The sequence below is a fragment of the Rhinopithecus roxellana genome, chromosome 9 (assembly GCF_007565055.1).
Source record: "Rhinopithecus roxellana isolate Shanxi Qingling chromosome 9, ASM756505v1, whole genome shotgun sequence".
Lineage (NCBI taxonomy): Eukaryota > Metazoa > Chordata > Mammalia > Primates > Cercopithecidae > Rhinopithecus > Rhinopithecus roxellana.
The window spans coordinates 140,117,605-140,261,783 of NC_044557.1; the positions used below are offsets into that span (position 1 = coordinate 140,117,605).

Below are 144,179 nucleotides of genomic sequence, written 5' to 3' on the forward strand. Positions count from 1 at the left end.
TTGCAGTGAGCTGAGATCCGGCCACTGCACTCCAGCCTGGGCAACAGAGCGTGACTCCGTCTCAAAAAAAAAAAAAAAAAAAAGAAAAAAGAAAAAGTGCAAAGAAAATGCATAGTTGAAAAAAAATCAGACTATATTATTGTCAGATGTGTGATTGAAAGCCAAAGCCACACCTAGTGCCAAACAGATGTTCCTAAAATTCCTGTATACCATCTCAAAGAATTAAAAAAACTCAACATAATTGTCTCCTAATTTTGCTTTTCTGAGGGAACATTATTAATTGTCTACCTGATAAACATTGACTTTTTCCTCCTCTCTGCCAGAATTTGCTTTTATTTAGTTAACATGGGATCTTGAACTTCACCAGCCTTGAGCCTCTCCAACTCTGGAGAGTAAATAATGCTTATCACTGTAACCCAAGGATGGTAAATTTATATGTCTTGACTGTGATTGCTTTGGGCATCCTGATCAAACAAATTACTGAGGGTGGAAATATTTCATTTTACCCTTAATAGCAAATATTATTACAGTTGACCCTTAAACAATTTGAGTTTGAACTGTGCACTGTTCCACTTATATATGGGTCCTCCACCTCTACGACCCCTGAGAAAGCAAATCCAAATCCTGTCTTTCTCCTTCTCGGCCTATTCAATATGAAAACAACAATAAAAGATGAAGACATTTATGATGGTTCACTTCCACTTGATTAATAGTAAATACATTTCTCTTCCTCATGATTTTCTTAATATTTTCTTTTCTCTATTTTATTGTAATAACACAGTACATCATGCATATAAAATGCATTGACTACATTATTAGTAATACAAAATGTGTTAATTGACTATTTATGTTATTGGTAAGGATTCTGGTCACCAGTGGGCTCTTAGTGGCTAACTTTTGGGGGAGTCAAAAGTTATATGTGGATTTTTCACTGTGCAGGGGGTCAGTGCTTCCAACCTCTGCGTGGTTCAAGGGTCAACTGTATATGATTTGTAATAGGCACATGCTTTAATGTAATACGTTACTTGAGTACAAATTACGATAGTCTATACACTTTGAAAAAATGGAAAGTTTTGATTCGAAGCTATTTAGATAATTTAGGTGGAATATGTTTAGCCCTTAGATATCAATGGTTATTCTTCATTTTCTACATCCCTTTGCTCTTTCTTTTTTCTTCTTCTTCTATTTAAATATACATTTTGCATTTATTTTATTTTATTTTATTTTATTTTTATTTTATTTTATTTTATTTTATTTTATTTTATTTTTGAGACAGAGTCTCGCTCTGTCACCCAGGTTGGAGTGCAGTGGCCGGATCTCAGCTCACTGCAAGCTCCGCCTCCCGGGTTTATACCATTCTCCTGCCTCAGCCTCCCGAGTAGCTGGGACTACAGGCGCCCACCACCGCACCCGGCTAGTTTTTTGTATTTTTGTATTTTTTTTGTTTGTTTGTTTTTTGAGACGGAGTCTCGCTCTGTCGCCCAGGCTGGAGTGCAGTGGCCGGATCTCAGCTCACTGCAAGCTCCGCCTCCCGGGTTTACACCATTCTCCTGCCTCAGCCTCCCAAGTAGCTGGGCGAGGTGATAGTTTTTTGTGTTTTTTAGTAGAGACGGGGTTTCACCGGGTTAGCCAGGATGGTCTTGATCTCCTGAGTTCACGATCCGCCCGCCTCGGCCTCCCAAAGTGCTGGGATTACAGGCTTGAGCCACCGCGCCCGGCCACATTTTGCATTTAATGTGACGCTAGATGGCTCAACAAGTAGAATACATTCATTCTGGTCAGCTGAGCTATTTTTTCAAAAAAACCAAATTGCAAATTTCTGTTTTTTTAATGGAGTGAATGTAATTCAACATTCCAAAGTAAATTAAGTCCTCAATTTGTATTGGTGCTATTAGGTTCTTTTCTAGACTGGACTGAACTTCGTAGATTCTCTCAAATACAAAAGGGATTTTTAGATTACTTATTAAAGATATAACTATGCATAAGTGGTAAATCAGTACACATATACCAGACAGCAATAAAGTATTAACCCATAGGCACTGATCTCAGTCATCCCAAGCAGACTAATAATGCAAATCATTCTTTCGAAAACTATTGTATTTACCTTTTGAAGAAAATACCTAGATAGTGGAATTGAACACAAAGAATTAATAACTAGCTGAAAGTACAGCCAGGGTTTGAGACAGAAAGTGTGCATTCAGAATTCATTCTCTTAACCACAAAATTATGCTGCCAGAGAAAATCAGCAATGTTAAACAAGTAGAAGAATGTTACATGATAAAGGTGCATTTTCAGTAGGCTGTTTACAATAATTCCAGTTCCACGGTAAGGTTTTTGCCTTTTTAAGTTGGAGGGTTGTGAATCTACCACGTGGTTACTATGTGTGGTGAGACTTCAGAATATGAAAGAGTGTTTAAGCTTATGCTTTCATTTGCCACTATTAAAGAAAGAACAGTAGAGTAATTCCATAATAATACTAGTTTACAATTACATTTTTTTGTGAATTGGTCACAGGAAACTTGAAGAATTCTGTTATTTTCAGGGCTGAGGTTGAATTCATTTGGGCTTTAATATCAACTATTGGTCTTTCTGCAGACAGTCACTTTCAGAGTAGAATTACTGTTTTCAGGGTAGCTTTTCACACTCTACACTGTGGCCCTGGGGATGGGTTGACTACCAACAAAAAGTTGCTAAGCTACTTTTTGGGGCATGCTCCGAGTTATTGTCCCTTTAGGACTAAAGAGGCCCTCTCCAGCCCCGGTTGTAAATGTTGACTGACTTCATAAAAGACTCCAAAAAACTGAAATTTCTCTTTCTTCTGCACTCAAGATGTTTGCATTCTGTTTGTTAAAATGGAGTAATGAGCTTTACATTTTAAACACCATGTCCTAGAATTGTAACAAGCTAATTATTCAATTTAAAACACATAACAAACTAAGCTTCCTGTTAACAAGTGACATTTTTGATCCACCAATTATCTGGACAAATATTATGATGGTCAGTTTTCTCATATGTTCTGCTTTCAATTTATTTCATGATTCAATTAAACGGTTGTCAATACATGACAAGAAAAATAAGCTCCCTAGTCCATCGTGGCCAAGAAATATCATTAACATTGATATCTAATACACAAGTTATTGCACACTGAGATATCTTAATAGTTGGATAACATCCTTCTTTTAAAATAATATGTGTGGATTGGAGATTTTGCAGTCTAGGCACAAAAGATATCTTCTGAATCCTTCTATTATTCAGAAAGTTATTAAAATCAACTACATAGATTACAAAGACAAGAAGAGCAAAAAATTGTAATCTCCTGATGAACGTATTATGAATTGGAGTCAATTATTGTTATGCATTTCTATTACACTTGGCCTTTGTAATCTGAAAGCTATAAACTTCAATATGTTCAATTCAACATATAAGTCATTATATTAGAAAATTCCATTTAAAAACCTATTGAAGTTAAAATGGTTTAAATATAGATATAAATGGTAAGTATGAAGGTTTTCAATATGTTAATCCTGTAATTTAAAAACATTATTTGGACAATATTCTTAATCTCTTAAATATTCATTAAATGGATTTTACAGGAAGAAGGTAATCATTTTTGAGCAGCGATTTCATAGTTCTGAATGAAAATATGATGTATTATAAAGTGCAAGTGACTCCAGCATCTTCAGAATGTGAACAGGCTCTTGTCCCCCATTGTCGAATTTTACATTCTTCAATAGATGATTCTCTCCCAAAACAATACACTTCATTCAGCCATATTGGACCAGTACCTGCAATAATGAGGTGCAACTGCATTAGTAAATTTAGAGTTCAGTGTTTCTGTTCGTGTGGGGCAAAGCCATTAATTCCTTCACTAATTAAACAAAAAAAGCGTTTATTATTTTCTATATGCAAGTTCTGTGCTCTCTAGTAGGAATCAAACATGAATCTCCTGCTTCAGAACACTTTATACTGTTAACATGTAAACTACTAAAATGCAAAGTAACAAGAGCTATAACAAAGGTACCTACACAGTTCTATGAAAGTAGAGATTAAGAATTTTTTAACGGATTTGACAAATTAGTTTTATTATTAATCTAAAAATAAAGAAGAAAGTTTCAGCCTTAATAATCATGGGTGTATGTAATAACCTGATGATCCAAGTGTATATGTATGTCAAAGGGTCTTGGGGGTATATTTGCATGTAAGATAAACTGGAAAAAGGAAAACTTAATCACAGCATTTTCCTCCTTTTCTTATCTTCCCATGTGTTTCAATTTATGTCTGCCTAGTTTATCAAATACCTTATCTATTTTTAATTAAAGTAGAACTAATCTAATCAGCCAAGGGCCTACAAACCATCCTGTAAGGAAACCATGGATTAAGAATGTTACTAATTGCAAGCACAAAGAAACAGCAAGAAAATGATAGAGCAAAGGTTTTCATGAGCTGATCAATTATGAGAGTGGTAATAGTAAGTTGGAGAGCCCAAGTATTTTGTGAGGTGTTTATAACAGTATTGAACCTTTTTGACTTGAAATTTTAAGGCAGAAGAAGGAAAAGAGTAAAGGAATATGATCTCAAAATCAGAAACCTTGCCAGGGATACTTTTTAGTTCCCAAATTAATCTTACTAGGCATGACATGTTCCCTTTTGTGTTTGTGATTGTATGTGTGAGCATGTTTGTATATGTATATGTGTTTGTATATCTGTGTTTCCTTTTAAGTATATAAAGTCTATAAAAACTTTTTGAAAGCCTCAAACGGCTACTTAAAAATACATACAAATACAAACAATTGCGCAAATAGTAAGACTATTCCCATGTTAATACAGGAGGAAGCCAAAGTACTGAGACATTTGTAAATTGTATCTATTATACTTATTGTCATTTATAAATTGTATAAACAAACACAAATTAAACTTTTGGTGAAAGCCATGGCTCTGTCATAATTTGGAGAGTGTGAGAATGGCTCCATGAATTCTGAACCTGGGCTACTGTGATGCTTTTGCATTATATTTTGTAGGTCTAGTCAGTGAATTTAGATTTCAGCAGTGCAGAATTTGTACAATCCAGGAAAAGGAAATTGAGAGTGGGAATTCTCCAAATGTCTACAACACCAGCAAGGTCATCCCAACATGAACAGCAAAGGAAAGACATTATTTAGTTGATTAATGTGCTGACATGTAAGCACATGTTTTTAGAAACTACGGTAAGGGAATTCATGAATGTTAGAATACCAAGGTTGTGCTCATAATAATGAAAATTTAAGTCCACTCTTTTAAGAATTTTATGTGACAGGAAACACACATTTGATGTATTATTCCATGGAATCCTCAAATAAATTTCAAAAACTGAATGCCATTATTGTGTCATTTTACTGTTTAGGAAACTGAACATCAGCGAGGATAAGGAACTGTGTGTGCTCAAAGTCACATCGCATTCCAACCCCGTGTCTACCCTGAGCCACTGCCTTTAATCAATGACTTACTGCAACCTCCTTCATTGTTAGACTTACTTATTTAGCAAATCTGCTTTGAGTGCCTACATGAGTGAACAAGACCAAACTCCACACTCTTGTGGACTGACTTCCTGGGAGGGCTTATCTTCTACATAGATGAAGCAACTGAGATCACATATGTACTCATGCCAGAGCAAATACCGTATCTAGAGCCTCTGATTCTTATTCCGGTTATTTTTCCTCTGAGGACACATGGATGTGACAAATGTATTGTGGAATTTGGTATCTCTGTCTTTTGCTATGTGGAAAAGTTTCAAACAGAGTGAAATTTTTTTAAGCGCTTGTGTATAAGGTAATATGGTAGGTCTTTTCACATACATTTCTAAATTTACTTTTTATAATAACCTTGTTAAATAATGGTAATTATCTCCATTTCATAAATTTCATAGATACATAAACTGAGATTCAGAAAGGGTGTATGACTTTCTCAAAATTACAAAGAATAGATCCAGGCAACAGAATATCATGATACTTAAAGCATAGTGATATTTATTGGTTACACAGATGTCTAGAGAGAATTATAGAAGTAATTTCCAAAGATTTGTTGTTTTATTTTTACATTAATATATCCAAGACTATTGAGCCCAGGGGAAAAATTTATTTAATACATATTTTCCATCTCATTCCAAATTGTTTTCTGCATTAAAAAATTAATGCAGAGATAGTATAAAATTCATAAAATTTTATCCTTGTGTAAACCAATGAGATAAAAAACAAATTTGTTTTTATTTCTTCAGATAATAACTGTTACTCAAGGATTTTCGTTGTTGGGGCTGCCATTGTTATTATTTTCTTTGTGCCTCTGAACTATTATTTCTAGTCAGTGGAAAGCTGTACAAAAAGTATGTGTGTTTCTTAGATATGTTTTTAGTCTCTAATCTTCTTCCTCTCTTTCTCTCTCTCTCATCTTTCCACCTGTATACCTAGCCATATATACATCTATTGATTTCCTTTATAATTTGAGGGTTGTAGGGATTGATATTGATTTTATATATATATGATATATGATATTGATTTTATATATACGTAAAAGATCTCTCTCCCTCTCTCTCTCTTTTTTTTTTTTTTTTTTTTTTTTTTTTGAGACAGAGCCTCCCTCTGTCGCTCAGGCTGTACAGCAATGGCGTGATCTTGACTCACTGCAACCTCCGCCTCCTGGGTTCAAATGATTCTCCTGCCTCAGCCTCCTGAGTAGCTGGGATTACAGGTGTGCACCACCATGCCCAGCTAATTCTTGTATTTTTAGTAGAGATGGGGTTTCACCATGTTGGCCAGGATGGTCTTGATCTCTTGACATTGTGATCCACCCACCTCAGCCTCCCAACGTGCTGGGATTACAGGGGTGAGCCACTGCGCCTGGCCTCCTCTTAACCTCTTTCTAAAAAATGAAAGATACTGATATTTCTTTGGGGTATTTGGGTATCTTTAATCTTACCAGCATTTCTATGAAAAATAAAAGATAATCAGTTTCATACATCACCCAGATATATTATAAAATGATGAGATTTGAGATCAGCTGCTGAATAGATAAATAGGGGAGCAAATATCATTAATAGTTAAAAGTGTCTGAATGTGTATTTTCATTATATCTAGTCATGGCTGAGTGACATAAATTTCTATCACTTTTAAGCCTAGTTGGGAAGTGTTTTGTGAACAGCATCTGCTTTGAGAAAAACATTGTGAATTAAAGTAGAAAACACTGTGGGAATCAAAGTAGAGAAGATGGGTAAATAGTGCATATAGTTTGGATTCTAGTTTTGTGCTTATAGAGAAACCGCTTATTTTTCCTCCATTTTATGATATGCAGAATAAAGGGGCAAGGGTAACATAGCTTTAAGACTTTGTCTACCTTTAATATTTCATGATTCTAAGATTCTGAAGAAGCAAGCTCTTTAGAAATGAAGTTCTAAAGTATAAAGGACTTGGAAGGATGTTCCATCTGGCAGAGAAAGCATGGTATGAGAGCCAGGTTAAGGCATGAATCTTGACCCTTCTTGCCACCCCCATGCACCCACAACCAACATAATGACTACGTACATGTGTACAAGTTTGGTGACCTCTGCTAGCCCTACTTATTTTCTCTATGGAAATAAAAAGCTATTTTTCTATGATTACCCAGTTCTATGGACCGGCCCTACATTACTTTCCATAATATTTGACATTCAAACATTTACATTTTAAAACATTCAACGTGCGAAGAACAGCATGTAAAAATTTGACTTCTGACCCTTTGATATATTTATTTATCTTTGAGATTAGTTTTACTCCCACTCATTAAAGGATAGTTCAGAGGTATAGAGTTGCATTTTTTGATTGCCTTCTGTTTACGCTTATGGTTTTTGTTTTTTTTTTTTGAAAATTTCACATAGAAAATTGATTATGGTATATGAAAGTGGTAATAAAAAAGCAAAGAAAAGTTAGCTAAGAATAACTTCTAAATGGCATTTATGTTTAGATGTTACTTTTGTTTCTGTTTTCAGGTTTGGAATTTCAGCACTCTAAACTCAGAAGATGCAATAGTTACTCCAGATCTTACTTCCTTCACCAGCATCCACACAGGCTCAGATATACCTGGAGCAAATTCTTGGAGGTACCACTGTTGTCTGATAAAGCTCATCCAAGTTTGCTGCAGGGAGCCCACAGGCACAAGAGCTTGGAAAGCCTGGATACAGGGCCAAAAGTACTCACTCTCCTTTCGCTGCCCTGTGCATTGATGAACAGTAGATGCCCCTCAGTGCTTATTTAATTAAACTTGTTTTGGCTAGTCAGAAAAAAGGTGCATCCAAATGAAAGAACCTATTTAAAGGAGCATGCTTGAAACTTTATTACTGTAAGTCATTTTACTGGCAACTGCAAAACTAATTGTTCTTAAAACTAACAAGAATTCTATCTGCTAAGCCAGGTTTGCTATTTAAAACTAGAAAAAAAATATGTGGAGACTGTCCAAAAATTATATTCTTTCTGCAATGAGGGATTATTTAAAGAGGATTCATTTAAGTTGTTTCCTGGCTGGGCACGGTGGCTCATGCCTGTAATCCCAGCACTCTGGGAGGCCGAAGTGGGCAGATTTCTTAAGGTCAGGAGTTCGAGACCAGCCTGACCACCATGGAGAAACCCCGTCTCTACTAAATACACAAAAAATTAGCTGGGTGTGGTGGAGCATGCCTGTAATCCCAGCTCCTCGGGAGGCTGAGGTAGGAGAATAGCTTGAACCTGGGAGGCAGAGGTTGCGGTGAGCAGAGATTGCGCCATTGCACTCCGGCCTGGGCAAAAAAGAGTGAAACTCCATCTCAAAAAAAAAATAAATAAAATAAAACTTGTTTTCCTTTTCGTTTCAATTTGGTAATTATGTACAATATGATATGAACCTGATTCTTCTCACTTTCCTGAGAGAATGATAAATAATTAAAACATTAATGCATGTTTCTCTTTCACTTCTTTACTCATCCACTCATTTTTCTAAGTTTCTTTTCTTGTCTCTGCTCTGCATTCAGAATTGCTTTTTTCTTTTTCTCTTACAGTGAAACTGTAAATTTAAGGTGGAGGAGTGAAAATATGAGGAATGTTTTAAACAGCTTTCCATAAAAACCTCGTTAGCCATGTCAAATCCCCAATCAGTTAATGTAAGCCTGTCTCTTGAAATACAATGTCCAGTGAAGTAGATCGTAAAACTTATTTTTCAAATCATTTCCTTCAGAACAAATAATGTTGGTTCTATTTTTTTCTCTCAGCTCATTTTGCTTTATTATTTTAAAATTTACATAATTATTCTTTAGTTGTTTGGTACTGAACTCTAGGCAGGGAGTGGAAACAAGAGCTAAGTCAAACCGGGTGCAGTGGCTCGCACCTGTCATTCCAGTACTTTGGGAGGCTGAGGCAGGAGGACTGCTTGAGGCTAGGAGTTTTAAATGAGCCTGAGCCACATAGCAAGGCACTGTCTCGATAAGACATTAAGATTTAAAAAAAATTAGCCAGGTATGTGGTGCACGCCTGTGGTCCCGAGAAACTCTGGAGGCGAAGGTGGGAGGATCACGTGAGTGTGCAGGAGTTTGAGGCTGCATTAAGCTGTGATTGTACCGTTGTACTCCAGCCTAGGTGACAGAGTAAGACTCTGTCTATAAAACAAACAAACAAGCAAAATCTAAGTCGTATTAGTGGGATATCTACTTTGAATTATCCTTGGAATATCACTGATGTCAATATACAATGTAACAGTGATCTGACTCTTCCAAAGATAATAGCAAATAAATGTGTGATTATACAGTTTGTATTGCTGCTAGGCGTGATCTCCTTCAGTATTGCGCAACACAACATTATGAGTCAGATTTTGTAGTGGGTGCTTTCCATATGCTAGTTAACTTAGACTTCAGGACACATTCGCCAGATTGGTGTTATTCTCACTTTATTGGAAAGGAAATTGGAATTCTGAAACACAATAACCACAGCTAAAGTTTAAACCTGCAATTTTTTAAGTTAGAAAACTCCTAGTCTTTCCAGTTTGCTTCACTAGATGCTGAAAAATGTAAAAGGATTGTTTGATGATAATAAAACTCTGGGACAATGTATAGAATCACCAACTACCATAAACAAACAGCCTCCTGAAATTTAGACAAATTATGTTAAGAAAACTTGAGAGACTTATCTTCACAAGCCAAGTAAATAATTTCACATGAGACTAAACTGTCTCTTTATTCTTATTTAAACTTAAAAAAACAAAAACAACCACAACAACAACAAAAAATTCTCTTCTTAGTATCTCAGTATACCTATTGTCTTCCTTTCTTACCAGTTCTTTAGACCAGAAATCCCTATCTTATGGAGATATAAGTAGGAATGAATAAAAGCTTTGAGGAAAATACTATTTTACTCGTGACACTAAGCCTTAAAGTTAATGCAATTTTAGGGCAATAGTCTTTCACTATGTGTTTCTCACCTATGTTTGTAACTCTGGTGGAAAAATATCTTTGAAGTCCACGGCAAAGCTTCATGCTCAGAGAAAAAATAAAGCTACAGATGATGTCTTGTTCACTTTCATACCACAGGTTGTATTTTGCTAGCACTTACTCATTTTCCTTGAATTAAAGTATGTATACTACTACTGTTGCTCTCCATTTGATTTTCTCTTTGTAATAGATGAAAAAGGCTCACCTCAACCACTGTACTACCAGGCTAGTTTCTTAAAGCAAGAGTCCCCAGCCCACAGACCATGGACCATTAGTGGTCCATGGCAGGCGAGCGAACAAAGCTTCAGCTGTATTTACAGCCGCCCCCTATCACTCACATTACTGCCTGAGTGCTGCCTCCTGTCAGATGAATGGCAGTGGCAGCATTAGCTTCTCATAGGAACGCAAATCGTATTGTCAGTTACACATGTGAGGGATGTAGGTTGCATTCTCCTTAGGAGAGTCTAATGTCTGATGATCTGAGGTGGGGCTGCAGCCGTGATGCTAGAGCTGGGGAGTGGCTGCAAATAAAGATTAACATTAGCAGAGAGGTGTGACGGCACAGAGGCAATAATAAATCAATTGCTTGCACACTCATATGAAAACCCTGTCAGTGAGTGGCAAGTGACAAGCTGCATCTGAGGGCAGGCTTTAGAGTGGAAAGTGAGTCGATATACTTCAGTTGTACAGCTGCATTTGGTGCCTTTAAAAGTATGTTTGACTGGAAAAATTCCCTTTGAAAACTGGCACAAGACAGGGATGCCCTCTCTCACCACTCCTATTCAACATAGTCTTGGAAGTTCTGGCTAGGGCAATCAGGCAAGAGAAAGAAATCAAGGGTATCCAGTTAGGAAAAGAAGAAGTCAAATTGTCCCTGTTTGCAGATGACATGATTGTATATTTAGAAAACCCCATCAGTCTCAGCCCAAAATCTCCTTAAGCTGATAAGCAACTTCAGCAAAGTCTCAGGATACAAAATTAATGTGCAAAAATCACAAGCATTCTTATACACCAGTAACAGACAAGCAGAGAGCCAAATCAGGAATGAACTTCCATTCACAATTGCTTCAAAGAGAATAAAATACCTAGGAATCCAACTTACAAGGGATGTAAAGGACCTCTTCAAGGAGAACTACAAACCACTGCTCAGTGAAATCAAAGAGGACACAAACAAATGGAAGAACATACCATGCTCATGGATAGGAAGAATCCATATCGTGAAAATGGCCATACTCCCCAAGGTTATTTATAGATTCAGTGCCATCCCCATCAAGCTACCAATGAGTTTCTTCACAGAATTGGAAAAAACTGCTTTAAAGTTCATATGGAACCAAAAAAGAGCCCGCATTGCCAAGACAATCCTAAGTCAAAAGGACAAAGCTGGAGGCGTCACGCTACCTGACTTCAAACTCTACTACAAGGCTACAGTAACCAAAACAGCATGGTACTGGTACCAAAACAGAGATATAGACCAATGGAACAGAACAGAGTCCTCAGAAATAATACCGCACATCTATAGCCATCTGATCTTTGACAAACCTGAGAGAAACAAGAAATGGGGAAAGGATTCCCTATTTAATAAATGGTGCTGGGAAAATTGGCTAGCCATAAGTAGAAAGCTGAAACTGGATCCTTTCCTTACCCCTTATACGAAGATTAATTCAAGATGGATTAGAGACTTAAATGTTAGACCTAATACCATAAAAACCCTAGAAGAAAATCTAGGTAGTACCATTCAGGACATAGGCATGGGCAAGGACTTCATGTCTAAAACACCAAAAGCAACGGCAGCAAAAGCCAAAATTGACAAATGGGATCTAATTAAACTAAAGAGCTTTTGCACAGCAAAAGAAACTACCATCAGAGTGAACAGGCAACCTACAGAATGGGAGAATATTTTTGCAACCTACTCATCTGACAAAGGGCTAATATCCAGAATCTACAAAGAACTCAAACAAATATACGAGAAAAAAACAAACAACCCCATCAAAAAGTGGGGAAAGGATATGAACAGACATTTCTCAAAAGAAGATATTCATACAGCCAACAGACACATGAAAAAATGCTCATCATCACTCGCCATCAGAGAAATGCAAATCAAAACCACAATGAGATACCATCTCACACCAGTTAGAATGGCAATCATTAAGAAGTCAGGAAACAACAGGTGTTGGAGAGGATGTGGAGAAATAGGAACACTTTTACACTGTTGGTGGGATTGTAAAGTAGTTCAACCATTATGGAAAACAGTATGGCAATTCCTCAAGGATCTAGAACTAGATGTACCATATGACCCAGCCATCCCACTACTGGGTATATACCCAAAGGATTATAAATTATTCTACTACAAAGACACATGTACACGTATGTTTATTGCGGCACTATTCACAATAGCAAAGACTTGGAATCAACCCAAATGTCCATCTGTGACAGACTGGATTAAGAAAATGTGGCACATATACACCATGGAATACTATGCAGCCATAAAAAAGGATGAGTTTGCGTCCTTTGTAGGGACATGGATGCAGCTGGAAACCATCATTCTTAGCAAACTATCACAAGAACAGAAAACCAAACACCGCATGTTCTCACTCATAGGTGGGAACTGAACAATGAGATCACTTGGACTCGGGAAGGGGAACATCACGCACTGGGGCCTATCATGGGGAGGGGGGAGGGGGGAGGAGGGAGGGATTGCATTGGGGAGTTATACATGATATAAATGATGAATTGATGGGTGCTGACGAGTTGATGGGTGCAGCACACCAACATGGCATAAGTATACATATGTAACAAACCTGCACGTTATGCACATGTACCCTAGAACTTAAAGTATAAAAAAAAAAAAAAAAAAAAAAAAGTATGTTTGAGACAACTTCAAATCTTCATACCTTCTGGATTAAAGTTTCACAGCAGAATATCCTGAAACTACCACAAAAGCACTGAAAAGGTTGCTTCCATTTCCAACATCCTATCTTAGTGAAGCAGGGTTTTCTGCAGTGACAGCAACCAAAATGAGATTATGGAGCAGACTGGACATAAGCAACACACTGTGGGTGTCACTGTCTCCCATAAGCCTCAGATGGGACCGTCTAGTTGCAGGAAAGCAAGCTCAGAGCTCCCACTGATTCCACATAGTGAGTGGTATAATCTACATCATAATGACTTGTATAATCATTTCATTATATATTACAGTATAATAATCACAGAAATAATGTGCACAATAAATGTCATGTGCTTGAATCATCCCCAAACCTTCTCCCATCCTTGGTCCAGAGAAAAATTGTCTTCCATAAATCTGGTCCCTGGTGCCAAGGAGGTTGGGAACCACTATCTTAAAGAAACAATGCTAAAGGCAGAGTTGTCAAATCCTGCATAATGTAAGCATCAAAATAATTCATCCAGACTAGTGGTATTTTAGGGTACTTTTTTTTTTATACTGAGCTTGTCTGCATTTATTATATTATCTAAATAACTCGCAATTTTTATACTTCATTTGTCAACAAAAGCACATCTTGAGAATCCAAAACATCCACATGCTTTTATTTCTAAAGCTGAAGAATCTTCAGTCATTTACCAGGTGACTAAGAACATGGATAATAATCGTTATGTCCTCTATTAGAACTCTGGGTGTCCCCTTCATAGATGGTAATAGTCACTGGAAATGTTTTATGTGATTATGTATTTAAAATAAATGGCCTTTCATTCTGTGGATGTTAGTTATCATAGAAATGGATTCTGTTCCCACAAAACAATTTGGAAACGTGGGCTGGGTGTGGTGGCTCACACCTATCATCCCAGCACTTTGGGAAGCCAAGGTGGGTAGATAGCTTGAGCCAAGGAGTTTGAGACCAGCCTGGGCAACATGATGAAACCCCGTAGCTACCAAAAATATAAAACTAGCCAGGCATGGTGGTGCATGTCGGCAGTCACAGCTTCTCAGGGGCCTGAGGAGGGAGAATCACTTGAACCCAGGAGGCAGAGGTTGCAGTGAGCCGAGACTGCGCCCTGCACTCCAGCCTGGGTGATAGAGGGAGACCTGTCTCCAAAACCAAAAAAACAAAAACAAAAACAAAACAAAAACCAACGTGGAAACTCAGACTGGGAGCTCAGTCTTGTTAAATAACTGAGGACATCATTCAATTCTCTAGGGATGAAGAGTTGAGGATTTTTTTTTCTTTTTCTTTTTCCTCTTCTCTAAAACAACAAAAAAGAAAAACAAAACAAAAGCAAATATCTAGCTGTCGACCTTGAAAATATCTTACTGTTTTACTTTTGGAGATAAATTTTATAGGTGCAAGAATGATTTCAAACCCACACTTTTCAACCTGGGAAAAACGTTCTAAATATGGGACAGGGATGGAAAATTTAGAAACTCCAGAGATCTGTTTGAAGCTATTTATTTCCTTTATTTTTTCTATGTAAACCTTTAGGGTGCAAGTTAAAAACTGGGGCCAGGGGCTGAACCTGGCTACAGAAGCTCTGCACATTACCACTCTGTTTTCTGACATCTCTTCTCTTTATAAAATTAAATTATCCTTCTGGGATCTGAAGACTCTAGAACCTGAGACTTCTGCTTAAATCCATCTCTTAAACCTAACATGGTAATAATAATAATAATATTTTTTTGAGATGGAATATCACTCTGTCACCCATGGTGGAGTACAGCTTGGCTAACTGCAACCTCCACCTCCTGGGTTCAAGCAATTCTCCTGCCTCAGCCTCCAAAGTAGCTGGGATTACAGGCATGCACCACCATGCCTGGCTAATTTTTGTATTTTTAGTAGAGATGGGGTTTCATCATGTTGGTCAGGCTGGTCTCAAACTCCTGACCTCAAGTGATCCACCCACCTCGACATCCCAAAGTGCTGGGATTACAGGTGTGAGCCACCATGCCCAGCCTAATATGAAAATCATTTTAGGTAAAATAGTAAAGGATGTAATTGTGACCTATTATTAATACTATGCAGGTATTTAACACAATGCCTGGCACATAGTCATTACTCAATAAATCATAGCATATTAGCACTTGGTAATATCTTCTAGGCATTTGAGAAGTTCATCTTACCTTTTTCTAGTTTTCTGTAAAAATTTGCTTTTCAGAGACAGGCCTTGCTCTGTCACCCAGGCTGGAGTGCAGCAGCATGACCATAGCTCATGTAACCTGGAACTCCTGAGCCCAAGCGACTCTCCCACCTCAGCCTCTGTAGTAGCTAGGACTGCAGGTGCATGCTATCATGCCCGACTTTTTTTTGTTTTTTTTTTTTTTTTTTTTTTTAATTGGTAGCGATAGGATCTTACTATGCTGTCCACGCTGGTCTTGAACTCATTTATTCTAGTGATCTTCCCGCTTCAGCCTCCCAAAGTGCTGGGACTATAAGTGTGAGTCACTGTACCCAGCCTAGACTACGTTCCTGTCACTACTTTGTCATTAGAGAATGCCTGCATTTCATGTTTTTTTTTAAACAAAACTTTCTGACCAAGTATCGGTGGCTCACCGCTGTAATCCCACACTGTAGGTGGCCGAGGTACGCAGATTACGAGGTCAGGAGATCAAGACCATCCTGGCTAATGTGGTGAAACCCCGTCTCTACTAAGAATACAAAAAATAAGCCGGGCGTGGGGGCGCACGGCTGTAGTCCCAGCTTCTAGGGACGCTGAGGGAGGAGAATCGCTTGAACCCGGGAGGCAGAGGTTGCAGTGAGCCGAGATCGCGCCACTGCACTCCAGCCTGGGCGACAGAATGAGACCGCGTCTCAAACAGCAGCAACAACGACGACAACAAACCCCCCAAGATTTTCTTTCAATTACCTTGTCCAAAATGAGCTGCCTTGTGCACGGCTTGAACACCCGGGTATCCCAAACTCCTACAGACGACCTGTCCAACACGCACTTCCCAGCGATCGTCACAAATTGTACCCCACTGGCCGCTGTGGAGTATCTCCACTCTCCCCTCGTGAGGGCCGCTCCCACCGACCAGTCTAACTTTCTTAAATGGAGCTGTTTAAAAAAAAAAAAAAAAACAGACAAGCAAGGACTAATTATGTACACATTACTTTATAGCACCTTTTTAACACACACAGAAAAACATTTTAGCACATTTTTCCAATAAGCTAAACAATTGGAATAAATATTAAACTTTCTAGCACCACCTATTGGTAAAGAGTTTAACTGCAAATATTGGAGTTTTAAGCAGTTGAAGAGCAAAATCCAATCTGTCTTACATGTAAGTTATATACATATGAGGACACTTCAAAGATTATATTCCAATGACTTTCAATTTTAACAGATACAAGTTTACTGTCATATAGATCTTTGAAAAATTATAACTAAATGGTTCATTATTTTCTTGACATGAAAACATACAAACTTATGAACATATAATGCAGAGATTTTCAATGGTATACGAGGTCGGGGAGCAGATATTTTAGAATATCACAAACACAAAAATAGGTGACCAAACTTCATATCTTTTACCAAGGGAAACAAGGGAACTATAGTGACAACATTCATTTAGAAACAGCAAAGACTTTCCTTGTAGTGAGGTTCCTGGATTCTGTACCAAAGTTTTTTGTGTTTTTCTTTTACAGAAAAAAATATTAACTAGATGTAAAATCAGACAATTTTGTGTATTTTGAGAAATGATTCAAATAGTAAAAACAAAGAAATAAACTTTGTTTACAATTATGAAAGTAATTTTGTTCTATAGTGTCTAATCAAAATGACCATGTGTACAATAAACTTTTGTAAACTCTTGATCCTGCTACAGAAAGATTTATATAAATATGAAATGGCTCTTTTCTATTTTTAAAAACCAATATATATATACTTTGACCTAGGGACAGATTGAATAAAATAGTACAACAAATATTATAAGAGCAATTCACTTGGTGTATGAAAATTCTTTTAAACAGCCTGTATTATTCTGCTACATATTTGTTTAGAAAATTATTTGGCTAAAGAACAGAATGAAAGGCAGAGATGAAAAATGTTTTTTAAAATTTAGTTAATACCAGATAAAAATAACAATATTTTCTAATAATCATAAAACAAATTAATGTAAGTCTATTTAAACAAAACATATCTTTTCAAATATAAGTTTGAGGAATGTTATATTATAAAAAAGCAAGATGTAATTTTTACAACAACAGTATCTCTCTAATATGAAAACAGAGTTTTAGGGTATGGCTTTTTGGAGCTTAATAAATTGAAGAACTATTCAGTAACTTTTTTTTCTCCAATTTGAATTCATTCTGTTAGAACGGTAATCTAATAACATTGAAAGTTATTAGATTATCATTCCAACAAATGTTTTTAACTTATGCTTATTACTGTTTTAACAGTAATTTAATAACATTTAAAATTATTAGATTACTGACAATTTCCTGTAATGAAACTGAGTGACCTGAGCCATGCAGAAACATAAAAGGTGGCATGTTACTATATATATAATTATATTTATTCTCTTGATTCTTCCAAAATATAATTCAGTGCTAAATACTGAATTAGTGTAAGCATGCCTGAGTGGATAAGCCCTTCTTCACTTAATAAGCATAAGTTAAAAATGTTTTTAAAAATGAAAGTAATTTGTTATTATGGTATCTCAGCTTTCATTTACTAGTAAAATTCCTGAGTGGCCCGATCATTTCCTGTAATTGCCTAAAGAAAATTAGAAAGAAAAATCCAACAATGGATTGTGAGAAGTCTTTACATATTAGAGTCATGTTTTATTAACTAGTATGATATCCAAATGTTTATTTTTATACAAGTCAAATACATCTAAACATATTTATCATGCATGCATACTATGAAATTTCAGGCATATTCAAACATTTGATTATATAAGCATCATTGTCCTGTTGTCCAAACAAGTGTATGTAAGCATTCTCACTGCCCACTGTTTACCTCTTACTCCATCCAAAATGTCATGAATGAGCCATGCTTGTCCTGGAGCAGTGGTTCTCTAACAATAATATGTAGCAGAACAAGCTCCCAATAGCTGATGCTGTTGGTCCAGGGACCACACTTTGAGAACCACTAACCTAGATGATTGCAGTATATATTTAGAAGAGGAGACATATTATATCAGAAACAGATGGTGCTGCTGATACAATCCTTTGATCTCATTTATTGCAAAGAGAATGGCTGACTGTAAATTTCTACCAAATTCCCTATGCTCAAAGGATCCTGAGGGGGAGTAGGTATGTGTATTCAAATTCTTCAGGGCCATATATGTTTGGGTATGCTGATCCATATCTGTTACCTGAAATATTGTTCAATTATAAATCAACTATTAATAGGTGACCACACATTGCTGATCCTTGACCATCTCTGAAGTAATACAGAGGAAAGGTGTCTGAATAGGTCAGTATACTCATTTGAGAGTTGACTTCACCTGCCATTCAACTGCTCTGTTTTGGTAATATAGAAAAGTTCGTTTTGTCGTGAACCTTGATCATAGCATTCGCTCTGTAAGACTGAAGGATCGAAACTTCTCTGAAACTAGCTAACTCATTGTCATAGATATGTAAAACACGTCTATGGTTTCTTTGGCATCAAGCTAATATATTTAGTCAGATAGGGCTTTTTTTTTTTTTCCATTTGGGTATTTTTATCTTGTATATAAAGATTTCAGAAGACACACATGTGTGTGTGTATGTGTGTGTGTCTGTATGTGTTTCTGGATAGCTGTTTCCTCTTAACTTTATTTGTGTAGACATTTTCTAGATCCAAATCAAATAAACACAGATAAGCATTGACTATGTGCCTAAACAACGAATCCCTGTATTATTACTCTTTAATTGGTGAAAAAACAGAAACAGAAACTAAAGTAACTTACACCAAAACCAAAATAATACTGTATTTTAAGGATCATTGGATGTTTCATAGAACCCAAGGATAAGATTATAGTTAGGAATCTGGAATAGCCGACCCAAGACCCGAATCCGCTTAGGAGGCTCCAACTTGTACCCAAGCTTCTTTCTGTAGGTTGCTTTCTTCTTCTTTTTGTTGTTGCAAGCTAGATATCTTTGCTCTCCTGTTCACTTGATAGAACATGTCTGTTAACAGCTCCTAAGTTTATGTTTTACAGTTTCTTTCTCGATGAAAGTTACTGTCTCTTTCTCAGTGACAGACTGACAGTTCTAACACTCACCTAACTTGATATTTTACAGCCTATTTCTTAGTGATAGATTCTAAAATATCCAGGGAAGTTCTTCAGTGGCCTAGTTTGGGCCAAATGCCCATCTGTGGACTGGACAAACAGGCGGTGTCACTTGCATGAACGTGGCATTCCCAGAATGAGAATGGGGAGGCATTTCCTTATTGAAAGAGTTTTGAGCAGACAAAATATATTAAGTCCATTCCATAAAAGATATTTTAATAATCTTGCTGCTTTTATGCAAATATTTGCTGTTTCCTTACAGAACAAGTTTGGGAATCCCTGACAGAATTACAAACGTAGTAGACTAGAATGATAGAGGACTTCATGAGAATACTCTTGCCAAGTGACTTGTGGAATAAATAAGGTCATGATTAATCTCTGTTCACGTTTCCAATCTAACCCTTGAGAAATTCTGCTTACCTGCATTGCTTTGTCTTTTTACTTTAGTTATGTAACTACTCACATTTTTCAAATAAGTCTCATTCTTCTTTATTCCTGGGGCTTTGGTTCCTGTCTGGAATGTTCCTTCTTCCCTTCCCACTTCCCCTCTCATTTCTACACTCTCAATCTCCAAATTTGGATTGGTTACTCTATAGCACTATTACAGATGCTATACCAAACCACAGCAAACTTGTTTGTTTCCCCCCTTAGACTGAAAGAACCCCTTATGGACATCTTTTCAGCATCCGACAAAACGCAAGTTGTCACTTAGTAGTCACGTGACGAAGAGTTATGGCATGAATGAGTAAATGAATGAATGGTGAGCTTCTCTTGATACGTGAACTGCATTACCCAGTGAGATTAAATTGGCAAATGCTTAAAATATCAAATCATAGAAGAAACAGAATTTAACATTTCATAAGTCTTTAGAGGGAATAGAATATAGTTACTATGTGTAGAAACAGAAAAATCATGAAGGAAAGACTGATTTAACTGGCATAAACATGAGTGTTTTTATGGAAAAAACGCATATGGCTGGCTACCGAGAGCCTCTCCATATACGAGGGTTTGGTGGGAGGCTCTGATCAGAGAAGCCTGAGACATTAGAAAATCTGATTTTGTCAGCTCAGTGAGCAGATCTATCTCTTACAGGCAGACTAATGTTAAACAGAATCTCGGGACTAAATGTCAATTCAATTTACAATGAGAAATGTAATTGCCTCAAAAACTGGAATATTTGAATTTGCTTGACAAGGCCATTTTCTCCCCTTGGGCAATCTGCATGGGAAGCCAAATCACAGGCAGTGAACTCTTAGTTTAATTAATTTATTAATTTACAATGAGACCTAGCAGTGAGATTTTGCTTCTGGGACTGGCCAGTGATCTTTGGTTACCACATTTTTCTTTATATATGTTAATACATTCAGTCAGGTTAAATGATGTGACATATCTCTGGGCATTCATTGAATGTTCATTCTATAGTTTAACTTTTTAAAGGCAGTCTCACTATTCTTATGTCCTAGTTCTTTACATCTCTATGACAGTGAGTTATCTAGTTTCAGAGAAGTTTCATCCTTTCTTTAGGAAAGAACTGGGACATAAGAATAGTATATACATATATAGCAAATGCACAAAAACATGAATGGAAGAAAACAAACTCCAGGATGAAGGTTTACCCTGGAAAGGAAGACAGGTAGACATACTGGGACTTCAACTCTGTTCATAACATTATATTTCTTTTAAACATTTTAAAAAATTTTTCTTTAGAGACAAGGTGTCCTGTGCCTCCCAGATTGAAGTCTGTGGTGCAATGATAGCTCACTGAAGCCTCAAACTCCTGGGCTCAAGTGATCCTCCTGCTTCAGCCACCCAAGAAGCTGGGATTACAGGCGTATGCCACCACACCCAACTAATTTAAACATTTTTTGTAGAGAAGGGGTCTTACTATGTTGCACAGACTAGTCTCAAACTCCTAAGCTCAAGTGATCTTCCTGCCTTGGCCCCCCAAAGTGATGCCATTACAGGTAGGAGCCCCTGCACCCAGCCAAAATTGTATGTCTTAAAAAACAAATACTTGTAGTCAAGACGGTAAATGTGAACATTTCAAAGGTCCAAGTGGTGTACACATGACTATGTATTAGCTATTTATGATAAGTGTTATTTCTTTTCTTTATTTTTGAAATATATTTTATTTAAAGAAGGAAACAAGCCATTCACAGCAATGTTGACAGAGCCATACTGGAACCCTGAACAAATTATTTAAAGTGTTCCATATACAAGTCAACCCTTAAAAGTTAGAGAAAAGATACTACGAATCTATTAATCACTGTTAGAAAGACAACATTTAAACTTGAAAAGTCAGGGAACATGTAAGGTCTTCTTTGCATGTGTCAATTACCACTACTCATTGGGAAGAAATAACTGAAGTTAGAAATGACTTTTGAGGAGCATAACAGTTATTATCCTATTGTTTACTCATAGTCATGATTTCTTTTTTGTATCATTTATTGGAATTAGGATTTAGGTTAAATCCTAACCTATGGATTAGGTTATGAATCACAAAATAGAGTCTATTATGGATTAGGTTAATTTCCATAACAATGGAAGTTATGATATTTGAAATGCAAATGTAACACAGAAATTTAAAAAAAATCTGGTTGCAGTTTGACCTGGAAGTTCTCACAACATGGCAAAATTCCTTTAAGAAAATAACTAATCCTTTATTTAAGATAATTGCCTGACTGAGACACTTAGCAATGAAATGTACAACCCAAATATCAGATACCTGCAGAAACTGAATTAAATTTCTTTAGAAAATTTCTCTAGAAAAATAACATAACAGATTGTGTTACTCCAAAAGTCAAGTATTTTTGGAGATCCTGGGACAGAGTCAAGAGGAGATATTTTTGTATTTTTTGAAGAGATGGGAATTCACCATGTAGCCTAGGCTGATCTCCAACTCCTGAGCTCAAGCGATTTGCTTACTTTGGCCTCCCAAAGTACTGGGATTACAGACATAAACCACTGCACCTGGCCATAGGTGTAATTTTGCACAGTTTACTTAATGGTTCTAAATCCTCAAGGGGAAGACATCAGAGTGACAGATTCCTTGTGGGGATTAAGTAAAGGAGGTATAGAAAGTGCTTTTCATAGTGTCTGGTTCGTTCTACATATTATAGGTATTAGTGATACTATTATTTCTTAGAAATTCAGATTTCTGGCCTAAAGATGGGAAATAGGTGATGGGAGGACAAACGTAACATATATTAAATAACAGTTTCTCAACGACTTTGTGCTTCAGAATCCCAAGGAGAACTTTTGGGAATCACATGTATCGAGGCCACAGCACAAACTCCCTGAAATCAGAGTATCTGTATGTCATATCCAGGCATCTTTATATGATAAAAGCCTCACGGTCATTCTGATGTTCACCATATCCTGAGCCCAACTTGTAGAACAATACTAGAATACATAGGATCACTTAGAGAGCTACAAATCATTCACATTATGGAATAATTAAACTAATACATCACTGCTGATAAGCAATCAACAAGACTATTTCTAAATATGATTGAACAAGTTAGTGAGTTTGATCCCCTTTCTACTGCCCTGGACCCTGCATTCTGAGATTCTTAAAGGAAATCTTGCCTTATCCAGCATTTGATATTTATCTCTTCGGGTTAGGCAATGAGTATATCTTATCTCTACACAAAACAGCTTGTCAAGGGGAAAGCTCAGGATCAAAAGTAGAGATGGAAAAAGTTATTTTGAAGGAAAAAATGTGGCATTCTTTCTCAGCCATGGCTAGATGTTAAGATAATGCCACACAGCAAGAGCTGACTTTACAACAAATATAACATATCTAACCAGAAAGAGAGAAAGAGCAAGACTGAGTCCAAATGATTTACTTTGAACACCTGGATCCTGCTATTCCTGAAGCCATCTGTTGGAAATGTAATTCTTAAATATATAAACCAATAGACTCTATTTTGTGATTCAGGATGTTTCTCTTACTTTCTACTTAACAGTTCTTACAAATACTTCGATGGTGGTTATTTGTCAAAGAATGTTAGAAGTGATTGCCCAGGTCATCCTATTTGTCACTGATCCCATCACCATTGGTTATTGTCTATTTAAACTGCATTATTCTGGTAATTTTTATTATTTTATGAGACATAATGTAAAAGAACATCACTAGAATGTAAATACACAAAACTAGCCATAAAGAAAAGTGAAATTATTCTCATAACTATAAAAACATCAGAATGCATCAAATTTATTTATGGTGCGATCTAGGCCCTCTTTAAGAACAAATTTACAGAAAGATAGACAAAGAAAACTGAATTCATTCTGAAACAATTCCAGCCGTGTGCTGCAGAGATCCTGCCCACAGACACAGGATCAGTTCTTGATGCCTTCCTATCGTGTCACTCCAATATTTGTATGTTGTATTTGTTGTATTTGTATGTTGAAGTCCTAAACCCCAACGTGACTGTAGTTAAAGAGAGAGGCTGTATGGAGGTAATTCAGGTTAAATTAGGTCACAAGGGCAGAATCCTAACTTGGTAGGACTGGTGCCTTATAGGAAGAGATAAAGACACTAGGAGCTCAGGGCTCACACAGAAACTGCCTCATGAAGTCACAATGAGGAGGTGGCCATCTGCAAGCCAAAGAGAAGCCTCAGGGAAACCAATCCTGCCCCAGGCTTGATCATGGGCTTTTAATGTCCAGAACTGTGAGGAAATAAATGTCTATAATTTAAGCTATGTTATCTGCGGTATTCTGTTCTGACAGCCCAAGCAGACTAATACGTTTTCTTTTTTCACTTACATTATGTATTTTTATTTGCAAAGGAGAAATAGCATACTTCAGAGCATATAAACTTAAAAATACACACTTCTTTAATTTATAGGTGGAGTTAAGCTGCCATACTTGCTATTTTGTGATTTGAACACATTGAAAATCCCTTTTCTGAAAATCACTTTGTCCCTAAAACACCTACTTTAAAAGCTTAGATTTTTATTTAAAAATGACACAAGTATTTACAAAGGGCCTATTAGATGTTTTAATACATTAACAATAATAATAATAGTTCGTTAGCTTACGCTCTGTGATTGATAAAATACATATCCTTTTGATGCAGAAATAGTATTTCTAGGGGCAGGTAATGTACTGGATAACAAAATTAAGTGAGAATGTAACAGGAAAGAGTTTGAGGTGGAAGATGTTTTATAATAGAACAGATAATCATTTTATGGGGACAAATAAATTTTGTTGTAAATCATGAAGTTTTTGGGAAAATATTGTACACAGAAACTGAATATTTGTATGCAAAGAGGTTTACTTGTCTTTTGGGCTTTCTAGGAAATAAAAATACAGAATTATACAAAACATCATTAGGAAATTGGTCATTTTGCTAAATAATTCAGATTAGAATTCCTTTATGTAGGTCCCTAAAATACCTGAGGGTCAAATATTTTACTTTGGCATGGATTAAGCAGGATGTGAGTAAGAAGTAGAACATGAAAATAACTACAGCATCCAGGAAAGGATTACGAGTCTGTAGGCTAAGCCGTAATGGCGGGATTTCTTGGAGACTCCATGTGAAGCAAGCCCACCGAGTCGTTCTAGGAAATTTGGTCTTAAGATTCACCTCAGGTTGGGCGCCGTGGTTCACGTCTCTAACCCCAGCACTTTGGGAGGTCAAGACAGGCAGATCATTTGAGTTTAGCAGTTAGAGACCAGCCTGGGAAAGACAGCAAAACCCTGTCCCCTACAAAAATTTAAAGAAAATACCCGAGTGTGGTGGCGCGTGCCTGTAGTTCCAGCTACTTGGGAGACTGAGGCGGGAGGATCACTTGAGCCCAGGAGGCGGAGATTGCAGTGAGCCAAGATCATGCCACTGCACTCCAGTCTGGGAAACAGAAAGAGACTATCCCCCAACACCCCCTAAAATAGATTTACATTTTAAGGGCAGCACATTTCCAGAGACACTAGGCTGAGGGGGGCAAATAATAGGCTGTGAGCCTGTGCAAGGAAAGTGCTTTAATTTGAGCAAAATAAATAATCTTGTGTGAGTATCAGGCTAAATTTCTAGTACACAATAGGAATCCTGGAGTTATTTCTTCAAAGGGCAGGAAAGCGACCTGGTACCCAGGTTATAGAGGAAAGGGAAGTGGTGTGTAGGGTCTCTGCTTCATCTGCATTCCTGCACATAATTGTATGAATTTCCACTTTTGCTGCTGTGAAAAACGGGGCTGATGTTTTTCCTTCTAATTGGTCTGGTGAGAGTGAGGCTGTGAGAGTTAGTGGGGATAGGGACTAAGCAGGACAAGTGCTAACTGCTGGATCCATAATTGATTTAAATCTCTATTTCAAACAACAAAACATACAGGCATATCCGGTTTTATCGGTCTTCACTTTATTGCTCTTCGCAGATACTGCATGTTTTACAAATTGAAAGTTTGTCGCAATTCTGTGTCCTGCAAATCTATCAGTCTCATTTTTCCAACAGCCTGTGCTCACTTTGTGTCTCTCTGTCACATTTTGCAAATTCTCACAGTATTTCAAACTTTTCCCTTTGTTTCAAATGCCTTTTTTTTCTTCACCTAGATGATCACTGTTTTTTATCCTTAAGTATATTAACATGGTGACAAATTATTTTTTTTTTAAACTTTTATATTAGGTTCAGACATACCTGTGCAGGTTGGTTATACAGGTCAATTGTGTGTCATGGCAATTTGGTGTACATAGATTATTTTGTCATCGAGGTAAAAAGCACAGCAGCTGATAGCTTTTCAGTCCTCACCCTCCTCCCACCCTCCACCCTCAAGTAGACCCCATTGTCTGTCGTTCCCTTCTTTGTGTCCGTATCCACTTAAAGTTTAGTTCCCACTTGTAGGTGAGAACATGAAGTATTTGGTTTTCTGCTTCTCTGTGCATTTGCAAAGGATAATGGCCTCCAGCTCCATCCATAGTCCTTCAAAGAACGTGACTCATTCTTTTGAATGGCTGCATGGTATTCCACGGTGTATATGTACCACATTTTCTTTATCCAGTCTACGAATGATGGGTGTTTAGGTTGATTCCATGTCTTTGCTCTTGTGAATAGTGCTGTGATGAACATATGCGAGTTATGTGTTTTTATGGTAGAACGATTTATATTCTTCGGGTATATACTCAGTAATGGGATTGCTGGGTCAAACGGTAATTCTGTTTAAAGTTATTTGAAACATCACCAAAGTGCTTTTCCATAATGACTGAACTGATTTATATTTCCATGAGCAGACAATAAGCATTCTCTTTTCTCCACAAACTTGTCAGCACAGCATCTGTAATTTTTTGACTTTTTAATAAACAGCCATTCTGACCGGTATGAGATGGTATCTCATTGTGCTTTTGGTTTGCATTTCTCTAATGATTAGTAATGTTGAACATTTTTGCATATGCTTGCTGGCCATGTGTACGTCTTCTTTTGAAAATTGTCTGTTCTTGTCCTTTGTCCATTTTTTATCGTGTTTATTTTTCACTTGTTAAGTTCCTTATAGATTCTGGATATTTGACATTTTTTTGATACATAGTTTACAAATATTTCCTCCCATTCTATGTATCTGTTTACTCTGTTGATAGTTTTTTTTTTTTTTTTTTTTTTTTTTTTTTTTTTTTTTTTTTTTTTTTTTGTGGCGCAGAAGCTGTCTAATTAGGACCCATTTGTCAATTTTTATTTTTGATGCAATTGCTTTTGGCATCTTCATCATGAAATCTTTACCAGGTCCTATGCTCAGAACGGTATTTCATAGGTTATCTTCCAGAGTTTGTATAGTTTTAGGCTTTAAAGTCTTTAATCTATCTTGAGTTGAATTTTGTATATTGTGTAAGGAACGAGTTCAGTTTCAATCTTCTGCATATGGCTAATCAGGGATCCCAGCACCATTTATTAAAAAGGGAGTCCTTTTCCTATTGCTTGTTTTTATTGGCTTTGTGAAAGAGCAGATGGTTGTAGGTGGTTGGCAACACTTCTGGGTTCTCTATTCTGTTCCATTAGTGTGTGTGTCTGTTTTTGTACTAGTACCATGCTATTTTTGTTCTGTACCCTTGTAGTATAGTTCGAAGTCAGGTACCATGACATCTCCAGCTTTGTTCTTTTTCCTAAAATTGGCTTGGCTATTTGGCTCTTGTTTGGTTCCATATACAGTTTAAAATAGTTTTTTTTTTTCTAATTATGTGAAGAATGTCATTGATCGTTTAAGAGGAACAGCACTGAAGGTATACATTGCTTTGGGCGGTGCGGCCATTTTGATGATACTGATTCTTCCTATCCATGAACATGGAATGTTTTTCTATTTGTTTGTGTCATCTAGGATTTCTTTGAGCAGTGGTTTGTAGTTCTCCTTGAAAAGTCCTTCACTTCCCTTTTTAGCTGTATTCCTAGGAATTTTATTCTTTTTGTGGCAATTGTGAATGGGATTGCATTCCTGATTTGGCTCTCAGGTTGACTGTTGTTGGTACACAGAAATTCTAGTGATTTTTGTACGCTGATTTTGTATCCTGAAACTTTGTTGAAGTTGTTTATCAGCTGAAAGAGCTTTTGGGTCAAGACTATTGGGATATAGAATCATGTTGTCTGCAAGCAGAGTCTGACTTTTTCTCTTCCTATTTGGATGCCGTGTATTTCTTTTATTTTCATTGTGTTTTGTTGTTGTTTTGTCTTGTTGTGGTTTTATTGTTTGTTTGTGTTTTTGATAGAGTCTCACTCTGTCACCCAGGCTGGAGTGCAGTGCCATGATCTTGACTCACTGGAACCCCTGCCTCCCAGGTTCAAGTGATTCTCCTGCCTCAGCCTCTCAGGTAGCTAGGACTACAGGCACCCACCACTACACCGGCTAATTTTCGTATTTTTAGTAAAGACGGGGTTTGGCATTTGGCCAGGCTGGTCTGGAACTCCTCACCCTAGATAATCTTCCCACCGCAGCCTCCCAAAGTAGATGCACTATATTTCTTTATCTTGCCTGACTGCTCTGGCCAGGACTTCCAATACCATGCTAAACAGCAGTAGTGGAGAGGGCATCATTATCTTGTGTTGGTTTTCAAGGGGAATGTTTCCAGCTTTTGCCCATTTAATATGATGTCGCCTGTGGGTTTTTCATAGATGGCTCTTATTATTTTGAGATATGTTCCTTCAATACCTAGTGTATTGAGAGTTTCTAACATGAAGAAGTGTTGAATTTTATCAGAAGCATTTGCTGTATCTATTGAGATCATCATGTAGTTTTTGTTTTTAGTTCTATGTGGTGAATCACATTTATTGATTTGCAAACTTTTTCATTATTAGTAAAATATGGGGAGATTAAAACAAAGTTTGTAGAAAAATGCAATTAAAAAGTAAAAAACACAAAAGATAAACTTTATTTCTCAACATAAGCTCCATCAAGTTCAAGACACTTTTATAGGTGATGATACTAGCCATTTAGTCCATCCCTAAAGACCTGAGGATCTTAGGAATTTAACTATATCAATGCTGTCATCTTCTCATTATTAAAAGAAGAAAAATCAGTGTCCTTTAAAAATATTTTGAGAGTGGGAAGCAAAAAGATGTCAGAAGCAGCCAAATGAAGATTGTAAGATAGATATCCAATGATTTTCCATTGAAACTCTCCCAAAAATTGTCCTAGTTTGATGAGAGCAATGAGCCAAGAACACTGCCATGATGGAGACTCTCTGGAGCAGCTTTCCTGTGAGTTTGCTGTTAAAACTTCGGACAACTTTCTCAAAATACTCTCATAGTAAGCCTAGGTTATCATTCTTTGGCCCTCCAGGAAGTCAACAAGAAAAATCACTTGAGCATCCTCAAAAACTGTTGTGAGAACCTTTGTTCTTGACTGGTCCGCTTTTGCTTTGACTGTAACACTTCCACTTCTTGGTAGCCATTGCTTTGATTATGCATTGTCTTCAGGATTATACTGGTAAATCCATGTTTTACCTTCTCCTGTAATTCTTCAAATAAATGCCTCAGGATCGTGACCCCACTTATTTAAAATTTCCATTGAAAGCTCTGCTCTTGTCTACAGCTGATCTGGACACAACAGTTTTGGCACCCATCTAGAAAAAACTTTACTCAACCTACATTTCTAAGTCACAGTTGTGCAAGCCAAACGAGTTAGGATGTCTGAGGTGTTGACTGTTGTTCTGCTGTCTCAGTTCTTTTCAATTAAGGCACAAACAAGATGAATTTTTTTTTCCTTATAAATTGATGTGGCTAGTCAGCTACTGCAGGCTTCATCTTCAACATGTTCTTATCCCTTTGTAAAACTGAGTTCTGTTTTTTGCTAAACTGCTGATTCCTTTGGGACACTGTGCCTATAAACTTTTCATAAAGTATCAATGATTTCACCATTCTTCCAAACAAGTTTCATCACAAATTTTATGTGTGTTCTTGGTTCCATTTTAGCAATATTTATGTATCTCTGATAGGGGCTCTTTTTAAACAGATACCTCATTGTTCTTTGTGCATCAAATTAGATTCTATTCAGACATGTTATAATAAGCTAGCTTGTTTTAGTGCAAAAGTTTTGAAATCCACGTATAGTGTTCTCATAGTACATATTTTCCATGATTCTTTTGAAGACCCCTTGAATTTGTTATGGCAATCAGTGATCTTGGAGATTACTATTGTGATTAGTTTGGGGAACCACAAACCATGTCCATAAAAGATGGCAAACTTAGTCGATACATGTTGTGGGTATTCTGACTGCTCCACCAACTGGCTGTTCCCCCTTCTGTCTCTCTTTCTCTCCTCAGGCATCCCTATTCCCTGAGACACAACAATATTGAAAGTAGAAAAACAGTAACCTAACAATGGTCTCTAAATGTTCCAGTGAAAGGAAGAGTTGCATATCGCTCATTTAAACCAAAAGCTATATATGATTAAGCTTAGCAAGAAAGGCATGTTGAAAGTCAAGATAGGCTGAAAGGATGAAAGATATCTAAGTTGTAAATGTGAGAAAAAGTTCTTGAAAGCAAATAAAAGTGCCACTCCAGTGAACACAAAAATAATAAGAAAACAAACCACCTTATTGCCGATATAAAGTTTTAGTTAGTTAGTGGCCTTCATATATGATCAAAACAACCATGATATTCACTTAAGACAAATCTAAGTCCAGAGCAAGGCTCTACCTCTCTTCAACTCTGTGGAGGCTGAGAAAGGTAATGAAACTTCAGGAGAAACGTTAGAAGCTAGCAAAGGTTGATTCATAAGGTTTAAGGAAAGAAGTCATCTCCGTAACATAAAAGTACAAAGTGAATTAGCAAATGTGGATATAGAAGCTTCAGAAAATTGTCCAGAAGATCTAGTTAGGAAAATTGGTGAAGGTGACTACACTAAACAACAGATTTTCAATGTAGATGAAACAGCTTGTGTTGAAAAAGATGCCATCAATAACTTTCATACTTAGAGAGGAGAAGTTCATGCTTGACTTCAAAGCTTTAAAGTATAGGCTAATTCCCTTGTTAGGAGCTAAGGCAGCTGGTGACTTTAAGTTGAAGGAAATGCTCATTTACTACTCTGAAAAGTTTAGGGCCCTTAAGAGGTAAGCTAAATATCCTCTCCCTGTGCTCTAGAAATAGGACAATGAGGCCTGGGTGACAGCATGTCTGTTGACAGCATGAATATTTTAACCTCACTGTTGAGACTTATTGCTCAGAAAAAAAAAAAAAAATCCTTTTAAAATATTGCTGCTTATTGACAGTGCACCTGCTCATCCAAGAGCTCTGATGGAGATGGACTAAAAGACTGGTGTTGTTTTCATGCCTGCTAACACAGTATCCATTGTACAGACCATGGATCAAGGATTAATTTTTACTTTCAAGTCTTATTATTTAAGAAATACATCTTGTAAGGCTATAACTGCCATACAGAGTGATTCCTCTGATGTGTCTGAGCAAAGTGAATTGAAAACTTTTTGGAAAGGTTTCACAATCCTACATGGCATTAAAAGAATTTATAATTCATGGGAGAAGGTCAAAGTATTGAGGTTAACTGGAATTTGGAAGAAGTTGATTCCAACCCTCATGAATGACTGTGAGGGGTTCAAGACTTTAATGGAGAAAGTCCCTACAAATGTGGTATAAATAATAAGAGAAGCAGAGAACTAGAATTAGAAGTGGAGCCTGAGGATGTGGCTGAATTGCTGCAATCGATAAAACTTGAACCGATTAGGGGTTGCTTCTTATGGATGAGCAAAGAAAGTGGTTTCTTGAGATAAAACCTACTCCTGAGGGGAAGATGCTGTGAACACTGTTGAGATGAAAACAAAGGATTTAGAATATGATATAAATTTAGTTGCTAAAGCAGCAGCAGAGTATGAGAGGACTGATTTTAATTTTGAAAGAAGTTCTAAAGTGGGTAAATGCTATCAAATAGCATCCATTGCATGCAGCAGAGACATCTCTCATGAACAGAAGGCTCAATCAATGTGGCATATTTCATTGTTATCTTAAGAAATTGCCACAGTCACCCCAATCTTCAGCCACTGTCACGCTGATCAGTCAGCAGCCATCAACATTGAGGCAAGAGCCTGTACCAGGAAAAGATTACGACTTCTGGAAGGTTCAAATGATTGTTAGCATTTTTTAGCAACAAAGTATTTTAAAATTAAAGAATGTACATTATTTTAAAGACATAATGCTATGCCACTCTTAATAGACTCCAGTGTACTGTAAATATAACTACTGTATGCACTGGGAAACCAAAAAAATTGTCTGGCATGTTTCATTGTGATAACTGCTTTTTTTTTCTTTTTTTTTTTTTGCCATGGTCTGGAACTAAACCTACAATATGTCCACAGTATACCTGTATTAGCTATACACTCTATTAAGGAACACATCTATTGTTAATGGAATGCTGCATTTTTTTTTTTCTTTTGAGAAGGAGTCTTGCTCTGTCTCCAGGCTGGAGTACAGTGGCATGATCTCGGGTCCCCACAACCTCTGCCTCCCAGGTTCAAACGATTCTCCTGCCTCAGCCTCCCAAGTATTTGGGACTACAGGCATGCACCACCACACCCAGCTAATTTTTGTATTTTTAGCAGAGACAGGGTTTCACCATGTTGGCCAGGATGGTCTCAATCTCTTGACCTTGTGATCTGCCCACCTTGGCCTCCCAAAGCACTGGGATTACAGGTGTGAGCCAATGCTCATTTGTGAATCCACAGAAACACCATGTAACTGTAAAGGATGAGCAGCATTTACCTAAGAAACCTGGAACCATCCCTACTCAGGTACACTCAGTTCTGCTAACTCATAACTAGTGCTACTAAGAAAGTACATTTTGGAGTTAAAAAAAAACACACAATAGAAAAGAGAGACATTGTAGAGGCCAAATAATAGTGAAAAATGTTAAGGCTGAGCCTGTTACCAAAATAAAGATAGAATATTAACAGGTAGCTCTTCCCCAGGTGCACATAAGTAGCTCTCATTAGTGATAATGGAAGCTTTGTGAGCTTTCCGGGAAGACTATGTTTCTGAGTAATATCCTTAGGAGGGAGACTAGAGGCAATAGCTGGAGTAGTTATAAAGGTGGAAACATAAACAAAGAATAATTGAGAATACTTATTTGGAATTTGATCTGCTGTAAGAATTTTTATCTCTTTAGCTCTTCAAATGACTAGGCCCTTTCTAGAAAACCAAACCGCTCATTACAAATTTCTTCCTTTTCTGCCTTTCTCTCTCTCTACCTATCTCTTTCTCTCTTTCTCTTTGCACACTCTCCACATGACATATCTGTGACATTTATATATAAAAATACATAACACTAGTGTGGGAATACTGAATGGAGTCATAAGGACTTTGGAGATGTAAAGACCTGGCTTTGAGTTTCTGTTCTTCCACTAATTAGCAGTAAGACTCAGCTTATAATTCTAGAAATTGGGATAATAGTCCTTCACCCAAACACTCTTCTGAGGATTAATGTATAATGCACCAAAAACCCTGTTGGGTTGGGTGTGGTGGCTCACACCTATAATCCCAAGATTTTGGGAGGTTGAGGCAGGAGGATCGCTTGAGGCCAATAGTTTGAGATCAGCCTTGGCAATACAGTGAGATCCCATCTCTTTTTTTTTCTTTTTTAAATAGCCAAGCATAGTGGTGTGTGCCTGAAGTCCTAGTTACTCAGGAGGCAGAGGTGGGAGGATCATTTAAGCCCAGGAGCTCAAAGCTGCAGTGAGCTATGGAGGTGCCACTGTAGTCCAGCCTGTGCAACAGAGCAAGACTCTATCTCTTAAAAAAAGATAAAGGAAAAAAAAAAAAAAAAAAAAGCCCTTGCCTCACAGGCTTTACTTTGATCAAAAATGCTTTGTAAAAAGACTAGTGTTCATTTAAGATTGAGCTGAGTCCTCAGTAAAAATCAAATGAAAAACCAATGGATTTTGTCCTATCATTGCTTGAGTTTTAGATAGGATACTCAAAATTCACATCCTAGTTGTAGTCTCATTGCACATGAGCAAAGAATGATGAGAAATACTACCAAACCACATACTGGTAATTGAGATACTTAGGACAGAGCCTCACACAAGTGTTATGTTTTATGGTAGGAATCATTCTGCTTGACTAAAACATCACTCTTCCAAGTTAAGGTGAGAACACAGCAGACAATTCACTATGACTAGCATTAGAGCTTATTGCAGGCTTCTTTTCTCTTCATTATACATTTTTAAAGTTGATAAAATTTGTGCCATTTGTGCCAATAATTTGAACAGGGCATTCAGGATCCATTTTTTTTTTTTTTTTTTTTTTTTTTTTGTCTAAAGAGAGAAGAGAAGCATTTCTTCCCTAATTTGAAAAGTTTGGATTACTTTTTCACACTGAAAAATCTATCTTTAGTCTAGGATGCCAGATGACTTTTTAACTGAATCCCTGGAATTGTCTCCCAGCATCTCTGGGACTGAGGCCATCCTGTGCCTGATGTGGACCAAGGTCTGCTGAAGAAAGCTGCTCACACTCTACCTGACTTCTAGTGCAGAATGGGACAGGAGGTCTCACCAAATTAAACCAAGGAAAAAGAGATACAACTTATCTCTAGATGTTTGTGTAAACTGGTTATTCAATGCTGCTAGCCTGCTAATATTCGGGAGTATCTGAACAAGCGGCTAATTCTTCTCTCCCTTTTACTTCTGGAGATTTTAATGTCATGTAGGCATAAAACCAGAGTACCATTGACAACTAACTTGTTTCAACCTTTCTCGGAATTTTCTCATCAGCAGTGTCTTGGGCCCATGCTTTGTCCTTCAGAGCATGGACTCTTGTTTTATTAGCCTGACATTTTGTTCTGACCTCTGGTGACAGCTTCTGGCCTCTGGCGTGTACTCTGTTTAGTCGCTTATTTATAACTAATGCTCTTCTGCTCGACTCAGACAAACTCATTGATTTGCGATCTGGTCACACTTGCGTTGCTCTATCTAATATAAAATCTTCTCTTTTTCTACAGCATCTCTCTTTTTGCCAGTGACATTTATTCAGCTTCTTGCATTTTCATTTTGGTTTCACTCCTATTCTGATTACAAATTAAAAATGTCTGCATTATACCAATGAGGAAAAGCTATTCCAGTTCAGAGAGATCACTGCGAAGCATACCTTACATCTTTAAAGCACTTTATGATTTCATAGAGCATCTTCACACACACAGTATCTTACTTGATCCTCACAACAACCCTGTGAGGTAGGTGTTAACATGTTCATTACACAAAGGTGGAAATCAAAATGCTGAGATACACATAGGCATACTATCTAGAGTTCTACTAGCATCTTAATTGTATGAATCTTGGGCCTTAAAGGAAAGAAGAGCTGTGAAAATGTGGTCTGTTGATCAGTAGAGAGAAACCAAAAATATAACATGGAATCCCATAAGAGCTTTTTACAACAAAAGAATATTGGTATTCTTTTTCATGATCAAAATGTTTTTGTTTGAAATGACCAAGTAATATAAGAAAAGTTTTATTTATATGTATATATACACACACACACTGTAATTTGGAAAATAAGAAGATGAGAAGGTAAACTCAGAATCAATTTTTAAAAAATATTCTAAGGAATTAAAAACTTTTTATCTCCTCTGCATACCTATCCAGCCCTATTCTTCCCCCAGTATAGCTTGGATGTATTATAATTGCTTGTTCATTTGTCTACATCTCTCAGGGACAGTTAGCTCTGTAAAACTGGAGACAGTATCTCTCTTATTAGCTGTTATGTCCAGCTCATGGAGGTACACAATGGACATTTGAATTAATGAATCAATGAGTGAATGAATGGATTTTCTTCTGACATCCCTATCTCTGGTTGAGAATAATGTTTGAATAGAAAGAACTTGCATATTATCAGTACCCCTGACAGTTCTCCTAGAACCCAATAAATTAAATTGGGTTCTAGACTCTAGGTGAATGGGTGTACTCCAGACTGTGCAACAGTGAGACTCTATCTCTTAAAAAAAGAAAAAAAAAAAAAAAAAAAAAAAAAAAAGCCCTTGACTCACAGGCTTTACTTGGATCAAAAATGCGTTGGAAAAAGACCAGTATTCATTTAAGATTGAGCTGAGTCCTCAGTAAAAATCAAATGAAAAACCAATGGAGTCTTCCTATCATTGTATGAGTTTTAGATAGGATTCACTTAAAATTCACACCCTAGTTGTAGTCTCATTGCACATGAGCAAAGCATGATGAGAAATACTACCAAACTACATATTGGTAATTGAGATATTTAGGACAGAGCCTCACATAAGTGTTACATGGTATGGTAGGAATCATTTTGCTTGACTGAAACATCACTCTTCCAAGTTAGGGTGAGAACACAGCAGTTCTCCTACAACTCAATAAACTAAATTGGGTTCAAGACTCAAGGTGAACGGGTGACAGAGAACTGAGGACTGGTTAGAGCAGCCCTCCAGTCCATGCATGAGAGGTGTCTAGGCTGGGGGTGATAGGGGAGAGGAGTGATGGTGGCATAACTGGAGTAAGTAGAGGTATGAGCGTGGGAGCAGAGACCCAAACAGCACCAGGGAGCAGGAGAGGAGGCCATGTGGAAGTCAGGTACAACACGGGAACCAAGGTCATTTGGAGGAGTCACAAAAGGATCTTGGAAGTCAGTTGTGCAGATGACTTGTCCAGAGGTGAAGGGCCTTTTAATGAGATGGTAGCAGAGGATGTCCCGCCCAACCCACCTGATCTTAAAAGGGCCCCGCCCTCAATGTGATCAGTGAGTTGTACTGGTCCTGACACATGTATAAAAGAGGAAATTAATTATTATTTTTAATCATATTTAAAGAAAGCCTGAAAAAATTTAAAAAATGCATATTAAAAAACTCAATATACATTTTCACCTACCAGAATTAACTAAAGATGTGGGGAATCAGATACTTTCATACAGAATAAGTTGGTACAAGCTTTTAGCAGCCATTTACAAGAATTCATCAAATGGCAAAATGTACATAACCTTTGAACAATTGATTCTACTTCTAGCAAATTCCCTATTAAAAAGTATTCCCACAATATTATATATTGGAGTGTTGAATATAGCATTGTTTATTAAAGACTGACCAAAGCAAACAAAAATCATTTAGTGTTCAGGACGAGAGCGGTGAATGGCTATATTATGGTCATTATGATATAGCTGAGTAATAGAATAATGTGTAGCCATTGAGAGAAAAGACGTAGAGCCATATATAATGATATGGACAGATGACTGACATATTAACATCAGCAAAAAGCAGAATATACCACATTAGATGTTTATGTGTATCATTCTTTTTTGAGCATTATGCAGTTGTTATATACTCTATATGAGGAGGGAGGGCCTGGTGGAGAATTCAGAGGCTGTCTACAAACATCACTCTTACTGCTTCCTCAAAGAAAGTATGTACATAAACTCCAAAATAGCCATTAAAATATCTGTAACTGAAAACATTTCTGAACATATCTGAAGAGAATGTTCAAAGCATTTGATAACCTTAGGTGATAGAAGAGAGTGGGGTGCTGTTTGCAGACTAAAAATTAAAAAAATGGCTTCTTATTTGCAAATCTTGACTAAAGTCAATGTTAAGAAGCTCAGAGAAAGCCTCAGGAAAAGGAGATAAAGAAAAACAAAAGATAAAATAAAGGCAGAGATAAAGATAAACATAAGGATAAGAAGGAGAACTTTTTAAGAGGAGCTTAGCTGAAAACAAATGGAGTAAAGAGGAGAAAGAAAGAAGTAAGTCGAGTAAAACATATACAGCAGGTGGGCTGGGCACAGTAGCTCATGCCTGTAATCCCAGCACTGCGGGAGGCCGAGGTGGGCAGATCACAGGGTCAGGAGATCGAGACTAGCCTGGCCAACATGGTGAAACCCCATCTCTACTAAAAATACAAGAATTAGCTGCGCGTAGTGGTGCACACCTGTAGTCCCAGCTACTCAGGAGGCTGAGGCAGGAGAAGAATCATTTGAACCCAGGAGGTGGAGGTTGCAGTGAGCCAAGATAGCACCACTGCACTCCAGCCTGGTGACAGAGTGAGACTCCATCTCCAAACAAACAAACAAACAAAAAACACCAAACAAAAAAGTATATAGCAGGCAAAAGTGACCACTTTAAAGAACAAATGGATACAATGGAGAAAAGACAGACTAATGTTTCTTTGTTTTAATATAATAATAACAATAATGCTCATTAAGTAACACTAAAGTACTCAGAAGAAATCTCTGTTATACTTTGAAAGCATCATAATTACACTAATGACTACTCTAATGGCTGGTAATCACGAGCATGCCCTACTTTGCCTAAATATGGCATACCTACACAGTACTAGGTTAAAATAATCAGGTTTTGTAAGACAGAGAAATGGGTACTGTATATTTCTAGATAATGATTACAACCAAAAACTGCTAGATTTTGGTACATAAAAGGATTTGCCATTATCTGTCTAAAACAGACCCCTGATGATTAAATATGATCACTCTGTTTCTATCAGCTATCCATGAACACATAGACACACACCCATCATATGTAGTTCCTACTGGGAATACAGAACAGGAAGCCTTTTGATTCTGAGAAGTTAAGTGGGCGTTCCACATTCCCCTTCATAATCCTTTCATCATATCAGTATACATTGAGCCAAGACACAACAATTGACTTACAGCATGGCAGATAGAAGACATCTCATCTAATACTCAGTTTTTAAGGTCCAATTAGCAGATTGTTTATATTGTAACATGAGGTCAGCATTAGATTGACAAATATTCTTGTGAAATCTATTCTGTTGCAGGTTTAAAGGCTTAGAACATGGAATACCACATTTCAAGTTTTTAGTAAAATAAACAAAACAAAAAGCCCCAGCCTCAGAGTGGTAATTTTTCAGGGTTCTTAAAACTGTCCAAAATCTTATATTTAAGGGTTCATTTAGTAACGAAGGAGGTTGTAATTGTTTCTACTCATAAGCTTGATTTTCCCTCAGTGGATAGAAATTGACTTGAAAATTGAACAATTTTCTATGTGGAATATTTAGAAAATAGTGTTCATCAGAAAAACAAGACAAACGGATAATGAGATTGAAAGAGTTGTATAATAGAATATATTTGTTTTACCCCAATTAGCATGCTTATTTGTAGAAAATTATGTTTGGCTTCCATACAGTCTCAATGGATCTGTGCTGAAGTTCTCAACATTTGCCTCAAGCCCAGATCTCTAGTATCACAGACTTACTTATTACAAGAATTCACACAGAAAACAAAATACTATGTACTTACTTAGTGTGTTTCCACTCCCCTTTTCCCCTTTCTGGCCTTTTGGTCCAGAATTTCCTTGAGAAAACAAAAAAAAAATTTGTTTTTAATCAGGGCAATTCACAATGTTTGCTTTAACTGCAGACAGATCATCACAAGGTAATTAAAACATAAATGTATAAGAACTGACAGATATTGAAATGTATAATAGCATTGACATTAATAATAATAATAGTTATTACTTAGGAAGCTCCATTCTGAACTCAGTATTGTGATATTTCAAATTATTGACAAGGCCCTAAATGCCCCATTTTCCTAAATCAAGCAAATCTGAAGAATAAGGAGTTTGTTTTGTACTTATTCATCGTCCTTTTCTCCTCTTCCTTTGACTGGTCTTACTCACACTCCCAGGAAGTCCAGTGCCTTCCATCAGCTCCCACATCCCATTCTTCTATTCACATTACAATTTATGGCTTTCATTTCTTTAGAGTGTACCATCCCCCAAAACTGGGCTGCCAAGGAATTTCTGGGAGTGTTGAGATTCTTAGTCATGGAGAAGGTAGGAAGATCCTTGGAGCATTCTCATCTCTAGGATGATCACCTTTGGTTTGGAGAAATCTCATCCATTTATACAGGGGTGTGGTACAAATATTTTGTATGAGGGTCAGGGCTTCAAATGGATGCGGAAACATTGCTAGATCTTGGTCTTTGCCAAGGGGTTGCTACTTTACCCACTGTTGATTTTTAAATGGGTCTGCAGACCTTTCTTTAGTACCAAGAAGATATTTCATCTCATAAGATTGGCACTGTTCCTGCTTAGTGATTTTTCTTCCAACAACCATAAGATACAATCAGATCTTGCTAATTATTGTCTTGACACAAATGTAGAACTGATCCGAGTGCTCTGTCTCTAAGTCAAAATCTTTTACATGTTTTTGATTCCCTCCAGCAAAATCGAGAACCTTCAAACTTTTCATCCTAGAGCTCAGAGGATGTAGTTTAACAATCATAGACTTCGAGACAATAATAGTAATAATTTAGAAACCCTTCTGTTGAATTATTTTGCTCTGCCACTTACTGGGTATGTGACTTGGGACAAGTCTTTAAATCTTTCTGAGCTAAAGTTTATTCTTCTAGGAAATAAAAAAATAATGCTTTCCATTGTAGAGTTGCCTGTTCATTATGCACTTTGCCCATAAAAGATACACATAAAAGATCTAGTTCTTCTTATTTCTATTCTTTACCTCCTAAAGCTTAGGTGGAATCTTCTCTCTGTGATTTTATTCTCAGGGAATAAGAGAAAAACTTTGTCATCTCAGTTCATTTTTTATGGTACAATTATATATAATTTTAGTGTTTATATGTTTTTTTTTGATTTATCTAGTTTACATTGTCTTCATCTGTGCTTTATTTTGAACATGTGTCATCATGTATTTCTTAGAGAAGATTTTTGGATCCTAATTTACCAACTTAAAAAAATACATATATATAATGTAATGTATATAATTAGTAGCACGAGACTTGAGGCACTTAAAGAGTAAAAATTATTCCCAATTGAAATTGTATTTTGAAGATCTAATGAAATGCCAGCCATTTTATATCAGGGTCATAATACCAAATTTCTAATTCCCTAATTGCTTTGCATAATGTGATTATACTTCATATCATTACATTCATTTCTTAATTGTAATTGAGTTGTTTCAGGTACTGTTAAATTGGCAAAAATCGTTGTTACCACAAAGCAGCCAAAACCTTTCCTATTTTTTGAGAGCATGCTTTAATAAAATATAGTACCAAATTTTCAGATTGTCTAAGAGGAAGAAGGTCTAAGAAACTGTTAAAAATTTGGGAAGGGAGGAGTTAAAGTGTAACTGATCAGTTCTAATTCTTTTCCTAAAAGAGAACATAATAAGCAAGCTTAATTTCATTATTTCAACATTATCTTCACAATGAGAAAAGAGAAAGAAACTACGTATTGTTCTTAGAAGTATTTTCATACAGCAACTTGTCTTAGATATTTCAGAACAGACATGCTTAAGCCAGAGCACTGACCCACAAAAGGCCCTTGTAGCTCTCAGATGCTGTGATAAATAAAAAATTACTTTCATGTTTTTATTTTGCTTTTGTTCTTACACCACTGTGACTTTTCCTCTTAAAGATGGTAAAATGAGGCCGGGCGCGGTGGCTCAAGCCTGTAATCCCAGCACTTTGGGAGGCCGAGACGGGCGGATCACGAGGTCAGGAGTTCGAGACCATCCTGGCTAACACGGTGAAACCCCGTCTCTACTAAAAAGTACAAAAAGCTAGCCGGGCGAGGTGGCTGGCGCCTGTAGTCCCAGCTATTCAGGAGGCTGAGGCAGGAGAATGGCGTAAACCCGGGAGGCGGAGCTTGCAGTGAGCTGAGATCCGGCCACTGCACTCCAGCCCAGGCGACAGAGCAAGACTCCGTCTCAAAAAAAAAAAAAAAAAAAAAAGATTCCCTAAAAAAAAAAAGATGGTAAAATGAAATGCCTTATCTCCTTATAAATAAACAAATGTTTTGTATCATTTTAACATGATTCAGAGATTTCCTTACCGATGATACTTGGAAATTTTTTTTCACACTTGAAAATATCAAAAATATCCTTTCTAAAGGAGAGGAATGAATTGGCCCCTCAGAATGATACCTTTGGTAAAAAATGAATGCAAGGGCTTGGTCCAAACCTAGAGTTAACTATCTCCTGACCTATGTATTACTCTTTTAAAAAAGGTAACTTATATTTCTAAAAGCCATTTAAAAATAAGAACCAGGTCATATGTAAGAGGACAGTCTAACTTGAAAGAATCTAAGAGGAGGTGTCTTCAATAACATCATCATGATGTCAAGCATTTTTAAGTGTCTCTTCTATGAGCCAGATACTAGGTTAGATGTTTTTGCATATATGCCTTAATTATAGTAACCAAATTTTCTGCAGCTGTAGCCTGCCTCTCCACCTCCCGTTTTTTTAAGCTATTTTTAAATGTGATCATCCTGTCTCCTAAGCCTAGTGCATCTTCCTGGTCCCTGAATTCCCCACCTTATACCCTCTCATTAACCCTACACTATCTTTTTGCTTTGCTTTCCTCTGTCTTCAGCCACTCCTCCTCTATTTTATCTTTCCATAAGCATTTAAATGGTACTCAGATCCCTCCTTCAAAGAAAAAAACAATGAAACAAACAAAACGAACTAAAAGTGCATCTCTTCCTCCTCCTCTGCATAGCAAGGCAGCTCAAGAGTTGGCTGTACCCCATCTCCAACTCTTATCCACCATTCCCTCCTCCACATACCCTAATCTGGTTATCACCCCACCCCACGGAATCTGCTCTGAACAATGGCAACATCCCCGAAGCAGCAAAGAGCTTTTTGTAGACTTCACCCTACTTGACCACCTTTGAAACTCTGTCTTTGTCTTTTTTCATGCTCTTTTCTCTGGGTTTTCTTCTTCAGTTGGGCTACTTCTCTTCCATTTGCTACTGTGTTCATCTCAGCCTGTACTTCTGGAACTACTTAAAGCTTTATGCTAAGCCTCTTCTCTTTGTACCTTCCCACTCTCTACCCATAAAATGTTATTAAAATCAGGGGTTCTGAAGAATATTTATATGATCATAGCTAAACTTGTCTTTTAATCTCTGGCCTCTCCTCAAAATTTCAGACTCATGTGTTCAACCATCTGTAGATTGCTCCATGAATCACACAGAGAAACTGTTTAGTAAATGTGTTGAGTTAATAAATGAACTGTGTATGGTCTAATATTTTAGATAATCCTGAAAATGACCATAACTTACCCTGAGGGACACAATCAGGCTTTGAATGAACTTCAAGAGGCAAAATGGACAGAAACACATTATTTGCATGCTGAAAGTTCTACTTTGTTGAACAAGGCAGAACAGAGCCTTCTACGGATTTTGAAGATATGCAAGGTTTCACTTCAATTAAATCCTCCAAACTTTCTGAAGTAAATATGTCAGGTCTTATAAATGCACTACTCTATAGATCTGCTATGCATGGAGAAAGTATGAAGTCTTCTCTTTTTCTTCTCAGGTTTGTGTATCTTTTCAGTTGTAGACTGTTTTATTTACTTTCCATTTCCCTGTTTCTAGCACTGTATCCTTATGAGCAGTGTGTACTTAGTCCATGTAGAAGGAAAGGGCAAGGTGGGAAGAAAAGGAGTGTGGGAGGGAGAATAGAAGAAAATAGATGGAAGATGTTCTTTGTGAACTTTTTGCTTCAGAATCTCATGACGTTTTTGATGTCATTCACATAGTCCAGGCTGTTGAAAAACTACCGCTCAAGCAATGCGAAGTATCAAAGACTGTTTATAACATAAATGGGTGTCTTAGCTCTGAAATATATTACTTTATCTACCATGGACCTGTTTTTACATATTTCATTTTTGACAATTATTGGACTTATTTCTAATGTTACCACCTTCTTCAGACTCTTGTAGAGGAGAGACTGTACTGTTCCTTCTTTTAGTCTGCAGCACAACTAGAGCAGCACCCAGCACTGCTGCTCACATCTCTACCAGATTGGTGTCTTTTAATAAGAAGTGATGTCCTAAGGATATGTTTTGTCAAGGGACTTATTACCTCTGCCCTTGTCTTCCTTTGTGCTTGATTACTTTTTCTCCGCTGTTTTTTTCCACCTAAACATAATAGTTTTCAAAACATAGTCCCTGGACCAATAGCATCACCTTCACCTGGAAATTGGTGAGGATGCAAGCCCAATCCCAGACCTACCACATCAGAAACTCTGGGGTGGAGTCCTGTAAGCTGTTTTAACATATCCTCGTGGTGATTCCAATGCCTCCTATAGTTTGAGAAAGACAAACCTAAAGAAATTCTAGGCCTCTTTGAGTCTGGCACTAACAAACACTATTTTCTATGTAACACATTTTCTTACGGTATGGAATTATTCACTCCATACTCTCTACTTCCATACAGCATTTGGCCAACCTCACCAAGGTTGTTTACTCACCGCATGGCATTATAGCTAATTGCTTATGCATTTTTTTCTGTCTCCAGCTCCTTAAGAACAGCGGCTGTGCTGTATTTATCTCCAGCACACAGTGACCCCTCATCAAGTTGTTTGGACTGGGTGAATGAATGAAATAATCCTCTCCAAAGCTAAACATATGTTTACCATTTGATCCAGCAATCACACTCCTAGGTAAACTTGTGTCCACACAAAACCCAGCACATTAATGTTTATAGCTGCTTTATGCATAACATCTAAAACTTTTTTTTTTTTTTTTTTTTTTTTTGAGTCAGGGTCTCACTCTGTCACTCAGACTGGAATACAGTGGCATGATCTTGGCTCACTGAAACCTCTGCCTCCCAGGTTTAAGTGATCCTCACACCTCAGCCTCCTGAATAGCTAGGATTACAGGCATGTACCACCTTGCCTGGCTAATTTTTGTATTTTTTGGTAGAGACAGGGTTTCACCATGTTGGCCAGGCTGGTCTCAAACTGCTGATCTCAAGCAATCCACCCACCTCAGTAATCTGCCTGCCTTGGCCTCCAAAAGTTCTAGGATTACAGGTGTGAGTCACCACGCCCAGCCTAAAACTTCGAAGCAACCAAAATGTCCTTTAATAGATGAATGGATAAACAAATTGTGGTAAATCCATCAAATGGAATAGTATTGAGTAATACAAAGAAATGAGCGACCAGGCACAGTGGCTCATGCCTGTAATCCCAGCACTTTGGGAGGCCGAGGCGGGAGGATCACGAGGTCAGGAGATTGAGACCGTCCTGGCTAATAGGGTGAAACCCCGTCTCTACTAAATATACAAAAAATTAGCCGGGCATGGTAGCGGGCGCCTGTAGTCCCAGCTACTTGGGAGGCTGAGGCAGGAGAATGGCGGGAACCCAGGAGGCGGAGCTTGCAGTGAGCTGAGATGATGCCACTGCACTTCAGCCTGGGCGACAGAGCAAGACTCCGTCTTAAAAAAAAAAGAAATGAGCAATCAGACCATGAAAAGATATAGAGAAACCTTACATTCATATTGCTAAGTGAAAGAAGTCCATCTGACAAGGCTACATACTGTATGATTCCAACTACATGACATTCTGGAAAAGGCAAAACTGCGGAGTCAGTCAAAAGATGAGTGGCTGCCAAGAGATGGTGGTGGGGAGGAACAGAGTTGGTGGAGCACAGAGGACCTTTCGGGCAGCGAAACTCTTCTGTCTAATACTGTAATGATGGATACATGACATTATACCTCTGCTGAAACATGTTAAATGTACAACACAAAGAGTGGCCACTAATGTACATTATAGATTTTGGTTAATAATGATACATCAATGTTGCTTTATTAATGGTTACATATGTACCACACTAATGCAAGATGTTCATAATAGAGGAAACCATGGGTGGTTTATGGGAACTCACTATGCTTTCTGTGTAGTTTTTCTATAAATGTAAAACTGTTCTAAAAATAAAATGTATTTTTAAAATACCTCAATGATAGGGACCCTATTTCTTTTATTTCTTTTTCTTATTTTTTAGACACAGGGCCTCACTATGTGGCTCAGGCTCGTCTCAAACTCCTGAGCTAAGCAATCCTCCCGCCTCAGCGTCTCAAATAGCTGGGGCTACAGGTGCTCACCTCTGCACTTGGTCCGACTCTATTCTCTTGATGATTCTTCACTTTGAAATTAGGAGACAGTAAGCCTAGCTCTTTCTAAAATTGCTGTTCAAAGTTTGCAATTCAAGCTTAGGCTACTGGCAGAGCTGATGGAAATAATATCATCATGTGTGTACATTTCAAAATGCTGAACAACCCTGATGATTAAGCACTAGTAGATAATAGCAGACAATTTATTTTGCAGAGGATAGGATTTCAGACTTCTCTGTATTTTGCTAACTGTAACTTCACAAAGTCTAGCAAGTTGTAGTTAAATGGGTATTGATACTTTGCTTCTTTTTTTTTTTCTTTGCCAGTCTTTCAACTGTCTTTGTTCAAAGATGGATATCATTGTTCGTGATGATTTATTATTGTGAAGAGTTTATAAATCTTGTGTGGTTTTTTAAATGATTTTCCTTTGGGATATAGAAACTTTCCTCAGGTGAACAAAAGTCAGTTTCAAAAATGTGATTTCAGAAATCATTTTTAGACCACAAAATAACTGCATGTGAATACTAGTATTCACACAATGACCACTTTCTATCATCCAAGAATTTAAAAATGTATATACTATATATATAACATTATGTATATATATAAATTATTTGGTGTTTCTTCTACGTATTCCATAAAGAAAATACACATTATCGTAATACCTGGCCTTCCAGCATATCCTGGGAGTCCTCGACTTCCAGGAAAGCCAATTGCTCCCCGATCACCTTTAAGACCTGGAGGACCTACATTATTAATGAAGAAAAAAAGGAGGTAATAATTCATTTTCATACAGACTTGAGAGCATAATGAAAACATCTAGTTTTATAAGTGAATATGAAATTAGAGAAACTCCAAATGAAGGAATAGTATCTTTCCTAAAATTTAATGTTTGACATTGAAAGATAATATAAGCAATAAATATAAACCTTAGTACATTCAGCACATTGCAGCTATTCAAAAAATAACATATTGTTAGTAGAAATAAAAGCACATTAGAAAAAACAGATCTTGGAGTTTTAACCAGAAGACTTATGTAGTCAGCCAGTAATCATCAAATGGCAGAATTTTGCTATAGCTGAAATGACAACTTTAAAATGTATAAGCTGAAAATTGAATTCTTAAGATTCGCCTTAGAAAAAAATATAACTCAAGCAATGTAAAGTATCAATGAGTGTTTATAAAATAAATTGGTGTCTTGGCTCTGAAATATATTACTTTATCTATCATGGACCTCTTCTTACATATTTCATTGTAATCCCAGTGTAAATAAACATAAACACACACACACACACACACGATACACAGATTTACTTACGAGTATATACTATATACTGAAACAAATCTAGGGTTTTATATGCTTAAATTAAAACTGAAAATGGCTATTTTTTTACCCAATATTACTATGGTGATCATAACAACTGCATACAAAAGAAAATGTTATATTCCTGTGAAATAAAATATTTTATCCTAGAGTTCAGTGGTTCTTGATATACTATTGTAACAGTTTCGGCATCTTATTTTGTGTCATTATCAATTCGGAGAGATCTCATTCACCCAGTTTCACTTGATTCCTTGGGGAGGCACATTGTAAGAAATTGATTACACATCTTTGCCCAATACCAGCATTTTGGAATATTACTTTTAGTTCATAAGTTCTAGAAGACAGCGCTTATATATATATTAAATACATTTTAAAAATCTTTTCTTGAGGTTTATTAATAAAGACACCTAAAACTGGGCTAACTTCCCTCTAAGAAGCGCTCAGTTTAAGAAGTATATTATTCTTTTTTTTTTTTTTTTTTTTTTTTTTTGAGACGGAGTCTTGCTCTGCCGCCCAGGCTGGAGTGCAGTGGCCGGCTTTCAGCTCACTGCAAGCTCCGCCTCCCGGGTTGAGGCCATTCTCCTGTCTCAGCCTCCCGAGTAGCTGGGACTACAGGCGCCCGCCTCGTCGCCCGGCTGGTTTTTTGTATTTTTTAGTAGAGACGGGGTTTCACCGTATTAGCCAGGATGGTCTCGATCTCCTGACCTCGTGATCCGCCCGTCTCGGCCTCCCAAAGTGCTGGGATTACAGGCTTGAGCCACCGCGCCTGGCAGAAGTATATTATTCTTAATAGTAAGAAATACTGATAAATCCAGTATAAACCTTTGATTCCAACAGAAATTAAGCAAACTTTCAAAGCAATAAAGTGATAAACTATGTTTAGAACGATTGCTCCCAAAGCAATAAAGTGATAAACTATGTATAGAAATATTAGTAAAGTCAGGACATTTCAACTCAATTTAATTACGAAGTAGTATATATTGGCTGGACTTCATAGTACACAGCCTAACAAAGACCTAACATCTGTTCTCAGTACACGCTGATTAATATTTATACCTTCCTTCACTATGTAAGCAAGGTAGTGAGACTTCTGCACTTGTGGTTACTGAGACCTGTCATTCAAATTTACAAATTAAAACACTGACAGTAAATTCTGCCAATTTAAAAAAAGTGAAAACATTTCCCTACTCTTTGTAGAGTGCCATTCACAAGTAACCTCCACTTTTACTATTTCCTTCATTAATTCAAGAAATATATATTGTACCAGTCTCAGTACATTCCTGGAGTTAAAAATAGATCTTCCAGAGTGGAGAAACAATGCGAGACAGATAGTGAGAAAGATAGCAAAGACAGACGGTAATTTGGGGGTTATAATTTTAGAAAAACTGGGTAATGGAACAGAGAATGCCATGGTGCCTGCTGTAGACAGGAGCATCAGAGAAGCCCCTCCAATGCTGACTTCTCAAGTACCTTACAGTGATGCTCAGAACATAGCTGTTCAACTAAAAATCAAGGTTGTCCAACTACAAATCAAGTACATTTTCAATGGGAGAGCAAATAAATATGTAAATGAAGCATATGAGATACTTGCATAGAAATCAGGCAGTCATAGAGCTCTGTTCTGGGAGATGGTTAAGCAGACTCTATATGGCCTATGGAGTTATGTGACTTGTTTGTTTAATGATGTTTGAAAATGTTGTCCCCAAAATATAAGCACCGTTGTTGAGCTTTATTGCATAAGATCAGATTCCCTGAGGCTTTCAGGAGGCAATTAACTAATTTTCTACAATAATCTGTGGCAATGGGAAGGGCCTGGCACCTACTTCTAACTCATGGACAATATAAGTACAATTACACGGAATCTCAGCCATGGGATGTTCCAAGAGACATTAGACATCATCCAATCAGAATCCATCATTTTACAGAGATAGTTCCATAAGATCCCAGTGATCAAATCACTTACATAAAGCTGGTCTGATAATTATTCACACATCCTAGGTGTCCTGCTCTGTTCTGGCTCCTTTCTGCAATGTAGCAGACTGGTTAAGGGCATGGACTCTGCACTCATGCCTATTGGGGTTCAAATACCAGCTTTGGCACTTACCAGTTGCTGACTGACCTCGAGCAAGTCATTTAACCTCCCTGTGCATTGCACCTGTAAAACGGGTGTATTATTTGTTTCCGCATCATCAGGCTGATGTGATAATTAAAAGAGCTCATACATGTAAAACACTTAGAAAATTGCCTGACAGGTAACGAATACTTTGTAAATGTTAGCTTTTCTTGTTCTCCTCTCCCCTCCTCCTCATCCTCATCATTTTCACCAGCCTGTTGTAAAGGCTTCTAAACTTAGTTTTATTTAATGATACGTACACAGTTAGCAGTGACACTGTTTGATTCATTGGCACCATTTGTTACCTCCAGAAGAAACCCGCTCTCAACACTCAGGTGTAGAGCGACAGCCTGGAGCCAGGCAACGTTCCTTACTCAGGTGTATATTTAGGGATCCTGTCCGTGTTGAAGCCTGAGGGAGAGGCCTTCTTGGGCCACAGCCTATGGGAAGGGGTGGGCCAGGGTAAAGATATATATGGATATAAACATTAATAAAATATGGTTCCTCTCTTCCAATATCCATGGTTAAGATGAGCTTTATTTTCTCTTCCGGAGACACGATTCCTATGGTGGAAAATTCAGACTATGTAAGGAAAGTAAATAGTATTGGCTGACGATGAAAAGTTTGCAGTCAGAGGAGCCTTCAGTTCTCTCCCAGGGCATCTCATGTAGGTAGCCCCTGCCATGCCTACAGGTCAAACTACCTTGTTATTGATCACATGGACATAAACAGCTCCTTAGATGGCCCACACAGAGATTCTTTTAGAAAAGAAAGTTGTTTCTCCTTCAAAACATTGTTGTCATGGGAAAACAACTCTAAAATTGGCCCCTTAAAAGGAATGCACATGAGATCAAAAATCCTTGATCATGACATTTGCCTCACTTGTATTATTACTTATCATCCTGGAAGCTCTGTGAATTCAGAGATTCTGTATCTGTTTACACATACGCTACAGGGTATTGTAGAACACTAGGCCTGGAGAAAGTGCTCAGCACATATTTTTTGAGTGAAAAGTGATAGGCCATTCTCCCTAGCATGCTTTCAAGGAAATAGTCCTCTAAAATAAATTTGTTCTTATTTGGGGAATAAAGCATATGTAAACATAATATCCACCATAGTATAGCAGTAATAATTCTACTATATTTAATGTATTAGTTATTTGAGGCTACTAGGACAGCCATTTAGGTTTTGCAGATATTTGCATCATGATGGTGAGTCTAGATGAGTTTGATTTGGTCAAGCTGAGTTTAGTAGGCTCAAATGGATGTACAGATGGGGACGTAATAAACCTGTTCAATTTAGAAAGTAGAATTACTATGATTGTCCATCATATACTCTTTGCTTCCTGATTTCAGTATCAGATATGAGGCACTTAGACAATCTGGTGGAGAAATGAACAGAATGTAGCAAGTAATCAGGGAATAATTCATTAGGAAAGATGCCTGATATTTTGAATACTTTTCTTGCAGTGCACCAAACTAAATGGTAACCTGATACCCTAAAAGAGTCATTTGATTACCCCCAGGAACTCGACCTGTCTTTTATGAGGAACTGGGTAATGCCTATGTGTGTAAATGAGCAGTACCAAAAGCAACAAATTATGACATCACTTTTTACCCTGTAAATTTAAACCATGACAAATTGTAAATTTACAATAAAAAAAAAAACAAAATCAAAGACACAAGCTGAAATTTACAAATCCTTCTATTTCATATATTCATAGTTCAGAAACAGCTGCAGAAGATTTTCCCAAGATGAACCATTGTATGGCAAGCTGTAGCCCAGACTGAACTTTTATGGTTGAGTTATAGAGCTCTGACAATTGCAGTTTGTATGGAGGAGCTAACAGACCCTTGACAACAGTAGTCTGGCAGCAGATTTAATACTGATTATTTACCCTGCTTATGACATTAATGCAATATTGTTAGTATCTGCTTAGCATTAGTCAAGTAGAAAGGCTTTCCTGAAAAAAGTTCTTTCCTGGCAAGGCATTCAAAAGCACACCAATGCCAATACCATCTGACCTGGCATATTATATATATGGGGAGGATTGCTATTTTATATACATAATATAAAACGTGTGTACCTGGATGTATCATCTATCTTCACATATAATATGCCACATACACACACACTATATATATACACACACATATACATATATCTGCTTAGGTAGGTATCAAGTTCATGCTTTTCATTGTCAAAAATTACTTTTCTGATTTGACCAGGGCTAGTCAATACATTGATCAGAAAGAAGAACTTTTTATATAATCAAAAGACAGAAAAATAAGATGAAGTACGTGGTATTTAGACATTTTTTGGTAACACAAACCATTCTAGTTATAATTAGACCTTGCAATATACTTCCTATCATCAAACAGCATGCAGGATATTTCATTTCTAGCCAAGGCTAATATGACAATCATGTTATTATCTTTTTTATTTTTTCAAGCAAAGAAAGTTCATGTTCTCTCTTCTGTGTCTTCTATTGTCGTTTTCTAAAATATTTCTTTCAAGATTACAACTTAGAGGAAAACAATTTGAAACACTTTTGCTCTTAGTAAAGCACAGAGTGACTGTCAGCAAAGGTAAATGTCATCCATATGTTAGCAATATGTACATTCAGATTTCATTAGTTTAAACAGATATATTCCAAATACTACATAAGAAATATAGTCCAATTTGCTTGTGATTCATAACTCACTACTAGTATGAGTTTTTATGTCTTAAAAATGAGATAGCTTGCAAATGTGAAGATGATTTATTCGATGCAAAGATAATTTTTGTACTCCCCTTCACATATGATCTAAGGTTAGGTCTGCCTTATACTGTTTGCTATCTATTATATACATGTCACTCTCTAGACTTATGAACAATTCCATTTGGTTACTCTGGTTGAAACATTTATTTTCTTCAAAAATCATGAGTAATGGTTATCATTTAGTACATTATATGATTAGGCTACTAGAACAGTTACTACCCCCCGCCAACATTTCAACATTTACACACACAGACACACGCACACACACACATACACACCCTCTGCAGGATATAAATAAAATAGCAATCCTCCCCATACATGTACCTGGATGTATATCATCTATCTTCACAGTATATGATTAGCTATAATTACCATACCTACTGGACCTGGAAATCCTCGTGGGCCACTTTCTCCAGTGGGACCTCGATCTCCTTTTTCACCTGGGGGTCCAGGAGGACCTTTAAAAAAATTACAGTTATTAATCATAGTTATAAAACATAGGAAACATGGGTTAGTCATCTGTCAATATACTTATATAAGGAAATCCGAAGTCTTTTATTTGTTGTGCAATAATACAGAAAATGTATAAGACCAAACTTCATGAATGGAGGAGTATTCTGCTATTCAGGAATATAATGCCTTATACTAACAAGGATGACAATGCCTCAAAACAAACAACCTAACAATATATTAAATGTGAGTGTGCCTCACACTTTTCTATGTTCTGAGAACCTGGGGGCAGAGAAAAGACAGCAGGCTGGCACAAAGTCGCATTAGCATTATACACATCCTAGGCAGTTAGACGTTGAGTTAGATATAATATGCAGTTAACTACTATATGGAAAATCTGTAAGTAAGAACTTAAAAGACATTTGTGATACCCTCAAGTGAAAGGAAAATTCACACACAGTAAACAACCAGAAGCATTTTGTTGGAACTGACCATAAACTCAGATATTTGTCAGTGAGCTGGAGATCGGAGTGCATGGTGATGGTTGAAGTCTTCACTGAGAAAGTAGGATAATGAGGGGTACTTTCAAGAATGAAGAGAAGGGGAAGGAAGATAATTCTTAGGGAGTGGAAAAGGTATGAGGAAAGGCAGGAAGATGAAAATGAGTAGAGGAATTCTTTTTTCAAGTAAAATCCTAAGTCAAATTCCTAGATTGGTATAGATACTATAAACAATATGGAGACACTGATAGGAAAACTTCTGTCTCATCATTTTTGTCAGGTGGTTCTCCTGAGAGCTGTGATTAAACAACACCGATTTAGTCATTTGTATTTTCTGTGTCCAGCAAAACAGATATCTGATCATCACGTCTTTAAAATGATTATACCTAGTACGTCTTTAGACCTCAGAGGTAATCCTACCTACATACCATGTTCCATATGGAGTACAGAAGGCAAATATTCTCTTCTTTATTTAAAGAAGAACACTTGGTTTCTTTTTCAACACCAAAAGAAAGAAACAGAAAGGAACATTATTCCATAGATTCACCACAGAATAAGGACATAGTGATATTTTAAAGGAAACATTTTCATTTGCTACTGTTTGGTCACATACATAGTCCAAGGAAAACATACAATTATATACAGCATCCCTGGTTAGAATGCACTTGTTTACAAATTTTAATCAGATGGAAGGTATAATACCTGAAGAAATCTAAGAGGGGGCCACATAAATAAATAAAGATTATCTCATGAATAAGTATATTTTGTCCATTTTTTTGTTGCTTATTTTGACATCACTGACTCTACTTCTGTCTATTCCTCTGGTATGTCCCATTTTCAAGGTACAATTTGGGTTTTAGAGGCTCAAGACATCATTACTCTTCTCAATAGAATGCCCCTTTCTCTTCATATGCAGCATTGGACACACATTTAATTGTATTTTTATAATAAAAGCAACTCTACTTACAGGAAATATAGAAGCCTAGAAAAGCCATGAGGAAAAATATAATTCATAGATGTATTATTTTAACTAAAGATCTTTAACACTTCTTTCCTAAATGTGTATGTGTATTTTTTTCCACATAATTGTCATGCAAACAACATACTACCGGGCTTTTAGAAATTAACCAGGGTATTATAATCTAAGGTATAGCTTAATTGTTGTGAGACATATATTTAAGTGCTGCACAAGAAATACCAGGTTTCCATATCAAGGGGAATTTGTATGTGCTCCCTATTCTCTGCAGAAGAATGTAGTACTTCCCAAGAAAAGGGGTTTAACCTGCATAACCATGAACACAGCTGCATCCATTCGTCACTACATAGTGATGAATCAAAGGGGAGGGGGACAAGCAGGACAGACATTCAATTTGCAACCTGAATTTTGTTGAACTAATTGAAGGGAAGCACAGTGATAGTATTCAAGGATGGTGTTTGGAAAAAAGTGCACAAGCAAAGATTTCAGTTTAGTAACTAAGGATCCAAAGCAAGACTCAGACATTCCAGGAAAAACCAGAACATGAAACAAGAAGAAACAAGGGACACAGAGAATAGATCGAGACTCTTAGCCTCTTCGATGGACTTCTCACCATTTCTTTGGTAAGTAAGAGATAGAAGGAACTCTCCTAATTACAAACTATCCTTTCAATTATACTACATGTAATTATGAGAACTGCATACAGCTTTAATTTTGGAGTATTAGCTCAATCACGGCAAATACATCTGTATTATTTTACAAAATTTGGAGTTAAAGATCCCTCTCTGTATTTTTATATACAAATACTGATACCTGGTATTCGAATCCTAGAATAAGAAAAACAGGTAAAGCTTTTTGTTAGAGTTCTAACTAGGCGTGTTGAATGTACATTTTTATTGTTATTCTATTCTTCATGTAACATTAATCTCACTTATTATGTTTCATTTTTGTACATTGTTATAGCCCTTTTACCGTTTCTAACCAAATGTTGGAAGGATCTCAATAAATGTTTTAGGTGTCTTTTAGATACATTGGGGAAATAAAATAACAAATTATATGCCACTTTACTCTTATTTTCTGATGCAGAACTTTTCAGAACAATATCCACTACCTTGCCACCTTCCAAAACTAACCTCCTCTCCATTCCCATTGTAGCTCACGTCTTCACCGTCACACAGCTGGACTATTGCTAGAGCTTTTTTATCTGGTCTGAATGCATTTTGTCTATTTCACCTCTATTTCCCTCAGTGCTGGCTTTCTTCTTCTTTTTGATAAGAATCTGTTTTGCAATGTCTCCATCAAATTAAGGAAATACAGTAATCTATTCTGCCATATTATGGAAAAAAGAATAAAGACTCAGAGTCTCTTGTAGTCACCTTCTTTGTTCATAGTTTCCATTCAGTCTTTTCAAAATTTTGTTCCGTATTGACATAATAACTGCCTCGTGGCATCAATAAATGGACAAAATGCTACCTGTCAGCTCCCTTGCTGATATATGTCAAAAAAACTGGGTTAATATTGGCCAAAATATATGATTTACTCTAGTTCAATAAGCCATAGAATTTACATTATTTTTCATCTTTAATATTTTCAATTATAGTTATAGGAATAATTCATAAATACTATCACAATAATCTGCCATAAAGAATTACCTTTATAAAACACATGCACAAAATCTACTATTTAGCTTCCTCCATGATCATCTCTTAAAAAGGAAAATTAAGATTTCTATATAACCACAAAAAAGTACTGATATATAATATGTGATAATCATCAATATCATAGATCAACATTACCCAATTTACTAGAAAAGCATACCCAGGCATATAATATCATTTAAAATCCTCAGATAACATAGCACTAATAATATCTGACTAAGTTTCCAGAGCTATGCTTCTCTAGTTTTTATTATGAGCATTAATTTTCTACTTTGTTTTCAATCTTGTCTCATATTCAGATCATCATAAAAACCTGCCACATCTTCTAGTCTATTGCTGCCTAAACCTACATCTTTTTTTTTTCTAGTTTTCATTCTCATTGATTTAGATATGTTTAATCTGGAAGACACTTTAAATATTGTTTAACTAAACATATTTATAGAGGGTCAGAGAGTGACTTGCTCAGGGTCTTAAAGCTAGTCGGGTAAAATCAGAACTAGAACATTTCATTTCTTTCCTGACATCCTATGCTACCATGTTCTAAATTTAATTGACTTCATTTTCCGTATCTTTTCTTCCATTATTACTGAGCTGAGTTTTTCCTTTACACAGTGGTTAGATAAACTCACAATTCAGGTTTTTTCCTTTTGTTAAGTGTTCGGTTTTTGTTGTTGTTGTTGTTTTCAGAGATAGGGTCTTGCTACTTTGCCTAGGCTGGTCTTGAACTCCTGGGCGCAAATGGCCCTCTTGTCTCAGTCTCCCAAAGTGCTGGGATTACAGGCATAATCCTACAGTCCAGCTGTTAAAATCTCAGTAATTAATTGTACAAAACTCCAAATTCAAATATCCTCAGTTGTTTTTTCATTTTCTCTACTATAAAAATCAATATTTCTTTCTTGGTGCTCTTATACCCTAGGAAGCCAATATATCTAAAATCTTTCCAAGTAAACAAAATGTTAGCTATTCTCACCACAGAGCCATATTATATTTTATTTCTCTTAAATACCTTTCTCTAGAGTTCATCTTTGCTTCTTTAAATCATGTTATCCCCAACTCTCCACCAAACTCTACTTCACCATTTCCACAATGAAATTGTATGTAGTTCTTTAAGAGTCTAATTATTATTATAACTACTTGAGAAATGTATTAAAAATCTTTGTCTCTTTTAACTGTATAATTATTTAGTGATTATTAATATAAGGGAAGAGAGAACACAAAGTAACTACAGTCATCCTACAATCAATACATGATAAAGGATAAAAAGCACTCATTAATTTCTAAAATATGCTTCTTAAGTTATAATTTAATTAATATATACATTATGGCTAGGTGCTATAAGAGATATAAAGAATAGTTTCTAATTGAAGTAACTTGTGCCCAGGAAGAGTTAACACTGTTCTGGAAGAGAATATGAGATACTTTTAAACATAACTGTCACATTAACAATTCTCTTGTGAGAGAATACTTAATGTTCTGCATTAAGACAGAAATAAACGTCAGCTGGGCCTTACTACTGGTAGAACCAGCAAAAGCTTCATGCGAGAGGTAGCCTCTTAGATGGACTTTGAATGATAAATAAGATACTTTCAAATACAAATCGAAGAGAAAATATTTCAAATAAAGGAAAAGACATGAGGCAGGATGCACAAGGTACTGGGTGCATTAGAATCACAGTCAAATTAGTTGAAATATTTGATATACAAAAAAGACAAGGGAGGGAATGAAGCATTCAAGATTAGTTAAGAGATACACTGAAGAAGACCTTGAGTACTACAGGCAAAACTGTATGTCTAATGAGGGAGCAACAGAGAGTCTTTATGCAATATAAGACTTGCTTTAGGAAGGCTGTTTTCTACAAGGGTGCAAAAAGTATTACAGTCTGGGCAGAAAAACAATTGCAATTCTGGCAAAGAAGTGATAAGAATAATTTATATGAGAATATAAAGAAATGACAAAGGAATAGAGAATACAGAACATTGAGAACTAATAGTGGTCTTGGGAGATATAAAATAATTAAAATTGATAGCTTGCAAACCAGGAAGAATGACACCGCTATAACAGAGTGTAACTTGCTAAGAAGAAAGTGTTAGTTTCACTTATTCACTCAACACATATATAATTGCTCTCCCACTATTTTCCAGGCACTCTGACAGGCATTGGGAATGCAGAGGTAGACAAGAAGGAGAAGACTTAACCTCACAGAGCTCACGTTCTACTGGAGAAGATACAAGCTAAACAAGTAAGCAAATGTAGAGATGACATAATTTCATATAGTGGTAAATACTATGGGGAGATTAAAGGAAATCATGGTAGAGAGAGATGGGGGAGGTTAGAATGAGAATGGTAGAAGGTGGAGGAGGTAACTTCAAGTGGAGCCAAGAAGGAGTAGGGATGTAGAGAAGAACATTTCAAGAGAAAGAGAAAATGTCTAATGTTCATTATGGACAGCATGAAATGAAACAAGCACTTTCTCTTCATTAACTTTTACTTGTTCATAGCACTTAATTCTTCCACATTTCCAAGCAAGGCTGAAGGATGACAGAGGGAAGATTTAGAAAATTAGGACAGAGAAGTAGACAGGTGACAGGCCAAGTAGAAGTTTAAATTTTATCCCAACTCTAATGAGAAGATATTGGAGGATTTAAGCCTGAGAGACAAAAGACACATCTAGTGCAAAGAGAGAAATCACACAACCACACACATCTAGTAGTGTGTGTGGGTTTTCTTAAATAGCATTGTTTTTTGTTTCTTTGGGTTTTTTTTTGTTTTGTTTTGTTTGTTTGTTTTTCCTCTATTTAGAATGGACTAAGAGCAGAGGCAGGGGAAAGCAACTGAGAAATGGATCCCAGAGTGGGATATGGTTGCTTGAATGAGAGTAGTAATAGAGAGTAAGAAGAAGTTTGATTTGAGATATTGTATGAAATAAGAATTAGTAGGATTTACAAATAGATTACATAGAGAATGAGAGCAGGGAAGTCAAAGACGGCTTCCAAGATCATGGAGGGAGCAGGTAGTGGGAAAATGACAAAACCATCAAAAAGACTGAAAATGCAACAGATCTGGGGAGGTGGATGGGGGTGGCCAGTTAAGAAGCGAGGATTTGGTTTTGAATTTGTAAAGCTTTGGACGTTTATTTGAAATCCAAAGTGGAGGTATCTAACTGTTAGAGAAAAATCTGACTAATTCAAATTTTTCTTTATCATCTGTTTCACTATGATAAATGCTATATGTGATATGTATTCTGTATAAGCAAGCTATAAAATACAACAATAATGAGAATATCCTTGCAATATCACAATCCAAGAAATCGGTATCTACCTAGATGTTCCCCCATCTCATTCATCTATTTCCTTTTCACAGATAAACATTACCCTGAATTTTGTGTTTATCATTTTCTTAAATTTTAAAACAACCATTCTATTACATATTTATGTGTCTGTAAATTTACATTATTTAATTTTACTAACTATAAGCATTAGAAGTAAAACTTATCTATGTATTGTTTTCTGGGACTTGTTTTTATTTTTATTTTTTCATTGTCATCACTTGATTATTAGGCTTCTTAATTTTCTCAAACTAATGTATTTGAAATGAAATCACATGAAGTTCTTAGTTCTACTTTTCTAGTTGCTAATGTTGTAAAATGAGACAAAATATTAAAATTGTGGAATAGAGCTTAACAGACATGGAAGCTGGAATGAGAACATCCAATATGAATGTTATGTGAGTTACAGAGGAAAGGAGAGAAAGAATTGTGAAGAAGCAACAAACTGAACGAAGCTGGTTAATTCACAAACTGATAGACATAAATCTACTAATATAAGAAGCACAACGAATGTTAAATGGATAAATTATCAGTACAAAAACACAGATAAGTAAAACTGCAGATATGAAAGACACAGAGAATGATAAACTGATTGGTGGCAGTCATTTTAAGAACCATAAGAAAAGCTTGAAGCCAGGGGACCAATATTTTCAGCACACTGATGGAAGTAATCAAAATAACTGTCAACCTAAGAAGTGTGTATGTAGTACAACAGTTTCAAAGATCAAAACAAAATAGAGAAAATGAAGTCAGAAGTTTCATTATCAATTTACTTTCGCTAAATGAACTTCTAAAAGATATACTTCAGGCAGAAGCAAAATAATCCCAGAAGAAATGACTGAGGTGCATTTAGAAGGGAGAACAACTGGTAAATTCATGGGCAAATTTAAATAAATATTTGCTGTAGGTGAGTGATGACTATCTGAGCCAGTGGTGCAGAGTTAAATAATTAACCAAGATGGCTGTAGATAAAGAAAGACAGATTTATTAGCAAAAGCAGGAAAATACGTTGTAAGGAGGCAATGAGCAGGCCAGAAGAAGAGAAACTGATTGCCAGGAAACAAAGGTTTGCTGAAGATTTTATAGAATAGTGTTTATACCATATGCTGAAGAGAGCTTGTGCAGTACTGATAAGCCGAGGTTACAGCGGGTTAACTTGCAGGTATCTGGTGATAAGTTTCATGCAGGAAGGACCTACATGTTCTGGATCATGAAGAAAGGCAGATTTATAGCTTATCTTCTTTCTCTTTTTGCCTTCCCTGGTTCTACCAGCCTGACTACTTTTCCCTAATTAGGGCTCCACAATATTGTCTGTATAAAAAAGAAAAATAATATTGACTAAGTTCTCAATTAAAAAAATAAAATAGAATGAGCTATACAAAAATATTAGCAGGAAACTAGGGAAGAGGATAATCAAAGCATTTTCAGTTCCTTGTGTATTTTACGATGAACGTTAAAATACTGATCAACTATAGACTTCAAGATAAATGTTAAGGTCAATAATCAATAAAAATTAGAAATATGCTACAAAGTTTCTAAAACCTTTTTGTTAACTTTGGTAGAGAGAAAAATTCACCAAGAGAAAAATCTTTATTGCCAAAAGTGGCAATAAAGGAAAGCAAAAGAAACATAAAATAAACTGGAGAAAACTAGAGCACAAAATAAGAGAGTGGAAATAAATACAGTCAAAAGAGATGGTCAGATTACATATTTTTAAAAAGAAAAGGTAAGTGTTCATTGCAAGAGACAAACCTAAAATAAAGGATATGAAAAGGCAAAAGGTTGCAGTGAAAATATAGAAAAATACCTGCAAATCGTTGAAATCAAAATATAGAAAAAAATCTATAATGTAAAGCAAAAACTAAAATATCTAAAATGTAAAGCCAAAACTGAAAGTGCATATATATATATCTCTTTGGTAATATTGGTAGAGAGAAAAATTCTTATATATTCTATATACATATATAGGCAAGATTTAGTTCACCTTTTTTCACTAAGAGGTGCTGCAGAAGAAATGAACAAATCCATCATTATTTTGGAGAGTTCAAAGGATTCTTTTAATTAAGAATACAGTCAAGTAAGAAGTAAAAAAGACTGAAAGTTTTGAAAAAACAATATTAACAAGGTTGGTTTGTGAACATGTGAAGAAACCTGTAATTACAGAAAACTTGTATTCGGTACTTATGAGGTAGTTTTTAACAATGAGAAAATCATTAGATCTTAAGATATATTTGGCTTATCCCTTTCTATTTAAATGACACTCGGCTACTGGTTATCGTACCCTGTCTTGATCTGATTTTAATATTCTTTCCTCTGGGTATCTGTAGTAAATATATGCTCAAAAACTATTTATTTCAAACCACAGGATTTCAAATATCAAATCTCTGCATGTATCAGTATATTTTAATATATGTCATTTTCTGGAGGAATGACAAGACATTTTACCTTGAATTAAAGTGATATTTCTCAAGGTCTGAGAATGTTCCCAGTCTTTCAGTCTGAGATCATTGGTGATGTTATTCAGTACTTTCACTTCTCCTTTTATTTCCTGTTCCAAATGTACTTGTTCTTCTTTCACAGCCATAATTTCTGCTGATATATTGTAAACACGCTCCTCTAATTTACTGATTTCCTGTAAGACACAAGTAGGCATTCACAACCTTTGTTACATACATAATTATCAAATATGAAAGTTCAAGAAACCCTCGGAGTTCAGGTTTTTAAAAACATATTACAGGAATTTTATGGAATAAAAATATGGAGATTAGAAAACTGTTTTGAAAGTAGTAATTCTTTAATTGTGAAACATTTCCTCTTTTGACTGAATGGCTGAATGTTTATAATCACAACCCCTTTCAAAAAATCAATTTAATATATCTATGAGATGTTTCTATTCCCATATATATAGACGTCAAAATGCTAACAAAATTAAATAAACATCATAAGGTTTTAATTTATCTGAAGTAAAATGTCTTCATACTGTACTTAGAGTGGCAACATATTCAAATTCCATAAATTTGATAGATTTATACAAGAAATTATTTTATAGTAATAAGCAAAGTTTAATGTCATAAGCCTCAGTGGTGATGAACATTGACAATAGATTTTCATACCCAATAAAACCTCAAACTCGCATATTAACAGTGCTTTCCTTTAAATTTGCATTACCTCTGTATTTGAGGCATTAGTATTTTGTGTTTTCAAATACATATATATTTTGTGTATATTTATACATATGCATTCATAGACTTAGAGTGTGAAACAGAGAGAGGATCTTCCTATATCCTGGAATATGCTTTTATATTTTACTCAATAATATATTAAGGATATTTATCTATTAAAATACTTTAGAGACTGACATTTTCAGTAATTTAGTGGAATTGAATCTATTTCTCAAAATGTATTTAGGAATCCTATTGATAGTGTTTTGAGCTGTGCTCTTTTCTACAACTTTAAACAATGCTGCCATGAACATCATTTTAAGTGTATTTATATGTTGATGTAAGTACTTCTATAGAACATCTTCCTGGAAGTGGATTTGACCAAAGGGACTAAACATTAAACAGTATTTTTGTTCAACTATTGCTGTACTGCTCTTCAAATATATGTGATCATTTTTCTTCCTCTTCCTGCGTGTCAGTGTCTACTTTTTGCAGCTAAATACTGGGTACCATTAATATATTTAAATTTGCATAATAAGAGTAGGTACATAGCAAATCATTATTATTTAACTTGTTTTTCAAATTTTAATGAGGTTAAAGCAACCAGTCATTAAATTTCTGACAATTAATATTTATTAATTTTTCTTTTAGATCCTTTGCTTGATTTTCTCTTTTGGTATTGGGCTTTCTCTTTGTGATGAACCAAATCTTCTCATCTATTCTGGTAATAATTTTTATCTCTCTGTTCTACTTGTATCCCATTTTCTGTCTTCACTGTATGCTTTATTATTGTATTAAGTACTCCTATGTTCTAAAGTTGATAAATACTCATTTCCCATTTGCACATGGAAATAAGCCCGTGGTATATTTTTCTTTAATCCAGTTGTAAAGAGAAAATTACACTCTCTTGAGCTGGACTGGACTAGACAAGCTGAGGTGAGAGGCTCAAGATGGTCAGGAAGTAAGACCTTTGAAAATAAATGAATGTGCATCTAGATTTGCCTCTTCAATGACACTATACATAGGCAGAGAGGCTTATCAGCTTTCATTGCTCTAACTGTGCCTTTTTCCAAATGAAACCTTATTCTAGATTAGAATTTCTCATCCTGCACCTCCTCCTTCCCTGACCATTTGACATTTTCTGTACATACCATCATCACAATAAAGGTGAAATGGTGAGCATGGATGTTTGTAGAGCACACCACCATGATAAATACACCTGACTTAATTTAGGTGGCTAAAAATTGCTGCAAGTATGTCAGGTAGCTCTAGACGTTCAGCATAAAGTGTTAAGGGACTATAAAGTGATTCTGCTTCCTAGAAACCAGGAATCACTCAGTTTTTTCATCATACCGAAAAGCTGAGGCTACTTTTTATTTTTATTTTTTTGAGATGGAGTCTCGCACTGTCACGCAGGCTGGAGCGCAATGGCATGATCTCGGCTCACTGCAACCTCTGCCTCCTGGGTTCAAGTGGTTCTCCCAAGTAGCTGGGATTACAGGTGCACACCACCACACTGGGTTAATTTTTTTTTTTTTTTTTTTTTTTTTTTTGGTAGAGATGGGGTTTCACTATGTTGGCCAGACTGGCCTCGAACTCCTGACCTCGGGGTCTGCCCGCCTCAGCCTCCCAAACTGCTGGGATTACAGGCGTGAAGCACTGCGGCCGGCCGCTGAGGCTACCTTCTTATTCCCTTCTTTGAAAACTGCATATGGTGCTTACATTTGTCAAATTTCACTGGAAATTATTTTTCCTGGGAGGAGGAAAAGTGTGTTTAATTTCAAAAAATCCTATACAGCATCCACGCACTCCCTCCACACGCTACCACCAGTGACCCTCCTAGAAACAAGCATTTAATTTTGTAGTCATACAGTCCTTTTGACCTCTATCGATGGAGATGATAGATGCCACCCCTGTCTTTCATTTGCTGCCAATGTTCTTCCTTTTTCTTTCAAATTAATGTTTGGTGTCCTTAATAAGTGTTATGCTGGTGTCACTTATAAGCCATTTCCTCAAACGACATTTACAAATTCAGGCATTCATTTAATTTATTCCTACATTGAGCTAAAGATTCAAAGATCAATAAAATTATTCAAGCAATGGGGATGAGAGTCCCAACATTGTTTTTCAGTGTACACAGGAGTACACACACACACACGCACAAACATTGGCACTGACCTAGTTCCTAAGTCTCTGTGAGTGACTACTGTTTCTAAAGATGTATATAGGTTTCAAAGTTTCACCATTCCCTTGTATTTCCTTTTCTAATGCTGGAATTCCCTCCAAAACGTGTCGTCTATGCAAACTCAAACAGCTCACTAATCACCAGATTTTGATTGTTTCCATTAACTATCACTTCAAACAGGTTCAAAATTTCTACCAACTTCCAAATGGTTTCCAATTTGCTTTCAATTTCTCACATATGTGGGTTCAAAAGCATACCACAGTCAGCCAGACACAGTGGCTCATGCCTGTAATCCCAGCACTTTGGGAAGCCAAGATGGGTAGATCACCTGAGGCTAGGAGTTTGAGACCAGCCTGGCCAACATGGTACAAACCCCATCTCTACTAAAAATACAAAAATTAGCCAGGTAGGGTGGCATGTGCCTTTGATCCCAGCTACATGGGATGCTGAGGCACGATAATCACTTGAACCTGGGAGGCAGAGGTTGCAGTGAGCCAAGATCACACCGTTGCACTCCAGCCTGGGCAACAGAGTGAGACTCCATCTCAAAAACAAAGAAACAAAAACACTCCATGGTCCTCCAGGATTTAATGCACTGCCAGAATCAAACGTATCTTTCTTCTTCCATCTCATTCACCTTCCCACTCTCCTTACCTCATCTCAGTGCTCTTCTGACCCTATCGTTACATAAATAGTATTTCTTCTCCACTCTTCTTTCCCCCAACTTAATCAATGTCTATCCCAATAACTAACATTTTAGCTTCCTCTCTTTCTTGTATCATCAAAACTATGGACAGTTTCTTCTTTGTATACTTTCTCTAATCTTTTGATAGCCCAAGACTTTAATATCCCCATACCCTTTGATATGCTTACTTATTAACAATGTAGGAAACACTGATAGATTTTAGAAGTGACATGGAATAGAAACGGAATATCAAGGCATTGGGATGAGGTTTACCAACAGACTCCCTATACACAAACTGTAATACCATTGTCTTCTGACACCTTAAGTTGAGGACCATGTACAAGTTCAAAAGTTCTGAGTGAAACTTACAAGTCAAAAAATTCTAAGCACATCAAATGGGTCTGTTGCAAAATTCACACATACAGAGTGTTCATGTCTCAGGATCTGCTAAGACAATCTAAAAATTGTGATCGGTTTAGGCAGTCTAAAAAGACATTTTAACAGTATTTATAAAATATGTAAAGGGAGTCTATATTCAATGGGAAAATTTCCCCCTTTTTCTAAGAGTTTGGAGATAGCTAATCCATTTTAAATCCCTTAACATTCATTTAAAATCTTTTGATAAGTTCACCACAGAAATCAGGGTAAACAGGATAACGAAACAGGGTTTGCAACTTTTGCTTTCCTGTACTGCCTAAGGAGAAGAGACTTGGATAGATTCAGTTCTAGCACGTGACCTTGCCGTTCCAAACTCTTACCTCTTGTTGTTTGAAGGTTTTCTCTTGGATTTTACCATTCAGCTCTTCTATGTTGAGCTGCAAATCAAGCAATGTGGTATTCAAACTTATTAAAGACTTGGAGATTTCATCTATTGCATTCCCATGTCCCTGGACTGAGGAAAACAAGGTACTTAGCTGGAGAAGAATGTCATTAAATCTTTGATCAGTCGTCATGCTGAAGTTCTGGAAATGCTCTGCATCTATGACATTGGCTTCCATGTCTGAAATGTGCTGGATTCTCTTCTCCATGTTGCTCATGTGTTCCATAAAGACTTCCTGAAATCTCATTTCCTCTTCACTGTCATTTCCTTTTCCTGTGAGACTTTGAGTTATATCGTCTGCATTAGTTGAACCAACTGAGCAATTCTTCGTTTCCCACTTCAGGAGTTGAGCTGTATATTGAAGTAAAAATAAACCAGTCATGGCCTGATCCTTAAATGCATACACTATCCCATCCCATATCATTCCATTCCATTCGTTTTATTCCATTCCACTCCAACATTTTGAATGCTAGGCTAAATCAAGTATTTCCTTTTCATCTACAATGTGTGAACTACGCTAAGTATATTGCTGAGAAGCATACATTCTCCCTTTCCCATTTTATGTTAAGACGATTCCAGGATTATATCATGCTTTCTGAATTACTGCTTATATGAATCTTCTTGGTCACTGATTTTGGTTTTTCCAATTCAAAACAATTCTATAGATTATGAAAGGAAATGTATCTATAGAACTGTTGTTAGAATAAAGTGAACTAACGCTTAATCCAGTTTCCGAAGTAAGCATGTTGAATAAGTTCACAATGATAATGATGATCATGAGGATGACAAAAGCAATATGTGGTAAAATACTGCTATCATGAACAGTATGGATAGATTGTTGGTTTATCTTCATTCTTTCACTTGAGCTGCCAGAAGAGTGTCATTTTCAGTTAACACAAACCTAATTCACAGTTGGTGGAGCAGGAAGTTGGGCAAATAATTTTTTTCTCTTTATAAAGGTACCATTCTCATAACAGTCCTTTTTAAATATTATAAAATATATAATCACAGCAGAAAATCTAGAAAATATAGATAATATGGAAAAACAATTTACCATGAATCTCTCCATCCTAGCTTAAACTCTAGGATTTTGGTGTATGTGTCTCAAACCTTATCATATTATTAATCTTAAAATGTGACATTTTAAAATAATCTGGACACCACTTTTTAATGTAATGCTCTATCATAAGTACTTTTTCATATTATTAATATTTAATATTGTTCTACAAAAATAATTTAATAAACTCCATTGTATTATATGCATGGATCTGCCAGATTTATTTTAAAAAACAACTGCATTTAGTTTGCCTCTGTTTTCAGTTATATAGTCAATGTTTTGATGAACAATCTTGTGATTAATTATTTACCAAATTTAAAAAATTGTATTCCAAAACAGTATTTTAGGAACATAGCGAGTTGCTGATAGATATCCCCAAATGGGCATATGTTCTCTAAACAAGCTAATTATCATTCTGAAATAATGTAAAGCAATATATTTTATAGTTTCAAAAAAATAAAAGGCATAAACATTAACTTTTTATACAAAAATAGGCGGGGTGCATTGGCTTATGCCTATAATCCCAGCACTTTGGGAGACTGAAGCAGGTGGATCACGAGGTCAGGAGATCAAGACCATCCTGGCCAACATGATGAAACCTCGTGTCTAATAAGAATACAAAAATTAGCTGCGCGTGGTGGCGGGCACCTGCAGTCCCATCTACTCAGGAGGCTGAGGCAGGAGAATTGCTTGAACCTGGAAGGCAGAGGTTGCAAAGAGCCGAGATCATGCCACTGCACTCCAGCCTGGGCAACAGAGTGAGATTCCATCTCAAAACAAAATAAAACAAAACAAATTCTTACTTATAGACAATGAGGAAAATGTTAAACATAATCTTACCACTATTCAGTGATGCTTGAGGTTTTCTGTTTTCCTGTATTTCTATATATGTATCTGTTTATACCTTTTACCGACATTTATGCTAGTCATATTCATATTAGATTGGATGTATAAGATTTTCCACATTTGACAATTATGGAACAATAAAAAGAATAATTTCATATTGCTCAAAAATATATGCAGCTCCACCTGAGTCTATCAATTTTCTTAATAAAAGTGATATGAAGACAGTACAATTTTTATAGATTTTTGAGAACTAAACAACACAAGAAAAACATTTAGTTCTACCCCTAACTCAAGGGTTTTGTTCCATAAATGAGAGCTGGGTGTTTACATAGAATCTAGTTCCCTGATTCTAGAAACTTCCTACACCACTCCATTACCAACTAGGCTACTCTGAACAAGTTACTTATCCCTCTCCTTGCTTTGGTTTTCTCAATTTGTAAAAGTAACAATTACCTCAACAATGGTGCTGAGCACAAATGAAACAGGCATATCTATTTCTCTAAAGTGCCTTATAAATGAGAGATACTATCATCAGTTATATCCACCGTATTTACTATCTTTGCTTAAAGAGGCTGTGGTTGGATCACCTGAGGTCAGGAGTTTGAGACTAGCCTGGCGAACATGGTGAAACCCCGTCTTTACTAAGAATACAAAAATTAGCTGGGTGTTGTGGCACACACCTATAATCCCATCTACTGTAGATGCTGAGGCAGGAGAATTGCTTGAGCCCGGGAGGTGGAGGTTACAGTGAGCCGAGATCCTGCCATTGTACTCCAGCCTGGCTGATAGAGCAAGACTCCGTCTCAAAAAAAAAAAAAAAAAAGAAGCAGCAGCTGTTTGATGAGCATTACTACTGTACCTATTATTACACTAAGAGTGTCATCCTAAATATGTAAATAAATTCTAATTTCAAAAAATATATGATACCATATTTTTCCTGGTTTTATTAATTTAATATTAGCTTATTTGGAATAACAAAATGTGTGTGACAATACTTTGATGTGATCTATAATAGAGTTGGTATTGAGTATGTTATTCTATATTTCTTAACATATCAATAACTTGGAAATAAAAGTGTATTTCTTAACTGTATCTCATCACATTTACTAAATTCATTGTGGGGAGCAAGTTTTGGGTTGACAGCCTCATCCACGCATTCGTTAATTCTGTGATTTAATTACTGTATACTGTGCGGAAAACACTGCTTGAGTAACTCTGGGAATAAAAGAACAATCGGGAATGGAATTTGACTGTAACAATCAGAAGCCCAAATAAACAATATTTTCAAAATTACTTCAAAATTTTCCTCTAGCATTGTCCTTTTTTGATAATTATTTCTTTTGAAGTAGCAGTTACAAATTTAGATTCTAGAATAGAACTGCCTAGATTAGCAATTCTGGCTCTGCACTTTATAAACTATGGCATCGGACAAGTTACTTAATCTGTCATTGCCTCTATTTCACCATCTGTGTAAATGGGGTACTAACAGTCAGTGTCCAAATAACTAAATGAACTATATGTAAAATACTTAGACGACTTCCTGGCATGTAATAAGCATTTGATAAATTTCAGATTTTTGCTATTATTAATATTTGGATTCAAGATGTGTGATTCAAGTACCTATATGCCCAATATTGATTGACTATGGGGAATTAGCATTGTGTGATAAAAATATTTTTCTGGAGTTGCATGTTCCCATGAACACAGTTATCTCTATGTTTTATTTTACTACGCACATTGCCCTTATTGCTCAGCCATATAGTTTTACTTTCATTGGAAATAAGATTTATTTTGTATCAGTAAAGCTAATATTTTTCACAATATGGAAAGAGAAGCCCCAATTTGACTAAGGTCACATGACCAACTATTTTTAATTTGACAACAAATTAAACATGAGTTGACAGTAAATGCTACGTTTTATTAACAGATCTAAAAACACAAATTACCTGCTGCATCGAACCCTGAGTGAAAACTAATTTTTCATTAAAATGTTAACTTTTTGTCATATATCTAGGTAAAGAATGCCAGGGTTTATATTTCAAAAGTTCACTTATTTTTACTGGAGAGATGGCATTTTGTGACTTTTCTGTTTCACATATGAAAGGAGACAGAATTTTATGGTCTGTGCAAAAACCTAAGGACAGGGTTATATTTGATTCTATAGATCATGTCTACTCTTTCATATTGGAATTATCTTTTCCTACCCCAAATGGATATTGTTTTCAGCTAAAGAATGTTCAGTATTTCAGTAATAACTGATACATATATAAACATAAATTCTTGATTTTTTTCTTATTGTTCTGACACAGTATTATGCTGTCACACTCTGATAGTGTTTCAGCAGCTTCTTTAAGAAAAGGTTCTAAATAGAATAAATCTTATAATGAAGAAAATAACCCTCAATGTATAATTCACTTCATATTTAGAGTTTTATATATAATATTCTATTTCACCCATCAATTCATAGTTGCCAAACTTCTATCATTTTAGGGATCTATTTTGTCTACATTTGTAATTTTTTATGCCAAATAGAGATATATATTGCTTTTCAGTTTCTTTTTGAAAAATATACTGATCTACAATTTAATTAAAGGTGTAAGTGGATTGTCAATTGTTTCGTATTAATACATAATAAACATAGTGAAGCCTTTCCCAAATTCTGGTGAATCTTGCACTGATGTGAACTTATAAAATTTGAACATTTGTAGCATCTAGTCAATTTTAGTAGGTACCTATTGTAGTTTTAGTAAACAGACTAGTTCAATCATTGTAAACTTCAGAACAAATGTGTTAACTTTGTAGTATTTTCTAACAGCTCACGGACTTTGAACTTGGTTAGAAACTTGAATTATTTTCCGACTCCTGTCTGCATTCTGCATGAGCTTATCAGAAGCTGCGGTCCCTGGTCTTGGCTCTGCAGGCAGTGATTTGCATAAAAGTGATGAAATGTACTCAAATTCCAATTGGCTCACGGGTAATAATCCCTACAATGAAGCATCCTTTAGTTAAGCATTTCAAATTACAGATAAGCATAGACATAAACAAACATACAGATAACCTTAATTATGAGGAAACTGACTGTTTAATGCCAAACATTAACATGTCCTTTTACTCAGATAACAATAGTTTGGTTGGTTGGTTTGATTGTTATGGTTGGATTTGTTTTAGTTTATTTTTAATGTCCAAAAAGAACTTAATTGTTACCTATGAAAAATATTTTCCTGTGGTGACTTTTTGTTTTTTATTGGCCGACCATATTGTTTTATAAAAACTTAATTAAACTGTGAGACAATAGACCAGAGGTTAGGGTTCAGAAGTCTTGGATGGGAACTCCAGCTCCAGTACTGAGCTGTCTGAATTTTCTTATGTGGATAATGAGAATAATTACAGTGTCTACACAGAGGTTAATTGTAAGAGTATATTATTGTTTTTATTATTTCTTTCTTAGTGAAATTTTTGCTCTGTCTTAGAATACTTCCTTAGACTGCCCTGTAGCAGAGGAAGTTTGGCCTGGTCTTTAGGAACTTTTTTGTTGTTGTTGTTAAGCTGCTTAGTATGCACATAAAAATGTATCTTATCCCCTGCATAGCTCTTATTAGAGCATATGGGCAGACATTTTATCAGACATATAGAGAAGAGGAGAGCTATAAGGCATATAAATTCAAATGCCAATCAAAATACATCAAATCCATCCAAAATGCTACAAGGGGAATAATATTTACATATGTGCTTAAGGTATATACAAGCTATCCACCCTTGTAGAAACAGTCAAATCCATCTCCAGTTCAAGTCAGCCTCTCCAAAGAAATATATACCTCCAGAACATCACTTTGAGCCCAAGTAACACGTTCTATATTTTTTATTTGAGAGGATGCTATCAGGTTATGTTTAGAGATATTTTAAATAATATCTCTATGAAAAGTATGGTCATATAAACTGGATTTTACTAAGTTGTACGCCATTATTCTACAAGGTCTCCTCTCTTTAAAAACTGACAGAAATATTTTTTCTGCTCTAAGTACTAAGAATAGAAGAGCTTCTCCTGGACAAAAGGTTTGTTTTTTATATTACAGCCATTGTTAATGTAAATGATCATGCTATTTCTTCACATTGGCAAAGCGAATACTTTTGAAATTTGTCATGCACATTAGAAAGAGAGGACTCTAGAGGATAATATATTTTTGAAAGAGTTTAGTCCTTTTCATTTTACTTTTACAAATCTGTATTTTTATCTTGCACTTCTTATTTCCATTCTATTTTGTTTTTCTCTACTTTAAAAACTATTCTTTCTACTTAACTTTGCAGAATCTGTTTTTTAATTTAATAAATTTGAAGGACTCTTTGTAATATAGTATTTTCTTTATGAATGTACCATATATAAAAGACCGAATGCTTCTTTTTTGCTTTGGCAATGAATAATTCATGGATCAGTTACTAAATTTCAAAACTCTGGATCACGTTACCTGCCACTATTCCAATGAGAGGGATGAGAACTGCAAACACAAGGAGGTAAAGGGCAATCAGCGCAGCTTTGAAGGACTTCAGTTTCTCTTGAAGGTGAGGGCTGTTTTTAGGATCTAATAAAACAAAAAAGCCCAGCTTACTGTTAGAAAGTGTTATCTTCTTCCATAATTAAAATTGTTTTAATCTCCAATTACATTGTTACTACCAAGCCTACTGGAATAAAAAAGAAGAAAAAATGGTCCAGATTTATGCAGTAGAAAAGAAAGGGGCAGTCACAGGAAGAGCCAATCAAGGTATCATTATAGACACTTGATTGACTTATCCACTCACTAAACATCCACAAGAAAGTTACCGTGCTCTACAAGTTGTGCTTGTCTGATTTTTTGGAATCAGTTGGTAAATTTTAATATTGACACTTACATATACAAACACAAATTTTATTCAGCATTCACATGGGAAGATATTCTGGATGACAAAATTTTCTAAAGTAACTAATTTTTAATATTTTAAAATCAGATAGGGCAAATATTTATTTTCAATGACTACAATGTTAAAATAATTTTATTGTCCAATTCCTTCTCAATAGTTTTGTATTTGGATACCTCTTATGATTTGAATACAATGTAAACAATATGTAAGAAAAATGAAATAAACCAAGTGATTCACATTTTGACTAATCTTTAGAATGGATCAGTGAAACCCACCTTATTAATAACAGCAATCTTTTATTCATATGCATTTATATGGCACTGTGATTTATATAATGGGATATTAATTGTAGTACAGAGAAATCAATATAGAGGGGAAATAATAGATGAGGAAGTCCTTTCTCTGATTAGGTGAATACAATGGTCATCAAAAATTTATTTTCTGTGGTCATTGCTTTCATTGATCAATTTTAAAAAGTAAATTTGGCCGGGCGCGGTGGCTCAAGCCTGTAATCCCAGCACTTTGGGAGGCCGAGACGGGCGGATCACGAGGTCAGGAGATCGAGACCATCCTGGCTAACATGGTGAAACCCCGTCTCTACTAAAAAATACAAGAAACTAGCTGGGCGAGGTGGCGGGCCCCTGTAATCCCAGTTACTTGGGAGGCTGAGGCAGTAGAATGGCGTAAACCCGGGAGGCGGAGCTTGCAGTGAGCTGAGATCCGGCCACTGCACTCCAGCCTGGGCGACAGAGTGAGACTCCGTCCCAAAAAAAAAAAAAAAAAAAAAAAAGTAAATTTTACTTTCAGGTTGCAACAAACAAGGTTAAGGTATTGAAAAGAAAAGAAGAGAACTTTTTTTTTTTTTTTGAGATGCAGTCTCACTCTGTCGCCCAGGCTGGAGTGCAGTGGCCGGATCTCAGCTCACTGCAAGCTCCGCCTCCCGGGTTTACACCATTCTCCTGCCTCAACCTCCCGCGTAGCTGGGACTACAGGCGCCCGCCACCGCGCCCGGCAAATTTTTTGTAGTTTTAGTGGAGTCAGGGTTTCACCGTGTTAGACAGGATGGTCTCGATCTCCGGATCTCGTGATCTGCCCACCTAGGCCTCCCAAAGTGTTGGGATTACAGGCCTGAGCCACCACGCCTGGCCGAGAAAGTTTTTAAAAAGTAAAGAAAAGAAAAGAGCTGGATGCAGTGGCTCAAGCCTGTAATCCCAGCACTTTGGGAGGCTGAGGCGGGAGGATGGCTTGAGCCTAGGAGTTTGAGACCAGCCTGGGCCACGTGGAGAAACCCTGTCTCTACAAGAAATATAAAAAGTAGCCAGTCGTGGTAGCATGTCCCTGCAATCCAAGCTACTTAGGAGGCTGAGGTGGGAAAATTGCTTGAGCCCAAGAAGTTAAGGCTGCAACAGGCTGTGATCACACCACTGCACTCCAGCCTAGGCAAAAAAGTGAGATCCTGTCTCAAAAAGAAAAAAAATGAAAAGACAGAAAAGGAAAGGAAAGAAAAGATTGAAGGAAAAAAGAAAAAGAACCCATAATAGAAGCAAGTTGAGATATGGTCCACCTGCCAGTTTGATTAAGCCTGAAAAGCAGGATTAATTTTCTTCATCTCTAAATTATCATCACAAATGTAAATTCTACCTTTTAAATAGCTCTCAAACATTTCGATTGCTTTTTCTCTGCTCCCAATGACTCTCTCCTCCTTCTTCAAACTCTCACTATTTCTGTGTGTAACAGCCCTCACTATTATCTTTACTTGCATGCATCTTGCTTGTGCCACATCCTCCCATCTACCCTTTACACAGAGCACAAGATCCACTGTCACCCTGGAGTTGAGGTCTGTATTTCAGGTTTGCTACGCAAGAACTCATATATGAGCCTTTAACTTTGTATATGCTGCTTCTTCACACTGAAATGTCTTCTCTGTCTTTTCCGCCTCCACCCATCCCCTTAGCGATATGTATTTATGCTTTTAGGTTTAGCAGAATTATAAGTAATTCCTCCTGACATGTTAAACGATCCTGTTGAGATACAGCTGAGTATCGCTACTTTTGAGCTGTTGTCATAACCTGTGCAAACGTGTTTCACTACTACTATACGGGGTTGAATTGTGTGCCCACAAAAGATATGTTGAAGTTTTAACCACAGGTACCTGTAAAAGTGAGTTTATTTGGAAATAGGGTCTTTGGAGATGTAATCAAGTTAAAATGAAGTGATACTGGATTAGGGTGAACCCTAATCTAAAGACTAATGTCTTTGTAAGAAAAGAACAAATAGCTACACAAAGAAGACCATATGAAGAAGGAGGGAGAAATGAGAGTGGTGCAGCTACAAAGGCAAGGAACAGTAAGGACTGCCAGGAGCCCCTAGAAGCTGGGAGGAGGCACAGGAAGATTCTTCCCTAGAGTCTTCAAAAAGGCACATGGTCTGACACCTGCATTTTAGACTTCTGGGTCTCAGAACTGTGAGTGAATAAATTTCTGTTGTTTTAAGCCTCCCAATTTGCAGCCATTTGTTACAACTCTAGAAAACGAATACAGGCACATACCACCCATGATTTTCACATATTAGTGCATGGTGCTAGGATCATATTTATCTCCAGGACCTAATATTGTAGCTGGGAAGTCAGAGGGCTCAATCAGTGTTGTAGATTAATTTGATTTCATATAATACTGCCTTACTTTTATTTAAGCTTATTCTTATTCTGTCTCAAGAATATCCCTATTTGCCAAATAAGTATTATTTTAACATCCATATACATTTAAGGTAAGTCTCAAGACTATAATTTTATATGTTGTCAATAACTCTAAGAATGACCTCCAAGGGCAGCCCATCCCCCTCCACTTACTCGGAGGAAGCAAAGCTGTCATTGAGCGAGCATCAAATTTCACAGATTCAGAGCAGCTATCCGCGTCCTCCTGTTGATCACGAAAGCGATCCCACTGCTCCATACTTATGTGAAACAAATGGAAAAATATATTAATTCCACATGAAATGGCTAGAGCTCTTTTGCACAGTGTTTTAAACTGAAATTTCTGTTTGAAATGGAATCTACATTCTGTGACACAATCTACAATAAATAACATTTAATTTTAGCAAAAAAAAACATATTTTGTTAAATTTGTATATCTGTCATATACAGCAATGTATTCAACTTACCCATAAGTTTTAACTTGCATGTAAAAAGACAGATGTATGTGGAATCCTCTCATGTATCTTTCTGTGGGCAAATGTGTATCTCTATTTTTAGAGGTGCATTTTTGGAGTGTGGGAAAAGAGGTAGCTCTTCTTTCTTAGCTGAAAAATTTTTTATAAGTGACAGAAAATAACTTGTAAAATGATTTAATCAGTAATTTAATAGAGTAAAAGGAAGGAAATAAAAGAAATGTCTGGATCTGAATAACCTGATTTGACTTCTCACAAAAGTCAGTTTCCCCAGATAATTATTTTAATTTGCCTCTACATGAGAAAAGAGAGGATTTGAGCACTATGCCTGCCTTCCTCCATCCTCTTCCTTCACAGTGTTTAAATCCATTAGAGATCATAGTCCTTGTACATATCAACATAGGATTCAGGAAAACTAGTGATGGTGGCATTTTTACATGTATCTGTTGGCTGTATAAATGTCTTCTTTGGAGAAGTGTCTGTTCATATCCTTCACCCACTTTTTGATGGGGTTGTTTGATTTTTTTCTTGTAAATTAAGTTCTTTGTAGATTCTGAATATTAGCCCTTTATCAGATGGGTACATCATCAGTGATCATCAGAGAAATGCAAATCAAAACCTCAATGAGATACCATCTCACTCCAGTTAGAATGGACATTGTTAAAAATTCAGGAAGCAACAGGTGCTGGAGAGGATGTGGAGAAATAGGAATGCTTTTACACTGTTGGTGGGACTGTAAAGTAGTTCAACCATTGGGGAAGACAGTGTGGGGATTCCTCAAGGATCTAGAACTAGAAATACCATTTGACCCAAACATCTCATTACTGGGTATATACCCAAAGGATTATAAATCATGCTGCTCTAAAGACACATGCACACGTATGTTTATTGTGGAACTATTCACAATAGCAAAGACTTGGAACCAACCCAAATGTCCATCAGTGATATACTGGATTAAGAAAATGTGGCACATATACACCATGGAATACTATGCAGCCATAAAAAAGGATGAGTTCATGTCCTTTGTAGGACATGGATGAAGCTGGAAACCACCATTCTGAGCAAACTATCGCAAGGACAGAAAACCAAACACCGCATGTTTTCACTCACAGGTGGGAAATGAACAATGAGAACACTTGGACACAGGAAAGGGAACATCACACACTGTGGCCTGTCATGGGGTGGGAGGAGGGGGGAGGAATAGCATTAGGAGATATACCTAATATAAATGATGAGTTAATGGGTACAGCACACAAACATGGCACATGTATACATATGTAAAAGACTTGTACGTTGTGCACATATAACCTAAAAAAAAAAAAAAAAAAAAAAGGATTCAGGAAAACTAATTCTCAGAAATGATGTACATACAAATTTACAAATTGTCTTTGCAAACTGCCAAATAAGGAATTTCCTTAGTATTATTTTAATTACTCTATTCACTGAAAAAACAATTTCCCTTAGAACAAATAGTTTTGCATATTTGGAAAAAAACACATATTTCCTGACTGTTTAAAAAAATTATTTACTGGCTGGGCGCAGCCAGTAATCCCAGCACTTTGGGAGGCTGAAGCGGGTGAATCTCCTGAGGTCAGGAGTTCGAGACCAGCCTGGCCAATGTGATGAAACCCCATCTCCACTAAAAATACGAAAAAATTAGCCAGGTGTGGTGGCAGGCACCTGTAATCCCAGCTATTCGGGAGGCTGAGGCAGGAAAATCGCTTGTACTCGGGAGGCAGAGCTTCCAGTGAGCTGAGATTGTGCCACCGCACTCCAGCCTGGGCAAGAAGAGAGAAACTCTGTCTCAAAAAAAATTATTTATTTGTTTGTTTGTTTTGAGATGGAGTCTCACTCTGTTGCCCAGGCTGGAGTGTAGTGCTACAATTTCAGCTCTCTGCTACCATGTTGGCCAGGCTGATCTTGAACTCCTGCCCTCAAGTCAACCTCCCAAAGTGCTGGGATTACAGGTGTGAGCCATTGCACCTGGTCTCTCTCTTCCTCTCTGTCTCTCTCCCTTTCTCCCTCTCCCTCTCTCCTCTCTTTCCTTTCTCTCTCTCTCTTCTCTCTCTCTCTCTCTCTTTCACTTTCCAGGGCTTTTCTCATTTTACATAGGCAGCCATACAAATATGTCCTTGTACCTTTTTCAGCATAATTTAAATGGTATGTGCATACTAAGTAGCTTAACAATAACAACAACAAAAATGTTTCTGTGTCTCTTTAACATGTATCAGAAAAATTGGAAAGGTTTGACAAAAAGAGACTGATGGGCCTCATCCCCAGAGTTTCTGATATTTGCGGTGAGGGCTCAAGAATTTACAATTCCAACAAATTCTCAAGAGGTGATGCAATTGGTCTGAGGACCACATTTTAAGAACCTTTTCCATAAAAAGACATTATATGACTTCTTTTGTTGGACACAGTTTAGTTCATGTGATTGATAGATTTAGCCTAAAGCCAACATCTTCTGATCATTTCTTATTTTCTTGAATGCTGAGTAACGGACTTAGCACAGCACAGTTCTAACTGAGTGCACTGGCAGCGTCAGGACAGCAAACTCAAATCCAGCCCAGGAAATGAAAGGCAATCATTCAGATGCAAGTGTTCATCCCACTGTGGGGAGAGGCAGTGACATGTAAGGATATGACTCAACTCCTGTCAATATATTTTGAAAACATCACTAAGGATATTCTTTATTTGGCAGTTTGCAATGACAATCTTTGCATATTCCTCCTTTCTGAGAGTAGGTTTTCATGAATCCTATGTTGATATGTTGATCTGACCAAGGACTATGTTATTTAATGGATCTGACCACTGTGGCGGAAGGGAATGAAGGGAGGTAGGCATAGAACCAAAATCTCCTTTCTCAGGGAGAGGCAAAGCAAAATAAATAAACAATTATCTGGGAAAATGAACTATTGTAAGAAGCCAAACTGGATTATTTAGATTCACACTCCTCTCTATTTCCTACCTTTAAATTTACCCTATTAGATTTAAATAGCAGTTTTACTCACCAAGCAAAACACATGAACAAAAAATCCAAATAATTTTAAAAAACTGAGATGACAATAAAACTTAGCAAAATTCACTTTAAAACTATAGTTGAATGATTTATAATCCTTTGGGTATACACCCAGTGATGTGATTGCTGGGTCAAATGGTATTTCTGGTTCTAAATCCTTGAGGAACCGCCACACTGTCTTCCACATGGTTGAACTAATTTCCATTCCCACCGACAGTGTAAAAGCGTTCCTATTTCTCCACACCCTCTCCAGGATCTGTTGTTTCTTGATTTTTTAATGATCGCCATTCTTGGAACCAATCCAAATGCCCATCAATGATAGACTGAATAAAGAAAATGTGGCACATATACTCCATGGAATACTATGCAGCCATAAAAAGGATGAGTTCATGTCCTTTGCAGGGACATGGATGAAGCCGGAAACCATAATTCTCAGCAAACTGACACAGGAACAGAAAACAAAACATTGCATGTTCTCACTCATAAGTGGGAGCTGAACAATGAGAAAACATGGACCCAGGGAGGGGAACATCACACACTAGGGCCTGTCAGCGGGTGGAAGGCAAAGGGATGGATAGCATTAAGAGAAACACCAAATGTAAATGACGGGTTGATGGGTGCAGCAAACCACCATGGCATGTGTATACCTATGTAACAAACCTGCACATTCTGCACATGTATCCCAGAACTTAAAATATCATTTAAAAAAATTGAAGAAAGAAAACGCTATAGTTTAAGGCAATTGGAACTATGTACTAATGCTTTTTAAGTTTGAACTCAGTTTGTAAGACATGGATTCGCAAAAACTGTATTCATGTATACCTGGTATGTGCAGACATGTGTCACTTAAGGACTAAGATACGTTCTGAGAAATGCATTGCTAGTCAATTTCATTGCTGTATGAACATCATAGAGTGCACTTACACAAACCTAGATGGTCTGGCCTATTGCTCCTAGGTTACACACCTATACAGCATGTTATACTGTGCTGAATCCTGTAGGCAGGTTGGAACACAATGGGAAGTATGTGTGTTTCTAACATATCTACACGTAGAGAAATGCAGTAAAAATATGGTATAAAATATACAAAGTTGTGCACCTGTACAGGGCAATTAGGATAAATGAAAGTTGCAGGACTGGAAGTTGCTCTGGGTGAGTGAGTGGTGAGTGAATGTGAAACACTGTAGACTTTATAAACATTGCACACTTAAGCTACACTAAATGTATAAACAATTTTATTTCCTCAATAATAAATTAGCCCTAGTTTACAGCATCGTTTATAAACTTTTTTAAAACAACTTTTTGACTCTTTTGTAATAACACTTAGCTTAAACCATAAATTGTATAGCTGTACAGAAATATTTTCTTTCTAAACTGCTTTATCCTATAAGCTATTTTAACCTTTTTTTTTTTTTTTAATGTTTCTACTTCTTTAACTTTTTTGTTGATAACTAAGACACAAACGCACACATTAGCCTAGGCCTACACAGGCTCAGGCTCATCAATGGAACTGTCTTTCCCTCCATATCTTCTCCCACTGAAAGATCTTCAGAAACAATAACAGGCATGAGCTGTCATCTCCTATGATATCGATGCGTTCTTCCAGAAGACCTCCTAAAGGACCCGCCTGAGGCTGTTTTACGGTTGAATCTTTTCTTATAAGTAGGAGGAGTGTACACTAAAATAATGATTAAAAAGTATAATGTGGTAAATACATAAACCGTTAACATTTGTTATCAAGTATTACATACTTATGTAACTTTACATAATGTACTTATGTAACTTTAGATGTGTCTAAAGCCAACATCTTCTGGTTATTACTTGGTGCGTGTCTATAACCAGAAATGGCTTCCTTTTAGGCTACCTACTGGCCCCTTCTCCATATGTTTGATTATGGCTTTGATCCTCGCATTTGAGATATTCTGGCTCCATTTTTACTGAAATGCAAAAGAAACATCTCAGATTATTCTATCTACCAGGTAATAACGTTTGTGAAAAAACCTGAAGCCTTAGGATCTGATAAGTATCTTTACACTGTGAATTCTGAATGAGTAGGAACCATGTCTGATTTTGTCCACATTATGTCACTAGAGCCTAAAGCAACCTGGAACATAGAATATACTGAATAAATATTGAATATACTGAATAAATAGAATATATAAATATATGAATAACTATATAAATATTCATTATCTATAATTATATTTATAACATATAATACATATTTACATATAAATTATATAATATATAATTTATATATGTTAATTTATATAATATATAATTGACAAATATATAATATATAAATGTTATTATATAATATATACTATAGTAAATAATATATTATATAACATATATATTTCCCAATTATATTATATGTAATACTATATATTTGCCAATTATATTATATAAATATATATGTATAATTATATGTAATTTATATTATGTTAATATATTATATAATTGGCAAATATATTATATATTATATATTTTATATATCATATAATTGGCAACATATCATATAAATAGATTTACATTATTATATAATAAATAATATTTAATATAATAAAATATATTATTATATATATGTATAAGGCACAGGCATAGTACAAAAGGGAGTGATTACCTCTTTTGGGGACGTGGGTAATGAAGGTAGGAATACGGAAAAGATGACAATGAATCAGGGTTTTGAAAATGAGCAGAATCTGGGATAAGGACATTCCAGGATGGAAAATATCATGTTAAAAAGCATGAAGGTATGAACAACATGGAACTGCAAGCAGTTTTAGTTTTTCATAAAGACATCATTTATTTTTCTCCTTTACATATTTATTTTTAGTATGCCTTACCTAGGTTAAGAGAAAACAAAGATTTAAAAAGCCAAGTGTCCCTTTTATTATACTTTCACATAACCTTTTTCAGCCTAGATTCAGGTAACTTCCTGTCTCTCCCATGAAAGGAGAGGGGCAGTGCACATCACAATAGGCAAAAAAGGCTTTCAGGAAATAAAATGTTTTAATTTGATCTATTACATCTGTTCATTTTTCTTGAGTACCTTGGAAAGTGGGAAAAAAACAAAAGGAGAAAAAAATGGTATTTTAAACAACCAGACTATAATAACCTTAGTTAGGTTGGTAGTACACTCTTTATTCTTTTTCTCTAAATAGGTACAAACGAGGTTCAAAAAGAAGAGGCTGGAGAGGCAAGTAGCCGGTAGCATCTGACTCATCAATTTCTTCATTTTTCTGATCACATAAATTGATCTGGCTTTCACAACCTACCCAAAATATAACACTGAATCACTATCTATATAAGTGAAGTTAAAAAAAAAAAAAGTATTCTTTGCTTTGGCAGTAGTGACCTAGATTATTATTATTAGTGACACATTATATATTGTTTATTAAACATCTTGCTTTTCTCCCTTTCACTTTGAACTAGAGATGAAGCTTGATTTTGTTTAAGTCTCTAACTTTTGGGTTATCTTTTTTTAGCATGTAGAGGTGATAATAAATATTTTTTTTTTTTTTTTTGAGACGGAGTCTTGCTCTGTCGCCCAGGCTGGAGTGCAGTGGCCGGATCTCAGCTCACTGCAAGCTCCACCTCCCGGGTTTACGCCATTCTCCTGCCTCAGCCTCCCAAGTAGCTGGGACTACAAGCTCCCGCCACCTTGCCAGGCTAGTTTTTTTTTTTGTATTTTTTAGTAGAGACGGGGTTTCACCGTGTTAGCCAGGATGGTCTCGATCTCCTGACCTCGTGATCCACCCGTCTCGGCCTCCCAAAGTGCTGGGATTACAGGCTTGAGCCACCGCGCCCGGCCTGATAATAAATATTTTGTGGACTACTGTATTTTAAACTGTGGTTAACTTGGGAAGATTTATTTAAACTCTGAAAAAGGAAAATTCTCTAGTACATGTCCTATGAGTGGTTTAGACTAACTGACAATATTTGGTCCATAAAATGTCCCTGACGAGCGTAGTGGACCAGAAGGGAGGTGCACACTAAAGCATACTCAGCGGAACGAGGGATGAACAATATTCCCGATGGCTACATTTGTGCACCATGGGAAGTCTGTTTGCTTTCTGGGGCCAGTGTTCAAAAGGGATTAGTTTATCATGAACTGCATGAAATGTTGGTATATATATATTCCAGGAAAAAAAAGATCATGTTCATCAGAGATAATGCAGTCATAGGATTTGTGGCATTTTCTGATGTCACTGCCTTTTTTCTTAGTCTGTACAGTCTCTCCAAGAATCTCATCTTCTTCCGTGGCTTGAACTACTGCCTGTGTGCTGATCGAGCCAATACAGCCAACCCAGATCTCAGTCTCAGAATCAGCTTTTGTTTTACATACTACAATTAGCTACAAGGTGGATTTTCTATAGCAGCCTACCTTTTATTTTTCCAGGATTTTCATTGTGGGTATATCATCCATTTACATCATCTATTACCCACTTATTATTATTATCTACTTACTATGTAGTGGAGAATACATGATACCGCTAGGCATATGCCAGCAAAGCACAGTCACTCAAATCTGAAGCCAGAGCTGCTTTTCTAGACCACTCTCATGTGTAAGACCCATATCTGATTGCACAAACACTCCTGATTTCCTTGGATCCATTCCTTCCATTCTATTCCAATTTTTGGACTTCAGCTTATTTTTATCTAGCCCAGTCAGGCATCTTGGGTAGCAGCAGTGGTGCAGACAACTAAGAGGATAATCCAAGGGCATTAAACGAGAGGACAAATTAATAGCATCTAAACCATAACACTTTAGCAAAGAATAGGAGGGAAAAATCAAATAGTAGAAGATACCTTTCTTCAGGAAAAAAACACGAGAGACATAAACTTGGGAAACATGATATTCAATGGGTGAGTAGGGGAAGAAGACTCAGTACAAAAGACAAGGAAGAACTTTTTGACACTGCAGGAGAAAAACAAGAAGCAGTCAGGGTCATGCAAAAGAACAAAGAAGTTCGTGTCCTGCAAGAAATCCATAACCTGCCACATAGAATTTAAGTTGTTTTTTCCTGTGTGGTAGAAGCAGAAATAAAATCTTGCAAGATTGGCAGTGGTAAATGTATAAAAATGAAAGTCCCTGAATGCATAAATGAAAGTTGTTCATGCTCATGGTTTTCTGTTGAGAAAAGAAATACTGATGATTTCACTGAGACAGCACATCCAGGAGAGTTTTATTTATTTCTGGATATTCCTCCTCTTCTCCCCAATATCTCAATAGCAGAGTGGGCGAGGGCCCAGTTTCTGTTCTGTTTTCTCTCCTTCTATTTTTACTCCCTTGGTGATCTCACTAGCCTCATTGTTTTAAATATAATCTGGAAGACTGATGACTCTCAGATCTTTATCTCTTGCCCATACCTCGCCTCTGAATTCCAGACCCATATATGCCACTGCCTAACAACATCTCTGCTTAGAATTCTAATATGGTCCAAACCTAGAGGTCTTCCTTGTTCCTTGCCTTTTCTCATCCACTACTTCCAATGTCTCATCTGATCCTGTTGCTTTGTTTTCAAATGCTATGCAGAAACTGAGGACTTCCTGTCACTTCCTTGCTAGCATCCTGTCCAAGACCCATCATTCTTTTCACCTTGACAATTTTTTTTTGTTTGAGATAAGGTCTTGCTCTCTTGCCCAGGCTGCAGGGCAGCCATGTGATCACATCACTGCAACCTTGAACTTCTGGGTTCAAGCAATTCTTCCACCTCAGCCTCCTGAGTAGCTGGGTCTACAGGTGCATGACACCATGCTCAGTTACCTGTTTATTTTTTTTTCTAGAGATGCAGTCTTGCTATGTTGCCTAGGCTGATCTCAAACTCTTTAGCCTCCAGCAATCTTCCCACCTCAGCCTCCCAAATTTCTGGGATTATAGGCATGAGCTATTGAGCGTTGATGTTAATAGCACCCTGACTTTCATTCTTACACTCTTGAATTAATTCTCCACACAGTTTCCAAAAGAATCCTCTTAAAAAGTAAGGCAGATTGAGTCACTCCCATGCTCAAAGCCCCTGAGTGCCTTCTTGTCTCACTCAGGCCTTCACTAAAGTCTGACTCAATAACACAGACCACCCATAATCCCTGCACCTTGGGAGGCCGAGGTGGGCGGATCACCTGAAGTCAGGAGTTTGAGACCATCCTGGTCAACATGAGGAAACCCCATCTCTACTAAAAACACAAAAAATTAGCTGACTGTAGTCGTGGGCACCTGTAACACCAGCCACCAGGAGGCTGAGACAGGAGAATCGCTTGAACCTTGGAGGCAGAGGTAGCAGTGAGCCAACATCAGGCCACTGCATGCCAGCCTGGGCAACAGGAATAAAACTCTGTCTCAAAAACAAAACAAAACAAAACAAAACAAAACAAAACAAAACAAACAAACAAACAAACAAACAAAAAACAAGAAAGAAAGAAAAAGCAAGCAAGGAAGCAGACTGTTCCTGAACATCCAGTTTCAACCTACAACCCCCTGGGGCTTTGTCTTCCCCATCCTGGCTTCATTTTCTTTCCCCCAAAACATATTTTCCTTATTTGTCTTGTCTACCATCTGTCTTCTCTCATCCAAGCCAGATCCATGATGTGGAGTTGTGATCTCTTTGGTTCAGGAATCAGAGAGTTCCTGAAGGTGCTCATTACATACACAATGCCGTATTTAAAATTACATTCATAAATGAAATGAAAGGCAAGATCTTTTTCAAGATGACTGGATTTTATATCTTGGGTTATGCCTCAAGAAAACTTTGTGGTTCACTAAAATGGGAATTTAAAAAATTCCTCTGTTACACATTGGAAAATAAAATATTTCTCTCTGCACTGCATGTAACTAGCAAACTGAAACAAAAAATATTACCCTCAGTGAAGCCACTTGGCTTCAAAAGCATTTATTATTAAAATTACCAGATTATTTCAGCTCCCTACTCTGGTTATAATCATTGTAATTTTTTAGTAACGTGAACATACATACATGCATGAGCCTTCATTAGCAGGCAGTGAACGAATCACACTGTTCAAGTGTGCCGTTTAATATCAGTTCGAAAGTTACGAAAAACAGTAGCTTCACATAAAGTGACTTTTCCTATTAAATGTCAATGTACTGATAAAGGGTTGTGAAATCTTTGGCGTTTGTGTAATCTGTTAAAAGCACGTGCTCACGAGAAGTGAAACACGTTTCTGTAATATCAGCTTTTTATCAAGTGGATGAAAAGTTTACAGGAAATTCATAATGAAAGAATTTCAAGGTTCATTTGTTTGGAACCATATACTTACTTTTTCTTGTTTTTCTCATAAAACATTCTCATAATATTACAGATACGTTAGGATAAAATTTCTGTCACCTCATCACCCTAATAAAGGAAAAAAAACCCTTAATTTTTTAAATGAAGCTCGAGTCTTTGGATATATGTACACATGTAACATAGTTCATGTTGTCATGCAAATATCATTTGGTATTATGCATTTTCCTTAAAATCATCACATTATTTTAATATTTCAAATGAATTTTTCAAACTTGAAATTTGTTTTATTATTCTTTAAGTTCTGGGATACACATGCAGAATGTGCAGGTTTGCTACACTGGTATACATGTGCCGTGGTGGTTTGCTGCACCCATCAGCCCACCATCTAGGTTTTAAGCCCCGAATGCATTCGGTATTTGTCCTAATGCTATCTCTCCCCTTGTCTCCCACCCACTGACAGGCCCTGGTGTGTGATGCTCCCCTCCCTGTGTCCATGTGTTCTCATTGTTCACCTCTCACTTATGAGTGAGAACATGCAGTGTTTTTCTGTTCCTGTGTTAGTTTGCTGAGAATGATGGTTTCCAGCTTCATCCATGTCCCTGCAAAGAACATGAACTCATCCTTTTTTATGGCTGCATAGTATTCCATGATGTATATGTGCCACATTTTCTTTATTCAGTCTATCACTGAGGGACATTTGGGCTGGTTCCAAGTCTTCACTACATAATAATTCTACATATATAATATGTGTGTATGTGTGTGTGTGTGTGTGTGTGTATATGTGTGTGTATATATAATCTTATTTAGTCATTTTTCTAAAATATAATTTTTTTCTTTTAAACTTTTTTTCCTTTTGTCAGGCAGCAATGCTTCATTGATATAAATAATGATGTTATAAATATTTCCTTTTTTTTTTTTTTCAGATGGATTCTCGCTTTGTCACCCAGACTGGAGTGTAATGGTGCGATCTCAGCTCACTGAAACCCCTGTCTCCTGGGTTCAAGCGATTCTCCTGCCTCAGCCTCCTGAGTAGCTGGGATTATAGGCATTTGCCACCATGCCCAGCTGATTTTTGTATTTTTCACCATGTTCGTCAGGTGATCCACCTGCCTCGGCCTCCAAAAGTGCTGCGATTACAGGCGTGAGCCACCACACCTGGTCATTATTTTCATAATTTAGCTTTCCTCTTTTAAAACATTTCTTTAGGATAATTCACCATATGTGAAACTCAAAGGTGAAAGGAAAACTATTTTGAACTTCTTGGGCTCTACTGTCTTAGTGATCTTTAAAAAGATTGCATAAATTTATAAATATTCCAGACTTATATATTAATATGGCAGTTTCAAGCAAAATTCACTACCATTGAATAATAAAGCTTATTTTAGAATCATTTAGATTTTGATAAGAGTTAAATAATACCTAAAAGTGGTTTTCATTTTTATTTTTTATTATTAATGTTAAGAGAGAGACTTCACTGTAATTGTTTGTCACATATTTTTCTTCTTGGGTTATTATCTATTCATATTCACTGTTTATACATCCCCACAGGTTCCTTTTATCTGTGCATGTGAATAAGTTCTTTATATTTAATACATATTTACCATCTGTCTTTTCATACTTGACATGTATTCATTTTTCCAAGATTTTTCCCTATTTAGTTTTTTCATCATATTCTTATGGTCAACTTTATCTTCAAGATTTGAAATAAATAATAACCTTGTGATCCCCTTTATTGTATAAAATAAAAACTTTGATTTTTGTAACAGCAGTTGAATGTGTATATAAAATTAAAATTAAATTAAGATTATTTGTGAAATTAACAGTTTTATGCTTAAGGAACAGCTTGAGGAACCTGTCTGTAAGAAGGATTTTAGTAAGAAATGGAAATATTTATATTGAACCTGAGGTCACTGATATTCATTCTTGGTAGCAAAGAAGAAAGAGCACCAACTTTTGAATCTGAAATCTAGATTTGAGTATTGACTGTGACATCATTTAGCTGTGTGACCTTAGACAAATATTTTAACTTATTTGAACTGAAGTTTCTTTAGATATGTAAAATATGATCACAATATAAGTTTAAAGAATTGTTGTGAGCATTAAAAATAATTTTTGTAAATTGCCTGATACACAAAAAAGCATCAATATATGAATCACTGCTATTTTAAAATACCATTTTTTAAAAAATATGAGCTTTTCTTATTTTGTTCTCACAGTATCTTCATGAGGTACACAGTAGTACTTTCTCCATTTTACAGGGTAGGGAACTAAGACCTGAAATGTGTAAGTAACTAGTCAATATTACGCAGCTAGGGAGCGGGGGAGCTGGCATTTGAACACAGGCAGTCTACTCCCAGAAGATCAGCTCTTACCCACTGCAGAAAACTGCTAATCACTGCATAAAACATTCATAATCTCAGTTCTATGGTTTTTCTATAACTATATTTACCTGGTCAATGCAAATGCCAACCTCCCATTGCATGCTGTGTGAATCTTACTTATTCTTCAAGATTAATAGGATTTCTAGCATCTCCATGAAGATTTATTTCTGATACACTTTTTTCCCATAGAAGTAATTTTGGCCTCGCCTATATTTTCATAGTAATTACCTACAGCTCTTTCATACTACTTAAGGTGCTCAAATTACATTATGCCTATTTGGGGATGTTTTAAATCATAAGGTTCCTGAACACAAAAAGAACTATATTTTATTTTTTGTATCCTTTCCCCACATCTAGTTCAATGAAGTTCATATAGTAGATACTCAGCCAATATTTGCTATATAATCAAGGAAAGATAATAAAAGGCATTAGATTAAAGCCAAAAATGTTCCATGAAAAGTTATGAAAGGAGAATAACTGAAATATATCAAATTACACTTTGAATAAAGTCAATACCTTAAACAAAATATGCTTAATTATATGAAAAAAAAAAAAAAGCACCCTGCCAGTTCAAACTACAAAGCATTTAGTATATTTCATGTGTATTTGTGAACACATATGTTTTTCACTCACGGAAAATTTAGCAGAAATCTCTATTTTTTGATTATCAAAAACAAACAAAAAAAAAACACAACAAATTACTGCTGATAGAATAAAGCATTCTACTAGAAATCATTCATCATATATATATACACACACACAGAAATATATCATATATCACACACACACATGCATACACACATAGAGTAGACACATAAAAATCAATAGAAACAATTCTGGAAAAAAACATTAAAATAAGCTTTTTTTTTTTTTTTTTTTTTTTTTTTACCTTAGGTCCTAAAGAAAGCAGCACTGATTTATCCACTTTTCTCTCTTTACAATTGAAACCTAAAATCTTTATCTCATAGTATTTCAGCATCTGGTACATGAAGAAAGGAAATGACACATTGGTGTGTTGAAAATCTTTCTTAATGTGTTTCAATAGCACTCTCACCAATGCACAGGTTTGCAAAATCTAATTTTGTCAGATAACTCACTCTTCACCCCATTTAGGCTGCTTACAAAAAAAAAAAAGAGAAGTGAAAAGAAAAAGAAACAAGGGTTGTTGAAATAAGCGCATAATTTATGGCAGATTGAGCTTTCTTTTTTTTTTTTTTTTTTTTGGAGACAGAATCTTGCGCTGTTGCCAGGCTGGAGTGCAGTGGCTCAATCTCGGCTCACTGCAACCTCCGCCTCCCAGGTTCTATAGGCGTGTGCCACCACACACAGCTAATTTTTTGTATTTTAGTAGAGACGGGGTTTAGCCATGTTGGTCAGGATGGTCTTGATTCTCTGACCTCATGATCTACCCACCTCGGCCTCCCAAAGTGCTAGGATTACAGGTGTGAGCCATTGCACCTGGCCTGATCTTTCCTTTTTTATAAGTAATCCATGCCTTCTAAAACATTCATTAATTCTCATGATCTTCCCTTTCATGTTACTATAATGTTGAGTAAAGACTCCATGTTTGGCCGGGTGTGGTGGCTCACGCCTGTAATCCCAGCACTTTGGGTGGCCGAGGTGGCTGGATCACTTGAGGTAAGGAGTACTAGACCAGCCTGGCCAACATAGTGAAATCCATCTCTACTAGAAATACAAAAATTAGCCAGGCATGGTGGCATGCACCTATAATCCCAGCTACTCAGGAGGCTGAGGCTGAAGAATTGCTTGAACCCAGGAGGCAGAGGTTGCAGTGAACAGAGATCACACCACTGCACTCCAGCCTGGGCAACAGAGTGAGTGAGATTCCATCTCAAAAAAAAAAAAAAAACAAGAAACAAAAAACAATAACAAAAAGAAGAGTCCATGTTTAGTGATTTGGGTTTTTTCTTAAATCCTTTTTCCTATACCTTTATCCCTAGCCTCAAACACAAAACACACGAAGAAAGAATATGATGTCTTACTAAGTACAAGTAATAACCTAAAAACACTCACTTCTGTTCTCTCTATAATGATAACAGCATTAATTTTTAAAGCACCAGACAAGTTGTTTACTTCCAGTAGTAGAGCAGAGGGAAGGAATCTCAGGCATGGGATCAAATGAAAGGGATGTTCTTTCCCTTCTGCCATCCATCAGGGTTTTATACAATTCAACTCAGTTATTTACTCACATTCAAGAAGTTCAAGTATGACTCACGTAAAAACGTCCAACACTATATTAATGAGTTAACTTTTACAACTGATAACTTCTGGGAGAAGGTGTTTAGTTTATATTCCATAGTCACTTCTTTGTGCCCAAACAGGAGGAATCATGCTTCCTACCAAAAGATGTCCCAAATTGCCGTGCCCGTGGACAGCATTCTTCAGAAGACAATACGTCTGAAAGAAAGTATGCAGGAACGGGGCATGGCCTTTGAGAGACGCAAAGTAACAGTATTTTTCCGTCATTCTTAAGGTAACCACTAAAAGGCTAATAGCAGTAGTAAGACAGGCATCAAAGCAAGCTGCATAATTTCTAACCAGGCAGCTTTAAGACAAGAAGTAGGATCACAATTTCATCCAGCCTGGAGCAGCGTAAATGCTATTGGCTCTTCCTCATCAAATTGTTACTGACACGGAACTGGAGGCTACAAAACTCACACTCTTTCCTTTATAATTATTTGTATATGCTTCTTATCTTAAAATATAGTCCTTTTGGGTTTTTATTTTTTTGACAAAATCTGAAGTTTAAAATGTAGACATCCCTGACAATACTACATGATTAGAAAAGTCAGACTCTGGGAATAGCAAGCGAAGATACCAACTTTCCAGAATTCTATCCTAATGTGCTTTCTTTCTGTCAGTGTGCTTTATTTCTAGTATGTCTCTGTAATATTGTTTGGTATATATCCACAATGCTAATCACTTCCCTACGTGATGATTTCCACACTCTTCAGCCAATCTAATTTTTCATTAAAAATTTTCCCTTTCTATATGTGTAAATAGGTACTATATATTTTTATATAGTTTTACATATAATAATTATAGATTACATAACACAATATAATCTATTAGGTCTTACTCTATGTAAAAACACCTTTAGCAGGGAACCATGTAAGAAATGTTCAGTTCAAGCCAATGATTGGTTGAGAACAGAGGTAATGTGTAAGGGGTTGGGACTTTGCATTCATTCTTTCATTTGACTTCACAGCAATTTTGTCATATCATTTCCTTAATTGAGAAGTTAACGTTTACAGATGTTAAGTTTCTCGAGATCATAGAGTTATGAGTCATCAGAGCTGGTATTTAAACCCAGTCTGATTACAAAATTTGGCAAAATATAGTTTTTTTCTTAATCTGAAGTAGTATATGTATTATTAGGGGACTATAATATCTCCATAAAAACAGGTATACAGAAAACAAATCCAAATATGAGCAAATTCCAGATCATGCGGATAGTTACTTTATTAATAATTATTGTGATGGATCCCAATTACTGCATTTTTGTTGCTTATGGATATGTGTCTAGAATGAGGTATATGTAAGATTATGTCCAGTGACCAAATAGAGATTCATAATCAAATAGACAAATGGCTCAAAAGAATTGATTCAGATGTCCTAGGGCTCATTGTGGTAGAGGTGTACTGAACTCAAAAGAAGATTTAACATTTTACACTCATTAAGAGGTTTTTTTTTGTTTTGTTTTTTTGTTTTTTGTTTTTTTTGAGATGGAGTCTTGCTCTGTCACCAAACTGGAGTGCAGTGGAGGATCTCAGCTCACCGCAACCTCCACCTCCAGGGTTCAAGTGATTCTCCTGCCTCAGCCTCCCAAGTAGCTGGGACTACAGGTGTGCGCTACCAAACCCAGCCAATTCTTGCATTTTTAGTAGAGGTGGAGTGTCACCAAGTTTGCTAGGATGGTCTCGATCTCTTGATCTCATGATCCGCCCGCCTCGGCCTCCCAAAGTGCTGGAATTACAGGCATGAGCCACTGCACCTGGCTAAGAGGTATTTTTGTATGTCTAAAGTTACAACAGGTTGTGAATCATAATATATAGTTAATATATTATGACATTTATTGTACGATATACATATGATAAAGTTTCAGAGATAAAATTTTTCATGTTCTTAATTCAAAGCAGTAAGTAAATAGTGATTTAAATAAAGATTTTAATAATGCTGCAATGGACATATATTGCTTTAGGATTATAAAGCATTTACAGAATTATCAAAACATACTTTATTAAAATTGACATTGAAAAACTGCATATTGACAGAGCTTTTTGTTTGATAATCATAAGTAGAAAACTGTGAAGTTACCAGTAACATTTTATATAGTCTTATTAAACAGAACTTTCCTATATGAGAATTATTGAAGTCAAAAACCAGAAACAGACCAAGGATAACATCAGAATTAAATACTATCTTCCTTCTATTAAACATATAATAATATTTTGGCTCACCCACGCAATCTTAAATTGGTGCTGTTAGTTAAAATTTTAATATTTTGGTGTCATTTTAAAATTTAACATATGCATTATATTTCAAAAACTTGGTTAAGAACTGTAGGCTCATGGTGTTTAGGTCTAAATTTGTGTTTCTCTATTTTAACATAAAATTATAATAAAATAATATATCAACACTTAATAAGGTATAGAGATCAATATATTTATTTTCTTTTGAGAAACATTACACAATGCCATACTGTCTATTTTTTAAAGAAAGTGCATGGAAGACCTCTAGTTCCAGCTTCAACATCTAAAGAGCTTGGAAGTCATCACTCATATCTCGACACCATGAAAAAAGGTGGAGAAACTAAAAATCAATGACGTCTTGAACCCATCAGAGAACTCAGGTCGCAAGGAGACCACTGGCCTGAAACCGGGAGAGAGAGGAGATTACAGAGCATCACAGCAGAGATCAGAGGCTCCAGTCTTAGAGGAGCCCCTAAACACTTACAGGCTTTACTTGCAGGAATACCACTTGGTTCTCACAGTATATACCAAAAAACATCACCTGATGTCCCTGGCAGAGAGAAGGGGAAATCTAATGATTTTAAAATATGCATAGAGCATTTCCTGTAACAAAGGCCTACTCCCCAGCGAAAAGAGTTTATCAGAGCGTTATCTTAGCTAGGCAGCTGAAGGGCAACCATTCAGCTCTCACTCCCTCTAGTCTTCCAGTTCCAGTTCAACTTGACGGATAAAAAAAAAGGGGGGGGTTTAGAAATGCTCATGAAGGTCATGGTCCAGGGACAAGGGCCCACTAAAAGACTGAGATTTAATCATAAGACTGTAGAACGCTTCCCCCCGCCCCCACATCTCACCCCTCCAACAGAGCTCCAGTGTGATAACAGTGGATGACAGCTGAAAGAGAGGCAAGGATTTTTTTGAAAGGGAAGTTTGTAGGGGAACCTAAATACAGTAGACGCAACAAAGACACTCTACAGGTAATTTCAGCTTCTGACAGCTGCATCTACAGGAAATGTTAGATGCAATCCAACTCCTAGCTAGATTAATATACAACCTCACACTAAAAGGCAAGTAAGCATATCTAAGACCCTAAAAGTCACACTGTCCTTAGACAGTTAGGGAAGTAGAATGGATAACATATGCCCAAAATACGAATGACTAATTTCCTTGCAAGATCAGCTGTCTCCTGTAAGCAACATTTGACAATTCACCCTTTCCTCGTGATGATGTCTTAACTGAGAAGACACAAAAATGCAAAGAAACAAAAGTGAATATGAGATCACTTTTATGTGCTATTTTAAAAACAGTAATGCACACTGCACTGTGTTTAGGGAAGTATGGCTTCAGAATTTTAGGAAAGACCCATGTCGTTTAAATGAGTTTCAAAGTTGTAAAAGTGTCAATTAATTTAAGCCAGAGCAAAATGCATTAAGCAAATTCTTACCCAGAAGTCTGTGAAATCATGACGAATGTCAGCCTAGAGGCCCAAATGAGAGAACAGAATTTATGCTGTAGCCAAAAGGATTGTTGCAAGGTGGATACCATTGACTTTATAGCAATTTCACATACTCCATTGTCTTTTATTCTCATAGCAAATCCTCTTCATTTTGCAATGAGAAAACTTAAAGACTCTTCAATAAATTATCTAGGGTTACGTGGCTAGTGACAGAGCATGAACTAGAATGTATGTTCTGTGATGTTCTAAGCCACATGGCTCACGTTGCCTTCATAAACATACATAATTGCTTATTCTACACATCTTCAGTTCCCCTCAAAATATCTCCATAAACTACTGCTTAAAGCTCCAGGATGGCCTTTGTGAAAGGGAAGTAGGAACTCAGGCACCCAATTAATTTTGACAAAAGAAAAAAGCAATTAAGTTGAAAGCTGAATCATGCAAGAAACTGCCGTTCATTTTGTTCCTAAGCAGATAGCTAGAGATAAAAGGTTAAATATCTCCACAGGTAGCTATTTTATGTTCACCTTATCTTATGCAAACTATAGATTTACTGAGCAAGAGAGGAATATATATGATTGATTATTCCCCTACCTGCTCCATTTCTCTTGCAAGATGTGGATTGCCATACCCTCCCTCTTTCTCCTCCAGCCAGCTTTTCCCCTTTAAATATGGAAGCCCTCAAAATCATCTATGGAGAAAGTCACAGACCAGAGATGGTTTCTGTGACTCTGTGTTCTTTTTTTCCAGGAATATCCTTAACCTTGGCAAAACAAACATCTAAATTAATTGAGACCAGTCTCTGATACTTTTTGGTTTGCACCTCCAAAGCTCAAACCTATCATTTGCTGTTTGATCTTCCTGCGATCAGAGAATACATGTGTTTTTCTCTTTTGCTCCCCAAATCACTTGGAAGCACCACTCATTGGCAGATTCTAACCTGGTGATGAGAACTGTAAAAATGATTGATAGGGACACTCCACTCAAATGCCTGCATCTCTCAGAGATGTCACCAAACTTGTTTTGTTTCCTGTTATCTACTCTTCAAGAAGCAATCATCAAACTTAAACACGGCTTCTAACAGCTCAAGGCCATATCTCTGGGACCACCCAACCCCCTTTTGAGTTCCTGCCTAGGATAGCTCAGGACTGTCACCGAATTTACTGTTTGTTCTAGCCAGTACCTGACAATAAGTCCCTGGCCTCCTTTAATAGAACATTTTCTAAAAAAGGGCTTACAATGTCGAATTCTTTCTCTGTCCTTTTCAGATGTACATATGTTTCCTATCACCTAGGAGTGTCTCCTTCAATGACCTGGGAGTATTTTTTTGCAAAGACCTGAAAGCCATTCCTTTGAAAAGTAGTCATTAGGAAGGATAAGATTTCTGTCTCCTGGTCCCTGTTGGGGGATAGAACCTTTCTCATTTATCACTCCAGATCCACTCTTCACCCTTCTGTTTTCTCCAAAAGGATGATCTTTTTGGACAGAATCAAATGGCTCCCCTGACCTCTGGTTCCTGATTAGGTTTGGCAGACTGGCAGGCTAGCAGGATATTTGTGAGGTGGAGGAGAGTGAATCCTCCATATTAATTATCTAAACATGAAATAAATATTTATGGTCTAGGAATGTTGGGTGGCCTCTTAATGAGTTACTTGGCTTATATAATCCAAAAATCTTCAAGTCTGCTGAGTAGAAACCCAATTGTCATTATTGTGGAGATTCATAACACCTTAGTTTGAAAACTATATCAGTTCAAAAATCCACTAGTTCTTCAATGATCGGCCCCTACGAGGAGCAGCCCAGCAACTTGGCTATTAGGACTGGGGTAGAGAGGCTAATGCCCTCCTCACAATGGTGTCCATATCTGAACTCCCAGAATAATATTACATTATAGGGCAAAGGAAAATTAAGATTACACGTGGAATTATGGTTAAGAGTAGCAGACGGAGGCAGAAGAGATTCAGAGAAAATACTGTGATGACGGAAGAATGACCAGAAAGATGCAAGGTTGTGGACTTTGATGACGGAAGAAAGAAGACCACAGACCAAAGAATGTGGGTGGCCTCTAGAAGCTGGATAAGGCAGAGAAATAGATTTTCTCCTAGAGTATCCAGAAAGGAATGCAGCCACATTGACAACTTGATTTTAGCCCAGGGTGACACATTTGGACACGTAACCTGCAGAAATGTAAGATAACTCATTTGTGTTATTTTAAGCCACTAAGTTAGTGCTGCTTTATTATAGCAGCAGAATTGTATTAATTTGCTTGGGTGCCACAACAAAATACCTCAGGCTGAGTGGCTTAAAAATCAGAAATTTACATCTCACAATTCTGGAGTCTCAAAGACTGAGAGCAAGGTGTCAGCAGCTCTGGCTTCCCCCTGAGACCCTCTCCTCGGTTTGCAAATTCCTGCATTCTTTCTGTTTCTTAATGTGGTTGTCACTCTGTGCTGCATGGGTGCCCCTGGTGTGTTTCTTTAATGTGTTCACATTTCCTCTTCTTACAAGGACACTAGTCAGATTGCATTATGACCCCCCCTCACCCCGCCCAACCATGGCCTCATTTAACTTAATTACCTCACTAAAGGTATCATCTTCAAATACAGTCAGTCACATCCTGAGGTGTTCAGGGCTAGGATTTGGGGGTCATGTTTCAGTTCATAACAAGGGCTATATTATAAAACCTTCCTTGAAGCCATGTCTAGAGGGCCCCTCGGGGATAAAACAAAACTACGTACTGGGGCTTACTAACAGAAGCTCAGAGCTCTGACCATCCTGAGCACTATGGAAAGTCTTGACCCAAATGCATCTCCTAGTAAGTCCAACAGAACTGTAGACCCAACTGGCGGTTATTTCTACAAACTGCAAACTAAGAAGATATATATTTAATTATTGGCAGCATCCATATTCGTTTCCTGATCTATGGAGTGAAGACTCTTATGGTAGAAGGGCCAAATGGAAGCCACTGAAATGACCCCTCCCCACCAGGATGGTAATCCCAAAACAATATTGCATCTCCGGGAGAACTGGTGACATCAGGGTCACCATCAAATGTTAATGTTGCAAAATTGTGTTTCTGGGGGAATGATATGTGGCTGAAATTCTTAAAATGGGCAACAATGTGAAAACATCCATTTTCTGTGCCAACGTCCACGAGAGAGCATCCACTATGTAGAGTCAATAATGTGGTTGACAAGGTGACCTATCTGATAAAGTCAGTCAGCTTTTGCCGTAGCCATCGCATATGGGAAATGGCCATGCAGAGAAGACTGAAGTGGTTCATGGGCTGAACAACGTAGGCTTTTCTCAACAAGCCGATCTGGATACTGGTGCTCCTGAGTGTCCAATATGCAAACAGCAGAGGCTGAAAACTCAGTAAGCTGGTCTGGATACTAGTACTCCTGAGTTTCTAATATGCACATAGCAGAGACAAATACTGAAAACTCCTGAGATGGCCCAGCCAGTCATCTGGCAGCACATTGATTACACCTGATCTTTTCCAGGAAGGCATGTTTAATCCTCTATGGAAAAAGCACTGGTTAAAGATGTGGACTTTCCTGCTTCAGTGATTACCCCAGCAGCACAATGAGCAGACACACTGAATATATATTCAACAATGATGCATACCATGCAGTATTGCTTCTGACCAGGAGCACATTTTATAGATGGTTCCAAGTTTAAAAGTTTTAGGAATTAGTTCTGATGGGTCACGTTCGATGAAAGATCCATCATTAGACCAGTCACTTCTTTCTACAGTTGGGGTTTTATAAGAATGTCAACTCCCTCACACACAAAAATGGATGGCTGGATTGGGAGAAAGATCCCCAATGCAGGGGAGTACCTCAACATTAATTTTCTGTTCTCCTAATTGTTTCATATTTATCATAGCACTGTTTTATTTTCATCCATTTGTCTTAATTTTCAAACAATGAAAAACAAACATGTATATTTTCAATATATCTGTAAATAAAAATGTTGCTAATACCTCATACCTCACATTTATATATTTCTTAGCAAATAGTTACTATTAACCTCTTTCTTCCTTTTCTTTTTTTTTTTTTTTTTTTTTTTTTGTATTTTGCTCACACAGGTAGACTATTACTACATTTTTTGAATGAAAAGAAATGGAAAGAAACCTTGCATAAATTATCTCATTTCACTCTTTACAATGCAATGAGATATTTTAGGCAAAACAATATCATCCCAGTTTAAAACTGAGGACACCCAGGCTTAGAGAAAGTCACACAACGCTAAGAACTGAATTTGAATAGAACCCAGGTTGTTTTACAGTTAGCTTCTTTTCAGCATTCTATTTTCTGTGGATATGACGATGATGACTGATGTGGGCCATGGTCTTTAGACTAAACAACATTTGGCCGGGCGCAGTGGCTCACGCCTGTAATCCCAGCACTTTGGGAAACTGAGGGGGGCAGATCACGAGGTCAGGAGATCGAGACCATCCTGGCTAACATGGTGAGACCCCGTCTCTACTAAAAAAAAAAAATTTGGCCAGGCACAGTGGCCGGCGCCTGTAGTCCCAGCTACTCAGGAGGCTGAGGCAGGAGAATGGCGGGAACCCGGGAGGCGGAGCTTGCAGTGAGCCGAGATTGCACCACTGCACTCCAGCCTGGGCGACAGAGCGAGACTCCGTCTCAAAAACAAAAACAAACAAACAAAACAAACAAATCAACAAACAAAATCCACTTGAGATCCTTCCAGTTTTAAATCCCTCCTTGCAAATGCCTTTTGGAGAAGCAGGGTCCATTTCTCGAAATCATCACAAGGCTGACAGCACCAGGGACTCTCTCTCTGTTCCTCGATAACTGCAGCGTAGGCTGTGACCTAGGTCAAGTCAATTACTTAATCCTGCTTGGATTTTGAGTCTTGAAAAAAATAATACAAAGATGTTAAAACAGTAACAACTTATAGCAATGACCAGAATGAGAGTACAGCAGAAGATTGATTATCACACATCCTGTGTTACTCGTGCTAACAGCAGCCTCCTTAAATGGAGGAGGCTCCGGGCTTGTGTGTTTAGCATCCTTTGCTTCCTGCATGCCCTTTTCTGTAGCTGGGCTCGTCAGCCTCCCCACTGATTCTCTAAGGGATCAGATATTCTTCCATCACATTTCTTTACTGCTTACTTTAGCCAGAGTTCTTACAACTATAATACTAATCATACTTAATATAACCAAAGAGAAGCCGACAGAGAAACCAGATGATCAAAAGAATACCAGTCACTCTTCATTAATTTCCATTGTCCAGGACTGTTTCTGTCTGTCTTTGTTTCCTTTTTCAATTCAGTTGTTATAGTTCACAATATAGCAGTTTACACTATTCCAACGGTAACTCTATAAATGGCATGCAGTCTCTACCACATCATGGGCGCTACGAATAAACAGATTCTTACATGAAAATGTGTCATGCTCTATTTCTCTTTATCAGATATGTAATGTGGATATGTGATATGCTTTATGATCTTCAGCACTGATCCATTTTGAAGTATTCACTCAATCCTAAGACACTTAGCTGTAAACATCCTCATTTACCAAAGCTATGATAAAAAGAGAAGCTAGAACTTCCTTAATTAGGCTCAGGTGCCCGAACAGATCTGATGGAATCCTGCAGCTCTCTGCAGGACAAGGATGACATCCAAAAAGCACACAACTAAAGAGAACAATGAGTACGGTAATGAGGATGAAGGGAAATGGCAAGTTTTTAATCATCACCCAAAGTGCAGGATACCCCACAAAGGACAGAAAGAAAACACTACCTTTGGAATAATTGTTCAAAGAAGATGATGATTCAGAAAAATAAAAGAAAATGGAACATAAATGGCCCGATTGCATTTTTCTTTGCACTATAAATGGCAATTAAAGTGCTTAATCTTGAGCCTTTTATGATTTAGATACGAATACAAATTATCTTAAGAAAATTCCTTTGCAAGGCAGAAGCTTTCTCAAAATGTAAATTAGTTCTTTCCCGTCTGTCATAATGCTTACAGCGAATTTACATAGCACTTCACGTGAAACGATCTAAGAGTCTTCTCTGTCTGTTTTTACATCATATGGAAGAGATTTTTGTTTATTTGTTCATTTTATTTTGTTTTACAGTAGTGGAGACTAGTGTATCACATATTCCAGGCTGACTTTAAAATCTATAACAAAAACACTGCATTTCTTAAATTTGTAAAATAACTACTAGCTAAGGCAGATTAAGGAGAACTGTTAGAAAACTGGTTACTGACATGATGATATTTACATCTGTAAATAAACTCCTTGCATCCAAATCGCTTGCTATATTCGTATAACATGAAACATGAGCAGGGTAGGGCCTCTAAAATCAGCTAGTAAAAAAGTATTTCAATAAAGAAACAGTGTTATTTACGTAAGAAATGCATTGCAGCATTTCAATATTTTCCAGGAACCAAACATTTTTGTATTTTATAATTCATTTTTATACACAAAGTTTTTATATGAATAACAATGAAGAATCTTGCCACTGGAATTTACTAATTTTGTGACATCTGAAAAGTAAAATCAGGATTGGAAAAGAACCTCTTAGAATTGAGTTCATTAAAATATATATATATATATATATATATATATATATATATATATATATATATATATATAATCATGCTTGACCTTTAGTATTCCCTCTATAAATGTATTGTAAAATTGTGAACAGTAAATTAAGGTATTGAAATTTAAATTATAACATCAACATTTACTTCTCTTCAGTAGTGTTAAAAAATAAATGAGTTTTAAGAAACTCTTAGAAATGTTTTGAAATGTCTTTAAAATGAAATCAACTTTATGAGATTCATAGACTCTGTGAAAAAGAATACACTTTTGTTCATAAATCACAGGAACTCAAGTCATTTTTTTGTTATTTAGTAAAACACAGTTGTGGAAATGTTATTGGTACGTCTATCGTAGTACCGAATAAAATAGTTTTATTCTAAAAATACATTGAAGCTTCTCAAAACACCTGAATCAAAGGGTGATAAGAACCACTCTAGAAGAATTACGCCAATTTGCCCTTTCATTAGCAATTCATTGAAGTAAAAAGCTGATTCCTTAAACCTTTATTGTTCTCAAGTTTGGTCTGTGATTTTTAACATTGTCAAATTAAAGAGATTTCTTTCTTCATTTTTCTTTTCTTTCTTTAAAAGTATTAAATTATTTTTTATTTGAGACAGGGTCTCACTCTTGTCCTGGATAGAGTGCAGTAGCAAGATCTTGGCTCACTGCAGCCTCAAACTCCTGGCCTCAAGCAATCCTCCTGCCTCAGCCACTTGGGTGGCTGGTACTACAGGCAAGTGCCACCACACCTAACTAATTTTTTAAAAAAAATTTTTGTAGAGATACCGTCTTGCTATTTTGCCTAGGCTAGTCTCAAACTCCTAGTCTCAAGTAACCCTCCTGCCTTGGCCTCCCAAAGTGCTGGGATTACAGGTGTGAGTCACCAGGGCGGTTAATTTTCTTTTATTTTTTATATGTTTTACACATTTATCTGATTATAAGTACAGTTAATCTTATTTTCTTAGTGCATTTGTCATCTATGTTTATTTTGTGAATAGCTTTCAATCAGGCTAGGTTTTCTTTTTCCTCATTAATTTTATGAAAATTTGTACACCAAAGATTTTGACTGTTTTTTTTTTTTTTTTTTTTTTTTTTTGCATTTGGTTATGTCTATTGTGGTATTTTAATAATACGATTTTTAAAAAAATCCTTGAACTCAGATCTATCAATCTTCTGTGGTTTTATTTCGTGTTTTTTTTTTTGGAAAGGATGTTTGCTAACTCAGTATCATATAAACAATGTTTTAGTAAGAAAAATTAAAAGAAAAAAACAGAGTGACAGAAAATACTTGTAATATGCCTAATGTGAAAAGGCCTAATATCCAGACTATAGAAAATATTTCTAAAAATAATTACCTAGTAATAGAAGATATAGTAATTCAGTAATTTTTCTTCTAGGTAAGTACCTCAGAGAAATTTCTGCACATATGCACCAAGAAACATGTACCATCATCTTCAAAGAAATGTTCATTACAACCCTATTGGAAACAAACAACCCAAGTACCACTTAAGAATAAAACTAAAATATATTGTAGTGCACTGATTCATACAATGATTGATCTCGTTACGAATTATATACACATTATATATATATGACATATATGGTTGTTTCGACTTGAGAACATATGTGTGTGTGTGTGTGTATCTATCTATCTATCTATCTATCTATCTATCTATCTATCTATCTATCTATCTATCTATCTATCTATCTATCGTTTTGTTTGAGTTGCGGTCTTACTCTATCGCCCAGACTGGAGTGCAGTGCCATGACCATGGCTCACTGTAGCCTCAACCTCCCCGGACTCAGGGGATCATTCTGCCACGGCCTCTCAAGTAGCTGGAACTACGGGTATGCACCACTGTGCCTGGTTAATTTTTGTTTTCTTTGTTTGTAGACACAGGGTTTTGCCATATTACCTAAACTGGTCTTGAACTCCTGGGCTTAAGTTATCCAACTGCCTTGAACTCCTAAAGTGTTGGGATTATAGGCAACCGTGAGCAATTATTTTAGTAAAAATAGTGTTTCATGAAAAAGTCATGAGTTTAGTTCATAATTTAAACTATTGCACAGCGGCTACTGTGACATCTTGTTGCCACTGCATGGATTCATGTTAAGTCACAAGCAATGTTACCTGCTTCTTACTTTGCAACATCCATGCAAATGAAACAAAAAAGTCAAATAGCATTATAGTATTATAATAAAAACAGTTCTGACCTTGTGGACCCCCTGAAAAAGATTCGAGAACACAAGAGATCAGCAGACCACACTTCGAGGATTACTGTTTTAGTGTATTGTTTTAATGGCTATTACTCACCAATGAAAATGTACAAAATAAAGACGTAGAAAACAGTGTAACTCAATCTCCCAGCTATAATTTTGGAAAAAAGAAGCAATGCTTACAAAACACATACCGTTGAAAGTAGAACTGTTTAGGGAGGCAAAGATGTGATAAAGCCGAAGAAACACTGAAGTACATGCTTATCACAAAAGTCATGCCAGTAGTTACCTCCTGTGAAGGGATGGTTCTATAACTGGGGAAGAGCAGATGATGGGTTTCTGGGAGAACAACTATTTCTGCTGATCTATTTCTGGATCTGAGCGGTTCCACAGTTGTTTATTTTACTATAATTTCTTAAACTGTACATACCACTTCATTTACCTTTCTGTATTGATATCACATGTCAAAATTAGGTAACAAAATTGAATTAATATTTATTCTACTGCATTTGTATTTCTTTTCTTATCTTGGTTAGTGCAGAGGAAGGGTCTAGTTTTTCTTCCACAAATGATACTCAGATTCTCCGCCATCCCTTATTAAATGTTTTATTTTTTCCCTAGAGATTTGAAAAGCCACATGAGAAGACAATGTTTATGTTTTTTATAACTCTTCTCTTTTCTATATCCATGTGCAACCCTCACTGTGTGTGGAATAAAATTGCTTCTACTTATGACACTCACTTTATTTGATTTTTTTTTTTTTTTTTTTTTTTTGCCTGGCAAGTTATTGCTTAATTTGTTTCACCTATTATGAATTCTATGGGTCACCATTCTCCTTGTCTTTTCCAAAGATAGCATAATGAGCTGCCCTTAACCATCTGCCCTGTAATTTGCATGCCTGAGAAAGAAGCTTACTTTTAAACCCTTCTCTAGTGACAGAATCCAAAGATCATGAGAAGGCACATCAGTTCAAGAAAAGGTACTATAACCTGTTGGTATTTGAGGCTTGACTACTTGGAAAAATGACCTGAAGGTTCAGAATATGTACTAATTTGCAATTTAGCTGAGAAAGAAATTTGGATGACATATGCTGTGAAGTTGGTGTATAGGAGCATCACTTAGCTGGAGAGAACTTAATGGATCACACACCATCATCATTGCACCATCATCAATGAGACTCTATTATTCAGCCATACACAGAGAAACTTCTAAATATTTTCTCCATTTTATTGAACAAGAACTCTGAAAAGAATGGAATCCTCAGGAGCTGATAAGGAAAAGGGACTCAGGACACATACAATTAAAAACTTAGATAATAGCACAAAAATTATTTTAATAAATGTTAAATTACAAATGTTAATTAAAGATAAAAGGTAGTACACACTTTGGGAGGCGAAGGTGGGTAGATCACCTGAGGTCAGGAGTTCGAGACCAGCCTGGCCAACACGGTGAAACCCCATCTCTACTTAAAATACAAAAATTAGCCAGGCGTGGTGATGAGTACCTGTAATCCCAGTTACATGGGAGGGTGAGGCAGGAGAAATGTGGAGGTTGCAGTGAGCCGAGATTGAGCCACTGCACTCTAGCCTGGGCGACAAGATAGAAACTCCATCTTAAAAAAAGGAAAAAGATAGTACAGACTGTTTTTGGTATAGATTTTTAAACCTTATGATTTTTGGTAAAAATCCATGTGAGCATTACTGCTAGAAAGGGAAATTTCATTTCACAGAAGAAAAACAATCTATTTCCCTAATTATGAGAATTCCTAGGTGACTTGGTAGGTTTAAATCCAAGTTTAACACCATGACTTTTCCTCTCATTTGGAAATTGAGGGTAGAGACTGGACCTTGTAATTTTCCTAACACTGTTTTCCTTTTGAACAGTAATAGATTCAGAATGTATTAGGTTGAACTAAACACGATTGGAGCTTATGTTAAAAAAGTTTCCTAAATGATTAGCATATATTTATTGCTTTCCAGATATTAATGACATCCATTAGTTAATTTGTTCATGCATGCAGCCATGACTCTGTTCATTCGTGACAATCAAATTAGAAAACATATAAAGTCCCTTAGCAAACTAAAATAGTACACAAATATATATGTTATTATTATATCTATTTCTACATAATTAATATCTATATGGTTAATGCCAGGTTAGTTGACACAGGAAATGCTACGAAGAGGTGATTGATAATTTGGTCAGAGCAAAACATGGCTAGTTATTGACGCTTACATCACAGGCAGAATTGCTGCAGCTGAGAAGGACAGAATGAAAGCAGGGAAGTAAGCATATAATGACAGTGAGTTGGAGAACATTTGATTTAGAAATAAGGCTATGAAAAGAATGCAATAATTAAATCTGAGAAGGCTACTATGAGGATTCAGGAAAGGAATCATTAAAATATTAGGAGGAAAATAAAAGTTATCAGACGTGGCGTTTGCTGTGAAAAAGTCACATATCGTGGTTCTGGAGTAAGCCAGGTAAATGTGGGTCTCTGACATTCACTAAAAACATTTTCTTCAAAAAAACATAAAAAAAAAAACAATATTTTCTGGATATATAAAAATGTCACCAAATTATTTAGTAGTTTGTCACCATACGATCTATAGTACACGTGAAAAAATACATTCTAAACAAAAAAAGTGAATTATCTTGTTTAAAATTACACAATTTTGAAATAGATTCTCACTAAATAGTCATTTGGTAATCTTTTGACACTAAAATTTTAGATGATGCTGAGAATAAGCTCAGCTAGAACTACAGACCCTCCAAAATGAGAAAATGTCAATGTTAATAAATCAGGAGGTAAGCAAAAATGGTTATAATTACTATGAGGTAACATCTGTATCAGGGTTGAAGCTAGTCAACTCTTAGTCTTTCCAAAAATAGAATATTCTCAGTATTTTAAGTTTCTGTTGAGCTATCAGACACATAATTTTTGAAAACTTTTCTGAGTTGAGCACAAATAGAATCAAACTGTATCCAATTTTAACTCCTATCATGAGCCATGAATGTAGCTTAGAAGCATGAGAATATACTTTGTATACTTGTTAGATTTTAAAAGAGAGAAATTAAGATGTTTAAGGAAAGTATTTTAACGGTTAACTCAAACTTTGTTCTAGAGGTGCAATTTCTTTTCCTGCCATCATTCTTTAATAATATTGATTCCTTCTGTTGTCTGATGAATGTAGTCATCTCAAGTCTTACAAGGGTGGGTTGTAAATCCAACAAACTGAAAAACTGCTGACTTTGAACTGGGGAGCAATAAAGTTAATAGCCGTGTATTCTAAATTTGACATAATGATGTGCATCACTCTCAGAAATAAATATAGTTTCTTAAATCAGAGCGTGAGAAATAACCAGATTTGGCATGCACACCAATCTAAGCAGAGTCATAGACAGGGGAAGAACACAATGTAGCATCCATAAATAAAAAATATATATAATATTGACATTATAACATACACATTTTATGGTCTTTCCAGATGGAATAAGAACTGTTTAACAAGGATTTTAAATACAGTAGCATGATTATCAGCATTAAGATATAGAAATTTCAACTTTGGAATGAAAAGAGTGAGAACTTTTCACTATTCGACATAAAATAAATGGTCCTTCTCATGATTAGTTATCTTTACCCTCAACTATCCTTTTATATATGTATTTTTTAAACATGATCTTACTGTGTTTCAGTCTGGAGTGCAGTAGTGCTATCTCTGCTCGCTGCAACCTCATCCTCCTGGGCTCAAGTGATTCTCCTGCCTCAGCCTCCTAAATAGGTGGGACCACAGGCGTGTTCCACTCAGTCCAGCTAATTTTTGTAATTTGTAGCGATATGGTCTCCGTCTGTTGCCCAGCACGGTCTCAAACCCTGGGGCTCAAGCTTTCTACCCACCTTGGCCTCCCAAAGTCCTGGGATTAGAAGTGTGAGCCACTGCACCTGGCTCAAATACTCTTAAACCTAAGTAATCCAGCTGTCCTCTTGTTTCAATATCACATTTCAAGTAGTCATTTAAGTCTTAAAGGGTTGGAAACTTCTAACTTGCTTCTTTCACATTTCACTGATGCCTTTCAAAAATCTGAGACACCTATGTGCAACTTAACTATATTTGCATATGAATTCCTCTGATTTGGGAATGCTATTCATAAATAATTGTCATGCTGTCATTTTAAAAACCACCACTCAGGTGTACACATTCTAGACACAAATGCATGAAGTTTTAAAATGTGGTCCTATAATATTTCAGAGGGTATATCTTCATTTAAAAATGTTTGACAGACAACATGGGACACAGATTAAGATTCAGTTGTTGGAATTGAGAATGAAATAATTTGTCAGAAGTTTACCTAAGACCAATTATAAATTACCTTGTAGGCAATCCACCACTTGGTCTTTAAATTTTCTCCAAGTGTTAGTTTCTCTTCTTCCTGACAATCCAGGAGACAAAGTTTAACAATTAGAACTACTTGATCACAGGTTCACCAAACTTTCCATTATCTTTTGAGTGTGCTGTCCTTCAAATCTCCAGTTTTCATCAAACCTGTGATGTAACCTTTTGGTTTCTACTCCAGAGCTGCCAGTGAAGGACATGTGAGATGTTACAGGGTCTGCACTACAAATTTATTATTTCCAATGTGATTAAGGCCCCTTAACAGGCCAATATCTTTACTTGTTATTTATCCCTTCAGTATCTAATCTAAGCTATTTGGTAATCTCTTCAAGCTCCAACTGAACTTCCCTTTTCCTTTACACTCAGCAAAATATCAAATTTCATGCCTTCCTGAGAAAAGTGAGATGAAGAAACTTGACTTTCCTCCAGATACGGACTCAAACATGCACACTTCCCTAGATACGCTTTCGTCAGGCCAGCCACTAATGCCAGAGGGTGACTTTATCCCTACAGCCCCTGCTGTTCAGAGATAAAAACACATTCCCTTCTGACCTGAATTCTACCTCTTTCTGTAGCCTCCTAACTCTTTCCAATCAACTGTGCTTTCTTTTTTGATTTTTTTTTTCCGTTTTCTACTTCTTCCAGCACCTTCTCCTTGGTTTATGAAAATGTCTTCATACAAAGGACTCAAACTCATCCTTTTTTATGGCTGCATAGTATTCCATGATGTATATGTGCCACATTTTCTTAATCCAGTCTGTCACTGATGGACATTTGGGTTGATTCCAAGTCTTTGCTATTGTGAATAGTGCTGCAATAAACATACGTGTGCATGTGTCTTTATAGCAGCATGATTTGTAATCCTTTGGGTATATATGATGCAGCTGGAAACCATCATTCTCAGCAAACTATCACAAGAACAGAAAACCAAACACCGCATGTTCTCACTCATAGGTGGGAACTGAACAATGAGATCACTTGGACTCCGGAAGGGGAATATCACACACCTATCACGGGGAGGGGGGACGGGGGAGGGATTGCATTGGGAGTTATACTTGATGTAAATGACAAGTTGATGGGTGCTGACGAGTTGATGGGTGCAGCACACCAACATGGCACAAGTATACATATGTAACAAACCTGCCTGTTATGCACATGTACCCTAGAACTTAAAGTATAATAATAAAAAAAGAAAAAGTCTTCATAAAAGCAAATAAATATTTTAAAATTAAAATTTCTTTAGTTGACATTTTCCTCAATCTATTTCATTCCTTTTCCTTTTTACCACCACGATTTCTCAATCAATTGCAATGTGCCTTCATCCTCATCATCAGAGAAAACGTTCTAAAGTCACCACTGAGCCTAAAATCACTTATTAAAAATTTCTCCTCCTTTAACTTGATTCTCTCCCATACCATTGAATCTTCTTTCTCAGCCAATTTCATTAACTATTTTTTGGTTTATTTTTTGCTTTACTTTTCACAAAATGCTCTCTATTCAAGTTCAGGGATTTCATGATTCTTAAAAGCACTTCCATAAAAGAGGCCTTAATTCCTGTCTCTGGGTCCAGAGTTCACACACTACTTCGACCGTATAAGTTGAAATTCACATACACATTTTTTTCTAGATATTTTCACCTTTCAATTTCCTGAAAGTATTTTAAATTTAACATTTACAACACTTAGTTTAAGTAGTTCAAATATTAAAAGGTGGAAAAAGTAATCTCTCTCCTTTCGAAAATCAAGGGAAAACAACTTCATAAAATGATGACTGCACCTTTGATAAAATAAGAAAACAATCATAACTCCTAATTACAATCTCTGAAGATAGAATTGTGAATTTCAGTAAAATTTTTCCTTGATGGAGAGAAGGCACACACTTATTAAGTTACCCCAAAACAGACATCATGAGCTCCATCAGAATTCTCTCACTTGGAAAAAAGAATCTGACTGAGTAGTTGTGCTGTTTGCCACACGTCAGATCTTTATTTTGTATTACTAACTTAAAACGTGAGGAACAAAGAGGAATAATTTTTATGTAAAGCAAGCTGCTGGAATAGGATAGGGGAGACTACGGGACCAAAACTATAATATAAACAACACAGTCTCCTCGATCTTGCAAGGAATAAAAATAATAAACAATAACCTGAGTAACATAGCAAGTCCTGATTTCTACTGAAAAAAAAAAAAAAATTGCCAGGTGTGGTGATGTACACCTACAGTTCCACCTACTTGGGAGCCTGAGGCAGGAGCATTGCTTGAGCCCAGGAGTGGAAGGCTGCAGTGAGTATGATCATGCGACTGCACTCCAGCCTAGGTGACAGAGAGAGACTTTCTCAATTAAAAGAATAAAATAAATAAATATAATATGAGGGATCAGTTAGAGTGGTGGGAAAAACTACAGAGAGAGGATGCAAACCTGCTAAAGGTGGGAAGGTTCTGCAAAGCCCTGGGGAAGAATAACTGAAGGCAGCTCTTCTATAACCCTGAGGCAGAGGGCAAGGAGTAGGTACAAGGGAGTATTGCGGGGATTTATCTTAAACAGGCTTGTTAACTTATGTTGACCAGGAACTGACCTTTGATCATCCTGGAGCACAAGCACGTGACATACCCAGAAAGGGGAACAATGAATGTTAATTACCTACAGGTTGTGTGGACTCCAGGTTTTCCGCATTGTGCCTGCACTGAATAAAAAGCAAGCTCCCGTGGCTGCTGCTACTGGGGCTGCTGCTCTCTGGCCACTAGGAGCTCGGCAGTCATCTAGTTGCTCTTACACTGCATACCTATGTCTGAGTACTCATTTCATCCATCGGCCAGGGTCTGTGGAAGATACCCCGCAAAATAAAAAGAATAAATACAGTGCTGTGATTTGAATGTCTCCTCCAGATCTCATGTTGGAATTTAATTGCCAGTGTACCATTGTTAACAGGTAGAGCCTTTCAGAAGTGATTAGGTCATGAAGGCTCTATCTCCATGAATGAATTAATGCTGTTATCATGGAAGTTTAGCCCCACTTTTCTCTTTGTCTCTCACATGTTCTCTTGCCATGTGATACTTCTGCTGTGGAATGACCCTTGCCAGATGTCAGTACCATAGTCTTGGACTTCCCAGCTCCAGAACCGTGAGCCAAATAAACTTCTATTGTTTATAAATTACCCAATTCATGATATTCTCTTATAGCCAAAAAAAAAAAAAAAAAAAAAAAAAAAAAGTGTACTAAGACACATGGAAAGACAGAGCTTTAGTTAAAGCCAGGGAGGTTTAGAAAAACTAAACTATTGCAAAGTGATACCTAAAGCTGATTGTTGTTAAATTTAGAGAACACAGAATGAAGCATATGAGATATAAAGGGCACTTCACTCTCCTGACCCCTTCTCCATTCCATCTTTTAATAAATATTTAACATAAAAATCCCCCATTCAATGATAAGTTATATCTGGAAGGGGTTCAACATGGATGCATGTAAGGACTACAAGAAAAAGCACTGATAGAACCATGGAAACAAATGGCAGATGAATATGAAAAAAATTCATGAGAAAATGGGTGAATATTATGAAGAAGCATTACTCCAACAAATCAAATAAATTAAAGAAAACCTGTTAGCTGAAACAAAAGCTCAAACAAGAGACACAAAATCTCAAAGAAGAGAGTTGTTTTAAACAACAAACAGTAATCTGCCATAAATCAGTGAGAAAATGATTTAAAAATCAAGGCCATTCTAGAAAAGAGGAGAAATATGAACACATTCCACAGATAGCACAGTTAATCACAGGGAGAAGAATTTGGTCAAAATAAATGAGTGAAGAGCAAGGAGTTAAAACTACACACAATATAGAGATAATTAGTATCCCTAACAAGTAAAACAACAGAACAAATCAAATGGCCAAAACATTCAGTCTTTTGAAATTATAAATAGAAATCTATAGTTTGTAATGTTCATTTCCAGAGGAAGTATTGAATAAAAAATGAATGTCAATGAAGATCAATATAGTTAATTACTGGTAATGGTAATTAACTATAAAAGTAGCAATCCTATAGGATACCCAGTTGAAAAATCAAGTCACGTATTAAAGAGGTAAAAAGCAAATTTTTCACTTCCCCTTTAACGCTAAAATAATAGTAAAGCAATGTCTTCAGAGTCTTCAGTGACATTACTGTGACTCAATGATTTTTTTACTCTTCTTAGTTGTTACTGCTTGTAAAGGAGACAGATATGTTCACAAAGGCAGAAATTCAAGAACCCTGAGATATGTATAGTTAGAAAAATACCTGTGCCCCTACAAAATGCCCTAACTGAAGAGGACATAAGGTAAAAGTTGTACAACTTCTCATAACTAAATAAAACAAAACAAAAAACTATACCACTGACAACATAAATTCTACAAATCACTTAATTCTCTATTTGCTTTTACAACCATAATAATTCTTTTATTTATTTATTTATTTATTTTGAAATGGAGTCTCGCTCTATTGCCTAGGCTGGAGTGCAGTGGTGCGATTTCGGCTCACTGCAAGCTCCACCTCCCAGGTTCACGCCATTCTCTGCCTCAGCCTCCCAAGTAGCTGGGACTACAGGCACCTGTCACCACGCCTGGCTAATTTTTTGTATTTTTAGTAGAGACAGGGTTTCACTGTGTTAGCCAGAATGTCTTGATCTCCTGACCTCGTGATCTGCCCACCTGGGCTTCCCAAAGTGCTGGGATTACAGGTGTGAGCCACCACGCCCAGAATACAACTATAATAATTCTTTAAAAGCAGTCTTTACAGTCACACTCCAGTTTCTCTTATCATATACTTTTTAAAAACCCATACTTATTAGATATAAATTACATACTGGAATATTCCCATTTAAAATATTTATCTGATTTTTAATAAATTTACTGTATTGTGTAACCATCACCACAATCTAATTTTAGAATATTTCTGTTACCTCTCTGTAATTCTAACTGCTGGTTTACAGTTAATTCTCATTCCCACTCATTCCCAACAACCAATAATCAATTTTCTATCTCTATAGATTTGTCCTTTCTGGTTTTTTTAAGTTTTATTTTAAGTTCAGGGATACATGTGCAAGTTTGTTACATAGGTAAACTTGTGTCCTGGGGGTCTGTTGTATAGATCATTTCATTATCCATGTATTAAGCCTAATACCTCCTAGTTATCTTTCCTGATCCTGACTCGCCTCTTATCCTCCACTCTCCAATGGGCCCCAGTGTGTATTGTTTCCCTCTATGTGTCCATGTGTTCTCATCATTTAGCTCCCATTTATCAGTGAGAACATACAGTATTTGGTTTTCTGTTCCTGCATTAGTTTGCTAAGGATAATGTCCTCCAGCTCCATCCATGTCCTTGCAAAGGACATGATCTCGTTCTTTTCTTACAGCTGCATAGTATTCCATGGTGTATATGTGCCACATTTTCTTTATCCAGTCTATCATTAATGGGCATTTAGGTTGATTTCATGTCTTTGCTACTGGGAATAGTGTTGCAATAAACATACGTGTGCATATGTCTTTATAACTGAACAATTTATATTCCTTTCAGTATATACTCAGTAATGGAATCTTCGGGTTGAATGATATTTCTGTCTCTAGGTCTTTGAGGAATTGCCACAGTGTCTTCTACAATGCTTTAACTAATTTATACTCCCACCAAGAGTGTAAAAGCATTCCTTTTTCTCCAAAACCTTGCCAGCATCTGTTATTTTTTTACTTTTTAGTAATAGCCATTCTGACGGGTGTGAGACGGTATCTCATTGTGGTTTTTATTTGTATTTCAAAAGATCAGTTTTTGATTTTGTATTTCAAAAAATCAGTGATGTTGATCTTTTTTTGTATGATGTTGGCTACACATATGTCTTCTTTTGAGAAGTGTCTGTTCACGTCCTTTGTGCACTCCTTAATGGGGTTGTTTGGTTTTTTTCTTGCTTTTTTTCCTTGTTTAAGTTCCTCATAGATGCTGGATATTAGACCTTTATCAGATGCATAGTTTGCAAAATTTTTTTTCCCATTCTGTAGGTTGTCTGTTCACTCTGATGATAGTTTATTTTGCTGTGCAGAAGCTCCTTAGTTTAATTAGATTCCATTTGTCAATTTTTGCTTTTTTCGCAGTTGGTTTTGGAATCTTCCTCATGAAATCTTTGACCATATCTATGTCCTAAATGGTATTGCCTAGGTTTGTTTCTAGTTTTTTTATAGTTTTGAGTTTTACATTTAAGTCTTTAATCTGTCTTGATATAATTTTTGTACATAATGTAAGAAAAGGGGTCCAGTTTCAATTTTCTGCACATGACTTGCCAGTTATCACAGCACCATTTATTTTCCCATTGCTTATTTTTGTCAGTTTTCTTGAAAACCAGATAGTTGTAGGTGTGTAGTTGTATTTCTATGTTCTCTATTCTGTTCTATTGGTTTATGTGTTTGTTCTTATACCAGTGCCATGCTGTTTTGGTTACTGTAGCCCTGTTGAATAGTTTAGGTCAGGTATTGTGATGTCTCCAGCTTTGTTCTTTTTGCTTAGAATTACCTTGAGTAAATTTTAAATAAATTTTAAAATGATTTTTTTCTACTTCTGTGAAGAATGTCAATTTAGTTTAAAGGGAATAACTTGAATCTATAAATTGCTTTGGGCAATATGGCCATTTTCACAATACTGATTTTTCCTATACATGAGCATGGAATGTTTTTCTATTTGTTTGTGTTATCTATGATTTATTTTAGTGGTTTGTAGTTCTCCTTGTAGAAGTCCTTCACTTCCCTTGTTAGCTGTGTTCCTAGGTATTTTATTCTTTTTGTGGCAATTGTGAATCTGAGTTAATTCATGATTTGGATCTGAGTTTGACTATTGTTGGTGTATAGGAATGCTAGTGAGTTTCTTACATTGATTTTGTATTCTGAGACTTTGCTGAAGTTGCTTATCAGCTTAAGCAGCTTTGGGGCTGAGACGAGATGATGGGTTTTTTTTTTTTTTTTTTTTTTTTTTTTTTTTTTCTTGAGGTGGAGTCTCGCTCTGTCGCCCGGGCTGGAGTGCAGTGGCCGGATCTCAGCTCACTGCAAGCTCTGCCTCCTGGGTTCCCGCCATTCTCCTGCCTCAGCCTCCCAAGTAGCTGGGACTATAGGCGCCCGCCATCTCGCCCGGCTGTTTTTTTGTATTTTTTAGTAGAGACGGGGTTTCACCGTGTTAGCCAGGATGGTCTCGATCTGCTGACCTCGTGATCCACCCGTCTCAGCCTCCCAAAGTGCTGGGATTACAGGCTTGAGCCACTGCGCCCGGCCGATGATGGGGTTTTCTAGATATAGGATCATGTCATCTGCAAACAAGGATAGTTTGTCTTCCTCTCTTCCTATTTGAATACCTTTCTTTCTTTCTCCTGCTTGATTGCCCTGGTCAGAACTTCTGATACTGTGTTGAAAGGAGTGGTGAGAAATGGCATCTTTGTCTCATGCTTGTTTTCAAGGGGAACGCTTCCAGCTTTTGCCTATTCAGTATGATATTGGCTGTTGGTTTTTCATATATAGCTCTTATTATTTTGAGTTATGTTCCTTTGATACCTAGTTTATTGAAAGTTTTTAACATGAAGGGATGTTGAATTTTATCAAAAGCCCTTTTTTTTTTTGCATCCATTGAGATGACAAGTGCTTTTTGTCATTAATTCTGTTATGTGATGGATCACTTTTATTTATTTCTGTATGTCGAACCAACTTTGCATCCCAGAAATGAAGCCTACTTGTTCATGGTGGATAGGCTTTTTAGTGTGCTTTTGGATTGGGTTGCCAGTACTTTGTTGAGGATTTTTGCATTAGTATTCAGTATGGATATTAGCCTGAGGTTGTCTGTACTTTGTTGAGGATTTTTGCATTAGTATTCAGTATGGATATTAGCCTGAGGTTGTCTTTTTTTGCTGGATCTCTGAAGTTGACTTTTCTTGCTGTATCTCTGAAGTTGTCTTTTTTGTTGCATCTCTACCAGGTTTTGGCATTTAAGATGGCGCAGGCCTCATAGAATGAGTTAGGGAGGAATCCCTCCTTTTCAAATTTTTGGAATAGTTTCAGTAGGAATAGTACCAGTTCTTCTTTGTACATATGGTAGAATTCAGCTGGGAATCCATCTGGCCATGGACTTTTTTTTTTTTTTTTTTTTTTTTGGCTGATAGGCTATTTATTACTGCCTCAATTTCAGAACTCATTATTGGTCTGTTCAGGGTTTCCATTTCTTCCTGGTTCTGCCTTGGGAGGATATATGTGTCTAGGAATTTATCCATTTATTCTAGGTTTTCTAGTTTATGTGCATAGAAGTGTTTAAAGTATTTTCTGATTGTTGTATTTCTGTGGGGTGATGGTAATATCCCCTTTATCATTTCTGATTGTGTTTATTTGAATCTTCTCTCTTTTTCTTAGGCTAGCTAGCAATCTATTTTGTTATTATTTTCTTTAAAAAAAAATCGGCTCCTGAATTTGTTGATCTTTGGAATCGTGTTTTATGTCTCCATCTCCTTCACTTCAGCTCTGATTTTGGTTATTTGTTGTCTTCTGAAAGCTTTAGGTTTTGTTTGCTCTTGGTTCTCTAGTTCTTTTACTTGTGAAGTTAGATTGTTAACTTGACATCTTTCTAGCTTTTTGATGTCGGCATTTAGTACTGTAAATTTTCATCTTCACCCTGCCCTAGCTGTGTCCCAGAGATTCTGGTACATGCCAGCATCCAGGCATCAGAGAACCCAAGCTGACCAGGAGCAGAATGGTATCCAGCACAGCACGGTTGCTCTATGAAATTGTGGCTAGATTGCTTGTTTCAGCAGTCCCCCAATCCCATTCCTCCTGACTGTGTGAGACCTTCCAACTTGGGTCTCCAGCCACCTCCTACAGGTATGTTCAGGCTGGCAACAGGTCCATACCCTGCTAAGATGGAGTTCCCAGAGGAAAGGGCAGGCTGCCATGTTTGATGTTTCACAGGCTTTATTGGTAATACTTCTAGGTACTGAAAAACCCACGGCAACTAGGTTTCTTTGTTCTCATTAGTTTCAAATAACTTCTTGATTTCTCCTTGATTTCATTATGTACCCAAAAGTCATTTAGGAGTGGGTTGTTCAGTTTCCATGTAGTTTTATGGTTTTTAGTGAATTTCTTATTCTAGAGTTCTAATTTGACTGTGCTGTGGTCTGAGAGACTGTTATGATTTCAGTTCTTTTGCATTTGCTTAGGAGTGTTTTACTTTCAATTATGTGATCAATTTTAGAGTATGTCCATGTGACAATGAGAAGAATGTATATTTTGTTGTTTTGGGTGGAGAATTCTGTAAATATTTATTAGGTCCATATGCTCCAGAGCTGAATTCAGGTCCTGAATATCGTTGGAAATTTTCTGTCTTGACTATTGGTCTAATATTGTCAGTGTGATATTAAAGTCCTCCACTGTTATTATGAGGCAGTCTAAGTCTACTTGAAGATCTCTAAGGATTTGCTTTATAAGTCTGGGTGCTCGTGTGTTGAGTGCATATATATTTAGTATAGTTAGGTCTTCTTGTTGAATTGACCCCTTTACCATTATGTAATGCCCTTCTTTGTCTTTCTTAATCTTTGTTGGCTTAATGTCTGTTCTGTCACAAACTAGGATTGCAATCCCTTTTTTTCTGTTTGTCATTTGCTTGGTAAATTTTCCTCCATCCCTTTATTTTGAGTCTATATGTATCTTTGCATGCAAGATGGGTCTCCCGAAGACAGAATACCAATGGGTCTTGATTCTTTTTTGTTTGTTTGTTTGAGATAGTCTCGCTCTGTCGCCCAGGCTGGAATGCAGTGGTGCGATCTTGACTCACTGTAAGCTCTGCCTCCCGGGTTCCAGGTTCACGCCATTCTCCTGCCTCAGCCTCCCGAGTAGCTGGGACTACTGGCACCTGCCACCATGCCCGGCTAATTTTTTTGTATTTTTAGTAGAGATGGGGTTTCACCATGTTAGCCAGGATGGTCTCAATCTCCTGACGTCGTGATCCGCCCACCTCGGCCTCCCAAAGTGCTGGGATTACAGGCATGAGCCACCATGCCTGGCCTGTGTCTTGATTCTTTATCCAGCTTGCAATGCTGTATTTTAATTGGGGCTTTTAGCTCATTTACATTTAAGGTTAGTATTGATATTTGTGGATTTGATCCTGTCATCATGATGCTAGCTGGCTATTTTGTAGACTTGTTCATGTGGTTTCTTTACAGTATCACTGGTCTGTGTACTTCAGAGTGTTTTTGTAGTGGCTGGTAATACTTTTTCCCTTCCATATTTAGTGCTTCCTTCAGGAGCTTTTATAAGGCAGGTCTGGTGGTGACAAATTCCCTCAGCATTTGCTTGTCTGAAAAAGATCTTATTTTTCCCTTGCTTATGGGCTTGCTTTTATAGGTGACCTGGCCATTCTCTCTGACTGCCCTTAATATTTTTTCTTTCATTTTGATCGTGAAGAATTTGATGATTATGTGTCTTGGGGATGATCTTCCCATGGAGTATTTTACTGGGGTTCTCCACATTTCCTGAATTTTGAATGCTGACCTGTACAGCTAGGTTAGGGAAGTTCTTGATGATATCTTGAAATATGTTTTCCAAATTGATTCCATTCTCCTAATTTCTTTCAGGTATGCCAGTCTGTTGTAGCGTCAGTCTCTTTACATAATTTCATATTTCTTGGAGGTTTTGTTCATTTCCTTTCATTCTTTTTTCCCTATTCTTGTCTCTCTTCTTGTCTGCCTGTCTTATTTCAGAAAGTCTTCAAGTTCTGAGATTCTTTCCTCTGCTTGGTCTATTCTGTTGTTGATACTTGTGATTGCATTATGAAGTTCTTATAGTGTGTTTTTAAGTTCCATCAGGTCAGTTATGTTCTTCTCTATATTGGCTATTTTGGCTTCTGCATTGTTTTATCATAATTTTTAGCTTCCTTTCATTGGGTTTAAATCATTGTGCTCCTTTAGCTCAGCAAAGTTCATTGTTATCCACATTCTGAAGTCTATTTCTGTCATTACAGCCATCCCAGCCTAAGTCCAGTTTCAAACCCTTGCTGGGGAGGTGTTGCAGTCATTTGGAGGAAACAGGGCACTTTGCCTTTTTGAGTTTTTGTTATTTTTGTGCTCATTCTTTCTCGTCTTTGTGAACTTATCTACCTTCAATCTTTGAGGTTGCTTTCCTTTGGATAGCATTTTTATTTCTTTTAACAGTCAGGCCACTTTACCATAGGGCTACTGTGGTTTGCTAGTGGTGAACTCCAGACACAATTTGCCTTGGATTTTCCAGTACTTACAGGTATCACCAATGAAGCCTGTGAAACAGCAAAGATGGCACGCTGCCTTCTTCTTTGGGAACTCCATCCCACCAAGGTATGGACCTATTGCCAGCCCAAACACACCTGTAGGAGGTCGCTGGACAGCCCAGTTGGGAGGTCTCACCCAGTTAGAAGAAATGGGATTGGGGTTCAGCTGAAAGAAGCAATCTAACCATAATTTCATAGAGCAACTCTGTTGTACTGTGTACTGCTCTGCCCTTGGTCAGACTGGGCTCTCCAAAGCCAAGAAACTGGTATGGCTAAATTGCCAAAACAGCAAAGACGGTGGCCCACTCTTCTCTCTAGGAGCTCTGTCCCAGGAAGTTTTAAAATCTCTGTTGGCCACAGAGCATCGACCAGAGTGGCTGGAAGCTCTGATCAGGAAGTCCCTCTCTGGGTATTTTATATAAACAAATTATAAGCTATGTAGTATTTTTCGTCTTTCTTTTTCACTCAGCAAAACTAAAAAGAAATTATTCATGTTGAAACAAATATCCGTAATATACTCCTTTTTATTGTTATACAGTGTTCCAGTGTATGAAAATGAGGTAGAAAGAAGAACTCTACTCAGGAGGTGGGACCTGACTCCAGAGATGAGGTTTGGATACTGGACCAGATTGAGTACTAGCTGAAGCAGGGCCAGGGAAGGAACAGCTTTCCATAAGACATGCCTACCAGTGTGTCATCTCAGTTTACAATTGCCATGGCAAAACCTGAAAGTTACTGTCCCTTTCCATATCAATAACCCAATGACTAGGAAGTTACCATCCTTTTTATAGAAGTCTCTGCATAATCTACACCTTAATTTGCATATAATTAAAAGTGGGTAGAAATATGACTGCAGAATTGCCTCTGAGATTCTGCTCTGGGCACATTGCCTATGGGGCAGCCCTCCTCTGCAAGGAGCAGTGCCTCTGCGGATGCTGTATACTGCTACTTCAGTAAAAGTGGCCGTTTAACACTGACCTGCCCTTTAATGCTTTCCTGGGTGAAGTCAGGAACCCTCTCAAGCTAAGGCCCAGTGTAGGGGTTTGCGTCTCCTGCATCAAATGCACTACATTTTGCTTATCCATTTACCAGTTATGGGCATTGGGTTGTTTCCTAAACAGACTTTTGTTCTTAAAATTGCACTGAAATTACTCTTACCCTTTTAAGTCCAGTGACTAATTATCTTTTTTTTTTTTTTTTTTTTTTGAGACGCAGCCTCACTCTGTTGCTCAGGCTGGAGTACAGTGGCGCAATCTTGGCTCACTGCAAGCTCTGCCTCCTGGGTTCACCCCATTCTCCTGCCTCAGCCTCCCGAGTAGCTGGGACTACAGGTGCCCGCCACCATGCCCATCTACTTTTTTTTTTTTTTGGTATTTTTAGTGGAGACAGGGTTTCACAGGGTTTCATCGTGTTAGCCAGGATAGTCTCGATCTCCTGACCTCATGATCTGCCCGCCTCAGCCTCCCAAAGTACTGGAATTACAGGCGTGAGCCACCATGCCCAGCCTAATTAATCACTTTTTAATCCAATTCATCTTTTCCCTTTGACAAAGTTTTAAAATTTTAATGTAATCTCCAGAACATCACATTTTCTTGCTGGTTTGCTCACTTCCCTTTCATTCCTCATTAGCCCACTGTGTTAGCCTGTTTTCATGCTGCTGATAAAGACATACCTGAGACTGGGAAGAAAAAGAAGTTTAATTGGACTTAACAGTTCCACATTGCTGGAAGTTCTCAGAATCATGGCAGGAGGCAAAAGGCACTTCTTACATGGTGGTGGCAAGAGAAACATGTGGAAGAAGCAAAAGTGGAAACCCCTGATAAACCCATCAGCTCTCATGAGACTTAGTCAATATCACAAGAACAGCACAGAAAAGACAACCCCCATGATTAAATGACCCACTCACCCGCTGGGTCCCTCCTACAACGTGGTGGAATTCTAGGAGATACAATTCAAGTTGAGATTTGGGTGGGGACAAAGCCAAACCATATCACCCACTTTGTCGAATAGGTCTTCTTTTGGTTTATAGATCAGTGCTGTCCAATAGAAATTTAATTTGAACCATAAATGTAACATGAAATTATTTTTCGTGCTATATTTTATTTAATTTAATGTATCCAGAATATTACCATTTCAACATGTAGTAAATATACATGTTTTTTATGAGATTATGAACTTAATATTATGTTTTTTATACTAAGTTCTTCTAAATCGAGTGGTTTGTTATTTGCACTTTTAGCACATCTCAATTCAGACTAACAAATTACAAGTTCTTCATAGCCACATGTAGCTAATGGCTACCATACTGAAAAGCACAGCTTTAGATCCTTGAAAGCCCCAGGGAAAAGCTTTCTAAATAATTTTTTTCTCTAACTGTGTGTACTTCCTAGAGATATCACTTGGTCCCATGGCTTTAAAAGTCATGCACATACTGATGACTATCAAAACCATATAGTTAGCTTTGAACATTTAACTGGACAATGTTACTTGTATGATTAATAATATGTTTAATAAAACATTTTCAAAATATATCATTTCTACTCCTCCTTTCAAAATATTCTTATTCTTTTGCATTTTCCCATCTCAGTAAATGTTGTCATTCTTCTTCATTTGTTAGAGTTAAACATTGGAAACATCCTTTCATTTCAGAAAGAAAGAAGAAATATTGATGTTTTAGTAACATAATAACAAATAGCTAGCCATATATGGAAAATAGCAAAGTCAAAACCATACCTCATCACTTAAATCAAAACAAATTTTAGATGAATTAAAATGTAAAGTAAAAAGCGTCAACAAAATGTGGTGGAAGGAAATGTCAGCATGTATGCATCACGGAATGCTTTTTTTTTTTTTTTTTCTGAGATGGAGTTTTGCTCTTGTCACCCATGCTGAAGTGTAATGGTACAATCTGGCTCACTGCAACCTCCGCCTCCCAGGTTCAAGCAATTCTCCTAATTCTCCTGCCTCGGCCTCCCAAGTAGGTTGGATTACAGGTGCCCGAGCTAATTTTTTTATTTTTAGTAGAGACGGGGTTTTCCCATGTTGGCCAGGCTGGTCTCAAACTCCTGGCCTCAAGTGATCCGCCCACCTCGGACTCCCAAAGTGCTGGGATTACAGGCATGAACCACAGTGCCTTTTTTTTTTAACAACAAAAAAAACACAATCAAGAAACCTCAAGAGAAAAAGAAAAATACTCAATGACATTACTGATAAAAATTTTAGGACCAAAATATGCAAAGTCAGTAAATATCTGCTACATGTTTTTCAAATGTATGTTTAAAATATAAGGAAATTTGATATGTTTGTTTTCTCTTGCCAATTCTGGAAACTACTTGCAATACATCCTGCCACGTGTTTTAAAACTTTTAAAAATCTGGTCCATATTTGACAGTCACAAGATATTAAAAACATCTAGATATAAATGAGCAATTCAAGTGGTGAAAAATGATGAGGAGAAAAACTTCGAAAGGAATTGTCATCAAAATTTTTTTTTGCTTCAAGTTGTGTTTTTGTTTATATGCAGTCACATAGTATTACTGGCCTATAGTATATGCACATAACTACTTAATAATATGAATTAATTTTTTAAGTTAATCTAACACATATCTGACACTCTGTGGCAACTGATTTAATACTCATAACAGTTTTGAGATAGGTGGTATTATCACTTTCATTGTATAAATTAGTAAACTGAGGCAGAGAGAGATTAATAAAGCTTATTCAAGGTCACTCAGCAATTAGGTGGCAGATATGGGATTCAGGCCCTGTGTGCTCACCTCCAGAGACTGGGCCCTTAAATCAACACCATAGCATCTCTTAGTGATGTTGAATACATGTTTAAATAGATACATAAATGAACAAATGAATATTAAGACATATGCCTCTCAAAATAATTAGGCTGCAAAATATCCTTTTCATAGATCATGAAAACATTGCTTAAAACAATGATGCAATAGACACCATTCACTTTTGCTAATGAAGTTTCTAATGTACACATTTCTAATATACACATTATGATTAACTTTAGCTTACTGCTATGGACTGAATAATGTCTCCCCCAAAGCTTATATGTTATAGCCCTAACTCTAATCCCCAATATGACAGTATCTGGAGATGGAGACTTTGCGAGGTAATAGGTTTAGATGGGGTCAGGGGATGGGGCCCTCATGTTGGGACTGATACCCTTATAAGAAGAGAGATCAGAGATATCTCTTCATCTCTCTCTCTCTGCCATGTGAGAATACAGCGAGAATACAGTTGTCTGTAAGCCAAGAAGAAAGCTGTCATTAGAACCTAACCATCCCGGTATCCTGGTCTTGGATTTCTAGCCTCCAAAAACGTGAGGTATAACTTTCTCTTGGTTAAGATATTGAACCTGTGGTAATTTGTTATGTTGGCCTGAGCAGACTACGACATTCATTTTTTTAATCTTACTATAACAGTTATGTTTTCTGCAAAATGTGTTGTTGGTTTTTAAGCATGAGTTGCATATTTTAGTTATTAATACTTTGCTTTTTCATATACATTTTAGAATAAGCTTGTCAATTTTATAAAATGCTTACTGGAACTTTGATGTAGATTTTGTAAAATCTATAGACTTATTCGGGGGAAATAGCATCTTAACAATATTAAGTGTCCTGTTCGATGAGCATGGTATAGCTCACAAATTATATAGGTCTTTTGAAGTTTCTCTCAGCAATGCTTTACAGTTTTCAGTTGAAAGGTTTGGTGCAGGCTTTGTTTAATTTTTCCTTTTTAAATTTTTTAACATTTTCCTTTAATTTTTTGTTTTGGATGTACTGTAAAAAGTGTTTTTTCTCATTAGTTTCACATCATTCATTGCTAGTATATAGAAATACATTTGATATTTGTATATTGACCTTGACTCATAACCTTGCTGACATAAAAGTTCAGTGATTTTTGCACAGATTTCCTAAGTTTTTCTACAAGAAATTATGTATTCTATACATAATCATACTTCTTTCTAATATCCATTTTATCACTTTATTTTTCTACTTGCTACACATGATCTATAGTGTGGTATTTAATAGAAGTTGTGAGAATCAAAAACTTAGCTGTGCTAACAAACTTAGGGGTAAAGAATTAAGTGTTCCACTATTAAATCTGGCCTTAGCTATAGGTTTCTTTCTTTTTTGTAATTACTTTTTATAAACAAGGAAATTTTTCCTGTGCATTCCAATTTTGCCTGGAATTCTTATCATAAATCTGTATTTAGCTTTTCTTCACATTTATTGAAATGAAAATATGGTTTTCACCTTTAATCTGTTAATCATATTGTCTAATTTTGAAATTTAAATCAAGCATGCACTCATAGATAAGTTCCATTGAGTCATGATATTTTTATGTCTAGATTAAATTTGCTAATGTTTTGTTGGGAATTTTTGTAATAAGTTTTATGATGACTATTAACCTGTAGTTTACCTTTTTTGTAATGTATTTGTCTGGTTCTGGTATCAGAATAATGTTGACTTCATTGAATGAGATGGCAATTGTCTTCTCCATTTGTATTTTCGGACATAGTTTGACCTCTATTGGTATATTTCCTCCTAAAATGTTTGGTAGAATTCAATGGTGTAGATACCTGTAATGAATTTACTTTGTGGAAAAGCTTTAACTGGAAATTAAATATTTATGATAGAAATAGAGCCTTTCAGGTTATATGGTTTTAGTGGTATGAATCTTGTTAGTTTGTGTCTTCCATGAATTTTACTGTTTTCTAAGTATTCAAATATATTGGTATGATATTCTCTAATTATTTTTTAAAGCCTTTAGAATACTGAGTGATGTCTTCTCTCTCATTGATATTTTATGTTTCCACTTTTTATACAGATTAGTTTGGCTACAGTATTGGAACAAGCTTTTGGTTTTGTTGATTTTCTCTTGCTATGGCTTGAATGTGTTCTGGAAGTTTTCAGTGTTGGAAACTTAATCCTTAATGCTATAGTGTTGAGAGGTAGGACCTTTAAGAGGTTATTGTCATGAGGATTCCACCATCACGGATGGATTAATGTCGTTACTGTGGGAGTGGGTTCATTGCAAGAGTGGGCTTGTTATAAAAGCGAGTTCAGCCCTCTCTTGTTCCCTCTTGCACATGGTATTTTGCCCTTTTACTTTCCACCATAGGATGACACAGCAAGAAGGCGCCCACCAGGTGTGGCTTTTTGACCTTGGGCTTCCCAGCCTCCAGAACTGTAAGAACGAAATTCTGTTCTTTTTAAATTACTCAGTCTCAGGTACTCTGTTCTAGCAGCACAAAACAGACATAGGACGGGATATCATGGGATAATACAGCAAGAAGACTGTGCCAGCTTCTGGTCCCTTGATCTCGAACTTCCTAGGCTTCAAAACTGTGACCCAGTAAATTTGTGTTCATTATAAATTACCCAGTGTCAGGTATCCCATTATAGCAGCACAACACAAAGGCACCTCTATTTTTTCTGTTTCCAATTTCATTGATTTCTAGTCTTATCTGTATTATTACTTTTTTCTACATTTTTTGGAATAAGTTTCTTCTTCCTTTCTAATGTTTAATGCTACACATTTATTTCTAAGGGCAATTTAGCTGCATTCTTCAATTTTTTTGATGTTTGTGTTATTATTTTTATTAAATTCAATATATTTTCAAATTTTAGACATAATATTCTCTTTGACCTATGGATTATGCAAAGTTATGCTGTTTAGTTTGTAAATATTTGGGAATTTTAGTGATCTCTTTCATTTTTGTTTTTAAATTCAATCTTATTGTTATTAGGAAACATATTTTTATGATTTCAATACTTTCAAATTTAAAGGTATTGAGACTTCTTTTATGGCCCCACATTTCATATACAGTTCTGGGCAAATTTTTAGAAAATGTATATTCTGCTGTCACTGGGTGAAAGTGTTCTACAGATATCAACTAGGTCTAGCTTTTTCATAGTTTGAATGTTCCTAACAATTTTCTATCTATTTCATTTTGTAATCATTGAAAGAGGATATTGAAATCTCCATGAATATTGGATTTCATTATTTCTTCTTCCAGCTATAACAGGTTTGCTTCATGTACTTTGTATCTCTCATTTTAGATTTTTATGTATTTATTATGTTATGTTCTGAATTTATCATATTATTGTGAAAGAGCTCTCTTATTCTTGTTAATATATTCTTGTTAATATTTTGTAAAATCTTTTTTGATATTAGCCAATGTGCATTTGTGTGTGTCCTGATATGGAAAATTGTTTTCTATCCTTAAACTTGTAACCTAATAATGTTCTTATACCAGTAACCTTCACTTTTAACGATTCTCGTATGAATGGCTTTTATGTGTCACCATTTAGTTAAATATTACTTCCTCAACAGCATGGTTCAAATTTCAGTCACCATGGTGTATTCAACTGTGAGTAATTTCATAAGGCACAACTTTGATATAAACTCTTTAGTCCACAGTCACTATATTAAATAACATATGTTCACTTTTTTCAAAGTATTTTGTTAATTGGTCACAGAACATATGTTGTTAATTTCATGTACAGACAGCAAAGCATGTAGTTATATTTCCTCCTTGCTGTCCAGTGATAAACCCACATGACATTTTGCTAAAATTAATACCAAGAGAGGAACCTGCCCAAGAAAGATAAAAATGTAGCCAGGAAACAAAAAGTGATAATGCTAGAAGCAAAGTTCAAACAAAATGCAAACGAAGTTCTAGGAGAAGTAACTGACTATGGGAATATAAAAACTGCCATATTTCAAGAGACTACAGATAAGTAGCTAGAGGACCATAGTGAAGTCAAACATAACAAAAAATTAGCAAAGTGGTTGTAACAAAAAGAATTAAGACATTCGAGAGGAACTGATGCTGACAAAAACCACATTAAAGAAACTCTGAGGGATATTTCACAACTGGAAGGCAAAAGTATATACTGTGTGAAGTAGACTTAGAAAAAGAGTATGACAAATTGCTAAAGCATGATAAAAGTCTTCATCTACACTATATGTTATACAATGAAAACTTTTTAAGAGCAAGTAAAACATTTAAGTCCTCAGTTTCTAATGTTTTAAATTACAGTGTATTAAACTACTATTTTTTAACTTTTGTATACATTTATAGTGGAGAGTAAAAGGATTTTTAATGTTTGAACAAAACATTTTAAAGCTAATGGGACAATCACCATTTTTTTAATGACCAAGTTTACTTATCACATGTTCAACTTTCATTATTTTATTGTCCCATACTACCATGCAAAGCGAGGACTGCCTATATTTGAAGTAGGTGAGTCTAGAAGGCAGTGAATTGCTTTTTTATCCGGGTAACAGTCTGTACATACTCTGAAAACACAGCAGTAATTAAGATATAGTAATGAAAATCTACATGAAGAGAAAACATTATCTATAGATAATTTTCTTCTAAAGCAAGACAGAAAAATAGAAAGGAAACTTTAATTAAACATATTGCTCTGATTGACTGAACTCTCCAGCAAGATGGTATCATTTTGTAAGTTATGATCTGAGATAGCATGACCAAGAAACTAAAAAAGACTACATGATTTTAAAAAATCAAACAAATTATAATTAAATTAAAAGATGTAGATTTGATGATAATCTTAAAGGCATGACAAATAGATATTCACATGGGGCAGTTCTTAAAAGTGATTGTAATTGGAATTCTTTGACATAGTGAAGTTGGTTTGCAAGTCTGTTTTTAAATTGTGAGTTCCCTTTATCCATAGGCTATATCAACATTGACAGTTTCCCATGGTACCACTATAGCATTTGCTCAACATTTTGCAGATGTGTACACATAGGTTAAAAGATAAAAGTCAGGTTTTAATTCCCTAGCTTCTGAAGTTGCATTGGCCCCAGTCTACCTTGATGTCATACAATTGTCAAGCTCCAATTTCTGCTCAGATATGTTTATTACAGACTTTTCCTTCCTTTCTAAGGATGTCTTACATTGTGCCTACTCCTTTATAAAATCCATTCCCTTGCTAGGTAAACATTTAAACTGGACTCTAGAATTTCACATCAACTATTTTATTTTATTTTTATTTCCGGTTTTAAAACCCAAATATTAGTAAAATTGCAACCATAGGAATGGATTCTGCCTCCCTCCCCATCTTAGGTCTTAGTTCATTCAGGTTGTTACAACAAAATACCTTTGATTGGGTAATTTGTAAACAGTGGAAATTTATTGTTCACAGGTTTGGAGGCTGGGAAGATTAAGGTGCCTGAAGATTCAGTGTTTGGTGAGAGCTCTCTGCTTCAGAGACAGAGCCTTCTAGCTGTGTCCTCAACATGGTAGAAGAGACAACCAATCTGTTTCAGATCTAAAGGTGCTAATCCCATTCATGAGGGCTCTATCCTCATGACCTGACCACCTCCCAAAGCCCCACCTCTTCATACCACCACCTTACAGAGTGGGTTTTAACATATGAATTTCAAGGGGATATGCCAACATTGAGACCGTAACACTTCTCCACTCACCCCCAGTTCTGGGAGCCTTAAAGTGATGGGAAGTGAAGAGTCTGTCAAGGAAAAGAACAAATCATAAAAGAAAGAAGGTCAGCAGTTTTTCCTAAATTGTCCCTTTTTGCACTTTCTTGATTTGGAAGTTTTATATTGCATTTTCCTTCATCTAGCAGTAACTCGTAATGCTTAATACTGTATTTTTAAAGAAAATTTTCTATTTTTGGTATCACTACTATATTGCTACACAAGAAAATACATGGATTTTCTTTAGTTATCTATTTACCATTCCCTTCTTATAATGTCTGTATAAAATTTGAAGTCATATCATTTTTAATATAAACAATAAACAAGTAGAATAAATATAAATATAGTTTATATGAAATTTTACATGCTCTATGTTTTATACCATCTGATTTATATTTTACATGGTATTATCCCTCACACTTGCTTCTTGCATTTTACTCCTTCCCTCCGGATTTACTTTTCTTATTGCTGAAAGCACATTCTCTAAGTGTTTTGGTAAAATAGTTTTTCTTAAATATTCATAAATGCTTAAATATTCATAAATGAGTAATCACAATGACTTGAATAATTTTTATGGAAACATTCTAATTTATATTCTGTTACTTCATAGAATAAGCTAATCTCTTATATTCTAGAAGATTGTGTCATAGTAATACGATATCTTTTAATAATTGAGCTTTTTGGTTTTTGCTTTTTTGGTAATCTCACTTGTCCTTGAAAGCTTTTAACAGTCTCTCTTTATTCTTGATGTTTCATAGACTATGATATGTCTCAGCGTGATTTTTTTTTAATCCTTCTCATTCTTTGGTGAGTTCCTGCAAGACTCCTATCATTCTGGAAATCTTTAACATTAGCTCTTCAAATACTGTTCTCCATTCCTGAAACTATTCTTAGATGTATATTAGAACTGCTATGTCTCTCTTCTGTACAATCTTAATGCTTTCTTTTTTATATTTACCCACCTCCGTAAAAATTATAGAATAAATATCTAACACCTGTATTTAGTATAATTTTTTCATTTTATTAAATTTTTACAGATGTTTTTCTTTTATCTTACTAAAAATGCAAAGCATATTTATTTTAAAGTTATTTCGCATTGTGCTTTCAGAAAAAATTCATTTTGAATAAACTTACCTTCTTATTTTTGATATCGTGTCTTCCTTGCTGTCAGTTTTCCTAATATGATTTGTAACTTTAGCTTAAAAGCATATTTTAATAGAAATGTTAGTCCCTCTGTCTTTTTCTACTGATCTCTTTTGTCTAGAAATCTTGTGGTCCCCTCCAAGTCATCAAGAAGTACAGTCTAAACTCAGATCCTATCCTAGTAGTCACAGAATCCCAATTGCAATGACAATGGATTCATTCGCCACCGAGCCAGGGTGGGATTTGACTTTGCGTCTATTTGAGGTGTTGCTGTTGCTCTCCCATCCACTGTAGCTAAGCATTTCTATGGAGCTACACTCTGGGCAGTAGTTCCCATGTGTTTTAGATTTCACGTAAGTGGAGTTCTTCCTCAGCCTTCAGTTTTATGCGGTAGAGAAGCCTGGCTTGTCTGTCCACTATGTAGGTGAACCTTTGGTCCCCACTACTCCCTACCAAACTCCTCAGCCTGTTCCTGTGCTCAAAATACAGCGAACTTCCATGCTAGATTCCTCTCAGTTTTCATACATAACATATGTGTATATATGTATTCATGTCTTTGTGTGTTTCTCCAAGTTCTTGATAAGCAGATACAGAAACAGGATAAATTACACAAGAAATGTAGTAGGAATATGCCAGTGAGAAAAAATGGGAAGGGGGCCAGAAGAGGCTGGAGGAGGGATCCCAGTGAAGAAGACAGAAACGGAAGCCTGTATGGGAGCATCTTAGATATTAGTGATATTGTAAATAAAGTTCAGCAAAGCCATTGTGGAAAACATCAGGCAAAAGTTGCAGGTCAGAGGTGCCCTGCATCTTTCTGGAGCAGCAAGCCTCCATGTCACTGTCATTGGCTGGGAGCCCGTACACTGCGTGAACGCAGGTGAATGTGACTAACAGAGAATTTGGAACTCAGTCATTCCACTTCTTGTAGTCACAGACCTGAGAGGGGTGTTTTCACAACCACTACACCTTGCCACTTTTTTAGTTGTGTCTTTTTCAAGGAGCACAGACAACACTTTGAATTCAAGATGGCAGACAGATCACTGCTGAAGTCTCCGCCTCTGACACCAGATACAAATAAGTGCAAACAGAAGTGGGGGAAAAATCAATGACCGCTGTAAGAAACCTAAGAACTTGGAACATGAAAAACTCAGAGGATACCTTGAATACTGGAAAACAGATGGAGCTCCATTCCAGACTGAAATCAGAGCCCAGAAGACATTCTGCAGAGTATTGCTAAATGGTAGATGCATCGTAAATGATTCTCCGTCACCAACAGTGTGGGGCACAGGAGGGTGTTTGGGGCAAGCTATAGGATGATTGCATAAGGCAGCAGCAATCCATGTGAGGCAGCAGCAGGAAATTCAGGACCTTGGGGAAGAGAGACCTTAACTCTCCCCTACATGGCTTCTGTGAAGACGGGATAGATGAGTTAGATAGCAAGAGGACGTCAGGTACCTGAGGGAAGAAGAAGGGAGAAGTAATTTTATAAGGTCATATACAGATAGTGAAGGAAAATTTTATTATAAAATTTTTCCTAGGCCCTAACCTATTTGTGAAGTTTTATGTGGGTCTGTCCATATTAATAGGAAATGAATCTATCCTGAACTTTAATCTCCCTTTTATGCAGTACTTTAAAATAGGATCTTAACCCGTTAAACCTGTGAGCTCTACAGTGTCTCCATTTCTTCCTTCTTTTCTTTCCCTTTTCATACCCCCAATGGTGGTGAATACAGTGTAGATTCTATATATTTACATGTGTTTCTGAAGTGAATGTAAGACTCCAGATATTTACCTTTGGCTTCATGTGTCATACAACATCATCCCTTAGTACCAGGAAATATTAATAGAAAATACACTTTGCAGGTGCTTAATTAGGTGATATTAGGACCATCCTGAATTGTGTCTACATACACAAGTATAAGAAAGTTTTTGAGAAATTCTAGTTGAATTTTTGGTTAAGGCCATAAGAAAAAAAAAAAACTTCATTCTAGAAAATGTTTGACTAAAGCCCTAGTTGGTTATTGCCTTTTCTTTCTGAATGCATATCACAAAAATAAAAGTTTCTAAGAATTATGATTTTTTGAGGTGGAGTCTCACTCAGGCTAGAGTGCAGTGGCGTGATCATGGCTCACTGAAACCTCTGCCTCCTGGGTTCGAGCGATTCTCCTGCCTCAGCCTCCCAAGTAACTGGGATTACAGGCATGCAGTACCATGCCTAGCTAATTTTTGCATTTGTAGTAAAGGTGGGGTTTCACCATGTTGGCCAGGCTGATATTGAACTCCTGGCCTCAAGTGATCCACCCAACTCGGCCTCCCAAAGTGCTAGGATTATAGACATGAGCCACCATGCCCAGCCGAGAATTATTCTTATATGCTACTTATGTGGCACATCATGTGGGCTTAGGGAACAATCGACTTGTTGCATAAAAGAATGCATTCAAAATGCTTGAAGAATTCCTTAATAAAGATGATGTTTTCAAGGTTGACATATGTGCACAACAGATTCTATGTTTTATAAAGGGTGTAATTTTTTGAAAAGTGAGCAAGCATGAGAAAACATTGTTTGCAGCACATTAATATCAAAGTTCGAGAATAAAAAAATACTCTATAAAAATAAGTACCACAAATTATTTTTATAATAATGGTGTATATAATGAGTATATGACTACTCATTCTATTTGAGTAATTATGAATGAGTTATGAATGAATTATTCATTCATTCATTCATTCATTCATTTACTTTTTGAATTTTCTGGAAGAACCTATGGTGAGTTAGTTGAATTACTAAGACAATCTGTTATAGTTCATTCAACAATAGTAATTGCTATGTAGTATTCCATTGTATGAATACAAGTTAATTTGTCCATTTTACTGTAAATTAACTTCTAGGTTGCTTTTCACATTGGGTTAATTTAAAAGATGTTTCTATGAACATTCTTGCTTATGTGTTTTAGCATGTTCCCCCTATGTACAGATGCATATTAATATTCACATTTTTAAGGTGATTATGAAAGAGTGAATTCATAGATAATAAGGCATGCACATTTTCAGGTTTTAGATAATAATCTCCCTTCCTGAAATGTTGATACCAATTTATACTCACACTAGCAGGGAAATTACATTTTTTTAGGTACTCCTCGTTCTTACTAATTTGGTGTTTCCTGTTTCATTTTAGTCAATATGTTACGTATGTGGCTTTAATTCACATTTCCCTGATGACTAATACATTTTAGCATCATTTTATATGTTTTTTGGCTTTTGGATATCATAATTTATAAAATGCTGTTTGGGTTTTTTGTCCATTTTTCTACTGGGTTGACACTTTATCTTTAGCATTTATAGGAGATTGTTCTATATTCTGTATTAATCATTTCTCAAAATAGATAGTAAGTATCTTCTTTTAAGATGGTAGTTGGCTTTTAGCTCTCAACTCTCTTTAAGTTTATCCCTTTTGAAGAAATCTTTGCTTCTACCAAGGTCTTGAGGGTATTCTTTTATGTTTTTCCTCCAAAAGCTTTATTTTTCACTTTAATGTTAGATCTACAACATTGCTAGAACTGACTTTTGTGTATTGTACCACAGAGGTTTGATTTGGTCTTTCCTATGTAGATATCTAATTAACCTTGCACCACTTAGTAAAAAGACATTCCCATCTCAACACTATTGCAGTGTAATCTGTGTCAAAAAATCAAATGACCCTCTACACATGGGTCTTTCTCTGGGTTCTTGTTCTGTTTTACCAGCCTTTCTGTTGTATTTGTTAAAATGTCATGCTAATCATGATTTTTCAAAGTACTATTTCTAACATCTCAAGGAACCCATTTATAATGCAATTCATTTTTCATAATAATAAATATAAATGTATATTTCAGGACACTCAATCATTAAATTTTTTTGCAACATCTCATATTCAATTAGATCATCACTACTGTCTGATAATGTGGCTGATGAAGAATTCATAGTCTTTATCACATGACAGCTAAATAATTTACTCATTATTCTCTTGTCCTTAATTATCTTCAACATATGACTTGTCTTGGTAAATGTTTTTTGAACATTTGACCATTCAATGTGCTCTAGATAATAGAAACTGTAGATCTCCTTATTTAGAAACGTTAGATTACCTGTTATTTATTTATTTATTTATTTATTTTTTGGAGATAGAGTTTCACTGTTGTTGCCCAGACTGGAGTACAATGGCATGATCTCGATTCACTGTAACCTCTGCCTCCTGGGTTCAAGCGATTCTCCTGCCTCAGCCTCCTGAGTAGATGGGATTACAGGCGACTGCCACCACACACACCTAATTTTGTATTTTTAATAGAGACAGAGTTTCACCATGTTGGCTGGTCTCGAACTCCTGACCTCAGGTGATTCCCCCACCTCGGACTCGCACAGTGCTGGGATTACAAGCATGAGCCACTGTGCCTGGCCAGTTATGTCAACTTTATATACTGAAAGGGAAATGATGTCATTGCCAAATCTCTTGCATTAAGAAACTTAGGCCTTTATCTCAAGATAACTCCTGACACAGCAGTAGGATGTAAGGAGCAATGGAGATGGCCAGTTTTGATCTGCATATAAAATATCAATAGAAGTCTAAATTTTGTCTGTTTTTAAAATTAGAGTTTTAATAAAATAAATATAACTTTGATTTATAATTATGATGGGGTAATAGAGACTGAATTTACCCTCTTGCCTGAAACAACCATATAACTTGGTAAAATATATGAAAATGATTTTCAAACATCTGACACAAGGCGGCACAAGACAGTGATTCCTCAGAGAGGGGAACCTGGAAGATGAGCCCCAGGTTTGCCTCTACTTATTGTCTTAAGAGAATTTCAGCCTGAAGTGCAGGGAGAAGCATGGGTGGTTAAAGCAGAGACTATCATGGAACCAGCAAGTAACTCAGCAGACAGTGGGAGAGACTGGGATATGGTGGGAGGGCAGGCACTTGTTAATGCTGTATATTCTTTGTTCTGTTTTCAAATGTTGTGGCTGAGAACTGCTCTATAACATCAGGTCTTTTACCCACTAATAATCCCCTCTTTAAAAATGTCCTGGCTGGTTGTTGTGGCTGACACCTATAATCCTAACAATTTGGGAGGCCGAGGCGGGCAGATCACTTGAGGTCAGGAGTTTGAGACCAGTCTGGCCAACATGGTGAAATCCCATCTCTACTAAAAATACAAAAATTAGCACGGCGTGGTGGCACGTGCCTGTAATCCCAACTACTTGGGAGGCTGAGGCAGGATAATCACTTGAACCCAGGAGGTGGAGGTTGCAGTGAGCTGGGATAACACCACTGCACTTCAGCCTGGGCAACAGAACAAGACTCCGTCTCAAAAAAAAAAAAAAAAAATCCTTATCCTAGAACTGCACAATCCTGCCCTCAACCTTTTTACAATAGTACCTTTTCCTATTTTGTGTGTGCTTTTATAGTTTTGTAAAGATTTCTTTAAAAAAAATTTAGAGAAATCTCTTAAGAATTTCATAAACATGTTATTCAGACCAAAGTACACCTAAATGTAGTTATTAGACTAGAGTGCCTATTGCTTGTTTGATTGCTTCTGCATGAAAACCATTAGTGTGATGGTCTAAATATGAAGAATCAAATAAAAATAAATAATGTAATACTAATTCATGTTCACAGAAAACAACAATCTTGTACAGAATTGTATACTTTATATGCATTCCCTTCCCATTATCATTAATAACAAATAGTTCGTGATTGAAAGAACTGATCTGAAAGAATGAAGTTATCTGAGGGGGGAGAAGAATGCTGATTTTCTCCTTCAGACTTTTATTAAAATGGAAATTTGCAGCATGATTTACTCTGTTATTTTCTCAATTGAGTCAAAATTGGTATTCAGTAATTTTTTTAGTTTTAAGAAAATATAGTGTATGTTAAGAATAAATGAGTAAATCTAAGCATATCGATATGTTTCCCACATTAAATGAGGCCAGGCAATCAATCCACATTTCCTGCCTATAGAATGCTGAATTTCAACTGACTCGAAATCAAGATCAGGGACTATTTTGGGTTATATTAATGTAGAAGAAATGAGAAGGTAAGTCTCACTAAATTCAACAGAAGATACAGAAGCATTTAAAATAACAAGGACTTCTTTTCTATGACAATTGAGAACCAGTTTTCCAGTAAGTATGACCTTAGTAATTAATTTTTATTTTTTCTGTAGAGATAGCGTCTTGCTATGTTGCCCACGCTGGCCTCGAACTCCTGGTCTTAAGTGAGCCTCCTGTCTCGGTCAATCTTAGTATCTGATTGAAAACTTTGACCACAGTGGCCTTTACAACACTGGAGGAAGATCCAGCTACTTTCCCGATGTATGGGAGTCCATGTTTTGATGCTTGTCAGACTATGAAATGGTCTAACAAAATTGAACAAAGGAGTGAGGTGATGGTAAGGGAGTCTGGGTTTCCTGATCACTAGGTTTGTCACCGTTTTTAAAAGGCAAATGAACCCCCCAAACTTTCCACCAGTTCTCAAGCATAATCAGTTTTCAGAAATAACCTACCAAACATTTTGATACTTTTTAGATATATTATTTTACTTTTTAGGCAATTCTCTAAAATATAAAGGCCACTATCCAAGAAAAAAAAGGTTAGAAACAATTAGATTGGAAGATATGAATTATCTGTAACTAATTCCTTACAAGTAGGCAAAGCATTTTGAGAAAAAAACATAGTATTCCATAAGTTGAAGATTACAAACATAAAGGAAAAAAAAGTATATAACCAAGGGCAACTAACTCCAAAATGTAATATCCTCCTGAGGAAACCAGTAAAACTGTTGTTGCTTTTACAGTCTTAGCACATTATGTGCCTTTGAGTATTTCCCTCAGGATATATCTCCTTAATAAACCATAACAGATAGTATTAAGTGGATACCAGAGATCTTCAGCAGGATTCTCTGCATTTTTGAAGTTAAATAATGGCATTTCAAATACACGTTGAGTTGCACATTAAGTAATTTTTAAATGTCCACTGACACACACACACATATATATCCTCAAGTAATTATGAAATGAGCATTTACTAGCTCAAGTCAAAGACAGCAAAACACCTCAACTAAAAGGATAAAAGGAACCCCAAAAATGGGAAAAAACAAAGCTGAATGGGGAATAAAGATCAATTAGAACAGTGTTTTATTTACTGCTGTACATTCAGTGGTTAGCATAGAACAGGTGCTCAGTATTTGTAAAATGACTAAATGAATGAATTCCTCAATAGCAAGTGGTTTTGTGAAGAATCTGTGGAACTGTATGTTTAAGAACGAGTAGTATTTTTAAGTGTAACAAACCTATATATCTCTATATATATTGCATAAGTACCAGGACATCTTTGGTAATGTGGAGAAGTCATTTGAGCAATGCCAATTAACTCTCCTGTTGGCAAAAATATACAAAAGAAAATAAAAAGGAAAAACAGGAAGAACATGACCAAAATACAACAGCAATGTACAAGACCTATGAGTCAGAAGGAGCAGCATGTGAATTTCTGAATGACTATTAAACATCTCTGAAATTGTGAATCCGCTATGTATGTGTCCCTGGGGATAAAACAACTTCTCTATTAATGATGATTAAAAAAGAAAGCATAATTTATCTCATTAAAATTTATTTAACAATCATTCAGCCCCTAATACTTTTCAGGGACTGTAAAAAGATGACTAAAATCCAGTCCCTATAATCGGCATCTAGCTAAGTTTAGTGACACTTCCAGACCTGGTCACCAGGGGTTCCTTTCCTGTGTCCCAAGTCTTAGACAATTCACTAACTTGGAAACATAAGGACTTAAAAAGATGGTTTTGTGAGACAGTTATGGAACCATTTAGCAACCTGTTGAACCAAAAGAAAACACCGGAGCGTAGAAGTCTACCTCCCCAGGCAGTAGGATGGGGAGGACTGGGTGAGGAAAATGAAGATGAGTGGGGAGGTGTTAAGAGTGGCCAGAGAGAGGATGACCAACCACCCCAAATTCAGCAATGCAGGTATCTAAGCGGACCATGTCCCAAGATCATCATTTTTCTGCCCTCCTCTCAGTCCAGGTGGGGGTTGTTTGGGAGGCATTTAGAATTGCCTGGAAAACCTGTTTAAAAAAGGGAAGTTGAAAAGATGGAAAAAGACCTGGCTCCCAGCCCCACATCCTGGTTCAGGCAGTTCTCAGCCTAGACCCAGGCCACCTTTATTCTACTCTGTCCCAGCCAATAAAGGGTACCCCGGAGGCTCACAGGCTGCAGGGCTGGAGGGAGATGAGAGGTAGTAGAAGTTGCACTTTTAGCTTCAGCCTGAGCAGGAAGAGGGTGATGCTGGTGGAGCTGGCTGCAGGGCCTCGGGCTGAACCTCGTCTGTGTATGAGAGATAATTTAGAACTTTAAATATTTCAAATATAAATATATGAATCTCTTTGCACTCACAAACATTCAATGGACCTACTAAGGCAACTGGGAAAAATGATCTTAATAAAATATAATCAGATGAAACTGCATAAAAAAACTGCACAGGGTGCAGAATATGTCAAAAGTGATGGTGAATCATAGCTGCCCCTCTTAATACAGCCTTTAACTTTTGGAATGCACATTGCCTTTCTCAGTGTCCATTTCTTTCACTGTTTGGTGGTAGAAACAATATCTGCTTCACACAATGTGGGCCTGAAGATTAATGCTATCACAAGGCTGATACCGTGTATTAGTCTGTTTTCATGCTGCTGATAAAGACATACCTGAGACTGGGCAATTTACAAAAGAAAGAGGTTTATTGGACTTACTGTTCCACATGACTGGGGAGGCCTCACAATCATGGCAGAAGGCAAAGAGGAGAAATTCACATCTTATGTGGATGTCAGCAGGCAAAGAGGAGAAATTCACATCTTACGTGGATGGCAGCAGGCAAAGAGAGCTTGTGCAGAGAAATTCCCGTTTTTAAAACCATCAGATCTCATGAGACTCCTTCACTGTCACAAGAACAGGGGAAAGATCCGCCCCCATGATTCGGTCATCTCCCACTGAGTCCCTCCTACAACATGTGGGAATTATGGGAGCTACAAGATGAGATTTGGGTGGGGACAGAGAACCAAACCGTATGGTACCACTAGCCCAGATACTGTGCTTGGTGCCTATAATATGACTATGGCCACTAGTGCCATCTTCCCTAATGTCGGTGCTATGGGAAACTATGTGGGAGAGATGTATTTTTCCCCTGGGGTCTGAAGTCATATAAATCTTCAAAGAAAAGAGGTCACTTAATGTTATCTTAAAAAGCTTTAGAGGAGAAATAAAATGAACAAAACTGTGAAGTATGCAAAACTCATGTGCTTAAACTTAGGGTTGATTGTGGGGCTAGTGGTGGAAGTTAAAAGAATAATTGGTGTGTGAAATGACATTTTTATAACATATAACAAATTAATATAATACCACGTGGGCAACTAGATATTATTAAAACTTGTAAAACAATAGTAATAATTTGAGAAATTATGTTAGAAAGATAATTTCCACCGCAGGTGGACTTCTCCAAAAATAATTGTCTAGAATCAATCATTTTCCGAATGGTAAAACCATGAGTGCACCGACATCAGAGTCCCTAAAAGGAGCCTTCCAGGCTGGGCACAGTGGCTCACACCTGTAATCCCAGCACTCTGGGAGGCCGAGATGGGTGGATCATGAGGTCAGGAGATCAAGACCATCTTGGCTAACACGGTGAAACCCTGTCTCTACTAAAAATACAAAAAATTATCCAGGCGTGGTGGCGGGCACCTGTAGTCCCAGCTACTCGGGAGACTGAGGCAGGAGAACGGTGTGAACCCGGGAGGCGGAGCTTGCAGTGAGCCGAGATCGTGCCACTGCACTCCAGCCTGGGTGACACAGTGAGACTCCATCTCAAAAAAAAAAAAAAAAAAAAAAAAAAAAACAACAACAACAAAGGTGCCTCCCAAGAGAAAAATGCCAAGGGGTCGAAGTGGGGGTGGAACAATTATGTCCAAGTAAAACCCAAGAAGAGTTATTTGTAGGTTGTGCAGCTGAGTGCGATATTTACATTTTGTTCCTTTGGTTTACAATTTTGGTCACAGTTAATTTCCATATAATTTGTGTTTTAGACCTGGTATCAATAAGTTTTATATTTTAGATTCTTTACAACAGTAAAAATATTAGACACTCAAGAGAAAGTAATTTTACTGTGACTGCAGTAAATATGTAAAGAGCAAAATATCTAAAATTGCCAAGAGCATGTGTGTGCTTTGGTTCCTAGAGAATTTCAGTTGGATTGGATTTCTGAGATTTGTGAATACTCTAAATTTTAATGGCAGCAGTTTTCTTGCCTTTTGTTCCTCTGGTGGAAGTAAGTTGCTTCATATTTTATTTGCTTTTTCTTTTCAGATTCCATTTTACATAGTTTAAGCCCTAGGTTCCGAGTAGAGAAAGAAAGAAGGAAAGAGAAGGAGAGGGAAGAAAGAATACTTAGGTCTTCAGTGCTTAAGTTTTACAACCCACTGGTTTTGAATAATTTATTGTCTCTAATATAAGGCCCTTGCCTGTTTGCTAAGCACTGGATGCCAAACAGCAGATATGAATAAAAAACTCCAAGTCATTTTTATCACAACTTTATTGCCCCTGTGTGGCACTTTTCTGGGCATTTTATTGCTTTTCCACTTTTGTCCAAGCTAATAAAAGGGTATGATACTTCTTTCCTATCTAAACAGTTCAGCAGCAACTGTGAGGATAATAAAAAAGATGATTTATCATGCATTTGGATAATTTCTTGAAGCAGGTTTAGAATTATCTCATAATTCTCAAGCTAATGTGAAATAACATAATTCATAAAATCTTAACCCTGGAGTCGAATTGAGATAGAAGTCTAGCCCAAAGGTACCCTGTTAGATCCAGGTGGAGTGATGCCTGAATCATTCTAAAGAAAATTATTCTCTATCTTTTGCAAACTAAAATGAAAGGAAAATATTTTAGAAAGTTTTGCCAACATGTGAACAGATATTAGAAAGACCAGAAAATGTACTATCCATCATAGGCAATAATTTTTCTGGGACAACATGGTAAGTCATGGCAAATCCTAACAAAACAATACTTGGCATTCTAACTGATATGCATTTCCAAAAATGTAACTATAGTACTCCTTTCCCCTCTTGTGTCCTTATAGTTCCTTCTGCACATATCATTTTCCTACTCAAAATTCCTCAGTGGTATCTTACTGTAATTGGAATTTATATCTAATGTTCAACCATGTCTATAAAACCTATGTGATCCATTTTGTTTGTACTTTCCTTACCTTGACTGTTGTCACTAAGACTGTTCTAGCTGTCGTGGCCTTTTTCTCTTCCTTGAATTAGCCAAGCTGATATTTGCCACAGTTCTTTCATTGTTTCTGTGTGAACTGCAGTTCTTCCATGACTTTACATGGCCCCTTTCTTTTTCTTATTCACACCCCTCTCAAATATGAGGCCTTTCTGACCACCCAGAAGCCTTCCTGCCCTTCAGTTCTCAGGCTATTTTTATCCCATTGCTTTGTTTACTTTTTTCGGTCACACTTAACACTAAATGAACTTTTTACATTCATTTACCTGTTTGGATTAAAATATCCACTAAATTAGGGCTGTTGTCTACATGGTCTGCTGCTGAATCACAGGCACCCTTAATCTGACCCACCACGTCATGTTTACTTGCCAACGAATGGCTGCATAAATGAGTGGATGGGTGGATATTATATTGGTCTGCTCTTCAGGGTCTATAAAAGCCTCTATACAAACTTGAACTACAATGAGGTTATGGGAAAATGAAGATCATATTCAAATGTTGCAACCAATTTAATTTGTAAGCTCTAAAATACTAGAGTCAAAAACGAGGAATTTTAAGATGAGTGTATTCTACAAGCTAGTATTTTCTTTCATTCATTCGTTTACTTACACATACATACAACGATATTTATTAAAAGTATACTAAGATGTTATATAATGGGGGGGGACAAGAAGCATAGCTTTGAATTCTTTCATACTCTGTGGAGTGTATTTCATATTCTATGAAGTGTATTCCCTAAAATGGTAGCAGATAATAAAATATTTGCATAGATAAATGTAAAATCAAAACTTTATAAATGTGACAAAAAGAGCTACATGAAACTATGAGATTATATAACATGGGGAATTGATCTGTACCATAATATAAATTAATATATTAATCTATTAAATTGTATTAGTATATTGCTAAAGACTTATTTTTGTTTTTATTAAATATTGAGTAGATACACACTGATATTTGTAACATATAAAGAGTATGTGAGGTATGATAGTAATAAATATGTATATGCTCACTATTTAGGAAGTCTTCTATTGTGCTTCCCTAAAACCAATAAATTTTCTTTTCCCTTGAAGGGACCCCTATCATGAATTTGATGTTTACAATTTTATTGCCTTAATTTATAATTTTGCAACATATATTTGTAACCTGAATGTTTCCGTTGTTTAGTTCATTAAGTTTATTAATCACATCTAAATAGGAACTATTCTAAGACTTCTATGAGATTTGCTTTTCTTCCTCAATATTATGTTTCTAAGAATCATCTATATTGCTTCTTACAACTGTACTTCATTCATTATGTGCTGATTGTTATTTCATTGTAGAAATTTGCCACCAATTAATTTATCCATTCTACTCTTAGTATTTGGATTATTTCCAGTTTGGAACTATTATTCATAGTGGCAACTACAAACGTTCCTGTAGGTGACATGCAAACATTTCCTTACAGTATATAACTAGATAGGACTTGCAGAGTGATAGTATATGCCCATCTTCATATTTGGAAAAAATCCAAAATAGTTTTCTTAGGAGTTTGCTATTTTTATTCCTATCAACAGTGCACAGTTTTATATGTTGTTTTTTTACATGTTTGGAAAGCTTGATGGTGACAAATTTTAAAAATCAAGAATCAAAAGAAGTTCTTTGTTAAAAACACCTTTGGCTTTAATTTGTATTTTCTTGAGAGTTGCTCTTCTCAAGTCCGTGTCACTACAGCCTCTGTCATTTTGCGGTTGCTATCTTATTTAACGTAGCAGCATTTGACATAGCTGATTTTTACCCTTTTGGAGACACTTCCTTTGCAAGACACCATATCACCTGGCTTTCCCTCCTACCTTTCTGGTTATTCATGTTGAGACGTCTTTGCTATTTTCCTTCTCATGTGTCAGCCTTTAAATTCCGCATAACTCTGATCTCAACTACTGACCTCTTTCCTTTTCTATCCACACTTACTCCCTAGGTATTCCATTTAATCTCATTTCTTTAAATATCACCTTCAACCTGAGCATTCCTACATTTGTATCTCAAGACCGCATGTCCTCCCGAACTTCAGGAACATATATCCAATAATCATCTACAATAGTTCATATGTCTATATGGATGTCTAACAGGCATCTTCAATTTAACAGATTTGAGCTCCTGATTCCCATTCCTTTCCAGAAACTGCTCTACTGTCTACTGCCCATGTCTTAATAATGGCAATTCAATTCTTTCTATTTCTGATGCTAAGAACTTTGTAGCCACCTTTGACGTCCTCTCTCCCTTCAAAAGCCCCACTTACTCCATCAGCAACTCCTGTCAGCACTATCTTAAAAACAGATTCAGAATTCTAACACCCCTCATCAACCCAACAGGCACCACTCTGATCCCAGCCCCATTTTCCTTATCTTCATTTTTTAAAATAAGCTCCTGACTTCTGCTCTTGCCTCTCAAGAGTGTTCACAACACCTAAGTCACAGTAATTGTGTTAAAAGGTAAGTCTTTGCATGTCACTCCTCTGCTCAAAATCTTCTAGTGTCTTCCTGTCTCAGAGTAAAAGGTAAATTACCCACCACAGCCCACTAGAATATGTGTGTTCTGCACCTCACTGTCTATCCGATCTGATTTTACTTTTCCTTCTATTCAGCCATAGTAGCTTCCTTTCTATTGATAGAAAAATCAGACACATTCTCTCCTCAGGGTCTTTGTATGTGAACTTTCCTCCATCTAAGATGCTCTTCACCAATACCCACAAGACAGCTCTCTTGTTTCCCTCCGGTCTTTACTCAAAAACCACTTTATCGTGGCTCACGCCTGTAATCCCAGCACTTTGGGAGGCCGAGGAGGGTGCATCACGAGGTCAGGAGATTGAGACCATGCTGGTTAACACAGTGAAACCCCGTCTCTACTAAAAATACAAAAAAAAAAAAAAAAATTAGCCGGGCGAGGTGGCGGCGCCTACAGTCCCAGCCACTCGGGAGGCTGAGGCAGGAGAATGGCGTGAACCCGGGAGGCGGAGCTTGCAGTGAGCTGAGATAGCGCCACTGCCCTCCAGCCTGGGCAACAGAGCCAGACTCCATCTCAAAAAAAAAAAAAAAAAAAAAAAGCACTTTCTCAGTGAATCATTTCCCCAATCTCCACTGGCATTTTTCATTGCTCCTCTTTGATTCTGGTGATAAATGCTATCAGGAAAAATAAAACAGAATCAAAGAGGAAGGATTGAAAATGCCAAGGCAAATTGTTACATCCATAGGCATGCTGTCTATTCGCCCATGTCCATTTCACTCTGCAGTCAGTTTGGCTTTTGTTCATACGACTCA

At 36.5% G+C, this 144,179-nt stretch overlaps 1 protein-coding gene across 3 annotated transcripts; it reads right to left on the bottom strand.

Annotated features, from left to right (window-relative positions):
* Nucleotides 1–2,079: 2,079 nt before the first annotated feature.
* On the bottom strand, nucleotides 2,080–89,527 carry MSR1 (macrophage scavenger receptor 1). 3 transcript variants are annotated; one of them, XM_030937407.1, is made up of 11 exons: nucleotides 89,389–89,427; nucleotides 86,150–86,226; nucleotides 75,539–75,642; nucleotides 72,261–72,374; nucleotides 65,833–66,245; nucleotides 61,489–61,675; nucleotides 52,512–52,592; nucleotides 46,602–46,682; nucleotides 39,321–39,374; nucleotides 16,268–16,456; nucleotides 2,080–3,785 (listed from the first exon to the last, which is right to left on the bottom strand). In XM_030937407.1, exons 2-11 carry the CDS (start codon nucleotides 86,179–86,181, stop codon nucleotides 3,652–3,654), a joined length of 1,389 nt encoding a protein of 462 aa, XP_030793267.1. In that variant the 5' UTR covers nucleotides 86,182–86,226; nucleotides 89,389–89,427; the 3' UTR covers nucleotides 2,080–3,651. The 3 variants fall into 3 exon arrangements, with proteins under 3 accessions (XP_030793267.1, XP_010356459.1, XP_010356460.2); XM_010358157.2 differs by lacking the exon at nucleotides 86,150–86,226 and having other exon boundaries at nucleotides 89,389–89,527; XM_010358158.2 differs by lacking the exons at nucleotides 2,080–3,785; nucleotides 16,268–16,456; nucleotides 89,389–89,427 and adding an exon at nucleotides 35,185–36,813 and having other exon boundaries at nucleotides 86,150–86,223.
* Between the last annotated feature and the right edge of the window lie 54,652 nt (nucleotides 89,528–144,179).

Bases quoted from the DNA above. Each gene is read 5' to 3' on its own strand.
- MSR1 (XM_030937407.1), bottom strand. From the start codon at position 86,181: ATGAGAATGTTTTATGAGAAAAACAAGAAAAA. The intron at 16,457-39,320 runs GTAAGTACATAG...TTTTTTAAACAG, and splicing joins GGGGAGTGGAAACACACTAA to CTCCATTTAAGAAAGTTAGA. The intron at 3,786-16,267 runs GTAATTGAAAGA...TCATTATTGCAG, and splicing joins GGCAGCTCATTTTGGACAAG to GTACTGGTCCAATATGGCTG.